The sequence below is a fragment of the Myxocyprinus asiaticus genome, chromosome 3 (genome assembly GCF_019703515.2).
Source record: "Myxocyprinus asiaticus isolate MX2 ecotype Aquarium Trade chromosome 3, UBuf_Myxa_2, whole genome shotgun sequence".
Classification (NCBI taxonomy): Eukaryota; Metazoa; Chordata; class Actinopteri; order Cypriniformes; family Catostomidae; genus Myxocyprinus; species Myxocyprinus asiaticus.
Genome location: NC_059346.1, coordinates 44,309,837 through 44,417,293, shown reverse-complemented (window position 1 = coordinate 44,417,293; position 107,457 = coordinate 44,309,837). Strand labels below are relative to the sequence as shown.

Sequence of the window (107,457 nt, the reverse complement as noted above, 5' to 3'; positions counted from 1 at the left end):
AGATGGCCCCAGCTGAATCTAATAATCTGTGGAGAGAAAACATAGAGAGAAAAGGCCGTGGCTGGCGCGGCCTGCTCCCATGCTGGTTACGTCGCTTCCCCCCTCAGGGATGTGGGGAACTACATGACGTCTTTTGAGGCATTGGGGGAGGTTACGAGCAGTCTGATGCACCTGCTATTACGCACGCAGCAGCTTGCTTATACCTGCATCGGCAGTTCACGTAACACGGTTCAACTGTTGTGGCGTTTTTCCATAGGGACCCCTAGTGTCACTACATCGACACAATGTCGAGTGAGTGACAGAAGGGGAACGTCTCGGTTACTGTCGTAACCTCCGTTCCCTGATGGAGGGAATGAGACATTGTGTCCCTCTTGCCACAACGCTGTACTAGCCACTGAAATGACTGCGACCGTGTCTCGGCTCCTCAGCATAAAACCTGAATGAATCCTGCATTCCAGCTCACTTTTATACCCGTATGTCCAGGGGAGTGGCATGCAAATTCCACTCACCAATTCTCATTGGCCTTTTCTCAAAGATCTGAGGTGATCGGGTCTCTCAAGAGTGACCCCTAGTGTCACTACATCGACACAATGTCTCGTTCCCTCCATCAGGGAACGGAGGTTACAACAGTAACCGAGAAGTTTTTGCTTTGTCATTATGGGGTATGGAGTGTAGATTTATGTGAAAAAAATAATAATTTAAAGCATTTGAGCATAAGGCTGCAACATAACAAAATGTGAAAAAAATGAAGGGGCCTGAATACTTTCTGAATGCACTGTATATACAGTGCTTGGTAGTAACGTATTACATGTAATCTGGATTACGTAATCAGACTACAAAAATCAAGTACTTGTAATTGGATTAAATTACATTTTAAAATATTCATAATCCGACTACAGTTACTTTTTATAGATTACATGATTACATATTAACAAGGCAATGGCAGTAAATTGTCAATAATTTATTGATCATTCTCATATCAATATCATCATATTCTTACCCTGAAGCGCAATAGTCTTACAGATTAACATTTTAAGTATGTGCTCCTTTTACGCTACAACAGTAAGATATGCACCTCAGCTAAGGAATAAGTGATGGACTATTACTAAGTAGTAAGGGTTAAAAGTAAGTGTGTCACAGTTTTGAGCTGTTAGCTTTGACCTAGCAATGTCATTGCTGCTGATTTCAGGTTCATTACTGTTTGTTCATGTACTGTTTCTATTGTTTTATACACTTAAAATAAACTAGATAAGTTTTCATTTGTATTATTTCTTACTACCACACCAATAAATGTTCTTCCTCTTTGTACTTTTATGTTAAATTGATTATCCTACTCAAATGCATGTGACATAAAATAAAATTAGGTTGAAAGTAATCCAAAAGTAATCGGAAAATATTACTAAAAGTAATTTGAATAGATTACCCAAAAATGTAATCTATGAGATTACGTTACTGATTGCCTTTTTTTTTTGTCATGTGACTTGTAATCAGTACCTGATTACAATTAACAAGTAATCTGCCCAGCACTGTATATATATAGTATATATACACTCACCGGCCACTTTATTAGGTACACCTGTACATCTACATATTCATGCAATGTGCAATGAACTACACAAATGTTTTGCATATACCATTTTAATAATAAATTTTGCTTTAGTACAATGGCACTAATAAAAGCCAATTATTTAATTTGGCAAACAACATGTCATAATAATATCATGTTTATTATTTTTCTCAAACAGGGGGTCCTTCGTAAGGGGATCATCATATTTGGGGTCCTTGGCATCAGAAAGTTTGAAAACACCTGGTCTAGCCAACTGTACATTGGAGTACCATAAAAATACCATATGGTTAATAAATATGTTAATCATTTAGTACCAAGGTATTACAATCTGATACCATCCCTTACGAAACTTATTACATGACTGTAGTAACCATCGTTAATTTTGTGATTACTATGGTTTTACTACAAATACCATGGCTAAACTAAGGTTACTGTATTTTAATGTACCGTAGCAACGCCACCGTACAATTTGGGAGCCAATATGGCATTTTTTCTCCATTAATACATTTCCAAAACCATGTATAGGTATTCCTACATCATAGTGGATGCTGAGACTGTGGTAGGAAGATTGTCTGCAGATTGTTCGATCTCATGTGTCTCAGTCATGCAAACAAACATGGCGGAACCCATAGAGCTGCTCTGCTGGGGAGACGACTGGGATCTGCCGTCCGTCCACACAGATTCTCTCATCGTGCTGGTAAATATACAGGCAGTTTTAAAGGCTTGTATCCTGTATAGATATTCGCACTGTAATATTTATTCAGAAATGTCGATGCATTTTTTTAGAGACGTGTCTTGAGATCCTGATAGCTACAGTTAGCAGTGTCAGAGTCACTTTGGTTAAAAATAAAAGTCTCGTTACAAAATCCACACCTTCAGTTTTTAACTTATGCATCTTTTTAAGGTAGCTGTAATGCAAAAACAATCGATTGTATTGCATTTGTTTATACAGGTTGATTATGATAATAGTAAGCTAATATGTATTGCACAGCTTGCAGGGTTTTTTATGTCTTGAAGGTCAGATGAATTGCTGATATGATATGATATGATGTGATGGGTATGGACACTTTTTAAACGCTTTTCACTAGTAGTGTCTCCTACATATAGACTCTAATAGATGATAGATACGTGCTTGTGTTGTATGCATCTGGAGCTTTTAGTTGCCGCTGGCTTTAAGTCACCATATCTATTTGGACTTTGTAGAAAATGCATAATAGAAGTCCTAGTGTCAATAGAGATTTTTTTTTTTTTTAATCAATATTCACTTGTCTATAAATACATAATCTATTTACCTGATATGTTTTAATCTTGTCCCATAAGGCGTATGCAAAATTTGCGTACGCCAAGCTTACAGTGAAGTGTATTGACTGGACATGGAGAACTATAACAGGTCAGTAAGGAATGTGTGTGAATGTATGATGAATGTTTGTTATGTAACCACAAGCATCCATGTCATTTTCCAAATGTTGTGTTGTTGTGAGTGCCTGACATTGCTGAAGTTCATGAGTTAAGTTGGGGTACAGTATGGACAAGTGTAGAATAGCTCTTCGACAGTTAAGCTGCAGCTGTCATGTATGACGTTTCTCCCTCCACAGCCTCAGTGCCACAACTACACCATGAGGGATCTACTGTCACAGAACCAACACAGATTCTAAACTTCCTGAGAAAGAAGGTAATTTAAATCTACTGTTTACTCTGCGAAACTGCTCATGTGTTTCATAAAGTAACTGTTTATATGGATTTCAGTGTCAGAAGAATGTTGTTTCTGTGGTTTGGGTAGGACGGTTATGCTCCCTGGATTTTTAATTAAAGTGTTAATGGGTGAATCTCATGGGAATATATATATATACACACACACAGACACACACACACACACACACTGGCAGCCAAAAGTTTGGAATAATGTGCCGATTTTGCTGTTTCGGAAGGAAATTGGTAATTTAATTCAACTGATCACAAAGTATAGTCAGGACATTACTGATGTAAAAAACAGCACCATCACTATTTGAAAAAAGTCATTTTTGATCAAATCTAGACAGGCCCCATTTCCAGCGGCCATCACTCTAACACCTTATCCTTGAGTAATCATGATAAATTGCTAATTTGGTTCTAGAAAATCACCTGCCATAATATCAAACACAGCTGAAAGCTATTTGGTTCATTAAATTAAGCTTAACATTGTCTTTGTGTTTGTCTTTGATGCCACAATATGCAATAGACTGGCATGTATTAAGGTCAATATTAGGTCAAAAATGACAAAAAAAAGAAACAGCTTTCTCTAGAAACTCATCAGCCAATCATTGTTTTGAGGAATGAAGGCTATACAATGCTTGAAATTGCCAAAACACTGAAGATTTCATACAAAGGTGTACACTACAGTCTTCAAAGACAAAGGACAACTGACTCTAACAAGGACAGAAAGAGATGTGGAAGGCCAGATGTACAACTAAACAAGAGGATAAGTACATCAGAGTCTCTAGTTTGAGAAATATACACCTCACATGTCCTCAGCTGACAGCTTCATTGAATTCTACCTGCTCAACACTAGTTTCATGTACAACAGTAGACAAGACAGCCACATCTATGGCAAGTGCTACAGGAAGCGTGGGGTGAAATGTCACCTGAGTATCTGGACAAACTGACAGCTATAATGTCAAGGATCTGCAAAGCTGTCATTGTTGCACATGGAGGATTTTTTTGATGAGAACTCTTTGAAGTAGTTTAAGAAGTTCTGAAATGTTTTTTCGAATTGTAATAGTAATTTTTCACGTTGTTTTTTTATTTATTTATTTTTTTGGATTTTCTCCACATTTCTCCCCAATTTGGCATGCCCAATTCCCAATGCGCTCTAGGTCCTTGTGGTGGCGTAGTGACTCGCCTCAATCCAGGTGGCAGAGGACGAATCTCAGTTGCCTCTGCGTCTGAGACAGTCAATCCGCACATCTTATCACATGGCTTGTTGAGTGCGTTACAGCGGAGACCTAGCGTGTGTGGAGGCATCACGCTGTTCTCCGCGGCATCCACGCACAACTCACCACGTGCCCCACAGAGAGCGAGAACCACATTATAGCGACCATGAGTTGGTTAACCCAATGTGACTCTACCCACCCTAGCAACCTGGCCAATTGGTTGCTTAGGAAGCCTGACTGGAGTCACTCAGCATGCCCTGGATTCGAACTTGCGACTCCAGGTGTGGTAGTCAGCATCTTTACTTGCTGAGCTACCCAGGCCCCTAATTTTTCACGTTATTAATGTCCTGATTATACATTGTGATCAGTTGAATGCCACTTTGGTGAATAAAAGTACCAATTTCTTTCAATAAGAGCAAAATCTGTACATTATTCCAAACATTTGGCCGCCAGTGTATATATATTTAATACATGCATATACTATAACCTGTAATTTAAATGGTAAAGTATTTATTATAGGTAAACCGATATATCGGTTTTACCGATTAATCGGTGCCGATAGTTGCTGATATTTTATTTTATTCCTCCGTGTTCCTCTGTGGTCAGTGCTGGAGAGTTCTACAGTTCAAACAACTTGGTTCTTCAATATAACAGTGGCCTCTTGAAGTGAAATAAAAGCAGTCACTGACTGACAGTATTCATAATTTTTTTATCCTCATTTCAATTCAAATATGGTTATATTGATATAAAAATATATGTCTACATGAAAATGTGTGCTCTGTCAGCACATACATTGTGTCTTCAACTTCATATTGTGTGAAAAATAGTAATAATGAAAACAATAATAATAATAATAATCTGGTGAATATATATATATATATATATATATATATATATATATATATATACACACACACACACACATACACACACCGATCAGCCACAACATTTAAACCACCTGGACAGGGGTCAGCATGGGCACTCTTACACAGCCCCATATGCAGCAAGCTGCGATGCACTGTGTGTTCTGACACCTTTCTATCATAGCCAGCATTACGTTTGTCAACAATTTGCGCTACAGTAGCTCTTCTGTAAGATCAGACCAGAAGGGCTAGCCTTCGCTCCCCACGCGTATCAATGAGCCTTGGGCGCCCATGACCCTGTAGCTGGTTTACTGGTTGTCCTTTCTTGGACCACTTTTGTTAGGTACTAACCACTGCATACTGGGAACACCCCACAAGACCTGCCGTTTTAGAGATGCTCTGCCCCAGTTGTCTAGCCATCACAATTTGGCCCTTGTAAAAGTTGCTCAGATCCTTACGCTTGCCCCTTTTTCCTGCTTCCAACACATGAAATTCAAGAACTGACTGTTCACTTGCGATCTCTGTTTTATTCCTTGTCGCGTGCTCTTGAGTCTGTTGTGTTTCATGTCTTGAGTGTGGTGTCTGGGTCCTGACTTCCTGTCTAGTTCGTTTTCGGTCTGTGTCAGGACCCAGACATTCATACTCCTTGTCTGTCTGTTATTGATGTGGGTGCATCACGCTTGTGTCATCTTGGCTTAATGCGCTCGCGTCAATAATCTATGTCGGTCTTTGTGTCTGTCTCTCACGTCCGCGGGCACGCATTGTGCTCACTTTGCGCTACGTGCCCAGGTCACAAGCTGTCTTCATGTTGTGCTGAGGTTCGGTCAATTAGGTAAGGTATCGGATGTGTGTGTGGCCAAACTCTCACACAAGTGTCCTGTCTCGTCTTGTTTGTCGATTGGCAGGAGTGTATATCGCCTTGTTGTCTTGGCGATGTGCGCTCATGCCAATCAGATGTTTTGCCTTCTTGTGAGAATATGCTGATTTGTTATTGTTTCTGTATCACCATATGCTTCTCTGTCTTACGTCACACCCCGCCTCCTTGTTTGCTCATTATTGTTTAATTTGTTACGCCTGCCCTTTTTTAACCCGCTTGATTTCTCCTTATTTTAGTCTCCTCGTAGTTGCTGTCCAGTGCCAGTTTGTCTTGTTATCTTGTTGGTCCTGTTTGTGTCTCCCAGTGTTCTTCTCGGTCCTGATCACCTTCCTGGTTCCAGTTCAGTCTGGTTGGTCCTATTCGCCGTTTCACCTCTGCCCCAGCCTGGATTCCTTTTTCCCCTATGGGGCAATTTTTGTTGGTCCCCCCCACCCCCCCCTCATGGGAGTTTGTTTAGGATCTTTGGTTTTGAACTCTGTGCTTGGGTCCTAATATCTGCAAATCTTGACATTACGAACTGGCCAAACATGGACCCAGCAGAGATTTTTTTTTCTTCTTCTCCCACTCCAGTCTGGCAGGAAACGGCCTTCCGTTTCCCGCCCTTTTTCCACTCCCACAGCAGTTCTCCTGGCTGTCCGGAAGAGGAGGAGGAGAAGGGCTCCTGCTTCTCAGTCGCTGCCAGTGTCCACGACCACGGAGGTTGTTCCTCTCTCACTGCCTGGGCTCACAGCCACTGAGACTAATCCCCTGGCACTACCAGTGCCCGCAACCATGGAGGTCGTTCCCCTGTCTCTTCCTGTACTCACAGCCGTGAAGGCTGTTCCCCCATCACTGCCAGTGCCCACGACCATGGAGGTTGTTCCCCCGTCACTGCCTGTGCTCATAGCCACTAAGAATGTTCCCCTGTCGTGGCCAGTGCCCGAGCCTTCCACGGATTCGCCCCGTGAGCCTTCCACGGATTCAGGAGTTTTATTTTAGAATAAAACTCCCGAAATAAGTAGGCTAAGTGCATTTCTGGCTTGTTCATACTAGGTCTGCACAATTAATTGAAAAAAAGTGATTACAGTTACAGCCGTTGCAATTCAGGAACATGGTTCTCAAATTGTTTTGATGCATTGCCTACGTAAAGAAAATGGCATGCAACTGCCCCACACAAAATAAGTATTTTAATGTAAATTCTATTAATCAGAATGAATAATTAAAATACTTAAATTACAATATAAAAAGGAACACATCTGCAATTATGATTTTTGTCATAATAGTGCAGCCCTAGTTCATAGTCCCAGTTACTCTTCAAATCTTTATTTATTATTGTGATTTTGGTTGCACAATAAACTGCAACTGGGATTTTATTTATTTTTTACTCTTGAAGCCTCTATGTCAGTGCCCGTCATAGTAAGGAAAGCCTAAGAACGTTTTTTTTAACATACTATAGCCTAAATCGTTTTAAAAACTATTGACTGATTAATCAGTTATCTGCCTTTTCCACCACATTATTTATCATTATCGGCAAAATCCACCATCAGCCTCTAGTACTTAATTGGATCTGCTTAATTGTTATGAAAATCACAACGCAATGGATCTTAGTAGTCCAAGAATAGGTTTCAATATCTATATTGCAAAATTTCTTTAATTTTGCAGTGTAATGTGATCTGGACATGTTTCCACGAGATTCACCATAATTGAAAATGTGCCTCTTAATCCACACAGAGATTCAATGCAGACTACGAGTTGACTGCTAAAGAAGGGGCAGATACAATGGCTTATATTGCACTGCTGGAGGAAAAACTGCGACCAGCTCTGGTAGGTGCATCTGCAATTCACATGCTGATTTAACAGTTCTATTTCTGGTCTCCATAATGAGGTTTTGCAAATCAAGTTTTGAATTGTGTGTTTGTCGTTCATTTATAGCTCCACACATTCTGGGTGGATGCAGAGAATTATGCTAACCTGACCCGGCCCTGGTTTTCTTCACATTCTCCATTCCCCCTCAACTTCTTTGTACCGGGTCGACAGGCTAGCTTGGCTCTGTCGCGTATATTATTGACCAAAGGAGAGTCGCCATTGCTTAACATCACAGAGGTAGAGGGAAAGGTATGAGAATCCAGATCCACATTACTACTCTTTCAGTGATTTGAAAACTGCCATAAGCATCACTTTTACCTAGTAATAGAGACATTGTGTGCAAATCCACCATGCAATTTAGATCTGTTCCTGTCTGATTATTGCATGACACTGTAGTCATCTACACTGTTTATTAATGTCATTTCAATGTCATAATCTAAAGTGTATCATGGGTTTGTCTGAGTAATGTCTGTGGTTTAAGAGACGGAAAACAGTTCATCTCTCTCTGGATTGAGTGTCTGTTCTCCTGAACACTCTTCTCCATAGATCCACAGAGTTTAAAAACCAGAGATGGTCATAAAATGTGGCCTGTGTCATGTTACACAATCAAAGAATGTGCTATTGTAGTTATGTCATGTTTCATAATAATCAATGTAAAAATCATATGGTTGGTAAAATAATTGTTTTTTAGATCTACAGTGAAGCCAAAGAGGGCCTGAATTTACTCTCACACAGACTTGGAAACTCCAACTACTTCTTTGGAAACATGTGAGTTATTAGATTTGATGCCATAAAATTGATTAGCTTTCTATTAGTGTTGTCAGTCGATTAAATTTGTTTAATCGCAATTAATTGCAGATTTTGAAAGTGCTGAAATTTTACTCTATATACTTTACCTGTCAAAATGCATTTATTTCCATTTTAGGAATGAAAACAAAACAAAATCTAGCAATAATGCTTTATTAACATTTTCCAAACAAAGCCTTCCACAATATAAAGATACAAATTAACTAAAATTGCACCAATTCAAGTAACATTAAATGTTTAGCAAAGTCTAAGTGGGAGGTTGACTAATTGAAAGAGCTAGTCTCCCCATAGGTTGCATATTCATTGAAATGGGCATATTTTAAACTCTCATCCTCCACAAAATTAATCAGCCAGAAGACTGTGGCTATCCGCTTTGATACAGCAATCGTGAATCGTTCATGATTTGCCTCAGGGCGTTAAGCGGCACTTTGAACTCCACATGAAAAGTGCTTGCAAACAACGTCTCGTTATGCATTTTTGTGATAAAGGGTTAGTTCATCCAAAAATGAAAATTCTCTCATGATTGACTCACCTTTAATCCATCCCAGATGTGTATGACTTTCCTTCTTCAACAGAACCGAAGTATAAGCACTTTTCAGCTCTTCTTGTCCAAACAATGCAAGTAAACAGGTGCCATGAGGCTGCTTGCTATTTAATGGTCCAAAAGGTATATTTAGGCAGCATAAAATTAATCCACACTCCAGTTGATCAATTAATGTCTTCTGAAGCAAACCGATAGGTTGGTGTAAGAAACAAATCGATAATTAAAAGTTTTTAACTTTAAATCGGTACTTCCAGCCAGCGCTGGATAGCTTTTTGAAATGACGTAACTCTAGCATGACGTTCGTTCCTCTGTTGTAAACAAAGTGCATGCTTCAGACTTATCGCATGAATGCGCCATTGCGCTTACGTCACGCAACAGCAACGATGCGTCGACAGCTGGCAGGAAGCGATTTTTAAAAAAAGTTTTAAATATCTATTTATTTTTTACACAAATCTATCGATTTCCTTCTGAAGACATTAATTGATCGACTGGAGTCGTGTGGATTAATTTTATGCTGCCTAAATTTGCCTTTTGGATCATTAACCAGCCAGCAGCCTGATGGCACCCATTCACTTGCATTGTATGGACAAACAGAGCTGAAATGTGCTTATAAAAATATTCACTTCGGTTCTGCTGAAGAAGGAAAGCCAAACACATCTGGGATGGCTTAAAGGCAAGTAAATCATGTGAGGATTTTCATTTTTGGGTGAACTAAACCTATAAGACTTGACTTGCTTCTGTGGTAATTAAATTGGAAGGGCTGCAAAGTTTTTGATTTCTGTCACAAGTCCTATCTAAGGCAAATAGTGTTAAAAGGTCCTTTCTCCATCAGTTGATCACTAACTCGGCTGTTGTGTGTGTTTGTGGTGTGTGTGCATCAGTGTAATGACTCCAGGCGGACATATCACAAAGGTCCTGCCCTACGCCAACCAGTGTTTATGCTGGTTTAATGCTTTATTAACCGCATGTGTTAATGCATTAACTTTGACAGCTCTACTTATACATTCATGTGAAAAGTCTCTGTTTGAGTTGATTTCAACTGGGCTTTCTACAAAACAAGTAAATCACTATGTAAATAGAAGTGAATATGTAAATCAAAGTGATTTGAGACTAAAACCTAATTTAATCTTGTCAATAATTACTTTTTAGATAATCTAAGCATTTTAAATATTATATTTAAGCAATAAGGTATTAAAGGCCATGCTATATTATGAATATAATCACAGATTAATTGTGTTGTTAGGCGTAACACATACTATATTGTATATATACAGGCATGTACAGTATAGCACAGTCTTAAGAGCCTTATTGCTTTTATAAAAAAATTATAACATAATAATAATAATGACAACATTTAAATTAAATCATTTTATTTTTAATCTAATTCATTAAGATTGATCCTTCCGCTAGAAGATTAGTCCCTGACATGTAAACCTACCTAGTGCTTAGGTTAATAGTTGGCCTCTATACACAGTAGTTAGGTAAACAGGTATTTTGCATCATAGTTATATATATATATATAGTATAATGTGTTGTGTATTTTAGCACAGCTAGAACAAATGCTGTATTGACAAATCGAATTCAGGACCAGAACTAGTGGTTTTATAATTGATATTTTGAGATAGATGCAATCTTTTGTGTTAACCATAAGTTCACAGTGTTTTCTATCTGCCAGGCCTACAAGCCTGGATGCGTTTGTGTTTGGTTATATCGCCCCCCTCCTTAAAGCCCCTCTGCCCAGCGGGCAACTTCAGAAGCACCTGAACCAGCTTGATAATCTGTGCCAGTTCTGCAATACCATCCTTAAAAATTACTTTACCGATGCCATAGCTGAGAAGAAAATGGACGGTAAGTAGTAAGAACACTGTCACAGCTCCTGTAGTCCATTAATAACCACAAAAAACATAGTATTTGGCCTGCGTGATTCCACTATCTTAATCTCTAACTTTTTATTAGTTTATCTCCATCTCTGTTTATGTACCCTGTTTGCTGTTGAATCAGATAGAATTACATAACCAAAAAGTAATTTACTCAGCCTCATGACTGTGGAAAATCAGAGGAATAGTTAATTCTCTCTCTTTTATAAAATAGGGGGGAGGGGGCTCAACAGCAGCTCTGACATTCTGCCATAAATAACTCCTTTTGTGTTCTACGAAAGAAAGTCATATGGGTTTGGAACAACATGAGGGTGAGTAAATTATGACTGAATTTTCAATTGTGGGAGAACTATCCCTTTAACTACACTTCTATTATTCATTACCTTACTATTGCTTTCAACCTGAGACATTTTGTCCATTGCAAAAGCTAAAAGACAGTAATAACATCATCATCCTGGGGCTTGTGGCTATTTTAAGTGATTTTCTACAGTATGTCTCTTTTGCTACACTCTTAAATCTGCACTAACATTTTTCCCATGTGCGAGAAAACATGCTTCTCTTTAGAATCAGCATCCTGTCTTTTCTTTCTTTCTTTGCTCTTTTGTTAGGCGCACTGACGGCTTCCAATGATCTTGTTGATGCAAACCTCCAGAAACTGACACAGCTTGTTAACAAAGAGTCCAACCTTATTGAAAAGGTCTTGAGGAAATCTGCTTATTTGCTCCTGTGTTTAATGTCACTGAAAATTAAATGTCAAATGTCATACCTGAATTGCAGTATGTGCACTACCAGTTAAAAGTCTGGACACACTTAAAAACATTTTGATAAAAAAAAAAAAGGCTGATGCTTAAAGGAATATTCTGGGTTCAATACAAGTTAAGCTTAAAGTGCCTCACTGTAACCTCGATTTTTGCTTTTTTTAAAGAAGAGGACAGATGAGTCGAAATAATTTTTTGTGGTAATCAATATTATGCCACAAATGCTGTTGATTGAGCTTAACTTGTATTGAACCCGGAATATTCCTTTAAATGCTGGGAATTCTTTTGTAGACTTACTTTGCAGATTTGTAGATAAATTGTGCGTACATATTTCTTTACAAAACCTTTATTTTTTTTAACGGATGTATTAGACTAAATTGGTTGGTTGAGAGATTGCAGAGCTGTAAAGTAAGCAAAAGGTGACTACTTTGGGAAAAGCTAAAAAAAAAGTATCGCTACATAATTCCCATACTTCTTTTTATTTATGCTATTTTATAGTTTTGATTGCTTTACTATTATTCTAAGATGTGAATAATAGGGATAATAAAGAATGAGAAGGTGTGTCTAGACTTTTGACATGATTTAAATGCAGTTTGCACATGGATCAATGAATTCAGCTCTTGGTCTTAAATGTCTTTTGTATTTACCACTGTTAATTCTGTGGTTCTAAGTGTTGATATTTTGTAACAGATGGATGGCAATCTTCGCAGCAGTCCCCAGCACAGACCACACAGACATGAGGCCAAACCTTCAGCCCTTACCAGTGAGAGGAACTCGACCCCTGCCTGACAGCCCCCCCCCATAACCACTGACATATTCATTATTTATTTATTCATCAAGGAAGAGGATTGCACTGGAAAGGATTTCCAAAGCTACACCCATCATATTAAAACTCTAATGGACTGATAAGGTCATAATAAATGAATGCCAGTTTTTCATAATGATGCTGAGATATGGGGTAGAGATTTGCTTGTCTTCTGTGGCATGAGTAATTGATTTTGCAACACAGCAACCATGGATTTTATAAAGGGCTAGTTTAATGGGCATTCTTTGTATTTAAGAATGATTAGCACATGTGGTACCTACATATTAAAAGAGAAATTATAATAGCAACATCGAACTGTCAATTGATGATTGTTAAGATATTTAATGGAGATGTAAGACCAGTTGCCTCCAGTTAAAGCACTTTGCTTTTCATTTAAATTACTATACAGTATATGGAATTGTGCACAGGCAGGCTTCCCAAATGTAATTGAACTGTTTGGTGTGGGGTTTTTTTGTTTAATAGTGTTTAATATTTAATCACCTTGCTTGGACATAATTACAGTGCAGTTTTACATAGTTTTACATGGAAATAAGACCTAGTATTGGTCTAGGTTGTTCTATATGTAGCTGAGTAGGATTATGATAACCATAGCTCTCATTTGATCTGGACAACTTTCTGAAAGTATTGGGTTGTGCTCACAATGTCTGATTGGTTTTTCGAGTTGAATTATTAATTGATGTTTTTCCTGAAAAGTCTTGTTTTGAGAGCCACATACTGTATTATTAATGAGGATGTGAGGTCACATAGTGGCAGTTGTTTCAGCTTTTATTTGTTGTTTATAATAATTAATATTAGAGGTCTAAATGTATTTTTCCATAAGGTTCATAAAGCTCCTGTTTAAGTGCACATGGCATGCCAGGTGTCATTTACTGTATTAATTGAATGTCCTCCATGTGCCTCATTACAGCATAACTGATTTGAATTTGTCCATTCCATATTCTGCTCTGATCTCATTCTTGATTACGTGACTTTTACTTCTATTGCAAAGAGATCACTTCATATGGTGTCATTTTTGTGTACTGTGTATACATTTATTATTATTATTCATATTCCTCTGGACATTTTAGACATGAAAGAAAGGCCTTAAATGCCCACTGCAGTGCCATGCCCTCACTTGACTTTTATTGTTGTGTTTCGAGAAACTGTATATTTCATTATATATTAATGTACAGGAATGTTCACATATATGTACATATGCAATCAAATAAAGTTCTTTGATATAGACTTTTCTCTGATTAAAATGGGGAAACAAGTAAACATGTTTAACTTAAAAGTTATATATAGCTGGTAAAACCAAACCTCAAACCTACTAAGTTTTTTTTTTTAATATACTATAGCAAGTACAACACATGAACAGTATGATTTGACTATTGTCATTTGGGTGTACTACTGAAATTATATAAGTTGTCTATTTAAACAGGTAGTTGTCTATCTATTTAGACTCAATAAGTGCCTGAGAAAACACTTATGTGTAGATTGTGTGTTATGTGTACCTCACTATATGTTTGACAGCCAGTTGCATCTCATGAAATTTCAGAGTGAAAGTATTGAATCCTGTCAAGATTTGCCCTGATTTGTTACATTATCTTTTTGATATATGAAAAATAAAACATCAAAATATATTTTATTTTATTAATTTTCTAAATTTTACACTATCTGGACATTTTGTAGATCCATTTGTGAAAGATATACACTGGCAGCCAAAAGTTTGGAATAATGTACAGATTTTGCTGTTCCGGAAGGAAATTGGTACATTAATTCACCAAAGTGGCATTCAACTGATCACAAAGTATAGTCAGGACATTACTGATGTAAAAAACAGCACCATCACTATTTGAAAAAAGTCATTTTTGATCAAATCTAGACAGGCGCCATTTCCAGCAGCCATCACTCCAACACCTTATCCTTGAGTAATCATGATAAATTGCTAATTTGGTACTAGAAGTTCACTTGCCATTATATCAAACACAGTTGAAAGCTATTTGGTTCTTTAAATGAAGCTTAACATTGTGTTTCTTTTAGAGCTGCCACAGTATGCAATAGACTGGCATGTCTTGTGGTCAATATTAGGTCAAAAATGGCAAAAAAGAAACAGCTTTCTCTAGAAACTCATCAGTCAATCATTGTTTTGAGGAATGAAGGCTATACAATGCTTGAAACTGCTAAAAAACTGAAGATTTCATGCAAAGGTGTACACCACAGTCTTCAAAGACAAAGGACAACTGGCTCTAACAAGGACAGAAAGAGATGTGGAAGGCCAGATGTACAACTAAACAAGAGGATAAGTACATCAGAGTCTCTAGTTTGAGAAATAGATGCCTCACATGTCCTCAGCTGACAGCTTCATTGAATTCTACCTGCTCAACACCAGTTTCATGCACAACAGTAAAGAGAAGACTCAGGGGTGCAGGCCTTATGGGAAGAATTGCAAAGAAAAAGCCACTTTTGAAACAGAAAAACAAAGAGAAAATGTTAGAGTGGGCAAAGAAACACAGACACTGGACAACAGATAACTGGAAAAGAGTGTTATGGATCTTAAACCCATTAAGCTTTTGTGGGATCAGCTAGACTGTAAGGTGCGTGAGAAGTGCCCAACAAGACAGCCACATCTATGGCAAGTGCTACAGGAAGTGTGGGGTGAAATGTCACCTGAGTATCTGGACAAACTGACAGCTACAATGTCAAGGATCTGCAAAGCTGTCATTGCTGCACGTGGAGGATTTTTTGATGAGAACTCTTTGAAGTAGTTTAAAAAGTAGTTTCTTTCCATAAGAGCAAAATCTGTACATTATTCCAAACTTTTGGCTGCCAGTGTACATGCTGGGTCTCTAAAACCAGAAAATGTAAGAGTGTTTGGTGAAATTCCCATGCATTTAAGGGTTAATAGAGTAGATAGTAGCTTCATCCTGACAAATCTGGTACTTTAGAACTAATTCATTATTTTTAAAGAAAAATTACTAAAATATTGCACAACTTTCCATTAATTTGGCAGTAATAGAGAGACTGCTGTAAGACTGCTTGTATGGATGCCACATGGAAGCTATTACAACACAACACTCCCAAAATTCACATTTCCTCAACAGGATGGAAATAAAAGGATACAGGAGAATTTACCCCTTTGTTTGGCTGTCCTTTTCCTTTTTTCCAGGTTTTTTTTTTTTTGGTTTGTTTTCAAAATTGGTGGCCAGCTGCTATTAGGACAGTGAAACATACATTTTATATAAGCATTTGACTCATTTTATTTATGATAAGAAATCGAGTTTGTAGAAAAACAGATTAAAAAAAGGAACCAAGCTAATCGATTAATTGAAATTCCCCTTTGATGGGTTAAAAGTGTTAAACATCTGTATAAAGTGCATTTGGTCCTGTTTTCCCTTGTTATTTTGTTCTTTCCACTTTAAGTTTCTGGGAAGTTAACTCAAAGTTTTGGTAATGTGGCAGCGTGTTTTGACATTGCAGTACACATTGTTCCACCTGCAAACCATCTGTCTGATTTTACTGTTCACAAATGTTGCTGTGTATCATTCCACCTTCACGATCCATATGTCAGACACTTCTGAGTGCATTTCTGTGGAATTTTTCGATGTTGTAAAAATTATTTGCTCTAAAAATTACCATCATTTAAACTGGTGTGTATGCCAACAAAAAAGGAGCCATGGTCATAGCCTATAGGGGCACCCAGTTGTAACAATATTGCATTGCACTATGAATAAGCGGTTCAGTAAAAATTACATTTAATTTTGTTTCACAATAATTTCAGACCTGCATGAGTACATGTCAGACTTTGAATCAGCTGAATCAAAGATAAACTTATCTTGGTCTATATTATCTTAATCTTAATCTTAATTACAATGTAGTATATATAATTCTGCACACAAAATAAAATGAATTCCTCTTTGTCTGATAAAATGTCTCTGGTGTTCAAACATTTCAAAACATATGTCACTTTAAAACTGTAATTCAGTCAAGTCATTTTCAAAAATACAAATAAATATACAAGTAAACTACTTTATACCACTACTAAATGTTTAAACAGAACACTCCAATTGAAAATAATAATAATAGTTTTACAAAACAGAACAAACAACTTTAAAATTAAATGACAGACAACAAATATGGTTGAAATGTATTTTCTTGTATGCAACTATAATGATTTAGACTATTCTAAATCAGAGTAGACTATTCTAGACCTTTAAGAGAAGATAAGGAAAAATAAATAGGCCAATCATGCTCTGATGATCCATGGAAGTGAAAACCAAAATCAACTTATTTACTTCACTAAGCATTTCTCTTCTGTTACTGTATATGATGAAGAGAGATTCTCACCTGCACCAATTTTAAATAGAAATTTCTAACCGAAAATAGAGTACAGATTAAACCAAAAAAATATTTTCATTGCTCATTTTTAACGCCTTGCTCAATATTTCAAAACACGTGTCTTCTCGGAGGGAAAATTCAGCTATGAATAGCCTGTTATTTCTATTGCTAACATCTGTTTTAGATTTTTAGACTAGTTTTATTCAAACAATCTAAGTGAAAGCTTGCAGCTTCAAAAATAAATTAACTGACATTTAATATATATTTCATCAAGTGAACCTGGATTTATCAAATATAACAATAAAACTTGTCGCATGCACGTTTTGTTTCATATATACAAAAAAATAATGCAACAGCTCAATACCACAAAATTAGTTTAGGAGGGATTTAAAAGCACAGCTTCAAAAGGAATTCCTCCTTTCACAATATTAGCCAAAACTAACTATTTCTCAAAATCCTTTCGGTCATGCCAGCAAAATATGGTTTCATACATAATTCAGGGATGCAAACTCATGAGCGGTAAAAAGGTGAGAACGTTTCTGTTGATTTGTTTGGTTTATTTAATTAGTTTTATTATTTATTTCGTTTATTTATTAAGTGTTTAAGCTTAAAGTAACCCTTTTTTAATAAGGAAAAATGTAGAACATTTTCCAAACGATTTGGGCAAATTAGCTTCAGAAAAGGTAACTTTAGCTGAAAGGTGAGTTGTTTGCATCTCTGATAATTAAAGGTTCACTCAGTAATTTTTTCCCTTCATTTAAAAAGTTTTACTTCTAAAGAAATTATTAGTAATTTTGAAACTTATGTATAAAATCATGACCACTCATGTGAGATGAAGAGTCCAGTCATATCAGTAACCTTATAAAAGCTCTTTTATTCTACATGGGGCAAGGGCACATCATTGGGGCAGCCATGTTAGCATCACATGACCAGCTGAATACTACATGCTTTATCACAGTAACAGCCCTATTATTGGACACTTTCATTTATGGATTAAATTAATCCTGGCTTACTGTGCATAGTGAATTTCTACAATGGCATTGGTAACTGAAAACTACTGTGTTTGAATGATGCAGCATCCAGGCCACTAGGTGTCAGTGTAAGCCAATGTAAGCCTCTTCGACATACTTAAAAAAAAAATTACTGAGTGCACCTTTAAGAAAGAGTCAATGGAAAAAAAAAAGAAATATCCTGTCACACTAGCAATCTAGATCATTGAGTGATGTAAACTAGCAGTGCTTGGCAAACTCTGGCACGTCCATGGTCATTTTCAGCTCTAGGTTACCCGGTTGCTCTAAGACAAAGACAGGGTGGCACGGCAGAGTGAAGGTGTGCTGAAAGGTGCCCAAGAGCTGCCCGGTCTGGGCGTTGAAGAAGAAGAGCAGACCGTGGCTGTAGTCCAACAGAGTGCCGATACGTGTAGGTACGTCCATTACAAAGATGTCAGACTCCACATGGTCATGAAGCAGCTCAAATCTGCAGCTGAAGAGAAGAACAGTTAATACAAAACAATACTGTGAAATACAACCTGATTAATCCCAGTGGGGCAATTTAGTTTTGGCCGCAGACAATGAATCACAGGCAGAGGTGGGTAGAGTTGCCAAAAACTGTATTCAAGTAAAAGTAAAATTACTTAAAAATAATTACTTGAGTAAGAGTAAGAAAATATCCAATTAAAAGAGTACTCAAGTAGAGAGTAACTCGTTACTTTCACAAATGACATAATAGACGTTAACTCGCCAATATTCCATTATATAATACACATTGAACATGTACTGCAGAATTATTATTAATGGAAATTCTGTCATCATTCACCATTATGTTGTTCTAAACCCGTATGACTTTCTTTCTTCCATGCTACACAACAAGGAGATTTTAGACAGAATGTTTGCCTGAGTCACTATTTTTTTCTCCATATTTTGAAAGTGAATGGTGACTGAGACTGTCAGTCCCTAACATTCTGTCTAACATATTGTCACGATTCACTGTTGTTTGCCTTGTGTTTCTCCCGTCATCTGTTCCTACATTTCCCATAATTCCCTGCCCTTATCACTGCCAGCTGTCCTTGATTGTCCTCGCCTGTGTTTCATTAACTCATTAGTCTTTGTGTATATAATGCCCTGTTGTTTGCCTGTTCTTTGTCAGTTGTTATGTGTTCTGATCTCCTGTGTATGACCAGTGCCATCGTGTATGTTTTCTCTATTCCTGTGTTTTCCCATCGTGGATGTTTCTTTTGTTCCTGTGTTTACCCCGTTATTCTGTACTTTGTTTATTTTATTAAATACTGTTTCACTGCACCTAGATCCAGCTCTCATAACTTCCTTCCAGACGTTACAGAACAACTGACCACAAAATGGATCTAGCGGCTCCTTTCATTCAGCTGACCCGAGCGAACTTACCCATCCCGGAATATTCCCATCTGTTTTGTTTCCTTGCTAAGTACACTGACTTTTCTGATTCAACCCTGAAGTCCATGTATAAAATCGGTCTCATTGCTCACCAGTGGAAGAGTTGCTGGCGACCGGAGATTACACGTGGGAAGAATATGTTACGCTGGTATTAGACATTCGCTTCAGCGGATCCTCCTCAATCAATCCCAATCCTGGCTTCTGAGTCAACCACGTCTGAGTCTGCTCCACGGCATGTCACAGCCACGCCTGAGTCTGCTCCACGCCATGTCACAGCTACGCCTGAGTCTGCTCCACGCCATGTCACAGCCCAGCCTCCTGCGGCCCTTGTCTCCAAGTTGAATTATCCACCACTGATATCGGTGCGTAGGACCACGAAGACCCTTCCCCACAAATTGTCAGTGCCCTTGCCTGCCACGGCCAACGAGCCGACGCCCACGCCTGCCATGGCCAAAGAGCCAATGCCTGCCATGGCAAATGAGCTGGAAGCTTCGTCCGTCCTAGGCCACCGTTGCCAGCCTCGTCCATCCCAGAGCCAGTGTTGCCAGCCTCGTCCGTCCCAGAGCCTGCGTTGCCAAGTGTGGCCTCCCGGAGGAGGAGGAGGAGGAGGAGAAAGTCTTCTGTGTCCAAGTCTCAGTCCATGCCCACAACCACAGAGGTCGTTTCCGAGTCTCTGTCTAGGACCACGACCACAGAGGTCATTTCCGAGTCTCAGTCCATGCCCACGACCACAGAGGTCGTACCCGAGTCTCTGTCTATGCCCACGACCACAGAGGTCGTCCCCGAATCTCAGTCCATGCCCACGACCACAGAGGTTGCTCCCGAGACTGTCTATGCTCACGACCACAGAGGTCGCTCTCCCTGCTCTGCTCATGTTCACGACCACTGAGGTCATTTTCCAGTCATTCTGGACTCTTAGCCTCGAGCCGGCCATGGCTCTGCCTTCTACGGCTTCGCCCTTCGAGCCTGCCACGGCTCCGCCTCCCAAGGCTTCACCCTTCGAGCCTGCCACGGCTCCGCCCTTCAAGCTTCCCATGGCTCTGCCTGCCACGGCTTCAGCCCTCGAGCCTCCTAAAGCTCCGCCTGCCATGGCTCTGCCTGCCACGGCTTCGCCCCCCGAGCCTACTACAGCTCCGCCTTCCACGGCTCTGCCCTCACGAGTCTTCCACGCCTCCAGTCTGTGGCTGCCTCCCAGGCCTCCTGACCTTATCTCGACCCTGTGGTTGCCACCCAGGCCTGCTAATCCTGTTTCAGCCCTGTGGCCACCAACCAGGCCTCCTGATCCAGTTCCTACTCTGAGGTGGTCTTCTGGGTCTCCTGGTCATCCACCTGATCCGTTCTGGTATCCTTGGTCTCCTGGCCGTCCACCTGATCTGCTCTGGTCTTCTGAGTCTCCTGGCCATCCGCCTGATCTGCTCTGGTCTTCTGGGTCTCCTGGCCATCTGCCTGATCTGCTCTGGTCCCCTTGGTTTCTCGGCCATCCACCCGATCTGCTCTGGTCTCCTTGGTTTCATGGCTGCCCGTCTGATCTGCACTGGTCTCCTTGGTCTCCCGGCCTTCCGCCTGTTCTGCTCTGGTATCCTTGGTCTCTGGCTCCATCTTAGCCCTGCTTCTCTGACCAACCTTCCTTGGGCATCAGGAGCCACCCATTGGGGGGGGGTTCTGTCATGATTCACTGTTGTTTGTCTTGTGTTTCTCCCCTGTCATCTGTTCCTCCCAGACTACATTTCCCATAATTCCCTGACCTCATCACTGCCAGCTGTCCTTGATTGTCCTCACCTGTGTTTCATTAACTCAGTCTTTGAAATATAAAACCCTGTTGTTTGCTTGTTCTTTGTCAGTTGTTATGTGTTTTGACCTCCTGTGTATGACCAGTGCCCATCGTGTATGTTTTCTCTGTTCCTGTGTTTTCCCATCGTGGATGTTTCTTTTGTTCCTGTGTTTACGCCATTATTCTGTACTTTGTTTATTTTATTAAATGCTGTTTTGCCACACCTAGATCCAGCTCTCGTGACTTCCTTCCAGACGTTACACATATTTTGTGTTCCACATAATACAAAGCGTCACACTGGTTTGGAACAAAATGAGGGTAGGGAAATTATGACAGAATATTAAATTATGGCTGAGCTATCACTTTAAAGAGATAGTTTACCCAAAAATGAAAATTCTCTCATTTACTCACCCTCATGCCATCCCAGATGTGTATGACTTACTTTCTTCTGCAGAACACAAATAAGATTTTTAAAAGAATATTTTAGCTCTGTAGGCCAACATTTTGAGGCTCCAAAAAGCACATAAAGGCAGAATAAAAGTAATCCATAAGACTCCAGTGGTTAAATCCATGTCTTCAGGAGTGATATGATAGGTGTGGGTGAGAAACAGATCAATATTTGTCATTTTTTGCTAGACAACAGGGGGCGATATACAGAGAAGAATGTGAATCACCAAAAACACAAGTAGAAGAATGTGAAAGTGATCTGTTTCTCTGTTTCTCATCCACACCTATCACATCACTTCTGAAGATTTTGATTTAACCACTGGAGTCTTATGGATTACTTTTATGCTGACTTATGTGATTTTGTTTAGCTTTAAAATGTTGCCACCCATTCACTTGCATTGTATGGACCAAAAGAGCTGAGAAATCCTTCTAAAAATCTTCATTTGAGTTCAGCAGATGAAAGAAAGTCATACACATCTGGGGTGGCATGAACATGAGTAAGTAATCAGAATTGTAATTTTTGGGTTAACTATCCCATAAAGGGCTCTTGTCAGATCTGGATGAATTTGTCAATAAGAGAGGTTTGGAAACATTTCTAGTAATTATTACAGTGAAAACTTGAAAATGTCCCATAAGGACATTATATATAATGCTGAAATATAAACCAAAGCAAGATCATACTTTATTAATGCCTCCTTTCCCTATTTCATAGCTTTTAAAGTCCTGTGTGGATTCTTATTTCAGTGTAGTTACAGTTTTCAGTGTCGTAAGTATTTAGATCATTAGTTCTGTACAGCAGTACCGCCGCTCTCTAAATGCATACATGCAGCCTAGTGCATAGGGCACCAACCCCGGTCATGGAACACTCGCTGTGTCTGAAACCGCCCCCCTATCCACTATATATAGCACTATTTCAGGTGTCTGCCATTTTGTAGGAGTGTCTGAATTCTGAGTGAGCCACTCGTTCCCTACTTTTGTTCACTCATTCTTACCCACAATGCACTCTAATTTCAAGTGTACATTTGATGTACACTTGACAATGCTTAATTGCCCACAATCCACCATGGGGAAGACGTACGAGCTGGGAGTTTACTGCTTCCATCACTCCTGCAATTTTTTATTTCATGCTGAATGTATTAAATTACTTTTTGAGAAATCATTACTTGATTAACATAATAACATACAGAGAGATAAAACATACAGATACATTTTAAAATGTACTCATTTGATAAAATGTGTTTACTCTATATTAACACACAGTATATATTAAATATCACAAACAGAATGCAAATTTATTGTATTAATATTTTATTTAATAAGAATAACAAGTAGGGCCCAAGTATTTTAAAATTTCATATGTGACGTTGTTTCTGCGACAGCCCCTGAGCTCCGACACTCGGTGTATACGTCAGTGTCCAAATTTATTCATTTAGTTCACTTACTGCTGAGATATAGTGCACTAACAGCCATTCACTATATAGGAAATAGTGAACGAGTCAACAATTGCGGACACAGCCACTCTCTTCGCCATACGATTGCCTCTTGCCCGCACATCACACACGCGCGCGCCCCACGCACCTCGTTGTGCAAGCGCAGAAATGCTGTCTGTTCGCGCTCCAGTCGTCGATCACGTGAATGGCAGAGCAAACTTAATTTATTTACACTCAACTTGGATGTTTACATGTATTTATAGTTAATCCACCTGAAGTAGCTGCGATAGTTTCTAATACCCCCGTGAGGGCTTGGGGTAAATGCGTAAATACTGCTCATGACATGCGGGACGCGGGACAAAGAGGAACCTAGCATAAAAATAGCATAACGCGGCGGTCCTATATACATTCTATGGGCGGTACTGTCGTAACACACTAGTTAACCATTACGCTCTCTCCTGTGATAGAGCCACGGAGTTTGTTATCTCACTAAATAAAAGAATATCTGCACACACACACACACACACACACACACACACACACACACACAACAGCGCTTCCATGATAAAATGATGGAGAAAGGTGCTTAACACTATTTAATGTACAAAACAAGTCCAGATGGGGCTTGTGATAGAAATCAAGCATTTTTCAGCCTATGTAAGGCACATTTTAATTACCACATAAGTCAACTATCACCAAACGCAAAATTAGACACTTTTGTCTGTAAGCGCTTTTCATGGTGAGTTTAAAGCGGCATTTGATGCTGGCTTTGATGTTCTGACACGAATCATGAATGCGGCTTCATGATTGCTGTAGAAAAGTGGACAGCCACAGTCTACCTGCAGATTAATATTGTGGAGGAAGATAGTTTAATAGATTTAATGCCAACTGCAATGAAAATGCAACCTATGGGGAGACTAGTTGTTTTAATTAGTCAAACTCCCACTCAGACTTTGGGAAACATTTAATGTTACTTGAATTGGTGCAATTTAGTGCATTTCTATCTTTATACTGGGGAAGGCTTTGTTTGGAATATGTTAATAAAGCATTATGTTGTTACATTTTGTTTTGTTTTCTTTCCTAAGATGGAAATAAATACATTTTGACAGGAAAAGAAGTACATATAGTGTAAAAATTCAGCATTTTCAAAATTAACTACAAATAATTATGCGATTAATCACGATTAAAAAGAAATATCGACTGACAGTACTAATTTTAATAATGAATATAAATGATGATTAACCAATTTCTTGCAAGTTCTTTGAGAAAAAGTTTAAAATAGATTTATGATTATATTTTAATGTTTGTTTTAATGTACCACGAACCACGATTAATCAAGATTAATCACAGAAAATGATGCAATTAATTATTTAGTTTTACATTTTTTATCTAATTTTTCTGCAACTAAAAGTGATCAATAATGGGAGGTTACTGAGATAAAGTTAGTATTCAGCAAATATGATTGCCCCCATGACAGCGGGCCACTCTTATGTAAAATAAAACAAATTTCTTTGGGTTACAGACATAACTGGTGTCACTGGTATTATTCAAAACATATTTTTCAGAAGTACTATGCATTGCTTGTGGAAAAAAATGCTTCGTTCACCTTTAAAAGGAGTTATATAATTTATTGAGTCAATGATCTCAATAAAACTAAATTATGATTTAAAAGATTTTGTTTTACTTAGATGTACCTATAATGTAATCTCATAACATTGGTTGGGACTTGACAGGGCACTGGTTGCTGATTTGCAAAATGTAACAAATCATAGATAAATGTACACAGTTTTTCACTGTAATCATTGTACACTTTTCTGAAGTACATCAGACTTTCTGTTGATTATGTTTGTTACATGAATAGTCCTTGCATCAATTTTTGTGAGAAAATTATTTGGAAAGCAAATCAGATTAAATTACGTATCATTCAAACAAGACTTTCTTCAAAGTATTATTTTCTATGCAGCACATGTCAGTTTGGTGTACTGTGCTATAAACGAGAGGTCAAAAAAAGCTTGCATAGACATTGAAATATTTAGTGTCATTTCACTATGGATTAATCAAAGATTTTTGAGATTTGTGTCAAAGGGTCATTTTGATTAATTTTGGAGGCTCGTTTTTTATACCTTACTGATTGCCAAAGAGACCTGATTTCCACAGTATTTCCTTTGACCATGATGCAGTTCCATAGTCCTACCAGGTTTTTTATTTGAAAATGAAAAACACTCTTTTTCAGGCTGGACACTTACTTTAAGGCCAACTTCTAAATGTTACTGTTTCTCTTTAGAATCATGAAATGTAGATATATACACAAACACAAATGTATGCAGCTACAGACAAGTACATCACGAGTCTGCAATACCTTATAGATGTAGGTACACAGTGCAAACACCAGGAGGTGCTGTTCTCCCCCAATGTGCTGGTTTGTGACGCTGTATGATACGCAATGCCGATACGGTAGGCCTTGCACCTGGACACCTCTGTCTCCCAGTAATAATATCCAAGTGAAGGCAGGAGCTCACCCATAATAGCTGGATATCTGGGAAGTTTTAAAATACATGAATTTACTGTAACTTATAACATTTGTGTATAAGTGAATCAGTTTGTAGACCTCAATGTAACAACAATAATTCTGTTCTTAAGAGCAAAAAAATAAAAAATAAGTGCAAAAAATCCTGTTATTGAATATTTTTGTCTTACAAAATTGAACTGAGCAGCAAAATTGCATAAGGTATTAAGAATGTTGTGTAGTATTTTACAATAATGTTCTATACTTTTAAATGAATGCAAAAAGTATCACGAACTAATAATAGTCATTTTTAACAGTATTTATCAATTGTGGTTGATGTTCATTTATAAGTACTATTGTAATTTTGTTACATTGTTAGTATTCTTAGTTAATGTTTGGTTTATAATGCATTGACTAATGTTATTGTATACAATTTATTGTTAAAAATGTATTAGTATATGTAGAAATGAACGAATGCTGTAATACTATTGTTCATTGTTAGTTCATGTTAACTACTGCGAAAAAATAATGTTAACATAAACAGCTTTATTGTAAAGTACTACTGATTATTTTCAGTATTTTTTTTCCACTGGCAGATCTATTCACTTGTTTTAAGCATAATACTCAAACTCAAGCATAAACACATTCTTTGAAGTATATCTATAGTGATCATTTGTAAAAGTGAAAACAAATGATTAATTGGAGTACTTACTCAATGATTGAGGACATTTTATTGTAGGTGTCCTGTGTGAACTCTACGGAGTTCTTGTCCTCTGAAACCTTCAGCACTGAGTGAGCTGTTTCGCTGAGGAAGTGGAACCTTGTACCTTAACAATTAACAACATTCACCAATTAACCAAAAATACCACGAACAGAATAAACATTACATAATTTTTTAATAGTGAGAATTTAGTAAATTACATTTTTAAAACATTTGCCATAAATCACACTCTAAAGGGAATTTAACACTGCAAAATACAACAGTTATAAAACTAAACAAAGATGAATACTGTATGGGAGTCCCTGAACCATATTTAAGTTATGAAATGTTATAGTGTTGTATCTGACCTCTGGTGGAGATCAGGGCCGCTTCACTTTGCTCACTGGCTCCGCCGGCATTCACTGATTTGATGTAGAAGAGGTAATTCTCATTGGGCTGAAGAAGGACCCTCTGCTTGTAGCTTTTTATCCCTGATATAGATCTGTGTAAGGAGAGACTGTTTTCAATAATTGGAATTATACCCTATAACATTTTCCCTAGTGCTATGCTGTGCACCTTTGAGAAATCACAGGAAACCAAATCTGAGTTCTTAGACATGTACAAGCTCTTAGTGAAATATGATACATTAAATATTCTTAGTAAATAACTTGATAGCATTCAATAAGTAGCCTCTATTTAATATTATAAAGGTGAAGTTTTTTTTTTTTTATGTTTAAATATTTTCTCCTATCCCAGTTTAATATATTGTTTGTAGATTGATTCCCCTGAAAAGTGTGGCACATCCCGACCAGTCGTACACGGCAACATCAGCTGAACCAACTGAGTGAGTTTGGGTCAGGACTATCTGTCGGACGGACCAATAGCAGATGGGGTGAGTGTTTGGGAAACTTCTTCGGAAACAATTATTATTATTGCAGTTCCATTTGGTGCCACAAGTTGTGCAGAATTTACACACTTCACCTTTACAAAAGTATCATGACACTGTTACGTACTGTGACATAATTCTGAATATACTGTCATTTAGGATATATAAATTGTTTGTTTGTTTTTCTTTCTTGTTGTTTTCCCTTTTGTCTTTTTTCCCCCCTGTTCTTTTTTTTTCTATCTCTCTCTCTCCTGTCCAGGGCAGGATCTAGGGGGGTGCCGGGGTTGGCTTTGTCCCCCTAAAATTATTCCTACCACCCCCCCCCAATCGCAAGTGAAGCAAAGGGTCTGATTGTATCATCATGGCACTAACCCTAACCATAACCCTAACCTAAGTCTAACCTAACTCTTGTAAATAAAATTGTAAATGGTCATTATTTTTTTTGGCCCAAGTTTATGTTTCGGCCTCACACTAGACGGGGTCGTAACACACTGTTGACCAAAATACAAAAAGGTTGTAGCATGCTTGATGTTAATGCTATTGCCTCTTAATTCAGTTTGTGCTTGTACAGAATGCTGCATATACTGTATAACTGGTTAAATGTACCTCAGTCCTTCTCTCTCACATGCATACTGGCGGCAGTACTCCAGTGTGAAGCTGTCCACAGCACTGGGCTGAACAGAGCTCCAACACAGTGTGGCAGAGTCCCACAGCACAGTACACTGCTCCATCTGGATGACAGGTACAGAGGGGGCTGGGGGAACACAGCATGTCAAATAGGTAATCCAGTTTTTTTTTTGCTGAATGTGAACACTACATATTTAATCCAACATGTTCTGGTACCCTGAAATCGACCGTATTCTGCTAAATTGCTTACAAGCGCCAATCCACATTAGACATTTTTCTCTCAATTCAGATGTGTTCACCTTTTCATGCAGTGCTACTGTGGAGCAACCTCCAAGACATGGATTCTAATCCCATGAAAACAAAAGTAATTGCGTTCACATAAACAATGGTGAGCATGATTCAGAGGTTGCATTTTCGCTCTAAATGACATTTTTATTCCACTGATGGTTAGGATTAGGGTTGGGGTTTGGGTTAGGGTGTAGAGTTAATAAAAAATGCAATCCTGTTGACTGTATTACATCATTTGCAACTAAAAATACAACTAACTTTTGGAGCCACCCTTTGGACATTTCACCTTAGCAACACTTCCAGCTTCGACCACTGGGGGCATTGGTTCACATTTCAGTAAGCACAGAACTCTAGACCTTCTGTTGTTGAATTCACAGTGTGATCAATCTTGATTTAATCTGGATTGAAAGTATATATACTTTGGAATTCACCAGGGTTAGAAATGAAGCAAGGTTCAGGTCAAAATGGCACAAAAAGTGTCAAAACTGCCCCAAATATTTAAAATGTGGAGTTTTATCTGTTATCTCAAATTTGATACATCTACAGTAATAATTTAAGACACTATAGTTACCAAATGATTTAGCTGAAGTATTTGACATATGTTACACAACAATATGCCCTCAGAAATGTAAAAAATGGCCCTGAAAATCAATTCTAGGAGGCAAATATTGCTCCTTAATGAAAAAGATTATTCTGACACTGGATTTACATTCAATATTTGTCATCAATGAGTATCACCAATGATCCACATGGTCATCTCATTATCAAATGATATATTATGACATATCTATGCCAACATGATCCTCTCGATCTCACATGGCACGCATAAACATCATGCAAGGCAGAGGGGATTTACACAGCGAGTAACTGACCGGTTCTGAAGGGTAGTCTGTCACTCGGCATGCTGCAGCCCGTATAGTTCACTGCCATCACCCACACTTTATAACACTTATCCGGTTCCAGCTCTTCTAGAGTACAGTAGCTCTCCTTCACAGTCACCCGGTACTCCTCAGAGATAGCTGAAGATTCAATTACATTTAACACACTTTAATTGAAGCATGCTGCCATGATCTGAGCATCGCACTGACATACTTTAACATACTAATAAGTGTGTTTATTACTATCATATTATCATAACAAATTGGGATGTTTTTTACAATTGTATCATTACCAGGGTACTTTTTCAGATTTTTTCACTTGTTTTAAGTATAAACGTCACTAAATGTAATTAGATTTATGTTTATAACAAGTTAAAATCGTAAAACAAGTCTTAATATCTTATGCAATTTTGCTTTTTAGGTATGAATGCAATGGCATTCATACATTTTTAAAGGAGCAATATGTAACATTGACATTGTTTAAAATGGGTACTGCAGTCCAAATTCAAAATATTGGAGAGAGTTGTCTCCCCCGCCCCCTCCTCCCTAAACTCAAAGCTTACACGGGTTGCCAGGTTGAAGACACACAACAGGAACGAGCAAACTGACAATGGCAAGCGACGAGCCTTACACTGTAAGTTGATCATCTAATGTATACGTCTGCAATGTTTGTATCATTTGCGAATTATAAACCAGCTCATGTGGATTTTTTATAACTCTGTCAACGTTAGCTAGATGTATTGCTGGCTTCCATGGCTACAGCATGCTGTGTTTGCTCGCTAACTTGTTCCAAATCTGGCAACCCGGGGTGTCGAAATACTATTGGGAAATGGGCAGTGGGCAGGATCACACAGGCAAAAACACAAACAGAAATTCCTGCCCAGAACAGACATTTCAAAGTAGAATATACTGGCTGTAGCATTGATTTCAGAGAAGCCAGTTTTTCAACTTGGCATGTTTCCTAAATCTCTGATAACATATTATGATCATTTTATGCTTTAGTACAGTAAATATATTACATATTGCACTTTTAAGTGTGAGCTCTATATATTGCTCTAAGGATATTTTTGCAAAAAGATAAAAATACTGATTAAGGATAGCATTTTTTGCAGTCTAGACAGTAACAAACCCTGCTTTCCCCTCCCGTCTAACCTCCTTGTGGCTCTTCCATGCAGTAGACCTGGAAGCAGTCAATAATATCATCTTCACTGACTCTCCAGTACACAGTGACAGAAGTGCTGGTGGCAGAATTCGCCTCTTGAGACTGAAGATGTGGTTTTTGAGGCACTACAAAATGAGCAATGATTTAAGTTAGCACAACGCGAGGGATATTTATTTGCAAGAATAACTCTTTGCGGAGGCAACGAGGCACCTGGAATGGCTTGTCTGTTTTTCTTCTCATTGCCCGATTTGCCCTTGGCATAATCCTCAAAAACCAGCAAACCTCGTGGACCAAGCTCCAGTGACATGGTGGATTCCAAAGCTGTATTCAACCTATTTACAAAAATATACAAAAGGATTAGTGGAAGGAGACACATTCAAAAAATATGTTTTGAGTTGGGTACTTCTATAGAAGTGAATGGGAGACCATAGCAAATAGGGGTGGGCAAAATGAACAAAATCTTATATCACAATATGAATAATTTTATATAACGATAACTATTTATACTATTTATCACAATATAGTAATTTTTTTTCTGGAAAATCAATAAAAATGGGTTTATTTTAAAATAATAATATTGTAATGCCTATTTTGTGATAATCCAGTCAGTGAAATAACTACTTTATAAATAAAAACCTTTATGTAATTTTCTCTTTATTTGGAACCAGACAAACATAGTCAAATTAAAAAAACAAAAAAACACTCTACTTGGTTTTAAATCAACCTTAGCATAATGCTCAATTTCACATCATGCCACATTTCAGACTCATATGTTGTTGACCAATATACTTTAAGAAACTCAACATCTTCTCAAAGCAATACAACAAAGAAAATAATACATAAGAAAAAACAAATCCATCAAAAATAACAACTTCATTAGGCTCTTAATTACTTAAGTCATCACTATAGAGAATATATGAATAAGTCGCACATGGTCGGTTTGTTTCCTAATATCTAACATCATTCGAACAGAATTTTAGTCAGGGTAATGATGTTTAGTTTAAAAACTTTTATTTTGGCACCGTTTTGAGCTGTCTGGCCGTTTGAGATGTTTGGCTTCCTACATAGTGCTTTAAAGGTAAAAAACTCAAATGTATACTTCAAATGGGCCACGCAAGATTTGTGGTCTGCGCCGCGATATTGAGAGAAGCCGGCTTGAGTAGCACGTTCCTGCTCTCCTTCCTCTGGAGCACAAATATCGGGGAAGCCTGCTGGAATTTGGGCGCACTCACGACACTCGCGTGAAACACAGATACACGTGAAAAGATGAGAAGCATATTTAGCGCTTATGAAGCGGCGAATGCAAGATTAATGTAATTTAATTAGCAGAAAATTTCAATGCTGGAAAAACCCTGTCCATGTTTCTTTGATTCTCTTAGTTTCACGTGAAGCCCTTCCCACTGACAGATATGCACACATGGATATTCACCTATCGCGATATACATGATATAGCAAATTTTCTGTCGACTGACACTTTATATCGTTGCCACGCTATATATTGTCATATCGTCCAGCCCTGATAGCGAACGTTATTTTTGCATTCCTATTTGCTCCAACAGCAAAAGACAAATTCCACTATTATGTTTCATGACTATCCAAAAGAGAAAAAAATACAATGCCAAATTTACTGTCACTCCCAAATACATTTGAAATATTGCAGCAGTTGACTATTTTTTTTTTTAAATTAATGCCAGTGTAATATAACAAACTGTAGTGAAATAAATGTACATTCAATAATAATAAAAATAAAAAATAAAATAAAAAAATCTCTAGATATGCCATGCTAAATTAAGGTAGAATGCATCATCACAGTCTGCAAAAAGGATCCATTCTTCCATTGTGTAAACACTCCCATGCTGTAAATGTTTTTAATTCTATTCAAATGTCTGCCACAAACATTCCATAGTAAGGTCTTCAATACACATCAAGGCAATTATTTTTAACAAGCCTCTGTTTTGATTAATTTACTATGCACATTATGTTTGAAGAGCTCTAATTAACATTCAACGTTAGCAAGCCACTAATGCAACACAAACTCGGGACATTTAGTTACCTCATATTGATATCTTTTGATGACTGGGAAGGGGGAAAAACAGCTTGATTAGACTAACAATGGCTGTTCCAGATACAGTTCATTGTCTCTCTTAACAAACCTTAGCTAAGCACTTTAAAAACTCTTCCTCTGCAAATATGGCCTTAGGCCTTGGAGGCAATCAATACATTAATATTAATCTGAATGTGTGGCCTACTTTGAGTGAGTAAATAAAACAATAACAAGGTGAGACTCACAGAAATAAACTTAAGTGGGTCCGTCTCTTCCATATCCTTTGTTGTCATCTCCATTGTCTCTTTGGCTTTGTCAATATTCTCTTGGAAAGACACAATCTGGTCATACAGCTGCTCCAGCTTGGCTTTTTTCTCCTCCTCCATGGCTTGAGACATCTCATTATACTGGTCCATGACCAGCTTCAGCACCTCATCATTGTGCTCCTTGATGATCTTCTCACAATCATTAAAATTCTCCTGTGGGCCAGCAGAACAGCACAATCACAGGTACACAAAGATCATTGGAAACCTTTCTTGGAACAATAGAATCTCCAAGCTGACAATGCACTATAGCAAGCAATAACAATACTCGTAAACTGAATTCTTACATTTTCTGAAAAACAAAAAAAAACAAAAAAACTCATTGCCATGCAGGATGTAGTGGTTGCTAAGCTGTTGTGAATGTTTTTTTAGCATGTTGCTGTGTGGTTGTTAGGTTGTTCTGGGTGGTTGCAAGGACATTTCTATATGGTTGCTAGGGGCTAGGATTTTTATCATCCGCCAGGCGATAATGATAAGTATAAATACTTAGAAAAGAGATAGCACACCTTTCCTCACCAAGCTGCATAATTTGATCAATTATATCATTGATCACATCAAGTGTGAAACAAGTTATGCACTGAAGTTTAATACTTGGGTTAGGAGTTTGTTCAAATCCCTAACCCTAAGTATGAGCACTATTACTATTGCTCATACTTAGGGTTAGGAATTTGACATACTGTTTGAATTGATGATTGTACAGTATGTAAAGCATTTTTATTGCAGTGCAGGTTCCATGTCATACTTTTTAAATGTATTGTAAATACCTCCACTGTGTTGTACACCATCTCAAGCTCAGATACAAAGTCCACAATTTCCTCCGATCGTCCTTGTAAATCCGATATCCATTCACTCAGCTGACTCTGAAAACATTATCCCATAAGAAATTACATTAGATAAATATCATTAAACACTTTGAGATGCATAAGGTAAATTCAGGGCCTAGTTTAACCTGCACACATATCCAGCATAAACCTTGATTAAAAGGATACTTCACCCAAAAATGAAAATTCTCTAATCATTTACTCACCCTCATGCCATACAAGATGTGTATGACTTTCTTTCCTCTGATTTGTAGAAGAATATTCCAGCTCTGTAGGTCCTCACAATGCAAGTGAATGGTCATTTTAAAGCTCCAAAAAGCATATAATGGCAGCGTGAAAGTAATCCATAAGACTCCAGTGGTTTAATCCATGTCTTCTGAAGAAATATGATTGATGTAGGTGAAAACAGATCAATATTTAAGTCCTTTATAATTATAAATACTCCTCCCTGACCTGTAGGTGGCGATATGCACGAAGAATGCAAAACAAAAGAAGAACGTGAAAGTGAAAGTGGAAGTGGAAGTTGATAGTAAAAAAAGACTTACATATTGATCTGTTCCGCTCCCACACTTATCATATCACTGTTGAAGACATGGATTAAACCACTGGAGTCTTATGGATTACTTTTAAGCTGCCTTTATGTGATTTTGGAGCTTCAAGGTTTTGGTCACCATTCACTTGCATTGTATGGACCTACAGAACTTAAATATTCTTCTAAAAATCTTAATTTGTGTTCAGCAGAAGAAAGAAATTCAAACACATCTGGGATGGCATGAGGGTGAATAAATGATGTGAGAATTTTTATTTTTGGGTGCACTATCCCTTTAATTGGGTTAAAACATCTCTTACATAATTGCAAATATCATAATTTTTTTTCTCTTTTACATCTTTCAGACTTTCAAATGACAAATCTTGTTGTAGCCCTTTGGAATACAACTACAGATGAATCATGGAAATAGCTGTATGTTTCCAGAGAGGAGCATTTCAGAACTGGCTAAGTGTCAGTTCTGACTCATCTGTTATGAATGATGTCAATGGCCAATAAAAGAAAACAATGTCTCTCTGTCTCTTTCTGATTTATACTTAAACATTTTTGAATATGTAACCATTTTTTTATTTTTTTTATTTATTTTTTTTTAATGCTGATTATGTATAGTTATTTATATATATTAGGTATTGGAAGATCCGTCTGTATAAAACACTTGAGCAATCAGTGACTTCATAATTTAAGCTTTCCAAGCAGGCCTGTTGAGAAAGATCAAATGTTGATGTCAGAAAATTATATCCTAGCACTCTTTCCACTGATCAAAGCACAGGGCTGCAGTACTGATATGCTGATGGAACTTTCCATGAATAAGGTACAACTTGGTGCCCCATTATTTTGTTTTTAAGCACTAAAATAAGGCTCCGATTTTGGCCTGTTCCACCTCCATGATCTTTACCCTCTAATCTGTTTAATTCATAATCAATTCATTGTATTAAAAAAAACATTTTATTTTATTTTTAACTACTTTTAATGTCCAAAAATTTAATATTTAGCTATATTCCACATTTTGCATGCAACCCAGTTACTGCCTGATTTTTCCTGCATTATAAAAGGGACACCTAAAAAGTTGCATCATTTAGACCCTTCTTTGTAGTGACATTTGTCAAGCTCAACCAATCAACCCTCCCAAGATATATATATAAAAATAAATCTGTAATTTATGGGAAATATAAGTAATTACAAACCAACATTTGGTACTAAACTAGCTAGCCCCTAGAAAAAGAGTCTAAATTTGCAACCCTGTTATTGCTACTTAAAGGTTTATTGCTAGAAAATAACACATTTAAACAAACCAGGGTGTATTTAGACATAACAGAGTTCCAAAAATTGCCAAACTCATATAAAATAAATAGAAAATTATACAGATTATTTAGTACTTAGTTTCACCTCCTGAGGCTGACAATCGTTATTTTTGAAGGTTAAGCACCACATTGCACTGATCATTTGTTTAAAAATAAAAAATAAAGACTTAAAGTTTCAGGCCTTGTTTTGTACAAAATTACTGGGAAGTGCCTGACATAGATACAGATATAGACACCTTTTTGCATGTTTGAAAGAAAATGAACTTACCTTAATACTGTCAAAGGCTTCGTCCAAAGAGGATGTCTCATGGTTTTGATGCTCAGCGTCACTCAGCAGAATTGGGCATCGACATACAACGCAGAATGCATCCATTGGTTGAATTTCAATCTCCTCTTGATGTTCACATTCTGACATCTGGCCACCATCTAAATCCTCTATAAATTCAAAGCTTGTTTCCAGAGTTTGATCTGCGAGTTTAACTTGTTTCTCTTTGATCTTAGCTACTGCTTGTTCCGACTGTCTTGCTTCTTGTTCCGTGACCATCTCAAAATCTAGCTTTTCCGCAATAACCTGCAGCAAATCTGGCTCGTCGCTAAAGGCCGAGAGGTCCTCTTGTGGGGCAAAACTTCGTAATTGTGAGAAAATACCTTTATCCTTTCTTAGACTTCCATCTCTGGATATATCCTCATAAACTTCCGGCTCTAAAGGAGAAACTCTCATTGTTGATGGGTCCTCTTCGTCAACTGGTGAAGGAGGCTCTTGTAGGTCTTCTATGTCTTCAATCTGTGTGTCATGCATATGTTCTTTCTGTATCTCACACTCACATCCTCCCTGTACCTTTTCTGTTGACACCACAGGTGACATTCTATTCTCAATATTTTTCCCATCAGTAGAAGTTTCTGTCACAGGTATCGCTCTGGCTAATACCATATGGCCTGCGGTTACATCTTTTACTTTACTATGTTCTTCTACCTGTACCGCTTTTGTTGGTATAGGTCTCACTTTTGATACATCTTCTGCATCTTCTATTACGCTCTTCTCTATGTCTATGCTTTCCCCAGCAGAAGGCTCCATTTCAGTAGCTAATAATAATTCTGTCCAGCTATATCCTTGACTTGAATCAACCATTTCTTTTTCAGTCTCTCTGTTCTCAGCAGGTATCTCATTCTGAACAGTCTCTTTTGTGGCGACAACCTCCCGCTTTTCTTCCTCTGTAACATCTACCTTGATTTCTTCAACTTTTCCCTGTTTACTTGTAACCTCAGTTTCAATCTCAGGTATATCCATATGTCCTTCTTGCTTTTCAAACCTTTGCTTAAGCACTAGTGCCTCGTTTGTAGGCCTATATGCACCCACTTCCACTTCTGTGGTCTCCTGTGCTGCACTGACTTCATTTTCCTCCAAACATTCATCTCCACTTTTAATCTCAGGTTTAGTTTGAAGCTTAATGCTTGTTGTATTGGTTTCACTTGGAAGTGATTGTTCTGAAGTTATATGCACTGATTCGGGCTCTGGCTTTATTTCAATTTCTGTTATCACCTCTGCTGTACCAATATGGCCCTCAACCTCTTGCACTGGAGTATCACCAGTTTTGTCAATTACTTGCTCTAGTTTCTCCTTCTTGGGTATCATTCTTTTACTTGCACTGTCACTCCCTTTATCCTCAACAATAGCTAATATTTCTCTATTTTTAGTATTTTCTAAGGATTTTGCAGAAAGTTCAGCTTCAGTAACATGTGTTTTTGTAATTATATCAGACTCTTCTGAAGGTTTGACCTCTTTCTTTACTTTCAAAGGTTGTATTTCTTCAGCTTTGGGTTCTGTTTTACCTAACTGAGGTTCTTTGATGCTAATAACCTCCAGAGCAAATATTTCTGGAGTTTCTCCTTTAACTATTTCAGGGATGTCTTTATAAACCTTCACAGCTGTATTTGGCTCTAAAAGAACTTTGCCTTGTGTCTTGGCTGTATCATCCTTGCCTTTGTCTTCCTTGGTAATAATACTTGTTTCCTGAATTTCAACAAGTACATCAGCTGCTCCTTGATGTTTCCCAACACTGTCCTCAGAACCACCAATTGCTTCAACTGCATGAGGTACATCAGCCTGGATTTTCTCTGAATCCTTTGTTATAGATATAATTTCAAATCCGTCTTTAGTTTTAATAACATCTTCATGTGCTAAACCAAGCACTTCAATATCAGCAGTCTTCTTTGTTTTATCTTGTCCACTGTGTTCATGAATTATTTGTTCTTCATTTTTATTGGTAAATTTGCTTTCTGGCTCAAGTACCTGAGCAACTTTTTGAGGTTGTATGTCATCAGAATAATTTTTTGTTGTGAGACTGTACTTGGTAATGACAGTCACATCACATTGTTTTTTAACTTCCGTACCCTGTTTCATGACCAAGTCCTCTGATGTGACTGTTTTCCTAATGACCGTTTCCACTGGAGCACAATGTCCTGGTGAACAACACCCTGTGGACTTACACTCCTCTTCGCTGATGCTTTCATTTTTATCCGTCTCGCCTGATTGGCTGACAGTTAATTCACCATTTTCTTCTTTTGCACATGCTAAACATCCAGTTAGTTCAAATTTACTTTGTGACCATGCTAATCTCTCCCCTTCTTTCCCTCTTCTGGCATCAGATACCTTGTCAACCACCGGAGTTTCATCCTTCAATATGAATTTCTCCAGATAACCATCTGCGTCATCTGAATCTGAATATCGCCTTTTGAAAGACCTTTCTGAGACTACACTCTCTGTATCTGAGAAATCATCTTCTTTCTTCCTGTCTCCCAATGCGTCTTCATAAAGGTCTGAGTAGTGGAATGACATTGCTCGTGGCTCCTCAAGAAGTACAAGATCTATGATCTTCGGAGGTCCAGTGGGGAGGAACACAGGCGTGAGGATACATTCCTGACTTCCAAATAAGACTGATCCACTTTCTTTGAGAGTTTTAGAGCTTGCTTTCGCTCCATCTCGGTCCTCACGCTCTTGAGGAACTTTAGGCTGTTCATTGAAGCTACTTCCGTAGAATACTTCGTCAAGATGTTCTCCTGACATTTCAACATCACTGATGATGACAAAGGATTCATCAAGAGCATCATCTGCTGTTGTGTCATTCTGATTCACCAGAGGATCCTCTGGCTGGACAGTCACTTCTGGTATAAGCTTCTCTGTCAATGTAGTGCTATCACTAGGTGCTTGTTCATCCAAAAGTGTGAATTTCTCAAGATAGTCCATTTGAGTTTCATCCTTCTTGGGTTGTTTATCAGTGGAGATCTCAGACAAATCCTTCAAGTTCTCATTCTGCTTTATTTCTTGGATGTCTATCTCTATGTTCCAAGGACTGCTTGGAGCTAGAGCTTCATATTGCTTATACTTGGATTTTATTTTGGGTGTGTCCTCCAAGTAGGACAAATTCTCCGCCAGTTCAGTGCTTTGTTCCTCATCTACGGTCGGTAGCTTTGATGGCACAACTATATTGAGTATTTCGAAACCCTCTGATATCAAATTAAAATAATCTTGATCATTGCTTTCAACAGAGTGACTTTCTTCATGTTTTTCAGATCTGATGTTCGGCACAGATACCTCAGTCATTGCAAGTCTTTCCTCACCTACTCGACTTTTTGGTAGTCTGGAGCTTGGCTTTCTAAACCGGTCGCCCAGCTTGCCTCTGCTGCTTGTTCTTTTCCTCCTCTTGATTTTATCTTCATCCATTATGATCACAATATTGCCCTGTGTTCCAGACCCCTCCAGACTGCATTGTTCTGATGGCGAGCTTCCCTCTGAGGCCCATGGTGTTGAGCATCTACTGGATGCAGTCTCCCATACTATCCCACTGTCCTCGCTCTGAACAGTCACCATGGAGAAGGATGGGTCCACCATCAGGCACTGGAGTTTGGGTTTCACGGATGGATCTTGCACAGCTTCCTTTAAACTGTCAATTCAAGTTTAGAAAATGGTATGGTTAAAAAGCGAGGAAGAATAGTTACTGGTGTATGTCTATCAAAAGTAATTTGATGATGGATATTGCATCAAATGGTCTGAGATCTCATATGTAAGAGCATGGTCGAGTAACTCGTGAATTTCAATGTATGATAAATGCTTAACTAATGACTTTTAGATGTAAAGCTTTAAATCTTAAAAAGGAAAGATTAATATGCAGAATATCTGCTTATCACAGGTGTAAACATTTATTTACCAAAAGATATCAAACAAATATATGCTGTCATTCCATGAATGCATTACTGTACAATTGTTCATATGTGATTGTAATAATTAAGTTAATAAAAATAAAAATAAAAGGTGAGAGCAAAAAGATGTAAACTATCTAGCAAATGGCAGTCTAGCATATTTAAATAAAGGACAAGAAGGCTGTTAAAACGACATTGGTCTAAACATGGCAGTGTAATAAAATAAATGGTGAACAATATTTATTTGCCTGGGGAAGGATAAACCAATATTAAATATAGGACAAACCACTATTTAGAAGTTTATAACTAGAAAGCACCCGTGGGAAACTACCTGTTGTGAAGATCCTCAATCTCCTCTTCGTCGTCGATATTGATCATTTCTGACCCCACGTCCTGCATTTCCTCCATTTCTGGCTGTTCCCCCTCACATTCCCGTTTCAACGCACGATCCATTTTTGATAATGGAGAAATTGTGACGTTATTTTACAATAAAAAACAGTCTTGGAGAGTGCAGCTTCGTGCTTGGATCATGTCTCGTTGAGTGCAGTTCGCCTTACTCAGCGGCTGCTCGAAATAGACTTAAAATATTCCAGAACACAAGGCTGCGCGATAGGATAAACGTCACACTCACAGGTGTCCTCGTTTTTGGAAACTTGACTGAAGGATACTCTCTTAAATTTCATGTCTACTGTTTACTTTAACAGAGTGACACATCTCGAACGATGACCTGAACAGTCAAGCATGCATGGAAATGGAACAACGGTGGTGGTCCTTGTAATATGACACAAAGTGAACGCCACCATGTTGAAAAGGGACAGGACTCAGCCAACTCTAGTGTCAGTTTTCTGTTGACTGAGCTAATTTTACTCTAGCTCCCACACACCCATATCAGCGTACCTAAACTTACTTTATGCTAGGTGGGTAATTAAACTGGTGATATCAGAATGGCAAACCATTAATGCATGCTGTTCAACAGTCACACATAAATCACATTTACCTGCAGTTGAAAGTGTTATTGCATGCACAGCATCTAAATTGCACTATACAAAAACCGATCCACTAAAAGAGCTTCCCATTCCCATTTAAGTAATCTCTGAACCTATATTAATATTAAACAAGAAATGTGGAGGATTTTTACCTCCGAATTGCTCCCAGATCAAATTATGGTTTCACAATTTCTCTATTAGTATTGCATTAAATATATAGCAGAAGAAATTACCAAAAATTTGAGAATTTCTTTAAAATAGATAATTAGAGGGGGAAACAAATGGAAAAGGCAGAAGACAGTTTTATACTATTAAATTTTTAATCCTTTAAATAAACATTTAAAAGACTGTACAAACTATACAAAACAAACAACGAATAGAAAACCAATCACCAAAATTTTCAGGTAAAAGTAGTCATTTGTCATAAAATGTGACTCGTTTTTACAATTTCGAGTTTTAGAGGAGAAACAAAGATTGAAGGCAAGATGTCAACAGTACAGGAAGATCAATCAAAAGCAAGATTGTCTGGCCATGATGTCATATATATATATATATATATATATATATATATATAGATATAGATATATATATACATATATATATACACACACATACACACACACTCACCCTCATGCCATCATGTATGACTTTCTTCTGCAGATCACAAAGATTTTTAGAAGAATATTTCAGCTCTGTTGGTCCATACAATGCTAGTGAATGGTGGCCAGAACTTTGAAGCTCCAAAAAGTGCATAAAGGCAGCATATAAGTATTCCATATGTAAATTTAATGTGTCTTCTGAAGCAATGCAATAACTTTGGGTGAGAAATAGATCAATATTTCAATCCTTTTTTAAATTTATTTATTTATTTACAATAAATCTCCACTTTCGGAATGTGATAGTGCAGATTTAAAGAAAAAGGACTTTAAAAAAAAAAAAAAAAGGATTGAAATATTGATCTGTTTCTCACCCACACCTATTATATTGCTTCTGAAGATGGATTTAACCACTGTAGTCTTATGGATTACTTTTATGCTGCCTTTATGTGATTTTTGGAACTTCAAAGTTCTGGCCACCATTCACTTGCATTGTATGGACCTACAGAGCTGAAATATTCTTCTAAAAATCTTTGTGTTCTGCAGAAAAAAGAAAGTTATACACATCTGGAATGGCATGAGGGCGAGTAAATGATGAGAGAATTTTCATCAACTAATTTCAAAAGGTCTAGCATACCAAAAAGCAAGGAGTAAAGCATTTCTTCTCAAAATGCACAAAAGGAAACTGAAGACTGCATTTAAGATTAAATCCATTCTGTATACATATTCTTTATCATCAGAAGGCAGCCTGAAGTCTTGCTATCTTTCTGGTCTTGTGTTTTTGAGGGGTAGGATGAAGTTGAGATCTTTTCTCAGCTGCAGAACCTGATAAGACTGTAAAGTAATAAAAAAAAAAGTTCATTACAATACATCAACCCAATTATTTGTCGACCGATATGGGTTTTAAATGGCCATTTCCAATATCTAGAGATCAGGATGGCATATATAAATGGCAATAAGCATGATACAATTTAACAGCAGCAATATCAGATGTACAAAAATTGTGAAACAAACACTTATTTTATGCAATTCTCTCATATTTGCATAAACTTGAAAAGAAAATACTTGAAAACAGAAAGTACTGATTTATCAATGGATAGTCAATTGGTAGAATTTGAAACCAAATGGCCAATGCAGATAATCGGAAAATGGCCAAATATCGGCCAATTAATCGGCCTGGCCGATATATCGGTCTATCACTAAACTCAATACTGTTGCAATAGGCCTTATTTGCCAATTAGCTCAGGCCTCATTTATTGATATAATTTTACACTTGAATTTTCTTTTGGCAAAAGTAACTACAACTTTTTCAATTTTTTCTTTAGACCATATTTCCCCATTCCTTTTCATATCCATCTTCCTTCAAAGAAGGAAAAAAGCTCTGTATGAGAACAAACTTATATAAAAGTGCATAAACAGATCACATAGAAAATTATATTTAGAATTATACAATTATATTACCAAAAATAAATGATTAAATAAAAGAAAAAAAGACAAATTACAAAAAGCTAAAAATATTTTAATTGTTTTGATAAAACTCAAATTCATCAACAGTTTACAACTGCAGGAAGTCCAATAAAAATGTCCCCGATTTCACGCTGACAAATCTTTATAAAACCACCTCATTATTGTAAAACATAGAGGTGCTTACAATAGCTACTTAATTTGTCATGAGTTCTGTAGTAAAGTTTTACAGAATTGAGTTTTAATCATAAATATTATGAATTATATTTATAATTTAAAGATGCTTACCTCTGTGAATTCTGCTTTAATGGCTTCAAACTTTACTTTCTCATGAACTGCTCTGGCTGTGTTAGTACGGTCAAATGGTTCTAGAACAAGATATAAACATTAATGTTCTTGAGGACAGACAGATATAAACAAAAACAAAGAACTTTTTTTTATTTTCTCCTTGTGTAAATCATTCAAGCTTCTTACAGTTTTCAGTGTATGGTGTTCAGAAATGTTGCATCTGGTTACCTTCTACACAGATGAACTTCTCTCTCCATTCTCTGCTTTTGGTCTTGGGGAGAGTTTTTGCTTCACGCACAGAGATCACATTCTTCTCCCATCTGTGGAAATAACAATGAACTGTAAAGATGTGCCAATGCAATACATCTAGATTTATTATTCAATTTGCATATGCACGCATCCATTTGTATGGGCTTTAAAGTAGGCCATTTGGACTAGAGCCTGCCAAAGTTTCACCTGCTGATGTCAATCTAGCAAAGTGACATGAAACAAGAGCCTAACAGGTTGGTTAGCAACACTGGCCTCTATCTATAGGTGAATCTAACCACCCTGCTATGTAGACAGTAATAAAAATGTAAAAAACAAAATTGTGTTTTGCCCTAAATAACATGTCTGATCAATGCCAATGATTTCTGCAATGAAAACAATAAAGCTACTTGCTTGAAAACTGTGGCATAGTACTTCAGGAAACCCAAGAGCAAGTCTCCTAGTGATGACTGGTTTTTAGACACAAAGGCAGGGATATTCCTTGGCCCACTTGGCACAAGATGAATGTCCATCTTGGGGTCAAAGCACCCCTGCAGAGAGTAATTTAAACATAAGTTCTTAAAACAGCAGTTCATAGATAGATGATAGATGAATTATTAGATAATTTATTTACTGGATAATCCATTTGAAGGCATGGAATGACAGGTTCAGGAAGAGCTATAACAGGAGAAAAAACAAATATTTAAGAGCAGAACAACAACAAAAAGCAGACTTTAGAAAAGACAACATCATATGTACATGCATTTGATCCATTTAGAAAAAAAATCAGTGTTTAACTTACTCTGAAGGTAATGCAGGACCATAAGAACCAGTGTGTAGCTGCTCAGTGTTCCACGACTGGCATCATTGATGCGGTGGTGACTGGCCCATTTCTTTATTACAAGAATGATAGGGCGAACACGGTTTTCAACTGAAATTAAGGTAAAAAAAAAAAAAAAAAAACAGCATCATATATTTTCCACAAAGACCTCAATAAGAAAAAACAACTATGACTTTTGTTGGACTTACTGAAGGCATATGTCCGCAGTAAGAAGGTGTTTCTGATACCAACAGTGTTGTTGAAGTTCAAATCAAACTCCACGCCACTGATAAGCAAAAGAATTACAGTGAACAATTAAATCTGTTTTCCTGTTACATTTTGCTTGGTCAATCATACACAGATGTAGACACTCTACTCTTTTCAAAAGTGTTAATATTAACCTCTTCAGGGGCCTGGGTAGCTCAGTGGTAAAGACGCTGGCTACCACCCCTGGAGTTCGATAGTTTGAATCCCAGGGCGTGCTGAGTGACTCCAGCCAGTTCTCCTAAGCAACCAAATTGGCCCGGTTGCTAGGGAGGGTAGAGTCACATGGGGTAACCTCCTCGTGATCGCTATAATGTGGTTCGTTCTTGGTGGGGCACATGGTGAGTTGAGCGTGGTTGCCACGGTGGGTGGCGTGAAGCCTCCACACGCGCTATGTCTCCGTGGCAACGCGCTCAACAAGCCACGTGACAAGATGCGCGGGTTGATGATCTCAGACGCGGATGCAATTGGGATTCGTCCTCCACCACATGGACTGAGGCGAATCACTATGCCACCACAAGGACTTAAAAGCACATTGGGAATTGGGCATTCCAAATTGGGAGAAAAAGGGGAAAAATCCACACAAAAAAACCCCCAAAAAACTCTGAGGACCTGCCGGCGGGTCCAATAGGGGGCGCTATGCCGCGAAAAACATTTACATCCAAGTTTAAGTTCAAGTCTTTGAATACATATGTCAGGCATATGTGGTATCGTTTGAAAGTTTATAATCTGAACTTTTCATAGATAACCATCACATCTGCATTCATTTTACTTAAAATAAAATAACTGAAACATTCGCTTCGCAAATCAGCGCCACCTAGAAGTAATGTGGTAGAAATACTGATATGAAAATAAGTCTTTCAAATAGCACTTAAATAGACAAATCATATACCAAATGAAAGCTCTCATTCTCAGGAATGCTACTGTATAGTTTCTTTTGTTGCCCTAATACCACAGTTCAAAAGATTTTCAAAAGAATCACAAAGTAAAACGTACGTCTCTTTTATGTGCCGATCACTTCTGCTGTTAGCCCCAAATAGCCAAAACCTTTATATCTGCTTTTACCTTAGGCAGTTTTCTAAAAAATTTTGCCATTTTTTACTTGTCTGTGAGCTTGCTTTAGTACTTTCTAATGACATCTAGATTTAGCTTCTAGTTCACTCAGAGGCCGAGATAATCGATGAAACAATGGGGATGGTGCATGAACTGAAAATTACAATGTCTATAGACGAGCACATCTGTGAGGGCTAAAATGCGTTAGAGCGCCACCTACATTCCAGATCGGCATTTTGTGACAGAAGGTGATGAGGGAAAAAAAAAAAAAATTTCAAGTACTTTCTGCCTTCTAGTGGAATAAAATTTTTGTAGGGAGGTGGACAGAACAGGACCAGAATTACATGCTTACCAAGTTAGGATGACGACAACAACAACAAAAAGGATAAAAGAAAATATTTATTATAAAATTGTAAACATGTACATTATTATTTATGAACAATTGCAATTATTTTTTTTATCTGTTGGGGTTTTTGAAAAAAATTAGACATCTTTTAAATTAGTCCACAGTGTGCGCAAATGGTGAGCTTTTAAATTTGAGTGTGAAAAACTGCAGGCGGCAGCCCAAAAATGCTCAAGAGTTGAAGAGGTTAAGAACACAATGACTGCATATCCTGATCAATATCTATTCCATGTTTGACCCGCATAGTGAAACAATCTGCATACTAATTAATCTAATAGCATTACAGTCAAATTAATTAAAGTCATCCATTCTTGCTGGTTAGTCTTTGCTAAGATGACGCATGTATTCACAAGGAAATTTTACTTCCTTCTACTTGATGATTTCAGCCTAAATCTGATCAGTAAAATAATTCTCTCTAAAATCAGTATCAGTTGGGACCGAATCAACAGATGACGACAGTATGAATCGTTTCATGCTGTAATTTGCTTTTACGATTTTCAGTTCTGCAATGATGAATAAGGCATCATTAATGTCCTCTTTCTCACCAACAGCAGATATGTTGACAATTTTCAGTTTTATAATTTGAATTCTAAGTAATATAAAAATGATTAAATGTAACCTATTAACAAACCAATAACTCTTTACATGACTTTTATTCATGACATTTATTTCTACCTAAAGGACCTACCTAACTCTGTCCCTGAACTTCAGAATCGGCACTTTTGCTCTGATGAGCTGAGGCCTCTCGATGTAAGCTGTGAAAAAAAAGTCATGCCATTAGCAAACAAAACAAAGGCAAACTAATTCGCTGTTCAAGAATTATACACGGCAAGGCACTTACACAGTGTGTAAAACAATTTCCGAACAAGACTGAGGACGTACACAGCATCTGCACTGCGGTTTATCTGAAGAGGAATGAATATGTTGAGTTATCATTTACTAATTTTGTCATAATTTACTCACACTCATGTTGTTCAAAACCCTTTATGACTTTCTGTCTTCTGTGGAACACAAAAGGAGATGCTAGGGAGAATGTTAGCCTCAGTCAACACCATTTACTTTCATTGCATCCTTTTTCTATACAATGAAAGTGAATGGCGACTGAGACTAACATTCTCCCTAACATCTCCTTTTGTGATCCACAAAGTCTTACATGTTTGGAAGAACATGAGTGAGTAAATGATGACAGAACTTAAATTTTTTGGTGGAACTATCCCTTTTAAAAACTCTGAACAATTTGTGCAGAAACCATTTGGACAGAACACCAAACACAAAACGTCTGTCCTACAGAATACACTTACCGGTACTGTTTCCTCTTCAATGACAAGACAAAGATCAGCATCACTGCTGCGACTACCGAAGCCATTGAGTGATGACCCAGCCAAGAAGACCCGAGCACCTTGATGACAGTAAATGAAACATTTAGGCTAGATGGTGAACGACTGCGGGAAGAAAATGAAATAAATTCTCTCATCATTTACTCACCCTCATGCCATCCCAGATGTGTATGACTTTTTTTCTTCTGCTGAACACAAAGTAGGTCCATACAATGTAAGTGAGTAGTGACCAGAACTTTGAAACTCCAAATATCATAAAGGCAGCATAAAAGTAATCCACATGACTCCAGTGGTTAAATCCATGTCTTCCGAGGTGATGAGAAACAGATCAATATTTAAGTCCTTTACACTTTAAATCTCCACTTTCATATTCTTCTTCTTTTGTTTTTGGCAATTCACACTCTTACTGCATATCGCCACCTACTGGGCATGGAGGAGAATTTACGGTAAAAAAGGACTTAAATATTGATTTGTTTCTCACACACACCTATCATATCACTTCAGAAGACATGGATTAAACCACTTGAGTCTTAGCCGAGCACTTTTATGCTGCCTTTGTGTGCTTTTTGGAGCTTCAAAGTTCTGGACACCATTCACTTGCATTGAATAGACCAACAGAGCTGAAATATTCTTCTTAAAAAAACTTTGTGTTCAGCAAAAGTAAGTCAGTCATGCACATTTGGGATGGCATGAGGGTTATGAGAAATTTCATTTTTGAGGGAACTATCCCTTTAAGCTATAGTTAGAGCAGATCTCAAGCATAGCGGATGTAAATATGAGTGCAATGTACGTGGGAAGATTGTCTGGATGTCACTCTGCAGCAGTGATCGGCAATGTTCCTTCTTTTCCAGATCATCATTCTGTTGCTCACAAGCATGAAACAGGTCGAGAATCTGCTGACTGAGCTGTGGGAAACAAAAAAACAAAACACTAAGTTATATGAATGTAATAATTTTGATTGTTTATCTTTTACATGTGTAATGTCAACGTCAACTTTGTTATCCCATTTAACAGACAAATATTGGGATCCAACAGTCTAGAACAATATGACATTTTGAAAGCAGATTCTTTTTTTTTTTTTAAGAATTTTAGAATTTCTTTTTATTTGCTTTTATGACAGCATGCACTCCAGCTGATATGGGCTCCACAAGTTTGTACAAAACCTGATGATCCATGTTATCCCAGTATGGTTTGAAAATGTTTCAAAGAGCATTTGTGAGCTTCAATGGAAGAATGGAAATCTGCTTACATTTTGATTAGTGATGTAGAAATAGTGTAGAAACTTCTTTTTTATGACATAATGTTTTTGTTTTTTTAAATCCATAACTTTTTCTGTTTACTTCCAAGTTTAAATGAGAAACATCCCAGATTTTCAAAGTGGTCTCAGACTTCTAGACCCCACTGTACCTGACAACACTTTTTCCATTTACTTGAGGTACTTGTGTACCTCAAATAGAGGTCATGTGACAACATCAGTGAACATTTATGGTTTTTATCAATGTGCTCACCTTATCATTAACTGATGATTGTGGCCAGGTGCTCTGAGAGCTCTGATGTAATCCCTCTCTGAAAGATGGCACACAACCTGCTGGTTTAGAGGCAGAAGGTGAGCATGTGGGGCGTCTTGAATAAGACTTGCACGCTGATCTGGTCGCTTCTGGTCTAGCGTCTGCTTGGGAGGTAAAGTTGGCATTTATAGCAGGACCTGGAGAACTGAAGCGCTGTCTCTTGAAGTCACTCTCACTCTGATTACATCTCCTCCTGGCACAGTAAAAGAGATACTGCTTGAGGAAGAGAACTAAAAATGTCCCATTGAAATATAGATTAGTGACAAGAATTCCAGTGGTTTGTGGTCAGTCACAAGTTCAAGATTCCAGAGTGCTGCTCACTTTCTGTTGCTTACAGTCCCTCGATCTGGACTTGTGAAGGCAAGATCAGGTGATTCCACTGGATTCCACTGATAGCTTGGAATGAAAGGAGGTACATTCAAGGGTGGACCAAAGAAGCTAGAGAGATAGACAAACAACTTGTTAAATTATACAAGAACACACAAGATCTGACAGACCAACCGTTGTCTAGCTTCCTGGAATATCAGATGAAACCCAAGAAACAAGCTTTCCACTCACTTTGTTACATTCAGATGTGATTCAATCCTCTGTTGCTGGGAGAGGTGGTGATGTAGAGTGTGCTGGAATAAACCATCAGATGTCCCATCTTTATGGGAGAAGAAATAATCCCTAGGGAACATGCTCCTCAGCCACAGGAACAAACATCTATTGCCTGAGGTTTCACAAACAACATCACACCTAATAAACGTCAGTTTGGGGAACTGGAAGTGTGACCCAGCCGAAATAGGTGGTATTTTAAGGCGTTGTAACCATTGTATATACAGGGTTGGGAAGTAACGGAATACATGTAACGGGATTATTGGATATTCACAAGTATTTTGATTACTGAAGAGATTACTTTGCATTTTATTGTCATTTGTTTCATTTAATATTTAGTCCTTTCAGATGAAAGACATTTATACATATAAATGATGTGATCCAAAGTGCATTTGAACAGCAGTGAAACACTTTCTTATGATGTGTTACATTCATACGAGCAGACAGAGAAGTAAGTTTGAAGTAAGTTTGGAGCAGAAGAAATAGAAATAAACCTTGTGTAAATTGTCAGCTTTACGCTAAGCTAAAATGCTATTTCTAGCCATTTTACCTGCACATGTTACCAGGTATGATCATATTTTTTTTATCAAGAAAATTCACGTTGGATCATTTCTAGTAAGAAAAAAATAGTACAAACAAGAGTACATATAGCAAAAACATTTCAGGGGCTTACAGAAAAAATGACATGAAAAAAAAATTAATTTATGATGTTCGTCCTGCTCAAAACAATCACTGAATTGTTATTAACTGAATTTAAAGAGCCACACGGAAACACGCAACTGATTAGCCAGACACACGCAAGCAAATTACATCAGTTTACTAGTTTACATTAGAATACCTATATAATGTCAAATGTAAAATGTTAAGAATAAATGTGTTTAATATTTCAATTCAATAACTCAAAAAATAACAACTCACCAACGAAGCAGGCAGATCAGCTGAGAGAGAGAAAGAGAAAGAGGGCAACAAACGTATAAGCAATCAAAGTAGCTCAAATGCTTCCGGGTTATTGGGCCAACGCTTCAATATTATTCAAAATAAAAGTTCGATGTGAAGAAAAATCATGTTACAATGGCAAGTTACGTTTTAAGATGATTCGAGGGGGAAAAAATGAATTCAGTTTGCACCCATAAAAGTAATAAAAAGTAAGTATTGTCTTTATTTTAATATTTTAATTATTTAACAAATGTGTCCCTTTTTTGTCATTGGTGTTACAACGCTTTAAAAGATAATTATGTGCTCATAAAATGTAATCTTATAAATCCAGTGGTACAGATCACAAAATCTAGGAATTACTAATCCTTCTACAATAATAATAATAATAATAATAAAAATAATAATAATAAATTAGATATGCAAAGTTTTTTTTTTTAATATATATATTCATATAAGTGTGTTTTCTGTTTCATTTTTGATAACGTTACATCTCTATTTCATATAAAACACATCCAATCACACTAATGACACGATCATATAACACCAATTACTTTATTTGTTTATTTATTTAAGCAATAAGGCATGAGAGGACCTATTGTAGTCACTACTGAAGGCCTTTGTTAAGCATGACGCAAAGCGGAGTGTAGGCAGGGAATCGATTCCAAAAATAATCTTCTATTCCGAGACATTGAGAATCGAGAATCGACTCCAAAGTTTGGAATCGACTCCTCTCAGGGCTTGATATGTTCGGACTGTGTTTATTCCCTAAACACTAAACTACAACACATTTCAGAAACGTTACAGGGATAGTTCACCCAAAAAATTAAAATTCTCACATCATTTACTTGCCCTCATACCATCCCAGGTGTGTTTGACTTTCTTCTGCAAAACACAAATAAAGATTTTTAGAAGAATATTTCAGCTCTTTTGATCTTCACAGTGCAAGTGAATGGGTACCAACATTTTTAAGCTCCAAAAGGCCCTAAAAGCAGCATAAAAGTAATCCATAAGAACACAGTGGTTAAATCCATGTCTTCAGAAGCTACATGATAGATTTGGGTGAGAAACAGAACAAAATCTAAGATCTTTTTTACTATAAAGCTTGCATTCTTTGTACATATCGCCACCTACTGGGCAGGGAGGAGAATTTATAGTGAAAAAGGCACCTTCCCTCAAATTCATCCTTTGAGATTTAAACCTCGTGCACTAGGATGTGCAAATAGGCACATATTATTTTTTTAGAATAGTGTGCTATTAATAGAAATTGTCACTATCTTTTATCATTCATGCTGTCATAAATAGAGCAAAGAACTTGCGCTGTTTATTATGAGATTTAACGTTACCTCCCGTTTTTAGGGGAACTGAAAAAGCTTCAAGAAAATCAGTCTGGAATCGAGTCTTGGAATCGATTCCATTAATTCTGAAACCAGGAATCGGAATTGGAGTAGATTCTAAAAATTTCTGGAATCGAACAGCTCTAGCGGAGTGCCTGCAACCCCTTCAGATGTGACTATATTCACAGTATAGCATGCCCTCTCATGCCTTTTTGCTTTTTTAAAAATGGTCACCACATAATAAAAATATAAAGGACACAAATGTTCATTAAAATTTTATATTTTATAAGTAAAATCATTTAATGACATCCTTCAGACAGAAAATACAGTCCCTGGCAGTAAACAGTACACAAAACATAGCTAGTCAACAAGAATGGGTCAGAGCTGTGCATTATCATGAATAACGCATGGCTATTGACCAATCAGCATCCAGGACCGGATCTATCTGTTTTATAATGATTTTTTTCAATAGGCAAAGATAAAGAAATGCCCTAGGATGGTATGTTAAATACAATTTATGCCAATCAATATAACTTTCTTACTCTTCAGGATAAAGTCAGGAATAAAACAACAACAACAACAACAACAAAAAAAACATTGAAATAATGATTCAAATGACAAAGATATGCTTATATATGTGAACTATGATGGTGATTGAATAATTATATTATAAAAAGCGTGCAAGAGTCTTTTAATGGGAAACAGCGTACCAGGTGGCGTTATTATGGGATACTGTGTAGTAGTGTGTTATTATGACCATCGACTGACACTAGATTCATCTTTATAGTGCACACGCCCACTTAGAGAGAGGGGGCTCTTCATTCACCTCGGCGTTACCCTTGCCTCGTTTCTTCTAGAAATATCATATATAACCACAGAGATGCGAGGTGCACCTGTCGTGTGCCAAACCAACTGAAATTGGGCAGTGGTAGTAATAGTGGGCAATTCGCCGTGGGATTCATCCAGCGCATCTGACAGCCTACATAGCGTGTAATGAGAGCCGCAGAATGCCGCTGCTCATAGTGTGACTGACTGATGGGGATTGAACGCACAGACCGCATCTAAACAGCGCTGGAAGAAGAAACTCGGTGATTAAGAAATCTCATCTAGTCTCAGGAGGGATAAAACAACGACATGGGGTAAGTTGCTTGTAGTAGCAAAACGTAGGAATTTGCTGCAAAGAGCATGGTCGTTTTATTACCGGTTTTATGAAGACGGAGTTATCGCTTGACGGTATATGGAAGCTGTTAGGGTTCAGTGTGCACATTAGAAAAAAAGACTCCATTATAATGGTAAGTGTTTAATAGAAATAGAAGGATGTACAGTGTGTAATTTACTTAAATATGTAGTGACATACACACACACATATATAACATGAACTGCTTCATGCATTCACAACTGGTTATTATGTACATGAACACTTTTTAAATTAATATTTCATTCAATAGGGGTAACCAGTCTTGTCCACTGGCTGAAGTTCATTCTGAGGCAATCTACTGGTCAGCTTTGTTTGATGTAGTTATAGGCAAGATGATAAAAAGCATGCATTCTGTGACTGAGAATGAACATTACCTTGTAATTTCATATATTGATGTGCTGCAGTGCCAAGGGCCTTTAATCTAGTCATGCTTATGTAATCTACATTTCAACAGTACTCCACTGCATGTGCACATCCTGATCAATACAATTGTTTGATTGTCTTGAAATATGAGTTTATATAAAAGTGACCCTATACTTGGGGCATTTTTTTCTTTCTTTTCTTTTTTTTTTTTTTAGGTCAGTATGATCTACACTATACAATCTATTTAATGAGTAGCCCTAATATGTATAGATATTTATAAATAGATTTTCCCACATGCAGGGCAGTCTGTGATCACTGTTTAGGTAATCTTTTCAGATGAGGGTTCAGCATAATAAATAGCATAATAAAGGCAAAGTCTTTTATTAAAAAAGTTTAACTGCTTCTTCGTTCTTAATTAATTCCCCCCTTCTTAATTAAATAATCTGGATTGAGAGACTCAAGGGCCATTCATGGACTATATTCCTCAAGAGAAAATCCTTCCTCACTTCCTACTAAATTTAGTTGCGTGCAATTCGATTTATTACATGCTACAAAGTGTTCAATTGGTAGTCATTACTGAACAGCCATTGCAACTGTACTAATTCAATAGTGGGGGTGATAGTTCCATGGCAGGTGCTGTTGGGGCTTTTTACAGGTTCTGCCCCCTACTGAATGCATTGAGAATTTAAAGTAGTGGAGAGATGCAAATGTACAACTTGCTCCATTTCTCCATTTGCAGCTGAACAAAGGAAACTTCCTAACTCCTGTACTTTAACCTCTACAAGTACCAGGAGTGATTCAGGGGATAAATACTGTACAATGATCAGTGATCCATTTACCTAACAACAATTGTTCAAATTAAATATTTGAATGCTGGGAATTTAATCCAGTCAAATGTGACCGTTCCACCAGGTTATGTAACAGACATAATGGCTCATTATCCATATACTGTATGTCCACTACCTGCACTCACTATTACAGTTCACTCAAGCTTGAAGTGGAGTAGAAGCCTTCATCTTGATAATTTAGTATTTGTTACTTTATTATATCCTTTTGTTACTTTTCTATATTAAATATTTGTATTTATTTATTGTAATTTGCTTTGGTTTGGTTCGAAAGCTTTTGCCAAGAAAGCAGATGTTAATGTATGGAATGGATGAAGGAGAAAGGTGTGGATTAAAATGTAGACATCAAACCTGATGGTGGTGGGTTGTTGAAGTTGTGAAATCCTCTCCCTTATAGTGTTTGTATAGGGTTGGCTTTATTTATGTATTTGACTATATATCACTTGTTCTGTTATGTTAAATTTATCATAAGAATGTAAGCAATGAAGCCTATATTAACATAGCTGTAAACTTTAACATAGAATACACTCTGTATAGTCTCATCTTTGGGATATTATAGTGTGCTTTGGAATTTGTGATCAGTCATGTTCATATTGAGCAAACAAATGCATGATAATTGCTTGTATCAGCATTTTCAAGCATTTAACCTTTTCAGAATGTCCTGAGGTGTTGTTTTTTTAAAACATTTTAGAATGAGATCTAGTTTTTTCCTTTCTAAATTCTGGCTATTCCTCTAACCTCTTTTTCTGCGTGGGTGGTTGACATTTAACCTTGATAAGGTTAATCTTTGCAATCAACATCAGATCATGTAGTTGTACTGCGCATACTGTTGGCTACTAAGAAAATGTAAAATACTTGAATATTTTGTATTTTAACCTAATTTTGTCACATCTTCTGAGCTAATCCTTGAACCTGCCATACAGTATGATGTGAAAGATCATAAATACACTCACTGAGCACTTTATTAGGTACACTATGGTCATAATATAGTGCCAGACGTGGTCTTCTGCTGTTGTAGTCTATCCACCTCAAGGTTCGATGTGTTGTGCATTCTGAGATGCTATTCTGCTCACTACAATTTTACAGAGCGGATATCTGAGTTACTGTAGCCTTTCTGTCAGCTCGAACCAGTCTGACCATTCTCTGTTGACCTCTGTCATCAACAAGGCATTTCCGTCTGCAGAACTGTCACTCATTGGATGTTTTTTGTTTTTGGCACCATTCTGAGTAAACTACAGAGACTGTTGTGTGTGAAAATCCCAGGAGATCAGGAGTTACAGAAATACTCAAACCAGCCCATCTGGCACCAACAATCATGCCACAGTCAAAATCACTGAGATCATATGTTTTCCCCATTCTGATGGTTGATGTGAACATTAACTGAAGCTTCTGACCCGTATTTGTATGATTTTGTGCATTGCACTGCTGCCACACAATTGGCTGATTAGATAATTGCATGAATAAGTAGGTGTACAGGTGTTCCTGATAAAGTGATCAGTGAGTGTAAATAAGAAGCATTTTGTTTTCTACATTGTAAGCATTCCCATTTTCAGTCATAAAAATGTGCATAAGCAGATATATTTTATATATATATATATATAAACAGAAATAAAATATCCAGAATGTAAAAGTTAACCATTTTCAAGTCAGCTACACTTAGTGGCAATATTTTATGTCTGGTATCACTGGCTCTATTTACTGTTACATTCTTTCCCTAAGAACAGCATTAATTCATTTCGTGTACTTGTCTGAGCACTGATTATAATTCCAATATACTCAGTTCATGACATATTAAAACAGATTTTAAAATGGTGTACTACATTACTGTAAAAGGTTAGGTAACCTAAAATGTGCTCTAAAATAAATATTAGCTGGTTTAATTCAAGTAAACATATTATTTAATATGACTGAATCAACCTGGCTTCATTAGGTTACACCAACAAAAGTAATTTTTAAGGGTCAGGTCAGGTAGAAATTGCTCCTCAAGGTGACAACTGCACATTTTCACTTGTACAGTGCCTTTTATCTATATATGACCATGACCTCATGGACATGAAGAAGCATGTCATGTAAACCACCCATTTATGGTGACTGCTGCTGGATTATAAATGAATTTAAATGCAAATTATGCAATGAGCCTTTATTGCTCTTCAGAGATCTTCTGCCTCCCTGGTGCAGCGTAAGCACTTCTCTATCTGCTGAGCTCCATACTTCGCAGCTCTCTCTATTTTACTCCATTAAGCTGCTCCTTTTCCTTCTCTCTTGTTCTGCATTCACATTTCTACACATCAGCCCAATGGCAGCTGATTAGAAGCATGCTAATTTAATTGAATATGGTGATAAGTTGTCATTGGAATAGGAACAACAATCTGTCTCTATATGTGGTTGGAATATTGGCCCATTCCCCCATTATTGTGTCTCCTTCTGATCCTATGATTTGATAAGCAGGGTAGCATATTAGAGTATATTAGGATTGAGTGTGATTCTTTCCGGGATTTGAGGGGTGTTATCTGTGGAATTGGGTCAGAGGACTGTAAGGTTTGTAAATGGTATGGAAAGCCTCCATCTGCTGATGGATACAGTAGTGGAAACAGATGCTCTTTGACATTGATTTTAAACCCAGTGTCTTGTAGAATAGCCAGTGTTGAGATTTGGAAATTAAATGCTGGTCTGAGATCTCTGCAAAACATTTCTCTTTGGAGTTACCTGCAACTTGAAGATGAGATCGATTTTCTTTTCCCAGTATTCCTCCTCCTTGTTGAAGAAAACAGCTTAAACCAGCCAAATCTAGTTTGCTGGTCTTAGCTGGTCTCCCAGCTTTATCAGGCTGGTTTTGGAGGGGTTTTGGGCACTTGTCAACTGGTAAGACCAGCTAGCCAAGTAATTAAACCAGCTGAGCACCAGTTTGGCCAGGTTGGGAGACCAGCTAGACCTTGTTAAACCAGCTAAATCCAGCAAACAAGCTTAGGTTAATTTAAACCTCTTTTTTTTAGTAGGGCTTGTTTAATCTGGTGGATGTACCTAGGGGAGAACTAGGGTTGCCAACTGTCCCGTTTTAGCTAGAGCGTCCTGTATTTTGGCCGAAATGAAGACGTGAAGTGCTCAAAATGCTCAAGCATCCCATATTCGCGTGGCGAAAAGTGGGTTTTTACAATTCAATGTAATTTGTTAGATTCCCTTTTGAACAGCTAAAGTTGACAATATTTTCATATTTTAACCATTTCAGTCTTGACTTTGTGAATACTAATTGCTGGTGACCTAGCATGTATGTGTCACTTAAAATATGGGTTGTTGTGAGAACTAATGAGAATTTAGTCTAAATAGATAGATAGAAAGTCCACTTTGAGAATCATCTCACCTGACTGGGACTCAATAATAATTCTCTTTTAGTAGAGGGTTGATGATTATTCCATCCCGCTTGTGGTCCATGTGCCTGCCTGTTTATTGTTGCTAAAGGTTGTGATAATGTGCACATGAGATGAGATTGACCTTAACAGTAATCTGTTTCTATGCATGGAATCCTATATATTTGAATCTTAAACCTATTGCGACCCCGTGTCCTTCTGCGTGGACTGTGTGTTTTGTCTTCGCTATACACTATGCATAATTTCGTTTCATTTAAACTGACTGATCTCAGTTCAGGACACTCTGGGCTGCCAATAAAGAGTTAAACTTTTGGTGCACCAAGTCATGTGTCAAAACAACATGGAGCCGATCTCAGGGGAGTTTGTCTTTGGGAGAAAAGTCAACAAAACTACATCTGGTAAGAAACCTCATTAAGTTTTTACATTGAAAACTGTTTGAGTCAAAAGATTAGAGTCTCTAGTTTCATCCGATATGCCATTTTGAAAATATTAGTGATTTATCATGAAACGGCACGCTGTTAAACACAATGACCACTGACGTGGACAAAGGGCTATTTTCCTATATCTGCTGTGCATTATCACATTGAGAATCAATGGGTGCATACAAAAGTTGAAAAATGTTGCCTTCAGAGGCTTTATATGGAGGTATATGAAAATAAGGTGCATTTCGAACTGTTCTGAGACCAGTGTAGACAGACAGCACACTGGAGGTTAAGTCATTCACTAAATAGAGAGCAAGGGAGCATTCTATAGCTTTCCTATGCGGCCAAGTGCATTCACTTCTAAAATCTGACCAAAGGTTCATTTTCAGGCTGCAGATGATGTTTGGGCCACTCAGTATGGTTGGCAGACATGGGACAATGGTAATCAGTACATAGATTCAGAATTTATAATGCATAATTTTATTTTAACATGGTTGGGAGTGATTATGCTGACCATTAATTTGAATTAATTATGCTAAATTCTGATTGGTAATATGCTTCAGCACTGGCTATCACTTGTTTGTTTGACAGTGCAAAGAAAGAACATTGAGATTTTGTTGCCAAAGTAGGAAAAAAACAATTGTAACATAAAAGTCAAATCAAGTCCAATTTTATTTGTACTTTTCCCAATACACATTGTTCCAAAGCAGCTTTACAGAAAATCAGCTGTGATGTCTGTATCCTCTCAAAAACATGAAAAACCCAACACTCTTAGAAACATAATAAACACTTTGATAAAAATTCTATTTTTAACTATTTTTATATATATATATATATATATATATATATATATATATATATATATATATATATATATATATATTGCATGTTAATTAGGGGCTACTATTACAAATCAAAAAGGGAAATGAAAAATGCAGGAAATCTCAGTAGGTTAAAGGGCTTGTTGTTGGATTTTGCAATTAACTATGTTGTCATCGAAACCATTAAATAGGCCCAGCATTGTATTCCATGGGCAGCATTAGCTAGATAAAAGTTGGGATGTTTAGGAAATACTACATCTGCTCTTGGACTAATAGAAGTTTATCTACCATTTTATGTCCTTACCTTCCTATTTTTTGGATTATCAAATGAAACCAGTCTGGGATAAATGTAAGCCCAAGTATGCTATTCGCGTAGTCCAACATGTGTACAGACGTAGTTGCAACAGCAAAGATCAGGTCCAGAGGGGTGGGACTGCACAGATAATTGCGTCCCTGACTATATTTAGGCACCATCTCACACGACCCTAGCTAAACAGCTAGCATTTCCATATCAGTGGAGTGTGTTGAATGGTTGCATTGCACTCTGGAAGCAGGGCAACACTGTGTCTGATTGGGTAGAGCAGACGCAACTGGTTGTGGTTAGAAGCAAGATGGAGGCTGGGGAAATGGTGATCCGTTTGCCTGGTCGTTCCAGTGCACCTGACGGCACTGGAGAGACCACGGTGCTCAGGCACAAAGAGGTTCACCACTTTTTCTTCCTACCTTTCAGGGAGCAGCCCATCTACAGCACCCGGGCACACGTCTTCCAGATAGACCCTAACACTAAGAAGAACTGGATGCCCACCAGCAAGCATGCGGTTACTGTATCTTACTTCTACGACAGTACCAGAAATGTGTACAGGATCATTAGCCTGGATGGATCAAAGGTAACGTGGTCTCTTTTATTGCCTTGGACTCATCTGTATTGGTAGGACAGCATGCTTATTGCTTGCCGGAAATGCACAGAAATAGGTCCTATAATATGTTCTTCTCAGTCTAGTGGAGATTAAAGGATTGTCTTTGGTCCAGCAAAAGCATCTTGTGATAATCACTAATAATGCTTTCACAATTTTGAAAATATTGTGTGTTTGATGCATTTGGTCAAACTTTAGCTTCAGCCTCTGCTTTTCTACATTTTATGATTTTTCATTCATGTTGAGTCAGCAGGACCCATTTGTGCTTAAGAGGTTTGTAAGAGCACAGAACTGACCCGGTAACAGAGTCTGTATGCTAGAGATTGCTATCAAACATATTATTTTGGATAGAAGTGGATTAGTTCACTCTCCCTGTGGAGAGCAGCATGCACTTGAATTCGTCACTGCTGTACAAGCTTACACAGTGAATGTAATGGCCTGATATTCCAGGAAATATCAATAAAGACAGTTGTAGCAACTCCACATCTGCTGGAATAGGTCCATCCATCTTGTCATTGGCTATTTACTCTCAGACTTTTCACCCATGTATTGTGATGTAGATGGTGTAATTGTCCACAAAACTTTGAATTAGACCACAAAAGACTATGTACCTCTACTATCCTCTTGCAAAACTGTATAAATCAGTCATATGGTTTTGCCCAAATGACAAAACCTTAAGGCTAGTGGATACAGTTAGCCATTAATAAGCCAATTCGCCATGACAAACATTGCTCTTGCTGGAGTACACATACTACAAAATATTGCCTTCAACAGCTAGGTTCTTATAATGTGTTTCATGTCCAGTCAAAACCCAGTTCCACCTTTTCCACTTGTTTAGCAAAGGGAGCACAGCGCATTTAAAATAGCTCCCACATCATGTATGAATGTGCTTGTGAGTCGGGATTCACAACCCTCCCCATAGCTTTTGGTTTCAGAGACAGAAATAACATGTGGACCAGTGCACTTTACACTGAGACTATTGACACCTACACAAGCGCATGTTGTTTGTTCAGTTGCTGATCCTGTCTGATCCATGTTTAATGTAGATCCTAACACAACATTTTTCATGAACATATAGTGTTTCAATAGTGATTTAAACTCTACACTGGTGGTCTTTGCTCCAATTAGGAATCTAACAACATTGACAAAAAGTACCATTGTGCTATCATGTACTTTAAATTGGTCATGTACCATGGTGTTCTTTAAAGGACCTTAAGTACAATGTAAATATCATGGTACATGAATATGGTAATCATTCAGTACCATCAAAGGAATTAAGCTTAAAAAGTGATGGTATTACAACATTATTCTTACTGAAATATTTAGATTTACAGTTGCATGCAACAGTATGTATTTAATTGCTTCTGTTCCTCATGAGACTGGGCCAGGCAATGAGGTCAGTCGGGTAGTTGTAATTAGAGTCTGATCTTAAGTCCAGTATGAGCTCTGCAGGGAATTTTAATAATAGCTTACAGTGGCCTGAATGTTTTTATAGGATGCTACCTTGATCGAATAGCTCATGTAAAGCCTGACATGATATCAGGGCTGGCCCTAGCATTTTGGGGGCCCTAAGCAGATTTTCAAAACAGTATATCAAAACTGTGTATTCTAAAACAGTATAAAATATAACAACATATTCAGTGTATGCTGTGTAATTTGCATTTGACTCTGCCCTTACTTCTGTACTGTGCAGCTGATTGTGCGTCCCGTCACTCTGAATGACAGGGGCTTGCCACTTAAGCCTTGTCCTTATCTGAACCACTGTTGACCTATAATAAGCAGTAACAGTAACATCCTACATCCTTTTCTACCATCTTTTTTTTTTTTTTTTTTTTTACCATTTTGCATCTTTATTGATAGGAACAATAAAGTTCAACTTTAAAGAAAAGATGCAACTAACTTAACTACAATAATCAGAAGCCTGACAGTTAAAGGCAAACACAATGAGTACAAATTTTGTCAAAACCGAGTTATGACCAAAATCGGATCTCTTTGACTATGATCTGACCTGTGACAGATGGGTTTGGCTCAACTATTCATTAAAAATGCAGTAAGTACAAAATCCACACTAAAACATTAACCTTAAAGCAGTTTTTCTCTGTTTCAGTGTAGTTACTGTGTTTTACCTTTGTAGGGCAGATTAGCACAGCAGTTTTTAAATTAATGTAGCTTTTTGAAATGATAAGCTACTTTTTCCAATAATCAAACTCTCTCTCCTAAGATGCCTTCTGTCTGATACAGTATATGTAGCGAATCAGCTAGTTTGAACGGTTCATGTAACTGAACAGGTTCAAAAATTATTCACTGATTAATTCACTAAATCCCTGTGTGGCATTTGATGTCTTTTTTGTATTTAAATATTTTATGAAATACCCCTGTTCGTCACTTCTCAATGCTTTTGACTAAATTAGGGTGTAAACGTAAATTATGCTATTTAAGATATTGCCCCCTTAATGGCTTGCTGTAGTTAAATACTTTTTGTTGGTAGCTTGTAATGTAGCTAACTACTTTTCAAAAGGGTAGCTTAACTATGGTTTTATTACTTTATGAGTACCGGTACATTGTAGCTTTGGAAGCTACATGCTACAGGAGAGAGTTTACAGTAAAAAAAATAGGGAGAAAAATATGGGCAAATAACACAAGTTGGACTCAAACATGAATGTGCGACACAATGCAACATGGTGGAGCACATTTGCTAACCGCTAGGCTGTAGCTTCAACACCTCACCCCCTTTCAACCATCGACAAATTACAAATGTGGTGTGAATCAGACTTTTCCCAACACTGGAGTTGTTAGTCTGTCCACCCACTGTACAGCTTTCAGCTTTTCTCAAGTAATTACAAGCCTAGAGTGAGTGATTATACACAGCAGTCTGCAAGGACTCTGATTAGAGCTCGCGCAGAGCCAATCTGTCTGCATCTGAAAATAAAGACAAATACCTTCAGCATATTTAGCATTGTGCTAGCTAAGCACCACTTGCACGAGAGCATGAAAATGCTAAAACTGTTTTCCTGAACTAGTCATTCGCACATACACATGCTGATTACTTCATTAGGTTTGCCCCAAATAATGTTTAAAACATAGCATAAACATCAGTCCTGCTGATGCAGATTAGCACACACTAGCATGGATTTGTTTTCAATATGTTAGTATTCTGATCACTAGATTTTTAAATTTTCTAAAGAAAATTGTGAGTGGTTTGTCCATGTAAAACTTGCCACCATGGTGTGATGGGTGGTTGTCAGGGTGTTGCTACGTAGATGCTAAGGTGTTCTGAGTGTTTTTAATGTGTTGCTGTTTGGTTGCTAGGATGTTCTGGGTTGTTGCTAGGGCATTGCTACATGGTTACTAGGGGGGCTACTTATAAGTCAACAGTGCCCACCACCAAGTCTCTGTGATATTCTGGTCCCTAGATATGGCTTGAATTCCTCCTTTAATGTAGGCTAAGTCTATAGGTTTTTATCAATTCATCTTCTACCAAAATTAATTTGTAACTCCAAGAAAAGTAATAGCACATCTTTCTTCAACAAGCTACACGATTAAAGGTATCATTCATGTCCGTAGCACAAACAGGATGAGTTAGGCTTCTGTGCCGAAGTTTAATACTAAGGGCTACCCCAAGTAAGAGCAATAGTCATAGTGATGCTTGCCTTGGTAAGCAGCACTAATTAGCTTTACTACAGCTTGAGGTATTTTACTATACTTGAATTGTAGACACTGTTTTACAGTTTTGCAAATCATATTTTTTACTTGATGTATGCTTAAAGCTTAATTTCACCTATATGTACCTTGAGGGATCTACGTAGATAGAGGGATCTGCATAAAGCACAACAGTGTCTGCCCACTCTTTCACTGGCCTTGGTTCCAGAAATATCAAATTTTTCCTAAGCATTTAAATGCCTCAATAAAGAGTTCTAGGCCTTGTGCTAAACTAACCAGCTCTGAGATTAATCGCAACATTACAATAATCGTTTTGAAACAAAAACGACATTTAAACGCCAATGAACTACACATCCCATAAAGCATTACAATTGATGTAATGGAATCAGCCACGATACATAATGAAACTCTTGACTCAAAATCATAGACTGTAAAAATCTGATATATAAGAAGTTAAATTCAAATATGTACAAAACGCCCTTGTTGGTGAAAACACAGCACTGCAAAGCTTACTGAGAGTGTAGGGAGACTGATTCAGTTACTTTTTTTGCAATGCGTTATAGAAGCACACAGCCACTATTGAGCTGTGATTCCCATTTCCATGGTAAAAATTACTTCTCTGATTGGTGGATCTCTCTTTAGGATTGTGGATAGTGCAGTAATTCACAATTTTTCACTCACTGATGACATCTACTGAAGCATATACCATCACTTAACAACAATGTTATTGCAAAAAAATCTGTATTTTTCTATGGAGAAATCAATGTTTTTTTTTTTGTTGTTGTTGTTTTTTTACTTCTGGAACCCTACTGTACTGTTGTGCTCTAAAGGCTAACCTTTTAACAGCTGTGGGAATGTTAAATACTGGGACTGTCTGAGTGTGATCACTCTTACATCACAGTATGGTGATGGGGAGGATGGTATAAAGGGGACAGAACTCATCCAAACCACTCCGAGGAAACGATTGTATAACAAACGTGTAACACACACAGGAATTTTACATTAGTAGCCCACTGACAATTTTCTCCCTTAAAATTACATGTTTGTGTGTGGCCAGTTGGCCTTGTTCTGGAAGTGTGTGGGTGTATGAGAGTGCTGTAGGCATGTTTTTTCACACAGCTTTTGTGGATCGCTACACTTTAGTGCATCCATCCATTCCATGTTTCCCTTTCCCAAGAATGATTGTACACTGCAAAAAAAAAAAAAAAAAAAAAAAAAAATGGCTGCTAGAAAATAAGAAATACAATTGTAAATATAGTGAGTTTTTTCTCATTTTTGGGTGAAATATTTCTTTAATATCTTATGCAATTTTGCTTCTCATGTAAATTTATCTTGGATGTCTGAATATTTTTACAGTAAAATGAGACAAAGATACTGATTAAGAATATGATATTTTGTAGTGTAGATGACAATGATTTTTGGTGCCTTTCCTACTCTCTGGACAGTCAAGCTACCTTGCGAGTTCCACAGAATATTTGCAACATAGCAAATTCACAGCACACCTCTTCTCTCGCGCTCTTTCCTCCCTACTTAATTGCTCTCAGTTTCACACCCACACAAACACATTCACTGGCAGTAACTGTCATCTGTTCATCAGTAACATTTCACAGTCTTATAAAGCAGGATACATCTTGAGATTCACTGAAGGCAGTTAAGTGTTTATGAAGATCCATTTTTTCTGTCCAGCCCATTTCATTTAAGCATTTTTAAAAAAAATTTATGCTAGACCTCTGATTTAGTAGCAATGTATAATCAGCTAATGCATGTTGTCATCTCATTTGTTTACTCAAATATGCTCGCTGATCACTGATCAACATTAAAGTAAACATACACACAACCATATTTACATCCTGGTGCCTCATTATTCATGTGATCAAATGATCTTGATTAAGACTGTGTTGAAATGTCCTGTGGATGTCTTTTTTCTTATTGCCAATTATTTATAGGGACATGGAAATAAATATGACAGGAAACAATGGGGGAACAGGATAGGAAAATGTTGCAAGCCAAATTAAAACTTGCGCTACACACATGAGCACCACAGCTTAAAGGAATAGTTCATCTAAAATGGAAAATTTTGTCATAATTTACTCAACCCCACAGTTTCAAACCTGTATGACTTACTTTCTTCTTCGGAACACAAGAGGAGAAATTTTTATGAAAATCCCGGTCAGTCTCATCAAAACAATGGCAGTGGAGAGTGACTGACTTTCAAGCTTTTAAAAGGATGCAAAAGTATCACAAAGGTCTATGCGACTCATCCGCCATGTCCCAAGTTTTTAGAGAGCATATGACAGGTTTTGGTGAGAGACTGAAATGTAAGTAATTTTTCAGTAAGAACATGAAACTTGCGTTGTTTTTAATTCTTGCATGGACACGCGTGCCACTGTGAACAAGCTTCTCAGAGCATTCATATGAGAGAACCAAGGACACAACTACAGCTGGGTAATAAAACAATATAGATTTTATATATATATATATATATATATATATATATATATATATATATATATATATATATATATATATATATATAAATCCTCAATATTGATGATAAACTTTTGAATAATTTTCGATATTTAGCCAATGTTCTAGACGATTGGATCAGGTGAGTGTCGCTAAAATGCAAGCAGTTCGGCAAAGCTATACACACAACTAGCTAATTGAATCACAGTCATGAAATCAACCTGTAGGAAGTTTTAGCTGGCTGGCAGCTACATAGCCCTGCTGTTGTGGAAACCAGTAATGAGGATAGGTAACCACTAGCTAGCAGCTAGTTATCTGGCTAATATCATTGTGTAGCGAACAACACAGCACTGACAATGCACTACAGCTATTGACTGAACAACCCTTACAAAAATTGAGAGTTCATGGAAAATGTGCTGCAAATTCACCACTGATTATTTTCACATGCAAATGAGCTTTGCGGCAAACTTGCAGCAAATTTTCCATTGTTGCCAAAGGTTTGCTGCCTGTTTACCACTACCGGTGAAGAGTTGCAAACTTCTGGCAAACATTTGCGGTGAATCACTAGCTCATTTGCATGTGAAAATAATGAGTGGCAAATCTGCGGCAAGTTTGCGACTAGTTTGCCGGAACTCTAGATTTTTTGTAAGGGACAACAACAACTTCGACATCAACACAATTGTTGTTTATTTACGTACAATATTTAGTTAAGTATTTTTCATGATCTATATTGGTGTCACAGGCAAGAAAGTATTTCTTCTTGTGATGTTTATTGGCGGTTGGCAATCCAGTTTATGGTGCATTACTGCCACCTGCTGAGCTGGAGTGTGGAGCGTCAAAAGAAAGTCTTTCTGTTGAGTCAAACGTCAGCTGAAGACGATCATATTGGCGAAATTTAATCAAAAAGAGGTCACACACACCTTATGTAAAATTAAATCCTAAACTGAGTATACTTCTTGTACTTCTAATTAAAAGGTAGCATACCCTGTGGTGTTTAATTGTAAACAAATGTTTACATTCGTTCTTGAAGTCTAACAAACATGTGGAATGCATTTTTCCCCCCATTAATGGTATGAAATGTATATTGTGATAAATATCGATATAGAATGATTTGAAAAAAAAAATATTGTGATAATATTTTGAACCATATTACCCAGCCTTAGACACAACTATTACCTGCTCTAATAGATCTAACTCTTACACAGTCTTTCTTACTATTGAACCATTAGGTTAATCAATCCATACTAACTTAACCCCTATTTTGACCCCATTATCTCTTAAAAAAGCCCTCCTGTCACCATCCATGTGGGGCATGTGTGAATTAGAACTGCAACTGTCTCATATCTTTGCAATTCACTGTGCTTTGACTTCTTCCAATGTTTGCTTAGATAGAAAGCCTGATTGTGTTGCTTTTCTGAACAATTCTATACTTTTCCATCTAACAGGCAATAATAAACAGCACAATCACCCCGAACATGACCTTCACGAAGACATCACAGAAGTTTGGGCAGTGGGCAGATAGCCGTGCCAACACAGTGTATGGGCTGGGTTTCTCCTCTGAGCATCATCTAGCCAAGGTGGGTGGAATTTGTTCTCTTTCTCTCTCTCATTTTCTCTCGTGTGTCTCTGGAGGTCTTGTTCTCCCTTTCTTTCCTTCTCTCCCACCCCCTGTGTTTCTGAGCGGGGGAACACCTACACACTTTGCCCTAATGAGCAGCTGTACAGTCATCGATGCGTGGGAAGCTTCTTCTGTGCAGTGCTTTCCACTCTTTCTTTCTCTCTCTCAGTTCCTCCCAATATCTATCTATCTCTCGCTTCTCTGCATTATAATGATGCATTGTAAAGAGCCAGTGGTAGAAAACCTCACCCCCTCTTCTCTTCTTCCTCTTCTCATTTTTCATATTTCTGTGCTTCCTTTGCTTTTATATTTACTTCATTAAAAGTGAATAACAATCACTATTATTTATTCGTTTTTGATCTTAAAGAAATAGTTCATCAAAAAATGAAAACTCTGTATTCATTTACTCACCCTACTGTTGTTCCAAGTCCCTAAGACTTTATTTCTTAAATACACAAAGGTTGCATTTTGAAAAATATCCTGGTCACTCTTTTCCATATCATGCAAATCAATAAAAGTGGTCCAAATGACTATTGCACTATATTCCAAGTCTTCTGATGCCATACACTAGCTGTGTGTGACAAATAGAATGACATGTAAGTCATAATTTGCTTAAAATATTGAAATATGTGTGAGTGTGTGTGTGTGTGTGTTTTGGAAAAAAGAAAGTCATAGGAGTTTGGAAAGACAAGAACTTTCATTTTTGGGAAACGATTCCTTTAATAACATAAGCCTCAGTGGGGCCTGGGTAGCTCAGCAAGTACAGACGCTGACTACCACACCTGGAGTCGCAAGTTCGAATCCAGGGCGTGCTGAGCAAATCCAGTCAGGCTTCCTAAGCAACCAATTGTCCCGGTTGCTAGGGTGGGTAGAGTCACATTGGGTTAACCTCCTCGTGGTCGCTATAATGTGGTTCTCGGTGGAGCACGTGGTGAGTTGTGCGTGGATGCCGTGGAGAATAGTGTGAGCCTTCACACGCACTATGTCTCCGCGGTAATGCGCTCAACAAGCCATGTGATAAGATGTGCGGACTGACTGTCTCAGACACAGAGGCAACTGAGATTTGTCCTCCACCACCCAGATTGAGACGAGTCACTACGCCACCACGAGGACTTAGAGTGCATTGGGAATTGGGCATTCCAAATTGGGGAGAAAAGGGGAGAAAATCCAAAACAATTAAATACAATAATAAATAACAAGCCTCAACCTATGAGCATTAGGACACTACTGTACACTTAAAAATGTTACCTCAAGGATCTATTTCTACTTGTTCTAACACATAAAAATGTAACCTTATTTGTCAGGTTGATTTAGTCAGATAAAAACACGTTAATTTTGTTACCACTTGAAGCAAATTTTTAGGTTACCTGAGAATTATTTTTTTTATTTTTTTACAGTGTACAGACCTTCACTTATCTCTTCACTCATGAATCTTCATAACGCAGCATTTGATATTTAAACATTATTAATGTAACAACAATCCCTCGACCCAAAATGTGCAGAAATCTCCTCACTGAGTCTCAGAGGCAAAGGATGCAGTCCTTCTAGTGACCGGGAGGCTATAATGGGAACAGCCTATATTGGGGTCTGTTACCATTGCTTCCTTTTTAGCAGAGACTTTCTTGGTAAACCAGCTTTATCAGAGAGATCATGCTGGTCAACCTGCTTTAAGGATTATGCTGGTAAACAGCACAGCTATGTTGATCCCCCAGCTAGACCATCATCAAACCAGCACTAACCACCATAAAGCTGCCTGCTCCAGCATGGTAATTCATGGTGATAGAATTTGACTACATAACAGAGGGTGCATAATTCACTGCTGGTACATCATTTTACAGTGTCCTAACCAGATGCAATAAGATTTCAGTAAAAGCAAATTGTCAGTCCACACTGAATTCACAGCGTGTGGGGCTAACCGGCGCGATATTGCAGACATAGACACCATTCAATTAATAAAATGTCCTGACGCACGGCACTTTTGTCAGAGCGTGGGGAAGGACATAACCCAAAAGCAGAGGGAATAGTTCAATTGGATTTATCATTCAACTGAAAGTGTTCTTTTATAAACAAAGTCAAGCCCAGGCAATCGGTTTCCCCTGACACTCGGGCAGAAGCGAGGAATCCTCCTCCACAGAAAACAACGACAGTAGACAATGATCCGACATTGGACATGACACACGCGGGGGTTTAAATAAGAGAAACAAACACGGGGCAGGTGTCGCTCGCAGCTGAAGGTTGTAATAATCAGAGTTCCAATGGAAATGCTGATTCAGCTTGCCAGCGACCCCTGAAACACATAAGGGCAAAACGTAAACATGCTTTGACAGAAACAGACAAGGGAACGATGATGCCATGGTCCTCATAAGGCAAACACGTAACCTGGCAAGGTGCCATGACCCTGACATAACCGGAGGGCACAAAGTGGCAAATCGCGCACAGCGATAACCCACCGCCAGACCCGTGCGCCAACACAAAACATGAAACACAAGACAGACAGGGGATGATGATGTCATGGTCCTCTTCAGACAAAACCCAACCTGACCAGTTGACAGAACCATGACATCACCGGAGAGTGCACAGTGGTGACGTGTGCACGACGGTCCAAACAACCGGACCTGTGCGCTCACACAAAGGGGGGACACAAAAAACAAAGGCAGGCCGATACTGCCACGGTCCCATCAGGTAGAACCTAAACCTGACAAGGTGACATGACAAATTTATTGCTTAGTGTCTGGTTAGAAAAAGATGCTTAACCTTAGGTTAACATATTTAAGCCTGTGTAAAGGCCACTTTTGAAAGGGGGTTTGCACTACTATTAACCTTGGGTTATGAAGCCGCACATTTCAGTGCCAAAGGTAAACAGTGTCAATTATGAACAGTGTAACAAGTTAACCTATGATTATGTTAACCCCTGATTGTATCAACCCATGTCTGATAATAACAGAACATGTTCTCTCCTTCATACCCAAAGGGATAGTTCACCCAAAAATGGAAATTATCTCATAATTTACTCACTCTCATGCCATCCCAGATGTGTATGACTTTTTCTTCTGCAGAACACAAACAAGGATTTTTAGAAGAATAGCTCAGTTTTTACAATGCAAGTGAATGGTGACCAGAACTTTGAAGGTCCAAAATCACATAAATGCAGCATAAAAGTAATCCATATGACTCCAGTGGTTTAATCCATGTCTTCAGAAGCGATATGATAGGTGTGAGTGAGAAACAGATAAATATTTAAGTCCTTTTTTACTATAAATCTCCACTTTCACTTTCAGGCACCACATGTGACTTTCAAATGTGAAAGTTTTAACCACTGGAATCATATTGATGACTTTTATTCTGCATTTATATGCTTTTAGGACCTTCAAAATGTTGGTACCCATTCACTTGCATTGTGAGGGCCTACAGAGATGAAATATTCTTCTAAAAATAGAATGTTTGTGTTCAGCAGAAGAGACATCTGGGATGGCATGAGGGTGAGTAAATGATGAGAGAATTTTCATTTTTGGGTGAACTATCCCTTTAAAGTTATGGGCAGATAGCAAGATATGTAAACCTAATATTCAGTATGTCCAAAATGATACCAACAATTCACAGAATGTGGAATCTCATGATTTAAACACTTTAAATATATTTATTTTCTCAGTTTGCAGATAAATTTGCAGAGTACAAGGAAGCCGCCAGGTTAGCCAAGGAGAAATCTCTAGAAAAGATGGAGCTGACAAGTTCGCCTTCTCAGGTTTGTCCTCTAAAGTCTGTAGGATTGGCCTCATGTTGTTTTGTGTTGTTGTTAGGGATAATAGGGTGAAGTTGGCTGAGGAAATCTGTCCGTCATTCAAAACTTTAAAAATATTCATTCATGGAAAACCTCATTCTAGTTTCTTTTTTCTTTTCCCATATTCCAGTTTATCCTCATTTAAACACAAAGTGGTTTATGTGAATGATTTATTGTAAATATAATTGGAAAATCCAAATCCTTAATTGTTTTGTGCAATCAATGTAATACCATTTGCATTTATTCGTACAGTACAACAACAGTCTTGGACAATCAGTGGGGATTGGTCACAACATTTCTATCAACATTTCATCCTTTCCTAAATCCTCCATTGTAATTAGTAGATTAAAGATCACGTAAAAGAAGAACATTTCCATTATTCATGTGAGAGTGCAACAAATTAATAATTCACAAATTTTTCAGGAATCATCTGCTGACATTCATTCCCCCTTGACTCCACCCGTCACAGCTGACCTCTGCCGAGTCAACGGCACTGGCGATGACGTCTCCCTCTCTGATGTGTCGCCCAGTTCTATGCTTCAGTCTGACCTGTCTCCAACTACGCCAACACTTGCGCACAGGTAACTGGTATATACTGTAAAACATTTTTCATCATTATATTATGACCACATCTTACATTTTCACAAATATTGATGTCATTTCAGTTTCAATCTACTAAAATCAAAAACTTGTAGGTGAAGTGTTTCATTTCTACGCCACAAGTGGCACTAAAAGGAATGGCAAAAATAATGACTGTTTTCAAACAGTCTTCCTAAACACTCCCCCCATCTGCCTTTGGCCAGCTAGCAGACCCCACCTCAAACTCATGCCATTGGATGCACCAATGTTGCCGTGTTGAGTGTGTCGGGATGTTCAAACAAACAAAGTATTGTTTTGATAGTATCAAAGAGCCACAGTTTTAACCTATGAATTACTTTTTAGGAATGTGCCTGAGGTCGAATACCTTATTCGGAAAGGTATGAATAATGACTTTAAAATGAATAACTAATTCTACAGAATAATAGAAAAAAATATATTTGTTAGGCTGATTATCCAAAAGTATAAAGCCATATTTTAAATGAACATTTCCAGAATTACAATGGTGAGCCTGTGAAGCCAGTATGACTAAAGTGTAAACTTTAAGAATAAAAATGCACACGTTGTGAAGTTCAAAAATCGGATGACACATTGCAGTCTCCATTTATTGTGCGCATCTCAGAAATCTGAGCTTGTCAAGAGTAGCATTAACTAAGATAGTATATCATACACATTTTCCACTTTTTGAAATGTCTGTTAAGTTTTAACACAGTTCACACGTAACAATCCCCATGTTTGCATTCATTAACCAACCTGAGTGTTGATGATTTCACAGCGAAGCCCGTCTGTCAGTCACGTAACTTTAACCACTTTACCGATGACATCACAGATTAAGGTATTTATGTGGTTATACCTTCATTCCAAAAACATTTAAATGCTCCATAGAGTGTACATCTACTCAGAATATATCTGCACATATGATAATGGATAAACTAAAACATGCTTGTCTTTTTCCGCTATTCGCTTCCAGAAATAGGCTCGCTCTTGCCATTTATTCCACTGCATTTCGCTATTCTGCATACGTAATTTAACTAAATGATGTCCTCCACATTATGTTCAAATATGTGCACACAAAAATCAGCCTCATGTGTATCGTAAACCATTCTGATAGACTTACAGTGCTTTAATTTGTTTGTGGGCGACAAAATAAGCACATATTTCATTACGCTTTTGAGAGGGGTTTAAATTGAGCCACTCTATATTTGTAACGATTGCTGGGAGTAATCACAGGAGGGATGGATCCAAGTGCAAGCACCTGGAACAAATACAGAACAAAGTAACTAAATATTACACCAACATAAACAGAGTCCAAGCTTGACGACTTTCACTGGTCGTCCGGAATGTGACATAGCCCCCTCCCTAAGGAGTGGCTCCTAAAGCTCCTTAACACAAAACAGAGTCCCACAAAGCCCATCTTGGGAGGGGCAATTCAGTCATACAGGCACTGGAGGGGCAAAAGTCCATGTGTGAAGATGAGTAATAGTCCAGGGTGGAACTGGCGGGAGAGCAGGGAACCAGGACAGAACTGACAGACAGAGAGGATGCCAGAGCGGATCAGGTGGATGGCCGGGACTGCGGTGGGAACGGCCTCCGTGGCTGAGGGTGCTGGCTCTGGGACGGTTGAGGCTTCAGGCACTGGCTTTGGGACGGTCGAGGCTTCAGGCACTGGCTCGTTGACCGTGGCAGGTGTGGGTGCTGGGAAGGTTGAGGCTTCAGGTGCTGGCACGTGGACTGTGGCAGGCAGGGGCGCTGGCTCGTGGACTGTGGTAAGCGGGGGCACTGGCTCGTGGACCGTGGCAGGTGGGGGCACTGGCTCGTGGACCGTGGCAGGTGGGGACACTGGCTCGTGGACCGTGCCAGGTGGGGTCACTCGCTCGTGGACCGTGGCAGGCAGGGGGGCTGGCTTGTGGACTGTGGCAGGCGGGGGCACTGGCTTGTGCACTGGAACTGGCTCAGGTGCTGACAGCCGCAAGGGATCGACTTCCTTGGTCGATAACGCTGGCAGCGATTGAGAGGTGTGGTTGGTCACAGTGGAGTTTCCATCATAACCCACTGTGAAGGAGGAGAGTGAGAGCCTCAGTGGGTAGTCGATATACTCCACTAATGAGAGCTTGCACTGACCTCCTGACAGACAGTATTTTAACGGTTCATTTAGCCCAAAATGATAAAAGTCCTTCATCGTAGAACACTGTTTCACCCCAAGTAATGCAATTCACCAGTTCACAAAATGTAAGGGTGTACTCCTCGATCGAGTCAGTCCCTTGACGAAGCAAAATAAAGCTTCAGCCACTAAATCCATTTTGTTGTCGGTTGTTCTCTAACGAACAAGAAATACCTGGAACAGATAATCAAACAGACCAATGACAAAACAGAACTACAATGAACTACATATCCCATAACAGAATACAAAGAGGAAACAGGAACAAGGAACAGCAAACAGGGATGACGACCTCTAGCGGTCATCCAGAACATTACACAGATACACAGAACAAATACTGAACAGAGTAACTAAATATAACACAGACATAAAACAGAGTCCAAGCTTGTTGACCTTCACCGGTCATCCGGAATATGTGACAATATTATTCTACCACTATCGACTATCTGGGTCAATTATAACATGGGTTAACACCGTTAATTAAATGCATTATTGTTGTTGTTGTTGTTTTTCATTAGGTCTAACAAATCAAATTATGAATGTTCACAATATATTTTCATTTTGATTTTCAGGAAGATAATTAAATAACTAATATCTATGAAGCAACAGTTTTCATTTATTGTTAAATGCTGGCACTCGAGTAGTTTTTTTCTAAATGCCAATGGTAAATTCATGAGCTAAGCTATAACTTTAATGCTGCAATTCGTTTTGCATTGTTAAATCGCCTTCTACGTATCAACATGTAAAAAATACAAAACAAATGACAAAATCAACAATGTTAATCATAATAATTCTCACTTACTTCACACTACTAAACTATGGTGCCAATAGTGTCACTCTTGGCAGTGATTTTGCGAACAAGTCTCACGTCTGAGAATTTAAAGTTGTACCGCGGCAGAACTACACACGGTAAAGAGTATAATTTTGGTTGAGTACCTACTGTATAATGATTTATTTTCATTTCTTTTAACGTTTGTTAAAAAATGTCTTCTTGCTGAAAAATGTGTGCTTGACATTTCACAATTGCTTGACATCTCGAGTCAGAATTATTAGGAGAATCAGTTAGGAGTGTTTAGGTCAGATGTCCAGATAATGTTTATGTATCTGATTAAGAAACACATTTGGAAGAAGCTCACATGGGATGAGAAAAAATCAGTTCTCATATGTTTTTGTCTGTTTACACGTGTGCATCAGTATCTGATCTGTGTCGTGACTCGTGAGTTTTGACAGTGTGTAAATGCAGCCAAAAGTCACACTGTTGTCAATTACAGTATTTCAGATTTTAAAGGAATGATTTTAGCATTATTATTACTTTTTTGTTTGTTGGATGAAGAGAGTAATCCACAGTTAACAACTCATATTTAGCTTCTGGTAAGAGAAAAAAATAAAAATAAAATAATAATGGTTTTATGGATTATACAAGGCATATTTAAAAATATGAAAACTATGAACGTAATAGAGCTGTTCAGGTTGTAGTTCAAAAACCAGGAAGAGAATTCACCATGGGTTCCCTCTGGATTTTCCAATGGATTTTTATAATGGGGTTTTTCAACTTATGAGTAAAATAAGGTCTGTGGTAAACATTACTTGACGATACATGGATATTTTGTTCTACAACATAAATTACACACAGTCATACATCAAACGAGAATTTTTAAGCCGTATTAAATTGCATACTTTTTCTAAAAAACACACTGCGGCTTCAAAATTACCACAGACCTTATTTTACCCATAAACTGAAAAACCCCATTATAAAAACCGTAGGAAAATCCAGAGGGAATGGTGAATATGTCTAAAAATTTACATCTGTGCAGCTCTATAGAGTTAAATTTAAAAATGGGCATTTCATTTAGGTTTGACACACTTCTGATTTAAGCCCCACACACATCCGGTTCTATCCAAATATACATATAGATACAAATACAGATAATTTTGCCATAGCAACAGATACACACAAAGACACAGATAATGGCTTCGCAGCACACACCTATTACTTATACTTCTAGTTATCTTTGCAATATTAATCTAACTGGGAATGTACTATATTTCAACATTGAAAAATGTACACACTTCACCTTAAAGTTTAATTGATGCTGCATGCAAGTTTTAAGTAAAATCAAAGTGGTGCTAAAGTTCATTGCACTGTTTCAACCACTTTTATTTACGATATTATAACTAATATAGACAAGTGTCTGAACGTAAATAAAAAAACTATCTGCTTTCTAAGTAAATACATACTCATATGAGTATGCATTTTCTTAGGTAGCGAGCAGTTTTTTGGTCTGACTGTAAAGCTTCTTTTAGAGGCCATTTCACAGTCTCTTGAATTTTAATTAGTTGAACAACCCAGTGCTGCAATCACACTGTTTCTTAAATAATTTCAGGTTAACGTTTTACTCTCATCTGCCACTTGAAAAATACCAACCGATTATTGGACTCAAATTCACAGTGGACCAAATAGCATCAAACACCCACACTGCAGTTTTCAGCCAGACAGCAATTAATGAGCTGTGTTTCGTCAGATTCATTGTCAGAAGCACACAACTATAAGTACATATCTTTCTATCTATCTATCTATCTATCTATCTACGATGAATAATATATATGCTTTCAGTGACAAATAATATAGGCTATTTATATTTCTTGCCACATTGTATTGATATGCACTGTAATAGAGAGAGAGAGAAAGGGGAACTGGATGTAAACATAAGCTGAGCTGTACTCAAACCCAGATCTCTGATGAGCACCAGAGCTCAATACATTGGAACATTCACAATGTCCACATGGCCACCGCTCTATGTGGCCTTCTCTGTAAGAATTATGTATGTCCAATAAAGTCAGAGTTATATAATACAGTGGCACATTTTCAGGGCTAAGCAATTGTGACTTATGAAGATGGGGGCGGTGTCATCTGTTTCTGAGTCTTACAAAATGAGTCAGAAAAGCTACTGTTAAGTCAACACAACCTCTTTGTAGACCTCTAACTGGATTGTGTTTTTCCATGTGAACTCATTTATTATGAACAAATTCATATGGTCTTTTTTATCTGTTTTTGTCTTTTTTCCAGACACGTGTTTAAAACTTGTCGGGTCGTCTCCTACTGATAAAACCATTTCACAACAGCTGTCTGACATACAATGTCTTTATTGATGCAACCCTTGTGCAACAAGATATTCTGTTATATTTTTCAGACAGATGAAGTAAGCATACTTTTCCCAGCTGAATTCTAAATGATGTTGTGTTCTTACTTCTCATGTTTTGTAATTATTCAATTTTCAAATCAATTTTTTGAGAACAGATCTTGCCTGGATTTTTTTGGGAGATTCTTTGCATCTTTTGTGACTTTGTTTTATGGTCTATTTTTGTATCAAGTTGTGTTTCAAAGGTTGATATCTGTAACTAAATCTGAAAAGTTTAATACATTCATTAAACATGACATTCCAATTAATTCTGAGTGATGTAGTCTTCCCATTTGAATTTCCACAATGGCATTTATTGTACGTCTGGTTGATGTGCGTAGTGTGAAAGTTGAGGAAAAGTCTGAGTCCTTTCAGTTTTTCCAAGACTGATTCACACCAGTGATATCATAAATCAGAAGTTTAATCAGCAATTAGATCATCATTACTAGTTGATTTTAAAGTAAAGATCATTATTAGAGCATTTAAAATAAGTTGCACAAAAAGTCCCATGAGAATATATAGAGTGAAAGTTAATCAGAAAGGTGTAAAATCAGTGCTGTGTAGATGATTTGTAGATTAGCTCGTGTAATGAATGTGTTCTGCTTTGGCTTATTATGTGGTGGGTGAATTGAAGTCATTTCTTCCAACAGCAATCGTCTCACCCACGTGCACTCTTTTGCAGTACATTTAAGTTAGTGTTGAGGGCTTGGTTGGGCAGCTACCAAAGTACAGAACATCACATTTACAGTTTGGGTTAAAGGGCGATATCAGATGTACAGCGAAATGTGTGGAACACAACTCGATAGTCTTTAAATGTCATTACTGACTGGTCTTTGCATTGTGTATAGAAAAGAATCAATTTTATTGGTGACTTAAAATGTATACAGTTACTAGAGGTGCATTATACGTGATATGCATGTGGATTACTGGTCTGGTGGGGCTCTGAATAGGGGAACAATAGATTCCAGTGGGATTGTTTATTGATTTCCATTCAGTTGGCTTGAAGGACAGTCACATTGATATTATGCTGCTTTTATGCAGTGTGAACAACCATACTCCACTTATCCAGTATGCTTATGTGCACCTGTTTATATATACATAAATAATTAAATAAATTATATACATAAATGAAATGTTCAACATTTGTCTTTGAGGAAATCATTAAAATTTTAATAAGAGACTTCAATTTAGAGATGTTCTGTATGAAGCAAAATTTATTACATGAAAACAATGTATACATCAGAGACTAATAAACAATTCAAAGAGAATGAGAATACTGTAAATAAACAATTACAGAATAATTACGGTCTTAGAATTGGAGTTTTTCGAGAAATAAGCAATTGGAAGTAATTTGATTAAAGCATTCTGTTTATATAATCAAAATAAAACCATTAAAACAGAAAAAAAACCAGCATTCAAGAGACTTATTCAAATATTCGTTACACACATTCCCCATCGAGATAATGTTTCCTTGAATATCTTGTCCTAAAAGTTAAAGTTACAAAATCAAAGTAGATATTTAGTGTTCAAATAATGAAAGTGTACTGGAGGCTCTAATCAATCCCAGCCAACTGAGTTGAATCAGGACTGATCAAACATTTGAATAAAGTACAATAAATCATAAAATATGTTTGTTCACTTACCAGAATAAGGTCCCTCATTCTCTTTGCATAGCTTGCTTGAAGCTGAAGGACGTCTCTCTGTTCTTCTCTGCTTCACTCCTCTCTGTCACCTGCAGAGGAGCATTTCCTCTCCTCGTGTGAGAAGCTTTATAGCCATGTGTGTCTCCAGCCTGTTGTGTCAGAGCTTCAGTAGGAGTGTGTGGGCTGAGGTGTTGTCTGTAAGAGCGGGGATCAGGGGAGGCGGCAATCATGTCAGGCACAGCAGAGGTGCTGGAACTGGGGGAGATGAAAAGAAACTGGCTGTGCTCCTTAGCGTAGGCGACAAGTACTAAAGAATCTATACATGTGTTTTATGTGATGGTTGCGTGGTTAAGCTGTGCTGGCATGTGCGTGGATGGGGAAAGAGAGGAGGGTAATGTGAGATGAGATGTTAAGCAGGATGACAGAGCCTGGGATTCCTCATAGTCCTTGGGGTATGAGAGGAGGGTTTGTGGGCTGTGAAGTTTTTCTGCTTTAATGGTATTGCAGCAACACTCATTAGAACTGAAAAAATATGCAATAACAGACAGACCTTGCCTGTAATTTTTGGGAGAATCTGTGCATCTTTTGCGAACTTCGTTTTATAATAGTTGTTGTATCAAGTCTCACATGTGATCTCACTGTGAATTTGGTGACAGTAGGTCGAAAAGTTCTACTGCTGAAATTGGTCTGTGCTTACCAAAATCTGAACCACTTTAGCAAAGCGGCATCAATAGCGCCACAGGAAAAGGTGAACACAATTGATTTGATGCAAAAATGTCTGATGAGAGATCCCCCATTTTTGATGCAAAAAACCCCCACTGCAGTTTCCCAGTGAAATGGCCAGCGAGGGACACCTATAGCGAGTGAAATGGTGTCGTACTCAGACAAAGTTTTAAGGTAAATGTTAGATGGAGGTTTTAATGAGTAAATCGTACCTCTCTAACTTAAAAAAAATTACCTAAACCTAACCAAAAGTGTCTTAAAAGCAAATTAGATTTAAACAAAACACACATCCTACCCCTAAACCATCATCTAAACCTAACCGATAATGTTCTGAAAGCAAATGTGGCATGAATAGCACATTTTCTGAAGCAATCATGTCATTTTGTGTTGCTTCTATGACGCTTTTGGCTCACATGTCAGCTTTTTTTTTACAAGTGTTAAAATGTAGCATTTTTCAAATTATGTGTAAGAGTAAAAGTGTTTACATAGCAACATTACATAGTAACACAGAGTGTGATCAATAGAGCAAAAAATAAGTGTTTATAAAGTCATAATCAGCCTTGTACTCGTGATTTGTGTGAATAACAATGCATAGCATGCACATTTGCTGTAGTGCCTCTACTGTTAATTCCACCAAGAAACTGTGGCGAAATGTAGAATGCGGCATGTAAAACTGAGTTTGCAGAAATGTAGTTATAGGAATGTTCATTCCATGAGACTAGGTAGCTAATTCTGGCTGAATGAGAAAGTTCTGCAGTATTTCTGATCTGAATGAAGCACACCACTGACATCTCCCTTCCACTCTAAACATGCCACACAACTCCTTGTTCATTTTATTGTTATATCTAGACTGGATTACTGTAATGCTCTCTTAGCCGGCCTTCCTGCATGGGCAATTAGGCCTCTACACTGGCTGCCAGTTGCTGCACTTATCAAGATCAAGGCTCTGATGCTGACATAAAGAACAGTCACTGAGTCTGCACCAGCTTACCTAAAATCATTCATACAAACTAAGTATACATATATATATATATATATATATATATATTTTCTTTTCTTTTTTTTTTTCTTGGATATATTATTCTCTGTCTTGGATAGTATTTTTCTGATGCAGTTGAAACTTTGTAAGCACTTTTCGTACAACTGTCTCCTTAAGACGAATTGCTTACAGTATGCTGTATTATTCCTCTTTTGTAAGTTGCTTTGTATAAAAGCATCTGCCAAAAGAATAAATGTAAATGTAAAATGTAATCATAAATTAAAGCTGCAAGCAGCGATGAAAGGGCCCTCGCACCCTGGTGCACGTAGGGGCTCCTGTGCCAGGGGAATGTCACTTAATTGTTTTTGGTATTTTTTAGCACTTAAATGTTAAGAGTGTATCACAGTGTAAAACATGTCATTTCCTGTTGCCAGTAGGTGGTGCTATGACTATAACTGTATATTGGCACGTAGGTGTATTCAGGCCGGGACTCTTATAAAACATGTAAAGTTTGGAGCAGATTGGACGTTTTATGTTCGAGTTATAACAACTTCCTGTTTCATGGTGAAACACTGCACTTTGTCAGGAAGCCACGGACACGCCCTTCAACGAAAACTCAAAAGTTTCACAATTTAACATCACCAAGGCCTTTAGATTAAGACTGACTAAATATAATGTTGATCTGATTAAATCTCTGGGAGGAGTTTGTTAAAGTACAAGACCTGGAATTGGCTGTTGCCAGTAGGTGGCGCTATGACTATAACTGAATATTGGCACGTAGATGTATTCAGGCCGGGACTATTTTAAAACATGTGAAGTTTGGGGCAGATTGGACATTGTATGTTTGAGTTATAACAACTTCCTGTTTCATGGCGAAACATCGAAATTTGTCAGACCGTCATGGCCACGCCGTGCAGTGAAAACTCTAAAGCTTCGCAATTTAGCATCGCCAAGGCCTTTACATTAGAATAACCAAATATGAAGTAGATCTGATAAAATCTCTAGGAGGAGTTTGTTAAAGTACGAAGCCTGGCAATGGCAAAAACTGAGCAAAAATTGAAGAGAAAAATAAAAATGGCTGACTTTCTGTTGATTTTATGTTGGCATGGGTCCAAGAGACTTTTTGTAGGTATTGGCATGTTACACGTACACCGATTTTCGTACATGTAGGTGAAATGTAGCATAAAGCGCACATCGTTGAAAATTTGTAGGTGGCGCTATCGAGCCATTTTGCCACACCTAATTCTGAAACCCATATCAGATGTAAATTTTTGCCACATCTGATGACTCTGCACACGCATCAGATGTGGCAAAAATTTACATCTGATATGGGTTTCATGTGTTTTCGAGTATGTTTAGGCCTTCAAAATTGCGATTCATTTGGGAAAATAATAAACACCTAGAAGAACAATAGGGTCCTCGCACCATCGGTGCTCGGGCCCTAATAATGAGTTAAATAACTTACTGTACTCTAGTACTGAAAATTATCTAACTTGAAAATATGATTCCCTATCTGTCACTCACTCGACGTTGGTGTCGATGTAGTGACACTAGGGGTCACTCTTGGGAGCCCGAGACACCTCTGGTCTTTGATAAAAGGCCAATGAAAATTGGCAAGTGGTATTTGCATGCCACTCCCCCGAACATACGGGTATAAAAGGAGCTGGTATACAACCACTCATTCAGATTTTCTCTTCGGAGCCGAACGGTCATGCTCACTGAGCTGAATACTACTGTTCATTCACCTCTGCTGGATCTGACGGTGCAATTCAGCAGCTTCTCCCTCCTCTGCACTGGTGCACTGCAGAGAATGCCCCTGGGCGCTTCGGCAGAAAAACTAGAGAGTATATTTTCTGAAAGAGCATTTTTCCCCTCTAAAAGAGTATATATTTCTCTAAAAGAGCGCACACATGGAACGTCTTATTAAAGACGTGTCTTTTTAAAGATGCTTTTCTGATTGTGTGTTATTCCTGGTTGCGCTCGTTATCTCTCGCCTTCTAACGGTCACGATCACTGTCTTTCGTGTCTGGGCACTGCTCACGCGGAGACAGCGTTCGTGGATGGTCATGTTTTCATTGCGAGAATATGTCCATGGCAACGTTGCGGTCACGGCTCGCCTTCGTAAGAAAGCGAGCCACCCCAGAGGCTCCCGCCTCGGTCCTTTTACCCACGGGATTGAGGCCAGCGTGGCTAGCACTGGGGGCGATTTGGGGACCCCAATGGGACTGCCTCCACCGGGTATCCCTCCGCGGACCTCCCATTCCCCAGCACACTCGTCTGCCCCGATCGGGCTTCCGGGTGAGTCCGCCGGCTCGTCTCACGGCGAGTTCGACCTCTTATTCGGAGCCCGCAAAAGTGATGAGCTCTTGAGCGCAGCATCGGAGAGCAGGCTCGTCCAGTCGGAAGCCTCAGCTGGGCTCCTCCCTACGGGGTCGATCGCCCAGTCACAGGCTGACGCGGAGATGACGACATGCTTTCCCGGGCAGCCGCGAGCGTCGGTTAGAGTGGATTTCACCGCTCTTCCCTGAACCCTCGCGGCTCGGTGATTGGTTCCTGGGCTCGCAGCGCCGCTCAAAGCCACGGCCCGCCCCGTTCCTTTCTTCCTGGAAGTGCATGAAGAGCTGACAAGGTCGCGGGAGGCACTTTTACTGCCCGGTCCCGATCTTTTCAGCTTCCCCGCTCTCACTACCCTTGATGGTGGGGCGGCCAAGGGTTATTCGGCAATCCCCCGGTGGATAAAGGCGCTCGCGGTGCACCTATGCCCGCAGAGCACCGCTACCTGGCGCGGGTGCCCAAAGCCCCCGTCCAAGGCCTGTAGGTTTACGTCGTCTCTGACGGCCAAGGCCTACGGTGCCACTTGACAAGCCGCCTCCGCCCTGCACGCCATGGCTCTCCTGCAAGTCCGCCAAGGCGCTAAAGGAATTGCACGAGGGTAGTTCCGCCCCGGGATTGATGCAGGAACTGCGCTCGGCGACCGACCTCGCTCTCAGAGCGACGGAGGTCACGGCGCGGTCTCTCGGGCGGACGATGGCCACACTAGTGGTCCAGGAGCGCCACCTTTGGCTCAACCTGGTCGAGATGGGTGAGGCCGACAAGACATGATTCCTTGCTGCCCCCATTTCCCAGGCGGGCCTATTCGTTGACACCGTCGAGGACTTTGCCCAGCAGTTCTCGATGGTAGAGCAGTAGATGGATGCTAGCCGGCATATCCTGCCCCGGCGCAGCTCAAGATCCCGCACCCCATCTACTCATCGCCAAGGGCATCCCCCTGCGGTGACTGCACCGGCTCCGCCGCAGCCCGCCCCTTCGGCCTGGCCCCGGCGTGGAGCCCGACGCCACCCATCTCGCGGCTGCCCAGAACCCGTGAAAGGCTTCAAAGCGCCCTTGAGACGGGCGACCCAGGGACAACGAAACCCGCTGCTCTGGAGCTGGTAAGCAGATCTTCATCTTTTTGTTACCTTTTGCATTTAATTGCGCTGCATGCCCAAGTGGCTGCAGTACTCAAGAGCTCAGCAAGAGTGGTTTCCTTGTTCCCTGGGTCACGCATCCGGTGTGTACGGCTGGCATCACGACCACCGAGTCTGCACCAGCTTACCTAAAATCATTCATACAAACTAAGTATACATATATATATATATATATATATATATATTTTCTTTTCTTTTTTTTTTTCTTGGATATATTATTCTCTGTCTTGGATAGTATTTTTCTGATGCAGTTGAAACTTTGTAAGCACTTTTCGTACAACTGTCTCCTTAAGACGAATTGCTTACAGTATGCTGTATTATTCCTCTTTTGTAAGTTGCTTTGTATAAAAGCATCTGCCAAAAGAATAAATGTAAATGTAAAATGTAATCATAAATTAAAGCTGCAAGCAGCGATGAAAGGGCCCTCGCACCCTGGTGCACGTAGGGGCTCCTGTGCCAGGGGAATGTCACTTAATTGTTTTTGGTATTTTTTAGCACTTAAATGTTAAGAGTGTATCACAGTGTAAAACATGTCATTTCCTGTTGCCAGTAGGTGGTGCTATGACTATAACTGTATATTGGCACGTAGGTGTATTCAGGCCGGGACTCTTATAAAACATGTAAAGTTTGGAGCAGATTGGACGTTTTATGTTCGAGTTATAACAACTTCCTGTTTCATGGTGAAACACTGCACTTTGTCAGGAAGCCACGGACACGCCCTTCAACGAAAACTCAAAAGTTTCACAATTTAACATCACCAAGGCCTTTAGATTAAGACTGACTAAATATAATGTTGATCTGATTAAATCTCTGGGAGGAGTTTGTTAAAGTACAAGACCTGGAATTGGCTGTTGCCAGTAGGTGGCGCTATGACTATAACTGAATATTGGCACGTAGATGTATTCAGGCCGGGACTATTTTAAAACATGTGAAGTTTGGGGCAGATTGGACATTGTATGTTTGAGTTATAACAACTTCCTGTTTCATGGCGAAACATCGAAATTTGTCAGACCGTCATGGCCACGCCGTGCAGTGAAAACTCTAAAGCTTCGCAATTTAGCATCGCCAAGGCCTTTACATTAGAATAACCAAATATGAAGTAGATCTGATAAAATCTCTAGGAGGAGTTTGTTAAAGTACGAAGCCTGGCAATGGCAAAAACTGAGCAAAAATTGAAGAGAAAAATAAAAATGGCTGACTTTCTGTTGATTTTATGTTGGCATGGGTCCAAGAGACTTTTTGTAGGTATTGGCATGTTACACGTACACCGATTTTCGTACATGTAGGTGAAATGTAGCATAAAGCGCACATCGTTGAAAATTTGTAGGTGGCGCTATCGAGCCATTTTGCCACACCTAATTCTGAAACCCATATCAGATGTAAATTTTTGCCACATCTGATGACTCTGCACACGCATCAGATGTGGCAAAAATTTACATCTGATATGGGTTTCATGTGTTTTCGAGTATGTTTAGGCCTTCAAAATTGCGATTCATTTGGGAAAATAATAAACACCTAGAAGAACAATAGGGTCCTCGCACCATCGGTGCTCGGGCTCCTAATAATGAGTTAAATAACTTACTGTACTCTAGTACTGAAAATTATCTAACTTGAAAATATGATTCCCTATCTGTCACTCACTCGACGTTGGTGTCGATGTAGTGACACTAGGGGTCACTCTTGGGAGCCCGAGACACCTCTGGTCTTTGATAAAAGGCCAATGAAAATTGGCAAGTGGTATTTGCATGCCACTCCCCCGAACATACGGGTATAAAAGGAGCTGGTATACAACCACTCATTCAGATTTTCTCTTCGGAGCCGAACGGTCATGCTCACTGAGCTGAATACTACTGTTCATTCACCTCTGCTGGATCTGACGGTGCAATTCAGCAGCTTCTCCCTCCTCTGCACTGGTGCACTGCAGAGAATGCCCCTGGGCGCTTCGGCAGAAAAACTAGAGAGTATATTTTCTGAAAGAGCATTTTTCCCCTCTAAAAGAGTATATATTTCTCTAAAAGAGCGCACACATGGAACGTCTTATTAAAGACGTGTCTTTTTAAAGATGCTTTTCTGATTGTGTGTTATTCCTGGTTGCGCTCGTTATCTCTCGCCTTCTAACGGTCACGATCACTGTCTTTCGTGTCTGGGCACTGCTCACGCGGAGACAGCGTTCGTGGATGGTCATGTTTTCATTGCGAGAATATGTCCATGGCAACGTTGCGGTCACGGCTCGCCTTCGTAAGAAAGCGAGCCACCCCAGAGGCTCCCGCCTCGGTCCTTTTACCCACGGGATTGAGGCCAGCGTGGCTAGCACTGGGGGCGATTTGGGGACCCCAATGGGACTGCCTCCACCGGGTATCCCTCCGCGGACCTCCCATTCCCCAGCACACTCGTCTGCCCCGATCGGGCTTCCGGGTGAGTCCGCCGGCTCGTCTCACGGCGAGTTCGACCTCTTATTCGGAGCCCGCAAAAGTGATGAGCTCTTGAGCGCAGCATCGGAGAGCAGGCTCGTCCAGTCGGAAGCCTCAGCTGGGCTCCTCCCTACGGGGTCGATCGCCCAGTCACAGGCTGACGCGGAGATGACGACATGCTTTCCCGGGCAGCCGCGAGCGTCGGTTAGAGTGGATTTCACCGCTCTTCCCTGAACCCTCGCGGCTCGGTGATTGGTTCCTGGGCTCGCAGCGCCGCTCAAAGCCACGGCCCGCCCCGTTCCTTTCTTCCTGGAAGTGCATGAAGAGCTGACAAGGTCGCGGGAGGCACTTTTACTGCCCGGTCCCGATCTTTTCAGCTTCCCCGCTCTCACTACCCTTGATGGTGGGGCGGCCAAGGGTTATTCGGCAATCCCCCGGTGGATAAAGGCGCTCGCGGTGCACCTATGCCCGCAGAGCACCGCTACCTGGCGCGGGTGCCCAAAGCCCCCGTCCAAGGCCTGTAGGTTTACGTCGTCTCTGACGGCCAAGGCCTACGGTGCCACTTGACAAGCCGCCTCCGCCCTGCACGCCATGGCTCTCCTGCAAGTCCGCCAAGGCGCTAAAGGAATTGCACGAGGGTAGTTCCGCCCCGGGATTGATGCAGGAACTGCGCTCGGCGACCGACCTCGCTCTCAGAGCGACGGAGGTCACGGCGCGGTCTCTCGGGCGGACGATGGCCACACTAGTGGTCCAGGAGCGCCACCTTTGGCTCAACCTGGTCGAGATGGGTGAGGCCGACAAGACATGATTCCTTGCTGCCCCCATTTCCCAGGCGGGCCTATTCGTTGACACCGTCGAGGACTTTGCCCAGCAGTTCTCGATGGTAGAGCAGTAGATGGATGCTAGCCGGCATATCCTGCCCCGGCGCAGCTCAAGATCCCGCACCCCATCTACTCATCGCCAAGGGCATCCCCCTGCGGTGACTGCACCGGCTCCGCCGCAGCCCGCCCCTTCGGCCTGGCCCCGGCGTGGAGCCCGACGCCACCCATCTCGCGGCTGCCCAGAACCCGTGAAAGGCTTCAAAGCGCCCTTGAGACGGGCGACCCAGGGACAACGAAACCCGCTGCTCTGGAGCTGGTAAGCAGATCTTCATCTTTTTGTTACCTTTTGCATTTAATTGCGCTGCATGCCCAAGTGGCTGCAGTACTCAAGAGCTCAGCAAGAGTGGTTTCCTTGTTCCCTGGGTCACGCATCCGGTGTGTACGGCTGGCATCACGACCACCGTCCACCACTCCATTTGGCAGGTTGGCGCTCCAGCGGTGGTCTCCCGCCCTGAGCACCCAGCTGTGGCACAAATCCGCCCCCGATGTGACAGTCTCCACGGGTCACGAGGACAGGCCTCTTCCTCCCCCATCCCAGGCTGTTCTGGGGGTGGTCACAAGGAGCCAGGTAAGTGCTTTGATGTCCTCGGACTCAGCACGGCCACGACGTGGTGTGGCACCTTGAGCTCCGCCCCGCCGCGAGGCCCCACCTGCCGGTACATCCGATGACGTTGTCCCTTTGGTCCCCCTTGGCGGTACTTGGACTCATGGCTTGCGCCTTCCAGTCCGTCACGAGGGCTGGTCCGGACCGTCTGACTGGGCTGCGCGATTCATTTCGCCGGGCATCCGCCTAGGTTCAGCGGTGTCCACTTCACCTTGGTGAAAGACGAAAACGCTGCTACCTTGCGCGGAGATCACTACCCTCCTACGGAAGGACGCGATAGAACCTGTCCCTCCAGCCGAGATGAAGAAAGGGTTTTACAGCCCCTACTTCATTGTACCGAAAAAAGGCGGTGGGTTGCGGCCAATCTTGGACCTGCGAGTACTGAACGGGCTTTACACAGACTCCCGTTCAAGATGCTGACGCAAAGACGCATTCTAGCGAGCGTCCGGCATCAAGATTGGTTCATGGCGGTAGACCCGAAGGATGCGTACTTTCACGTCTCGATCCTTCCTCGACACAGACCCTTCCTGCGGTTCGCGTTCGAGGATCAGGCGTATCAGTACAAGTCCTCCCTTTCGGCCTGTCCCTGTCTCCTCGCATCTTTACGAAGATCTCAGAGGCTGCCCTTGCCCCGTTAAGGGAGGTGGGCATTCGCATTCTCAACTATTTCGATGACTGGCTAATCTTAGCTCACTCTCAAGACGTGTTATGCGCACACAGGGACCTGGTGCTCTCACACCTCAGCCGACTAGGGCTTCGGGTCAACTAGGAAAAGAGCAAGCTCCTCCCGGTTCAGAGCATCTCTTTTCTCGGTTTGGAGTTGGACTCAGTCTCCTTGATGGTGCACCTTACGAACGAGCGCACCCAGTCGGTGCTGGCCTGTTTGAAGGCATTCAAACAGAAAACAGCGGTTCCACTGAAACTCTTTCAGAGGCTCCTGGGGCATATGGCATCCTCGGCGGTGGCCACCCCGCTCGGGTTGATGCATATGAGGCCGCTTCAGCACTGGCTCCAGACTCGAGTCCCGAGATGGGCATGGCACCACGGGACACACCGCGTGGCCATTACGTCGGTCTGTCACCGTCTTTTCAGCCCTTGGACTGACCTCTCGTTTCTACGAGCAGGTGTTCCCCTAGAACTGGTCTCCAGGCGCGTCGTGGTCACACCAGACGCCTCCAAAACGGGCTGGGGCGCTGTTGGCAACGGGCACGCAGCCGCCGGCCTCTGGACGGGTCCGCGGCTGCGTTGGCACATCAACTGCCTCGAGTTACTGGCAATTCTGCTTGCCCTGTGGAGGTTCCGGTCGTTGATCCAGGGCAAGCACGTGCTAGTTCGGATAGACAGCACGGCAGCGGTAGCATATGTCAACCGCCAAGGCGGTATGCGCTCCCGCTGTATGTCACAACTCGCCCGCCGTTCCCTCCAACGGAGTCAGCAGCACCTCAAGTCGCTGCAAGCCACTCACATCCCGGGCAACCTCAACACTTCGGCGGATGCGCCGTCACAACAGGTTACCCTCAAGGGAGAGTGGAGACTCCACCTTCAGGTGGTCCAGCTGATTTGGAGTCGATTCGACAGGCACAGGTGCACCTGTTCACCTCCCAAGAATCCTCCCCACTGCCCACTCTGGTACGCCCTGACTGAGGCCTTCCTCGGCATAGACGCGCTGGCACACAGCTGGTCCTCTGGCATTCGCAAATATGCGTTTTCCCCCAGTGAGCCTGCTTGCACAGACCCTGTGCAAGGTCAGGGAGGATGAGGAGAAGGTCGTCCTGGTAAGCACCCTACTGGCCCGCCCAGACGTGGTGCTCGGACCTCACGCTCCTCGCGACAGCTCCCCCCGGGCAAATTCCCCTGAGGAAGGACCTTCTTTCTCAGGGAAGGGGCACCATCCGGCACCCGCGCCCAGACCTCTGGAATCTCCATGTCTGGCCCCTGGACGGGACGCGGAAGACCTAAGCTGTCTCCCACCTTCGATGGTAGACACGTTCACTCAGGCTAGGGCTCCCTCTACGAGGCGCCTGTATGCCTTTAAGTGGTGTCTGTTCGCTAAGTGGTGTTCTTCCCATCGGGAAGACCCCCAGAGATGCGCAGTCAGATCAGTGCTTTCCTTCCTGCAAGAGAGGTTGGAAGGGAGGCTGTCCCCTTCCACCTTGAAGGTGTACGTTGCTGCCATAGCAGCACACCACGACGCAGTCGACGGTAAGTCCTTAGGGAAGCATGATCTGATCATCAGGTTCCTAAGAGGCGCCAGGAGGCTGAATCCCTCCAGGCCGCGCCTCGTTCCCTCATCGGACCTCTGTAGTTTTTCAGGGTCTACAGAGAGCCCCCTTTGAGCTTTGCAGTCAGCCGAGCTTAAGGCACTCTCCTTGAAGACTGCCCTCCTGACTGCGCTTACTTCCATCAAGAGGGTAGGTGACCTGCAAGCGTTCTCTGTCAGCGAAACGTGCCTGGAGTTCGGTCCGGGCTATTCTTACGTGATCCTGAGACCCCAACCGGGCTATGTGCCCAAGGTTCCCACCACTCCTTTTAGGGACCAGGTGGTGAACCTGCAAGCGCTGCCCCAGGAGGAGGCAGACCCAGCCCTGTCATTGCTGTGTCCGGTGCGCGCTTTACGCATCTACTTGGATCGCACGCAGAACTTTAGGGTCTCTGAGCAGCTCTTTGTCTGCTTTGGTGCACAGCGGAAAGGAAGCGCTGTCTCCAAGCAGAGGATCGCCCACTGGCTCATTGATGCCATAACTATGGCATATCTCGCCCAAAACATGCCGCCCCCGGTAGGGCTACGAGCCCATTCTACCCATGGTGTAGCGGCTTCTTGGGCCCTGGCCAGAGGTGCCTCTCTAACAGACATTTGCAGAGCAGCAGGCTGGGCAACACCCAACACCTTTGCAAGGTTCTACAACCTCCGGGTGGAACCGGTTTTGTCCCAGGTAGTGGCACGCAACACAAGCGGATAAGCCCGGGATAGCCGGCCGGGTGTATCGCTTGCACATAGCGCCTTCCACCTCCTTTTGAGCTGAAGACGTGCGCTGTTAATTCCCAGTAGTGTTCACAAAAGTTGTTCCCTGGTTGACTTCCTCCGAGCCCTGTGGCAGTCGAGTTTTCGGAGAGACTCGCTGCCGGCCCAGTACACGCGCTAACTAAGAGCCCGGTTCTGGGGTAGGTGCTCCGCATGTGGCGGTAAGGCTAACCCCATGCGATCTATATCTTCAGCTAATTCATTTCCCTGCTGGCAAACTGCGTCTTCCTTGGGCAGAGCCCCTCTGCCCCAGTCTCCATGTTGTAGTAACTCCTCCCCCATTGGGCAGGATCTACCTTGAAGGCTCTCCACATGGTTGGAAAGACCATGTGATGTATTCTTCCACTTAAATATCCCCCCCTCTCTTGAGGCGAGGTGTGGTCTCCGCGGTGCCCTCCCCTTGGGAGGGACACCCCCAGACTAGACCTGGCGGCCCAGTCGGATAATCCCCCTTCTCTTTTAGGGAATGGAAAAAGAGAAGGGGAAAGAGGCCACGACTGGGTTAAGCCTGTCTCTATCTCTGGGTAGTCGACTTGTCCCCAAAAAGGGCCGTTCGACACTCATAACTGTGTTGGGGGAGGTTACGTGTCGACCTGGTGTGCTGGCTATGAGGCACACAGCAAGTCTGCCCACCACACACCGCCAGTTCACGTAACACAGTTCAGCCTTGTGGCGTTTTGTATAGGGACCCCTAGTGTCACTACATCGACACCAACGTCGAGTAAGTGACAGATAGGGAATGTCATGATTACTGGTGTAACCTCCGTTCCCTGATGGAGGGAACGAGACGTTGGTCCCTCCTGCCACAACGCCGAACTACCCGCTGAAATGGCCGGACCTTTTATCGGCTCCTCAGCGTAAGACCTGAATGAGTGGTTGCATACCAGCTCCTTTTATACCCGTATGTTCGGGGGAGTGGCATGCAAATACCACTCGCCAATTTTCATTGGCCTTTTATCAAAGACCAGAGGTGTCTCTGGCTCCCAAGAGTGACCCCTAGTGTCACTACATCGACACCAACGTCTCGTTCCCTCCATCAGGGAACGGAGGTTACACCAGTAACCATGACGTTTTCTTTGTCAGTACATAAGGAACATTGCACATATCGAGCACTGTAAATTTATGCTTGATTTTCTTTTCCAGTACATGAGAACACAAATGGATGAATGGGGGTTGGTTGCATTTTCTGTCATTACATAACCAAAGAATTAGCTTTGTCCTTTTTTTTCAGTTAAGTCTGTCTCATATTTCGTGAGAACATTGATCTGTTTCAGCTTGTCACATTCTATCAATCTTTTTCCTTGAATATTTATGCAAATGGTAAGGAATTTGGATCTCTGAGTTGGTAACGATACTTGTTAATTGCTTTTGAACTGCATCCAAGTGCTGGTAAAACACAGCTGTTTGGACAGAAAGGTCAAATTAAAATCCTTTGTACTCGCCCAAAATACAACTTTAATTACAGTCAGTGTTTCAAACTGCCTTTCTTACTCTGTCCAATGTATTTCAGCATTATGGTCATTACGATGGTGTAGAATGAATGCTTTTAGGCTTTTACACCTGGTATATATTGTTTCGGTGATCAGATCACAACCGGATAGCATTTGATCAGGTGTAAATTCACCCAAGACACATTGTGATCGGATTGTCATTTGATCACTGAAACCACATTAGGAGATATTCAGGGATTCTAATTGCATACAACAACCTGAGTAATATGTATTATAGAACTGCTGTTTTTGCGCGGGTATGTGCGACCAGATTTCTGTTCGTTCGTACTGGAATGCCAGGTGTAAATGCAGCTAAATCCACACACTTTCCAAAATAAAATACATGTTAATGCCAGGTATAAAAAGGGCCTTAGATTCAAACAGCTAAGACTATTTCATTCATGTTTCATTTTATTGTTTTTTTGCTACAGCCCGACTACCAACAAACATTGGGAAGCAGAGCTTGCAGCACTAAAGAGCAACAATGCCAAGCTTACAGCTGCACTGCTGGAGTCCACAGCCAACGTCAAACAATGGAAACAGCAGCTAGCTGCCTACCAAGATGAGGCCGAAAGGCTACACAAACGGGTGAGGAAAGGAAGGTTGACCATTCAAATTTGTATTCCCTGATAATGAAGATACCATAACCTGGGATTTTTAGTTGAACGAGTCTTGTCTTGGAATAAACTGACACTAGTTGGTAAATTCTCTAGTGAGCAGATGACAAGGATGATGGTGTAACCCTTATTTTCTAATGTCCATGTCGGCAGTCTCTCCAATCTCCATAGGCGTGGGTAACATAAAATAAAACTTAAAACTCTGCTGAAAACTTAAAACTCTGCTCAACTGATGTTGCCTCAAATTGACAACTCTCATCTTTGTCAAGCCAATATACTGTTATTCTACAGACTTTGTTTAGGGTTTTTACAAAATCCCTAAACCAAGATCAAAATGATCAATTGTAACTCCTTGGCACAGACCTTTAAGGAATATTTCGGGTTCGATATAATTTAAGCTCAATCGACAGCATTTGTGGCATAATATTGATTACCACAAACATTTATTTTGACTTTCCCCTCCTTTTCTTTAAAAAAGCCAAAATCTGGATTCCAGTGAGGCACTTACAATGGAAGTGGATGGGGACAATCTGTAAACATTAAAATACTCACTGTTTCAAAATTATAGCCACAAGACATAAACAAAATATATGTTAAAATGATTTTAGTGATAAAATCACTTACTAACTTAAAGTTACTAAAGTTATTTAAAATTTTACAACTTAGTTGCCATGACGATGTAATATCAACAAACCCTATAACCCTATAATGACTGTAAAAATTATGATTTAAACAACTTAACAGCTCAAACAATACATGAGTTTTAACAGAAGAATTATTGTAAGTGCTTTTATAAAATTATAAGCTTCACATTTCTGCCTTTATACCTAAAAAAATTGGCCCCATTCACTTCCATTAGAAGTGCCTCACTGTAACACCCTGTCTACACCAGACGTGCACCAAAAGCAATATAACCCATTATAATCAATGATGATGTCTACACTGGAAGCGTCTGTTGTGGCGTCGCGCCGAAGGTGAACAGGTGACCCGTTCCATTTTGCGCTGCACGTGCTGGCGCTACTACTGCCAACAGCACAAATAAATGGTCTAGAACATTCGTGTCGTCGCGCCCGGTGTAGACAGGTTGAAACTTAGAATTTTGCTATTTTAAAAGAAAAGAAGGGACAATAATCAACATTATGCTACAAATGCTGTCGATTGAGCTTAATTTGTAATGAACCTGGAATATTCCTTTAAGACTGTTCTGACTTGCTTTCTACTTGATAAGAATTACGGTTTTCACACACCAGATGATCAAATCTGCAAAAAATACATTGACGGAATTTTCAGACAGGCCAAGACTATTCAAACTCCAACTGTCAAAAATTCAAATATTAACAAACACACACAAGGCCTTTAATCTGTAAGCGATTTTAGCCTTTCTGGAACTTCCATGAGACTGAACTGTTGAATAAGACACGCCCCTCGTTCCAAAACACGCCCTCCAAAGATAGCATTGAGACCAACACTGAACAGTAGAGCAGTGCGTCCTCAAGGTTTTCAAACACAAACTAGCAAAATAGCTGTTATGAATATGAATATGAAGACATTAATCCTGAATGAACATCTTCAACTACTACACTATGAGAACATGCAAAATGATTGACAGGCAGAAAGCACATCAAAGTCTGATTGGCTGATCAAATAATGTGTCCATGGCCTGTGGTCACATTTTTGTTTGGTGTTTACACAGTCTAGTGCTGTCACAGAGACCAGTGAGATATCTCAAGAAACTTATTTCAGTGATATCTTTCAGGGAGAAGGAACACTTTCTGCATACCTTTCCATAAAACAATTGTACAGCACCTTTAAGCTCCATTTCTTTATCTTTCTTTTTCTCTCTTTTTCTATATATCTATCTCATATTCTTTCTGTCTGTCTTGGGCCTGTAAAACCTTCAAATTACAAACTTTTAAAACAGTTTTAAACTTTCAGATATTGCTTCGTCAAGCCAACATCAAAGTTTGTCTAGACAAGCTTTACCGTATCTATCTAGTTGAAAATTAGACTTCTGGTCACTTTGTCACTGCAAATCACTCTGTGTGAACACCTCTTTAGTTTAATAACTTTGTTTTTTTGCTTTAGGGTTGTATTATTTTGTGATTTCAACTAATATGTGACCACCAATTTGTTGTTGTTGTTTTTTTTGTTTTTTTTGTTTTTTTTTGGGGGGGGGGGGGGGGTCTGCAGGTGTCAGAACTGGAAAGTCAGAGTAGTCAAACCAATGTGATCAAATCCCAGAAAACTGAGCTGAACCAAACAATAGAGGAGCTGGAGTGTACACTGAAGTCAAAAGAAGAGGTACTGTTTGTTAAACATTATGATCATTTTCTCAGTGAAGTGCTTTTTTTCATTCGTATGTTTTATTAGCTTTGCCTTATGCTTTTATGTCATCCAAAACCTCCTTTCTGTGTGTTCATCATAGGAAATGGTGCGATTGAAAGAAGAAATAGAAAATGCTAAGCAGCTTCAATCTCAGAAAGATGAACTTACCCGAAAATTAAAGGTAAGGTCTGTCAATGAATAGTTACAACCCCCTTCCATGGAGCACAAATGGAGAAATTGTCATAGCTGTAATAGACAAAATAGACAAAAAACAAAAACAAAAAAAAAAACCTTTAAAAAGTAGTACATATTGAATTCGCCATTTTGAATTCTGGATGTGACCATGGGCTGGATGCAAGCTTCAGTGAGGGTGAACATTATCAGAGAATAATTACTTAAATTTCAGTCTGTTCTGCACATAAAGCTATTGAATGGCTTCAGATAGGGTGACCAGATTCCTGCTTGTGGAAAACCGTCTGTCTTGTTCATGGTCCACTTAGTGATGCGACGAGTGACAATGTTTTTCGCGCAAGCCCACTCATCAAAGAGCGTGGTTTCGTCAGTCAAACTTAGAGCGGGGATTCTGGAGTAGAAGTGTTCGAGGCTGCTCTGAATGTCTTTCCTCTCTGGGATGTCTCTCAGTCGGGCCCACTCTAGTTTTTCTGTGTTCTCCAATGAGCGGCTCCTATTTTGGAGGTAATCCACCGATGCTGAATAAAAGTTTCTGACTGCACAAAAGAAATAATCTGCTCGCATGTCACCAGCTTCAACCAGGGCATCCTACTGCTTTTAATGTCAAAGGGTATGAATGATTCTTCCAGCCTTGCCTGCCAGACTTTTCTCAGGTCATGAATGTGCAAAGCCTGTGGCTATGTGGTCTTGCTCTGCTATCACCTGTGCATGGTTAAAAGTGGCTGTTTGCTTGAGCGCGAAGCCAATCCAAAGTTTAGTGCAAGGATTGCTGAAAATGTCTCTTAGAAACCTTGGGTATTTTTCTTGAGAAAGAAAGTATGCACACAGACCATTGAAAATGTGTAGTATTCTTTCAAGAGATGGACCAAGAGAGAGGAAACGTGTGTTGCCATGCTGCAGTAATTTCTGATAGTCCAGTTGCACAAAAGTGAGTATGTTGCATGTGACAGCTTCCGATTTGGTGCAGGCAGAAGAAAATTTCAGATCATACAATTTCTTGATCAATTTCGCAGTGCAGTCAGCCGACCAAAAACTATGGCCATGCACAACAGAATAAGCAAATCTCACATCTCACTTTACCAGGTTCTGTCTGTGACTCCTTTTTTAGAAAAGTAAACTCTTTTTGAAGATCCTCATTAAATGTACATGCACACTTCCTTGACATTTTTCCAGCCGCAATTTCATCTGTGTGCTCTTTCAAACGGACTCTTCTATCAGTTCTCTAACTGGACGTCTATAGATATGGGATTGTGATTAGATAGTTGAATCCAATCGTGTACTTCAAATATCTTGATGATTTTATTGGTTTTACAAGCCATATCCTTGGCTACCTTTGATTAGAATTCTCACGTGACTGAGAAAGCTGTACAGGCGATAGAGAAATTTTAGGAGAGGGGAAATATGGGACAAAACACTATTTTTTCAGAATAAGTCGGAACACTTCACTTCGCTTTTATTGTCACACAACCATATACAAAAGTGCAATAGTGGGTAAAAGTCTTGGGTGCAGTTCCGAGCAACACAGCAGTCAAATCAAAATCAAATCACTTTTATTGTCACACAGCCATATACACAAGTGCAATGGTGTGTGAAATTCTTGGGTGCAGTTCCGATCAACATAGCAGTCGTGACAGTGATGAGACATATACCAATTTACAATAACATCAGATTAACACAGCACAATTTAAAGTCTAATATACACATAATTACACACAACAATATACAAATAATAACATACACTGTACAGTATACAATACACACAATATAGATACACATTATTCAATAATAAAAAAAAAGTATATATAGTAGTATATATAGAATGTACAGTAGGTTGTATTTTATTGTATTGACATTCAGGCTGTCGGTTGATAGTAAGTTGTTAAGAGAGAATATAATATAATAATAATATAATTTATGACAGTCCGGTGTGAGATATAGAGTAAGAGTAATAAAGTGCAGTGCTGATGTATTTTGATCGTGGGAGATCAAGAGTTCAAAAGTCTGATTGCTTGGGGGAAGAAGCTATCATGGAGTCGGCTGGTGCGGGTCCTGATGCTGCGATACCGCCTGTCTGATGGTAGCAGTGAGAACAGCCCATGGCTCGGGTGGCTAGAGTCTCTGATGATTCTCCGAGCTTTCTTCACACACCGCCTGGTATATATTTCCTGGAGGGCAGTTCGCACCACCCTTTGTAGTGCTTTGTGGTTGTGGGCGGTGCTATTGCTGTACCAGGCAGAGATGCAGCCAGTCAGGATGCTCTCTACAGTGCAGGTGTAGAACCGTGTGAGGATGTGGCAGTTCATTCCAAACTTCCTCAGCCATCTCAGGAAGAAGAGGTGCTGATGAGTCTTCTTCACAACGGCCTCAGTGTGGATGGACCATGTGAGTTCCTCAGTGATGTGGACACCGAGGAACTTGAAGCTGCTGACTCTCTCCGCCGGTGCTCCATTGATGGTGATGGGACTTTTCTCCTGAAGTCCACCACAAGCTCCTTTGTCTTACTGACGTTGAGGGAGAGGTTGTGCTCCTGACACCAGCGTGTCAGAGTGAGCACCTCCTCTCTGTAGGCCGTTTCATCATTGTCAGTGATCAGACCTACCACCGTAATATCATCAGCAAACTTAATGATGGCAGTGGAGCTATGTGTTGCCACACAGTCATGTGTGTACAGGGAATACTGGAGTGGGCTGAGAACACAGCCCTGCGGGGCTCCAGTGTTGAGGGTCAGTGATGAGGAGATGTTGCTACCCATTCTAACCACCTGGCGTCTGCTTGACAGGAAGTCCAGGATCCAGCTGCACAGCAAGCTGTTTAAGCCCAGAGCCTGGAGTTTCACATAAAGCTTGGAGGGCACTATGGTGTTGAATGCTGAGCTGTAGTCTACAAACAGCATTCTCACATAAGTGTTCCTTTTTTCCAGGTGGGAGAGAGCAGTGTGTATTGTAGATGCAATGGCATCATCAGTGGAGCGGTTGTTGTGGTAAGCAAACTGCAATGGGTCCAGTGATGGAGGCAGCACAGAGCTGATGTAATCTCTGATTAGTCTCTCAAAGCATTTGCTGATGATGGGGGTCAGAGCAACAGGACGCCAGTCATTTAAGCAAGTGATTTTGGATTGCTTTGATACATGCACAATGGTGGACGTTTTAAAGCATGTGGGGACTACAGACAAGGAGAGAGAAAGGTTGAAAATGTCCATAAAAACACCAGCCAGTTGGTTCGCGCACGCTCTGATGACGCGGCCCGGAATGCTGTCTGGACCTGTGGCTTTACGGATATTCACCCGTCGGAAGGATCGGGTTACATCCGCTACAGAGACGGAGAATGAACTAACCTCTGTAGCTTCGGCCGCGAGAGCTCTCTCTGTGAGGGCGGTGTTATTTCCATTGAAACGAGCATAAAAAGTATTTAGCTCACCCGGGAGAGAGGCAGCGGTGTTCATGGCGGAGTTTTTATTCCCTTTAAAGTCCGTGATGATATTAATTCCCTGCCACATGCTTCTAGAGTTGGTGGTGTTAAACTGTCCTTCAATCTTGTCCCTGTACTGGCGTTTGGCTGCTCTGATAGTTTTTCGGAGTGCATAACTGGCTTGTTTATGCTCCTCCGCATTCCCGGAATTAAAAGCGGAGGTCCGCGCATCAAGTGCAGCGTGAACATCGCTATTTATCCATGGCTTCTGGTTGGGGTAGATCCATATTGTTTTGGTCGGAACAACATCCTCTACGCACTTTCTGATGAAACACGTTATGCTATCAGCGTACACCTCGATGTTGTCATTAGAGGTGGACCGGAACATCTCCCAGTCCGCGTGATCAAAACAGTCTTGTAGCGTAGAATCTGATTGGTCCGACCAGTACTGGATCGTTCTGAGGGTGGGTGCTTCCTGTTTCAGTTTCTGCCTGTAAGTGGGCAGAAGCAGAATGGAAGAGTGGTCTGATTTGCCAGATGGTGGGTGGAGGAGGGATTTGTAGCCATCCCGGAAGGGAGAGTAGCAATGGTCCAAAACCCGGTCCCCTCGTGTGTTAAAACTGATGTGTTGGTGGTATTTTGGTGCGATTGATTTAAAATTGGCTATGTTAAAGTCCCCGGTCACAATGAACGTGGCCTCAGGGTGCGCGGTTTCCTGCTTGCTTATAATCCCATACAGTTCCTTGAGTGCCCGGTCTGTGTCGGCTTGTGGGGGGATGTACACAGCTGTGATAATGACCGCTGTGAATTCCCTCGGTAGCCAGAATGGTCGACCCAGAAGCATGAGAAATTCCAGATCAGGAGAGCAGAAAGACTTGATAGAATGTACGTTCCTCTGATCACACCAGAATTTGTTGACCATAAAACATACACCACCACCTCTGCTTTTACCAGAGAGGTCTTTCTCTCTGTCCGCTCGGTGCACGGAGAACCCTGCGGGTTCGATGGCTGAATCTAGAGTCTCAGCAGACATCCAAGTTTCCGTAAGGCAGATAATGCAGCAGTCCCTCGTTGGAAAGAGATCCGTGCTCTCAGCTCGCAGAGCTTGTTGTCCAGAGACTGAACAACATACTGGGTAGCGGGGGTCGATTTGCGCAATGTCTTACTCTGATGAGAACGCCGGCTCTATTTCCCCTTTTCCTTCTGCGTTTCCACAGCTGGGCTGCCCAGACAAAGGGCTCCACTGGCATGTTTGTAAACAGCAGGTCGGCATTGAGGAATTTGAAGTCCGGTTTTCAGTGTGCTATTGCAGAACCAATGTCCAAAAGTGTTTGTCTGTCGTAGACAATAAGGCAGACAACATCCAAGACAAAAAAACATAGAATTGTGAACAAAACAAACAAAAAACTGCAGTGTTGTGTCAGAGCTCGCAACGCAGCAGTCATACTCGGTGCCATCTTGAGACACTATAAAAAGTGCTTAAATACGGGACTGTCCCAGGAAAAATGGAATGTCTGGCCACCCTACATGTGAATATCTAATCAGCCAATCGTGTGGCAGCAGTGCAATGCATAAAATCATTCCGATATGGGTCAGGAGCTTCAGTTAATGTTCACATCAACCATCAGAATGTGGAATAAATGTGATTTCAGTGATTTCGACTGTGGCATGATTGTTGGCACCAGGCACACTGAATATTTCTATAACTGCTGATCTCCTGGGATTTTCAACCACAAAAGACTCAGAATGGTGCCAGAAACAAAAAACATCCAGTGAGTGTCAGTTCTGCTGATGGAAACTCCTTGTTGATGAGAGAGGTCAACAGAGAATTGCCAGACTGGTTTGAGCTGACAGAAAGGCTACGGTAACTCAGATAACCACTCTGTACAATTGTAGTGATCTCATCTCAGAATGCACAACATGTCAAACCTTGAGGCGGATGGGCTGCAACAGCAGAAGACCACGTCGGGTTCTACTTCTGTCAGCCAAGAACAGAAAGCTAAGGCTGCAGTGGGCTTACCATCTGTGTACCTCAGAAATCGAGGGTCATCAGACCAGGCTATGTTTTCCCCATCTTTAACTATCCAGTTTTGGTGAGCCTGTGTCCACTGCAGCCTTAGTTTTCTGTTCTTGGCTGACAGAAGTGGAACCCGACATGGTCTTCTGCTGTTGTAGCCCATTTGCCTCAAAAGTCATATAGACTACTTTTATTTTGATTTTATGAACATAGTCATTATAACCTGTCGATTCTCAAAATTCTGCTTTTGTGTTTAAAAAAAAAAAAAAAAAACACCATACAGGTTTGAAATGACATGAGGATGAGTAAATAATGACATTTTTATTTTTGGGTGAACTATTCTTTTAAGTGGACCTTTAAAGTCTTATCAATTTTTCATCAACATAATGTAGCTGTAGTGTAATAAATGTCTACCTGATGTGTTTTATAGGAGACAGACATGAGGAACAAAGAGCTGGAAGAACAGTTAGCTGATCTAGAGCAACGTCTGGAGTCAAGTCAAGTGGATCAGGAGAACCTCCGCAAGAACCTCAAAACCCTGCTGGAGATTCTGGATGGAAAGATATTTGAGTTAACAGAGCTGAGAGACAACCTGGCTAAGCTCATAGAGGACAGCTAGACTGCTCCTCCTCTCTGCCACAAAACAAGACTTTAGTGCTTAGCCACTGTCCTCCTTAATGAAATACACAACGTCTGATTCAGGCAGAGAGAGTCTGATATACTTTCAAGCCAAGCCTTGACTGACGGACTCTCCTCACAGTAAACACGTACATGGAATGATTACCATTTGGTTGCACTTGATTTTGTATTTTAAAGTGGGTTAGCTCTCTTCAGTGCCACTGCTACCTTCCAAGTTTAATTGTTAAGAATTCTCCTGTACTATTTTTTTTCCGTTGTTTCCCTGAATTAGGCAGCCTACAAAGATGGCTGTATATAGGCTCCTCCTCTTTTAAGGTGCTGGTTTTGTGTGCCTGGCTGTTGCCGTTGATGGGCGTTTATTATGCTGCTGAGGACACTACATTAATAACACTAACTGGATCTTCAGTTGTATTTTAAGACTGGATATTCAGAGCCATATGCTGTAGCCAAAAGTAATTGGCTTGCCTCTTCCCCTTCATGGAAACTGCCTCAATGTTAAGTTAAAGTTTCAGGATACTCAACCACTGACCTAAAATCTCTAGATGTTTATCAAACTAAATGAGATGTAGATGTGGCATATGATTTAGGCTTGTAATAAACACTGAGCAATATTAGTGTGAGCGTCTCTAAGACAGATTAGTGTGAGCCACTTCAATTCATCTGTCAGGAAATCAAACAGTCTAAAGGAAAGAATGTGGCTTGTAACAGGTCAGCTCTCTGGATTTGACCAGTGTAATGCTTTTGGATCATATTGGCCTTATATTAACCCGTATCTATAAATTTTTCAGGACTCAGTATTTTATTGAAGACGAGAATCTTCCTTTGTTTGTTGACTTACCAAATGCAATTATGTACTCGATTCCTTACAATTTTCAATAACAATATTATTGTAATATTTAAATAAATCCATCCTGCTGATGGATATTAAGATACATAGATCACTGTCAGTATGATTGTATTTATATGTGGGGAAAATTCTGTTTTAAATTTCCCAATGTTAATAAAAATTATTTAAAGATATTTCACATTATAGTTCTTTAGAAATTAAAAGAAAGAATACTAGTATGACACAGCAATGTTTTAACATTCAGACCTACAATGTGTTGGAAAACTGAACCCTTATTTTGAGCTGAGCTAACAGGTGCAGTAAATAACTTTCTGTTTATGTTTCACTGGCCAATAGGACAGGGTTCTTGAACTTTATACTGACATCCCATCTCATATCAATGTGAATGCAGAATAAAGTAACAAAAGGAAAGGGTTTGGTTACTGATGCCATTGTAGGAACACCCTATTCACAGGTGTATTTGTCACATGTGATTCCACCCCCCCCCCCCACCACACATTATACTGTGTAAAGGAAGAGGTGGGGGACCAGAAAGCAAAGAAAAAAGATAGAGAGATAAAGAATCCTCAGAACAACTTGAATCTGTTCCAGTGGGCATGAAACTGAAGCCCTGCCATTCCCATGAAATCTACTCGGACTTTCCACAAACATGTTTAGATCAGAATGTCAGAGTGCAGTAAAGCCAAAACCCTTTTTTACTATTCAGGTGAGTAGATCTTCAATGTGGGTAGAGAGACACCTTGTGGTTTGAAGCAGCATTAAAATAAAATATATGTTCTTTGTCCTTATAATAATAGCTGAATATGGCTGTATACACATTTTAACATGGCCTAACAGGTTATAATTATAATAATAGTATAAAAATAATAGTAGTAGCAGTATACAATAGACCACAATCTATTTTCCAAAAGGAGCTGGAAAAACACCCTCAGTTGGTCTGTTTGCAAACATTTAAACACTGTAAATGCTTGATAAACACTGTAGACATAAAATTCAGGTTTAAGATGAAGACAGATATACAGTATATCCTATAGTAGTGCCATTAATTATATTTAAACAATAATTATGTATGTAAATGTGCATGTAAAGCAACAGACCACAGTTTTTGTTTTTATGCGAATATTAGGGGTAAAATGTCGACTTGTTTCCGAGAGTTCAATACCCAAGGATCAGCCACATGCTGGCTCACAAGCTCCGTCTCCTATCAGGCATTTTTGCATAGGCTCCAGCGTGTTTACCTTCCCTTGTGGTGCGAGCGATAGATTGTTGTGTCAGGAACGTAGGAGACCCGGGCAGAACCGCCTCTACCAAGGTGAACCTTCAAGGTTAGCAAAAATTATCGTAACGCGGAGGTACACTGGAGAGGAGACCAGAGGCTGTTCTTTTTCAATGGATGTTAATGGAGGTGATGCTTCAGTATGCCAAATAAACTGCTTTTGCGAGCTGCTCATTATTTAATTAATTGACCGCCTGTACGCTTAACTTGCTAAACAAGTTTTAAACAAACAAATGTGTGGAGTTTACTACAATAAAATTGCTGTTCTATAAGAGAAATCGCAGACAATTTTGCAATAGGTAGGTGTCACTTTACGGCCCTCCCTATTCAACTGTATGATATCCGCAAACTGTGATTTACTGCAGTAACATGCAAGTTGACCATTATGCTCTCTCCTATGGTAAAGCCGCAGAGGTTTAAAAGAATCTTTGACTTGGGTTTGGATCCCACATTAAACCACCCAGATAGCACACATACATCTCCGAGATGTTTGTTTTAGATATTTTCATCTAGAAAGCATCACAATCTAATTAACATCTACTAAACATCTTAAAAAGATCAGATTTACAAACATTCTAAACCATAAACATCTCAAAGAGATCTGCTGAATGCCTTACATTTACGCATTTGGCAGACGCTTTATTCCAAAGCGACTTAAAGTGCATTTATTATAGGGACAATCCCCCCAGAGCAACCTGGAGTTAAGTGCCTTGCTCAAGGACACAATGGTGGTGGCTGTGGTATCGAACCACCAACCTTCTATGCTTTAGCCCACTATACCACCACCACTGCATCAATGTCTCTTATGGACATATGAGACACACTTATTTACATACATCTTATAGACATATTGCAGATGAGCAAACAATGTAAAAAAATAAGTCTTCCAGATGTAAACACACACATCAAATAGACATCTGGTTGATGTGCTATCAAGGCAGGAAGTAATCAAGTTCGTATAATCAGTGACGAGCACGAGTAGGATGTTTCATTTTTTCCTCTAACATTACATTTTTACCTCACTGATGGTTAAGTTTAGGTTTGGGGTTTGGGTTGGGGGGGTACAGTTTATAAAATATGCTATAAGCTCTTCACTATATTACAGCCTGTACAGCTGAAAAAACTCGCTTCACAACTTGCTTTTGGCACCCCTCTGTGGACACATAACCCGGAAAATGGAGCTCACACATGCCCATAAGCCCAACAACACTTACCCCTTTGGCCACTGAGGGCAGTGTTTTGAATTTTGGTAAGCAAAGACTGATTTTAGACTTTAAATTAAAGAAAAGTCAACCTACTATTGTTTTCGATTTCACTGTGAGATCAGTCTGTACCACAATAATATCACATTCATATAATGGCACAGCAGTCTCTGCTTATGGTTGTGCAAATAACCAGAGAAACTGGCTCCCCCAGGACAATGAGAAGTATTCCCACAGCCTAATTTACTCAAATGACTGTTTAATAAGGAAAACAGCTTCTCATGAAATTTGATTCACATTTGCAAGACATAGGTGGCACAGTGGCTCAGTGGGTAGCACTGATGCCTCATAGCAAGAAGTTCCCCGGTTTGAGTCCTGGCTCACCCAGGGCCTTTCTGTGTGAAGTTTTCATGTTCTCCCCGTGTTTGCATGGGTTTCTTCTGGGTGCTCCAGTTTCCCCCACAGCCCAAAAAGATGCAGGGTCAAGTAAACTGGAAACTCTAAATTGTCCATAGGTGAGAGTGTGAATGTGCATGTCTGTGTGTGTTAGCCCTGTGACGGACTGGCCACCTATCCATGGTGTTTCCCTGCCTTTGGCCCGAGACAGCTGGGATAGGCTCCAGTACTACCCGCAGCCCTGCATAGGACAAGCGGCTATAGAAGATGGATGGATTTGCAGGACTTAATTTTGAGGACCTATGACAAATTTGATGAGGTCTGGTCTGGCACTTTAAAATACATTTAATGAGATTGCTGAAATACCATTAAACATCACATTACTATTAAAACTGCTGCAGCAAGCCATACCCCATGGATCCGGTGAGCTTTTCCCAGCTACTATTGTGCTCAAGCATGTAGGGTCACTATGGAATGGAAGCCTTCTTTTCCAACATGACATCAGAGTGTTCTCCTAAATAGCTCTATAAAGAGACAGAAATGCAACAATGTTTAGTAATAAACAGTAACTCTGTTTAGCAATATATCTCTAACCACCAAGATGAGTGAAGGCAGCAATGGATTTCTGTGACCTGTTCGCCTTCTCAAAACCTTTCTTCTCCTGTGTAAAACCAAACACTTCATCATCAATCACTATCTTGCCTGCAATCAGACGCTCAGGAATACCCTATAGATTACATGCAGAATGTTAACGGCAAGAATTGCTTTGTATTGGATATAGATTCTTCCCTTTTCTATGTAGGTTATTGGAACTGAAATGCATTACCCTGCAGTAAAGCTGTTGTAGGCATTGACAATATGTCTAACCAACTCAATTCAAGGACACTGATGAGCCCTTTGGCCAGTCCAAGCCTCTGTTTCTCTCAAGATTAAATTGCTCCAGTCCGCTTTTTTTGAATGGTGCAGCCTGGACAGATACAGTCAGTCAGCTTATACAAAACAAACCAGGAGAGATTCACGTGTAAGTAACAGGATTAGTAACAGGAATAAACAAACAAAAAATTATAAAATATTGGGCTGTCTTTGTACAGTGAAAACATAATTTTAACAGTTTGCAATATATTACAGCCTACAAAATAAATTTTTGTTTTTATGTTTAAAGAAAATGAGCACAAAATAAAGTAGTCTGTTAACTGCTGCAAAAACATGTGATATAAACAGATATATATATATATAAAAAATTGAATACAGAGTTGGGTGAAATCACACCTTCTTGACAGGTTCTACCTTTCCCTATTTCAGATGCAGCACAAAGTTATTTGCAACAGCAACCACAAAGTGTTGATCTACAGTAAATGCCGTTTACACTGCTAACACTGAGGTTGTCTGTCAGTCGATAACAAACAAACTAAGTTCTTTCTAAAACATTAAAGAAAACTTAATGTATTACTATCTACTTTTTGGATTTTTTTTTTTTTTTTTTTTTTTTTGACTCAGTAGATAGTTTTTGCAATACAATTGGATTTTATCTAGATTCCAGACAAACTATGATTCCCTCAACACAGTTGAACTTACAAAGCCTCATGCAAGCCAACCCTCATGCAAATTAAAGAAATGTTCCAGGTTCAATACAAGTTAAGCTCAATCAGCAGCACTTGTGGCTTAATGTTGATTACCACAACAAATTAATTTAGACTCTTTAAAAATGTCCTTTTCTTTTTCTTGTTTTTTCTTTTTTAAACTAGATTACAGTGAGAGACTTACAAATTAAGTGATGGGGCCAATTTTTTGAGAATTTAAAGGCAATGCTGCTTCAAACCACAAGGTGTCTCTCTACCCACATTGAAGATCTACTCACTTGAATAGTAAAAAAGAAATATGAAGCTTATGGGGCTTTTCCACTGCACAGTATGGCTCGACTCGACTCTGCTCGCTTTTTGGGGGTTTTCCACTGTGGATAGTACCTGGTACCTGGTACTTTTTTTAGTACCACCTCGGTCGAGGTTCCAAGCGAGCCGAGCCGATACTAAATGTGACAGAGGGAATCGTCACTACCAGCCTTACTGGATTTGCGACACGCGACATCAACCCGCTAGTTTTAAAGTTAGCAACAGCGACAGCAGTATCATTTGTTCACGCGACTTTCGAATTGTAAAAAGCAATGGCTGTGCGCAAAACCACACTGTGGTCAACAAACGAGGTACAGATGTTCCTCTCATTAGTAGCCGAGGAGAGGATCCAATGAGAGCTGGATGGGGTGAAGGGGCGGCGCAGCTATGAAGATCAGCCTATAATCCCACCCATGTTGAGACTGCAGTGGAAAAGCAAGCTCAGAAAAATGTCGAGTCGAACCATAACGTGCAGTGGAAAAGTGGCAATATAATATTATAAAAGCACTTACATTCATTCTTCTGTTAAACTTGTGTATTATCTGAGCTGTAAAGTTGTTTAAATCCTCGTTTTAGGGTTTTAGGGTAAAGAGTTACATCATCATGGCAATAAAGTTGTAAAATTGC

General features: G+C 39.7%; 4 protein-coding genes across 7 annotated transcripts; 2 read left to right on the top strand and 2 right to left on the bottom strand.

Annotated features, from left to right (window-relative positions):
• The first annotated feature begins 2,130 nt into the window (after positions 1 to 2,130).
• On the top strand, positions 2,131 to 14,095 carry LOC127428200 (metaxin-3-like). Of its 2 annotated transcripts, XM_051676388.1 has the most exons (9): positions 2,131 to 2,264; positions 2,888 to 2,957; positions 3,163 to 3,239; positions 7,927 to 8,019; positions 8,128 to 8,310; positions 8,753 to 8,829; positions 11,088 to 11,260; positions 11,898 to 11,986; positions 12,738 to 14,095. In XM_051676388.1, the coding sequence occupies exons 1-9, from the start codon at positions 2,172 to 2,174 to the stop codon at positions 12,834 to 12,836; spliced, it is 954 nt and encodes a 317-aa protein (XP_051532348.1). In that variant the 5' UTR covers positions 2,131 to 2,171; the 3' UTR covers positions 12,837 to 14,095. The 2 variants fall into 2 exon arrangements, with proteins under 2 accessions (XP_051532348.1, XP_051532357.1); XM_051676397.1 differs by lacking the exon at positions 11,898 to 11,986.
• Positions 14,096 to 16,137: 2,042 nt separating this feature from the next.
• On the bottom strand, positions 16,138 to 40,253 carry LOC127429032 (cardiomyopathy-associated protein 5-like). The gene is made up of 13 exons (XM_051677772.1): positions 39,858 to 40,253; positions 35,598 to 39,270; positions 33,425 to 33,520; positions 32,583 to 32,816; positions 32,347 to 32,369; positions 30,504 to 30,625; positions 30,284 to 30,418; positions 29,126 to 29,272; positions 27,945 to 28,092; positions 26,821 to 26,954; positions 26,465 to 26,579; positions 25,606 to 25,782; positions 16,138 to 18,672 (listed from the first exon to the last, which is right to left on the bottom strand). The coding sequence occupies exons 1-13, from the start codon at positions 39,977 to 39,979 to the stop codon at positions 18,420 to 18,422; spliced, it is 5,379 nt and encodes a 1,792-aa protein (XP_051533732.1). The 5' UTR covers positions 39,980 to 40,253; the 3' UTR covers positions 16,138 to 18,419.
• A 798-nt stretch (positions 40,254 to 41,051) lies between these two features.
• Positions 41,052 to 50,146, bottom strand: LOC127428166 (poly(A) RNA polymerase GLD2-like). Of its 2 annotated transcripts, none has more exons than XM_051676309.1 (15): positions 50,067 to 50,146; positions 49,110 to 49,263; positions 48,873 to 48,989; positions 48,492 to 48,744; positions 47,774 to 47,888; positions 46,948 to 47,045; positions 46,488 to 46,551; positions 46,335 to 46,401; positions 44,136 to 44,212; positions 43,909 to 44,037; positions 43,741 to 43,784; positions 43,521 to 43,657; positions 43,089 to 43,180; positions 42,861 to 42,940; positions 41,052 to 41,942 (listed from the first exon to the last, which is right to left on the bottom strand). In XM_051676309.1, the coding sequence occupies exons 2-15, from the start codon at positions 49,229 to 49,231 to the stop codon at positions 41,868 to 41,870; spliced, it is 1,470 nt and encodes a 489-aa protein (XP_051532269.1). In that variant the 5' UTR covers positions 49,232 to 49,263; positions 50,067 to 50,146; the 3' UTR covers positions 41,052 to 41,867. The 2 variants fall into 2 exon arrangements, with proteins under 2 accessions (XP_051532269.1, XP_051532278.1); XM_051676318.1 differs by having other exon boundaries at positions 49,110 to 49,289; positions 50,067 to 50,111.
• A 2,102-nt stretch (positions 50,147 to 52,248) lies between these two features.
• On the top strand, positions 52,249 to 102,250 carry LOC127429018 (homer protein homolog 1-like). 2 transcript variants are annotated; one of them, XM_051677758.1, is made up of 9 exons: positions 52,249 to 52,557; positions 59,163 to 59,319; positions 66,918 to 67,049; positions 70,740 to 70,832; positions 71,292 to 71,449; positions 92,454 to 92,610; positions 94,830 to 94,940; positions 95,065 to 95,145; positions 101,012 to 102,250. In XM_051677758.1, exons 1-9 carry the CDS (start codon positions 52,553 to 52,555, stop codon positions 101,198 to 101,200), a joined length of 1,083 nt encoding a protein of 360 aa, XP_051533718.1. In that variant the 5' UTR covers positions 52,249 to 52,552; the 3' UTR covers positions 101,201 to 102,250. The 2 variants fall into 2 exon arrangements, with proteins under 2 accessions (XP_051533718.1, XP_051533712.1); XM_051677752.1 differs by lacking the exon at positions 52,249 to 52,557 and having other exon boundaries at positions 59,029 to 59,319.
• Positions 102,251 to 107,457: the final 5,207 nt, after the last annotated feature.

Bases quoted from the DNA above. Each gene is read 5' to 3' on its own strand.
- LOC127428200 (XM_051676388.1), top strand. From the start codon at position 2,172: ATGCAAACAAACATGGCGGAACCCATAGAGCTGCTCTGCTGGGGAGAC. The intron at 3,240-7,926 runs GTAATTTAAATC...TAATCCACACAG, and splicing joins TAAACTTCCTGAGAAAGAAG to AGATTCAATGCAGACTACGA. The intron at 8,830-11,087 runs GTGAGTTATTAG...TCTATCTGCCAG, and splicing joins AACTACTTCTTTGGAAACAT to GCCTACAAGCCTGGATGCGT.
- LOC127429032 (XM_051677772.1), bottom strand. From the start codon at position 39,979: ATGGATCGTGCGTTGAAACGGGAATGTGAGGGGGAACAGCCAGAAATG. The intron at 30,419-30,503 runs GTGCCTCGTTGC...CTCATTTTGTAG, and splicing joins AAACAGACAAGCCATTCCAG to TGCCTCAAAAACCACATCTT. The intron at 28,093-29,125 runs GTCAGTTACTCG...GTGTTCCCCCAG, and splicing joins CAGACTACCCTTCAGAACCG to CCCCCTCTGTACCTGTCATC.
- LOC127428166 (XM_051676309.1), bottom strand. From the start codon at position 49,231: ATGTTCCCTAGGGATTATTTCTTCTCCCATAAAGATGGGACATCTGAT. The intron at 48,990-49,109 runs GTGAGTGGAAAG...CTATCTCTCTAG, and splicing joins TCACATCTGAATGTAACAAA to CTTCTTTGGTCCACCCTTGA. The intron at 43,658-43,740 runs GTAAATAAATTA...TACTCTCTGCAG, and splicing joins GCCTTCAAATGGATTATCCA to GGGTGCTTTGACCCCAAGAT.
- LOC127429018 (XM_051677752.1), top strand. From the start codon at position 59,044: ATGGAGGCTGGGGAAATGGTGATCCGTTTGCCTGGTCGTTCCAGTGCA. The intron at 92,611-94,829 runs GTGAGGAAAGGA...GGGGGTCTGCAG, and splicing joins CCGAAAGGCTACACAAACGG to GTGTCAGAACTGGAAAGTCA. The intron at 95,146-101,011 runs GTAAGGTCTGTC...TGTGTTTTATAG, and splicing joins AACTTACCCGAAAATTAAAG to GAGACAGACATGAGGAACAA.